Genomic DNA, 144,179 nt, shown 5'->3' with positions numbered 1-144,179 from the left:
CTAGGGCTGTGCAAAATCCAATTTAACCAGGAACTGTCCTCTTTTCCTGGTCCTCTGAAGGCATCTTGCCAGAGATTCAGTTGTCAGACAGCAGGACCTGGTTTTAATAAATCTGGCCAGTGTAACATAAATACGCCACGTCAGGCAGCCCAATACAGGAACACAGACCCACTTACAGAATTCAGTATGCTAAGCACCTACACAGCATTTTTGCTATTTATTAAAGCAGCAATGACCTCTGCTCTTTGCTACCAGTAGATTTTTTCCCCAGTATTTAAACCAGGTGTAATGGTACCTCCAGAGCTAAATAATAAGCTTTTTAACTTCGTATATCCCTCAGTTCCAAAGATATTTTCCTTTTTAGGTGACGTAATCTCCTTCCCATTTGGCGAATAAAAATGACCTGAAGGCTAATGGGAAGTGAAGAGTGGAACAAGTCCAATATCAGTGCAAGCTAAATATACAGCACTGTAGTCATAAAGATAAGCAAAACTGTAATAAAAAAATTCACCAAAATAAGTGTGTCCATCCATGAAAAGCTGTTTGTATCAGTGTTTCAATTAGCGTACTTGTGAGAGTCCTACCAAGGTCTGATGAATCCCATATGTCATCGGTGTGTGACTTGCAATGGGGTCTGCTCAAGGTGAAATGTCAAGGGCCAATGGTACACAGCAATTTCGTGGATCCCGTGTCTCAACAATCCGCAGTAACCATAATCCATCATCACTGTAGTAATAAGATACAAAGGGGCCTATTCTATAAGCCACCCCAAAAAATTGCTTGGGCCGTTCACGCCGCCAGTTTTTTGAGCGTTGCTATCACGGTATTCAGAGAGCCTTGATTACCTGTAACAGCAAAATTCCCAAAACGGGTGAGTAGCCGGCGACATGATGATCGCCTCTCTCAAAAGGCCTCACCCGGCAGAGAGAGCTGCACACTGAGAGCCGCCTCTACCTGTGCAAATCTCGCCAGCAATCGAAATATTTTAATATACATTTTATAGGAGATACCGGCACCCTGTATCCCAGGAAGCAGGGGGTCCCGGGGGCTGGTATCTCAGGAAGCAGGGGGATCCCCGGACCTCAATTCAATGCGGTTCTGCTCTGGAGACCCCCTGCTCATCTACACTAGTATTTAAATTTACATGTAAACAGCTTCATTACCTTAGCAGCTAGCCGCGAAGGCAGTGAAGGGGTTAAACCTCAATAGCCTATTTCATGGGGCAGAGGGGGTGGATGAAGGGGGTAGTAGTCCCAGGGTGGGTGCTTAGGCCTGCCTGGACGGTTGTGGGAGGAGTTAACCCCTTCACTAGCATAGTGGTGGGAACCGCTATGGTAATGAAGGGGTTAACACTTTTCCGCTACCCCCCTTGAAGGCTAAACACCAACCCTTGGGGCTACTACCACCTTCACCCAATCCCTCAACCCCCAAGAAACAAAAATAAACACAACAACCCTACTACCCACCTCCTCTACACCCAACAACCCCCCACAACACATTCAGTACACTAATGGGCAAAATTACTACTATCCAGATATGAATAATAGTTCATTTGCCCATTGAAAAATTAAACATTAGCCAACAAGCATTAATAAAGTAAATAAAATTGTTCTACTTACCCCTGCCATCATGAAGGCAATCCTCATCAGCATACTGCAGGTCCATGTCTTCCGTAACCACTTAATGACCATAGCGATTAATAACCACTATAGTAATTAAGGGGTTAACCCCTGTCCCCCACTACCCACCAGGGAGACCTAGACACCCATCCCCCCGGACCCACTATACCCACCCTGTACCCATTGGGCACAGTGGTATATCATACCCATATAATATGGGCATGATGAACCACTATAGCAGTCAATTTTCCACCTAATAAAAATCACTAAGGCCAAAAATACACAATAATAAAACAAATACACAAGCACCTAAACACCCCAACAATAAAAGAATAAAAAAGCCTTATAGTAAACACACAAAAACCCAGCAAGCTCTTTTTGGGAACCCCTGAGCCCCAACAAAATATATATGTTTAGAAGTGTCAAAAAGTAGAGCTATTGAGCGTGGCATATGTATACAACAAACGACAGAGAAGACAAATGCAACATCCAATATGACAAAAATACACAGTAAAATACTTATATATTCTCTTGAAAAAGTGTCATTTAGTTTAACCCTTTGGCCAAAGGTCCGCCGTGCTCCCCTCCACTCTGGCCCCTCGTTCACCGGCGCTCCTACTCTGGTTAGCTCAGCTCACAGCTCACTCGCAATATCTTGCGGTTTGGATCATCTGCTTTGGCTGCCTTCCGATCAGCAGGCTATATGTTCAAGTTCTAGTCTCTCTGTATGTGTGTGCAGTAAAACTAAGAGTTGCTGCACTTGCCACTCCAAACACACCCAGCAGCAACTCTTATTATATATATATATATATATATATATATATTGTATATGTATGTATGTTACATATATATGTCTGTCATTGGACGCCCGCCACCTGTCCCAGCCATTTTGACCTTCAACCTCCACTTAATGTCATTGTACCTCTTTTTGCAGTGGTGGACAGACCGCGGTACTATACCAGACACTGTTCACAGCAGCTGCAGTCCCATTTCATTAAAAAAAATTAACTGACATAACGGTTTTTGATGGCATCTTACCCAGAATAGCATCGTAACAAGCAACAATACTGTATGTTCTCTTAGAACTAATGTCACATCCTCCTAAATTGGAGGTTCCCCCCAAATGGTGTTACTGTGCCATCATTTTAACGTCAATGCGATATTTATTACAATAAAAGACACGTTTTAAAGTCACATCGCGCATTGTTGCAGACTGTTAAAACCTTAATGTATACTTCCTTATTTTTGCAATATTAATGCACGCATTTCATTTTTAATAAAATGCATTAAGAATGCAATTTAAATGCAGCTTGATGTATCCGAGCCATCGTTTCCAGTTTTTCTATTTGAAAAAGAAAAATTCTACTATATTATAACCACACTATTTATTCATTGGGGATGTTGAATGCAATACTTACTATCGGGAACACAACCAGTGCATATAATAATGATTTGATTTCATTTAGTTGACAGCTTTTGCAACTTGCATAAAGAAATACATATTACCGAATCTCAAACATTTTGCTCCTTCACCCTCCATTCTGATCATGGGTGTTTCTTTCCCTGTATATTATTTTACCCTACTGTATGTTTGTCATCCATGTATGAAATATTTCCACTTATTTTGATATTGATGACTAAAGGGTTACTGTAAATTAGAATTTTCATTGGTTTACTGTGCATGTAACAAGGGATTTACCTTTACCATGAGGGTTTTTTCGTCTCGGCTTACAATTCCCCTTAGTGCATCTACCTAATTTAATTAGAGTTTGAGCGGGTATCGCTTGCTGTTTTGTATTAACAAGAGAGAAATTGTTTATTGGATCAGCATAAACGTAGCTTGGTTTGCAAAAAAAAAGATGTATGAGAACGCAGAATGCAGACTTTATTATTAGTATTTGCATTTTCCTTCTGTTGAAGCATTAACTCATAGCATCTCAATTTTACTCCGAAGTACCTGATATAAGCAAGGGAATTTAGATTTTTACTGGTGAATGGACAGCAAGTGCTACCTGTTTACGTAGCTGCGGTTTAATATTTTTTTATAGTTAGAAAAACTCTGCTGGGGATTTGATGTAAATTAAACATATCCATCTAAAGCACATTATGCTTTAGTATTGAAAGTGTACTTTGTGGTTTGTGGCTTTAGAAATCAGTTATTGTATGGTTATGTTATAGTTTAAATCTGTCCCAATAGTGGCCCTATAAAGGTGAAGTTCACCCGGAAGATGACCAAAGATAAGATAACACAAACCAGTGGCAATCGCCAAAAAGACCCAGGTACATGCTGGGTACATGCTGGGTACATGCTGGGTACATGCTGGGTACATGCTGGGTACATGCTGGGTCTAGTTTAAGGCAAGTTTAAGGCATTTCTGCATTGACTAATGGCTCATCAGATTAACAGCGGGGTCCCTGGCAGTCCCATTCAAACTAAATGGGACTGCCAGGGATCCCTGCTGTGTTAATCCGATGGGTCATTAGTCAATGCAGAAATGCCTTAAACTTGCCTTAAACTAGCCAGGTTACACCCAGCATGTACCCAGCATGTAACCGGGCTAATTTAAGGCAAGCCTTAGAATACTCGTTGTCTCGTCTGTAGTTCAAAAAATAAAGCCGGCTTCTCTGTTATTTGTAACAGAGCAACTTTGAAAAGTAAGCCAGCGCTTCACCGATTCAAGCCACAAGCTGATCTAGTCTGGTTGTTTGCCTCGGCTGTCTCTTTACATACCCTCCGTTGTTCTATCTTCAGCATGGAAGTAGGAGGAGCGACCAATCAGAGTGTGGGAATTCCCTCCCACTAGCTCATAGAAAGAGGGGCTCGTCTCTTGGCTGACATCAGAGGAGGAGGCGTGCCAAGCCAGCTCGAAAAGCCTGTTGAGTGGGAAGTATAAAATAGCCAATGGGAAATGGCTGCATCTTCCCCCAGCAAAACTATTGCCACCGGCTGGGCAGGCTCCACCAGGTCTGGCAGTTTCAAAAGGTGTCCCCACAGGGTGCCCTTTGTACTCTGGACCTGGCAAATTACCCTTCCCCTCTCACCAGATGGTTTTGTCACCTTTGGACATCCTTTGTCCTTTGAACTCCGATATCTATACAGACATCCCGGCACCTATGTTGATGCCCGGGCTGACTGCATAGACATTAATTCAAAATGCACACAACACTATAAAACATGTTTTAATAAAGGAACATGTCTTGGGGGGCCTTATACTTTCGAGGGAAATGGGTCTGGGATACTTGGGCTCGAATACCAGGATTCTGGGGGACCGTGTGCAGCCCCGGTGTAGTTCCCTTCGCGTACCTGCAAATCATGCCTGCACGTCGGGTAGAATTACCAGAAACTTTGTCCGCTGAACTCCTGCAAATAAGATAAATGCATTTCGACCCAAATCTCCCACCTAAAACATACACTCCCGAAGTTTCATGTTTCTTGGACAAGGGGAACAGGTAAAGCCAAAACAGTTCATGTTTTTACTATACATTGCATGATACATTACATTGATATTGCATTACATTGGAATTATATTGCATTACATTGCATGCTACATTACATTGTCCCAGCTACTTAGCTGCCAGGGACCCACGGTTTTCAGGGGTAACCAGTTAGGCTTCACCTTTATTATGAAGACTGGCTACTTCCTACCTACTGTCACATAGTCAAATTTGCTTTGGCAAATTTTTCACAATTTTCTCGTTAGTTTCACATTTTCCTATAAGTTTACAATGCTTAGGCCTCGGCCAGGCTCCCTGCTTGCTCGCTGAGGCGCACTGAGGCTCAGGGAAAGCGGGTGCTTTCCCTGGCCTTGCGGTTGCTTACCGCACGTGCTGTCAGGGGGCAGGCCGGGGGCGGGCACGTCACTGGCCGGGGGCGGGCACGTCACTGGCCGGGGGCGGGCCAGTGACGTCACGGAGCTGGTTCGCCCTCACTGGGCGAACCGCTCACGTGACCAGCCTGTCGCGCCGGCAAGCGGGGGAATTTTAAATTCCCCTAAGACCTACGCTTCCGCGCGCTTACGGAAGCATAGGTGAGCCCCTACTAAAGCCGCTCTAATTGCGGCCGTAGGGGCTCCGCCAGCAAACAGGGAACATGGCAGAGGCATTAGGAATAAGCGACAATAGACGTTAATGCAATATTTTTGCCAAATTTGAGTCTGCTTTGAAAATGGCAGTACTGTATATTAAGGGCGATGTTACTTGTGGAGTGTTCTTCACATTTTCTTCATCAAATTTGTCTCAACAAAGTATCAGCAAATTCTGCCTGATTTGGGCACTTCCACACACACACGCTCTGCATGTCTCTACTGTCATCACTGTTACCCTCAGTTTTGCTTTCGGGGCACAACTTTTTAAAGTAGATAAACCGGGTTGAAATCCTAGTGTCAGTTTGAGCGTAAATTCTATGTAGCATGGATTTGTGCCTACAGAATATACATTGCACACAAATATTATTCTACATTTCTCACAATTGCAAATAAAATCCCCTTGACACTTAGACCAATGTTTGTGGTGAATATTATTACACACAGGGGCCTATGTATTAAGTGTTGCTTTTACAACTTTTATTAGGCAAAATTGGTACAAATCAATTAAAAGTGTCAACATTGCCTGCAAAGTTCAACTTTGGCATAAACCCTGAAAGACTGAAGTTGCTATGTATCAACCCTAACATGAGACACGCAACAACTGTGTCAAATAAAGTGTTAGTAATAGGCCCCATAGTGTGATTCAATATCTACATCTCTCAGACAAATACTGTGGGCCTTAGTCAGAGAGGGTTGATAAAAAAAAATCGCCAAGGAATTTAAAATGCCGTTTTTTTGGGTGTTGCTATCACGGTATTCAGAAAGGCTCGATTACCAGTGATAGCAAAATTCCCAAAACGGGCGAGTTGCTGCCAGCGAAAGCATCGAGCCTCTGAAAAGGCCTAAACCGGCGATTCATTCCTGCTGCAGAGAGAGCTGCTCTGAGAGAGCCACCTCTCACAGCGGATATGTCGCCCGAAAATTATTTATTTAAATATACATTTCTTTAATAGTGTAGAGGTGCAGGGGGTCTCCGGAGCTGAACCACGTTGGTTTTATGTTCGGGGACCCCCTGCTTCCTGAGATACAGGCCTCTTTATGGGGTGCCAGTATCTCCTATGCAAGGAAATGTCCCGGTCACGTGACGCGGGATATTTCAATGCAGAGGGATACCGGCACCCCATAAAGGTGCCTGTATCTCGGGAAGCAGGGGGTCCCCGGACATAAAACCAACGTGGTTAAGCTCCAGAGACCCCCTGCACGTCTACACTATTAAAGAAATGTATATCAATAAATATTTTAATAAACATCAATACATGCCCCACCCCCCCCTCCGCCCAAACCCATACAGTAAAGTAATGGGCAAAATAACTATTATCCAGATATGGATAATAGATTATTTGCCCATTATTAATCACTGCATTAGCATACAAAAATAAAGTAAATAAATACAGTTATACTTACCACAACAGCAAGTCCCTCTGTCCTCCGTAGCAAGAAAGCATATATACATAATAAAGACATTCTAATGGCCCCTAACCCCTTAATCACCTTAGCGGTTACTAACCGCTATAATCATTAAGGGGTTAACCCACCCTGTCCCGATACCAACCCGGGAGGCCTAAGCACCCACCCTGACTGACTATACCCACCCTATATCCATTGAGTAGTACAGTGGTACATCATACCCATATAATAATAATATGGGCATGATAAGCCTCTATAGCACTCAATGGGCACCCTAATTACAATACATTAATACACAAGACACATAATAATAAAACCTAACTAAACTCCAAAAAAACACACTTCACTAAATAAAAACAGTAGCCAGCTAATCCAATCAATAGAAGCAATTACAACATCAACAATGAATTAATTCAACCATTACCCAATCAAACCAATTAATTCCTAAACCAACTCAAAATGAATAGTAACACTAACCAATCCAAACAATGAATTACTCCAACATTAATGAATGTAACCATTAAAACTCAAAGAAATAAATTAAAACAATCTCTGAAGTAACCATAAAACATATTAGCTAACATAATATAACATTAAGTACAAGCGAACACCAATCGCAAACCTTTTATTACATTAAGCATGAACAAGCAAACAATCACATCCACATAATAAACTGCAATGAAAAAAAGCAATAACAAGCGAGAAAGGCCCCCCAAATATTGTCATAATAATGTATTAATCTGTACCCTAAAGAGGTACCGATTAATATATTATCAGTCAATGTGCCTCCCCCAAAAAATCAAAAAACACATCCAAAGATTAAACCTGTAAAAAGAGACATTTACAAACATTGAATATATTACTTACCATTAGAAGAGATGGCCCTCCGACTCCCGGGGTAACAGGAAGCTCACGTACCTTGAAGGCCTCCAACAGCATCCGATGCCATCCGCCATGAACATCTGGCTCAGGTACCCCAATCTTCTTTTTTCTTTCTTTAATTGCCTTCTTCTATCTTCATCTGTAACCATTTCTTGTTCTTCTTTATCTTCTTTCTTCATCTGTCAATCCAAAATACCCCATGTTAAATCCCAGCCGATGCTGTCTCGTCAGCTTCTTGGGCTCAAATGAGGCGTCACGGCCTTAAATATGGCTTGTGACATCACATTTACCCTCAAAATGGTTAACAGCCACCTGATTGGCTGTTAAACCATGTTCCGACTTAATTTTTTTTTTTTTACCGTGACGTCACTTAAAGGGAATGATGCCAGCCAATCAGAATGGCTGTGCTTCATTTGCCTTTAAGATGACGTCACGAAGCCGGCGTCACATGGTATATCAGCCAATCAGATCGTGGGAACCAATTCCACACTCTGATTGGCTGAACTACCTTGTGACACAGCGGCCATCTTGGATTTAGTGACGTCATGTTAAAGGGAATGATGCCGGCCAATCAGAAGGGCTGTGCTTAATTTCCCTTTAACATGACGTCACTAAATCCAAGATGGCCGCTGTATCACAAGGTAGTTCAGCCAATCAGAGTGTGGAATTGGTTCCCACGATCTGATTGGCTGAAATACCATGTGACCCCGGCTTCGTAACGTCATCTTAAAGGCAAATGAAGCACAGCCGTTCTGATTGGCTGGCATCATTCCCTTTAAGTGATGTCACGGCAAAAAATGTTTTCTAAGTCGGAACATGGTTTTAACAGCCAATCAGGTGGCTGTTAACCATTTTGAGGGTAAATGTGACGTCACAAGCCATATTTAAGGCCGTGACGCCTCATTTGAGCCCAAGAAGCCGACGAGACAGCATCGGCTGGGATTTAACATGGGGTATTTTGGATTGACAGATGAAGAAAGAAGATAAAGAAGAACAAGAAATGGTTACAGATGAAGATAGAAGAAGGTGATTAAAGAAAGAAAAAAGAAGATTGGGGTACTTGAGCCGGATCTTCATGGCGGATGGCATCGGATGCTGTTGGGGGCCTTCAAGGTACGAGAGCTTCCTGTTACCCCAGGGAGTCGGAGGGCCACCGCTTCTAATGGTAAGTAATATATTCAATGTTTGTAAATGTCTCTTTTTACAGGTTTAATCTTTGGATGTGTTTTTTGATTTTTTGGGGGAGGCACATTGACTGATAATATATTAATCTGTACCTCTTTAGGGTACAGATTAATACATTATTATGACAATATTTGGGGGGCCTTTCTCGCTTGTTATTGCTGTTGCTTTTTTTCATTGCAGTTTATTATGTGGATGTGATTGTTTGGTTGTTCATGCTTAATGTAATAAAAGGTTTGCGATTGGTGTTCGCTTGTACTTAAAGTTATATTATGTTAGCTAATGTGTTTTATGGTTACTTCAGAGATTGTTTTATTTTATTTCTTTGAGTTTTAATGGTTACATTCATTAATGTTGGAGTAATTCATTGTTTGGATTGGTTAGTGTTACTATTCATTTTGAGTTGGTTTAGGAATTAATTGGTTTGATTGGGTAATGGTTGAATTAATTCATTGTTGATGTTGTAATTGCTTCTATTCATTGGATTAGCTGGCTACTGTTTTTATTTAGTGAAGTGTGTTTTTTTGGAGTTTAGTTACGTTTTATTACTGTGTGTCTTGTGTATTAATTTATTGTCATTAGGGTGCCCATTGAGTGCTATAGAGGCTTATCATGCCCATATTATTATTATATGGGTATGATGTACCACTATACTACTCAATGGGTATAGGGTGGGTATAGTCAGTCAGGGGTGTGTGCTTAGGCCTCACGGATGGGTGAAGGGGGTATTAGCCCTAAGGATGGGTGTTTAGACCTTGCGGGTGGGTAGCAGTTGGGTTAACCCCTTTATTACCTTAGCGGTATTAACCGCTAAGGTAATGAAGGGGTTAACCCCCCCCGCAACACCCCCGCAAGGCCTAAACAGCCACTAAGGGCCAAATTCCCCCTTCACCCAACCTCGCTAGCTACAGTATTGTATTGTATTGTATTGTATGTTTCTTACAGTAAGCCTGGCACAGGTGTTTCACCCCTTCATTGCCTTAGCGGTTAGCCGCTAAGGTAATGAAGTTGCTGTACATGCATGTTTCCTGCCTCGGATGCATGCCGGGGGGGTCCGGAGCTGCTATTAATGGCTATAAGCTCCGGAGACCCCCGGCATCAATCCGAGGCAGGAAAGGGGCCTGATTTTTTCTAAGTCCCAACACATCGCTGCTCATCGAGGCATCTCCCCACCAATTGTCCAATAATTTTGTGGTGAATTGGATTTGGGGAGAAGAACGCCTTTTAGGGCTGCGATGGGCTGCAATGGGCTGCGATAGGCCGCGACAGCCGACTCGCGGGTCTCTGAATCGCGCGAGTTTATCAACCCTCCGAAAATGGCCGATAAGCGGCTGATCGCTGCTCAGTTGGCGAATTTCGGATGGTGATAAAATTTTGCGTCTATACAGGCCGTTATCGAGCACTTATCGAGGCTATCTGAATACGAGTACCCATTTTGGGCGATAAGTGCTCGATAAGGGCCTTATCAAGGCTTTCTGAATAAGGCCCTGTATGGTTTTATTTTTTGCTTTCACCTCAATCTTAGGTAGTTCTGTTAATTAATCATGCTTGGCTATGAAGTCTAGTACAGTACTTAAAAAATAAATAAAAAAAACTCTGTTTATAGTATTTTCCTAATTAAAAGAGTGAAAGTGAATTGTAACATTCATAACTTAGAGTGCAGATCATTTGTTAAGACCGTTTGGTTTGCAATTCCTCTTGCTTCTGACTACAGATGTGTGAACTCCTGTGTTTGCCAACGTGTAAAATTTTGCCTTACAGTACAATAGATCTGCAAACCTTCGGTGTGAAAACAACGTTAAACTTCCCCATTAAAAACATCAAAGGTCACATGAGTCATGTGTCCTTGCTTCTTTTTTTAATATATAAAAGTTGTTGAAAAAGGCAACAAAAAAAAAACCAATGTAAATAATGTCCCTGTTTGTTTCTAATTTAAAAATAAATAAATGTTGAACTGAAAAAAATATTTAAAAAATCCTGAAACTGAAGTGATTTTGATTTTTACCCTTGAAAAATCTTGAATTACATGTTAGCTGGTTTGTGCCCAGTCTGCACATCTCTGCTTCTTACTCTGTAGCAATACAGTACATACAGTGTATTCCAGAGGGTGGTAGGGGGGCGGGGATCAGACAGGGAAATCACCCAAAGCCATAACTGGTCTACTACCTAATGTGATATCCTCCATTGTGTGAGCACCAAATGTTCATCCTAGCTCAGATATTAATGACATAACCACCCTTGTTTTAAAATCATCAAAACAGTTAGTGATTCAAATATTTTTTTTTCACTGTTCCTACATGTTCCTCACTCTTATACTGTATTATTATAGGAAGTTTTATTTTGTGAGCTGAAAAAGCTTTCTATGGTATTTGGCGCCTTTCAAATAGTGTTAGTCATATAGTCAGTATTTTATTCTCCATGTACTGTTCTGTGATGATAAAATTATATAATTTCTCCAAGTATTGCCATTTAAAAAGCACAGGAATCCTCCATATACAGATGATGAAAGTGTTTGCTTTTTTGATTTATTTTGTAAATATTCCTTACTATGGGTCAGAAAGTTTTTGTTTGTGTGAAAATATATATATTTTGTTATTAAATGGTCTAGTAAAATTTGAAGTGGACAACTGCTCCTATATACCTAAATCGTAATATTTTCTTTAGGGGGGGTATGTTATGTTGCATATTGCATGTAATACAGTACCTTATATACTATAGTGTGGAAGATGATATTGTCATACAGAATGTCCCAATACATAACTAAGTTTACGATTCTATTGGCCTCTGGTTATAGCTTTGGGAGTGCTGGAAGTTCATTCTATTTTCTATTGTTCAGTATTTTTGAATTAAGGGAGATTCAAAACCTCTGTGCACCGTGTACATTTTTATTATAATATATGCAACAATTACACGAAAGTAAAAAAAAAATGTCTGAGATAAGTGTGGCGTTTGAATCAAAATGTTGCCTGCTAAACACTGATTGCAAGTATTATTAAAAGCACCAACGAGTATCTCACCGATCAACCGGCCTTTTGTTAAATTGTCGAATCTAAAAACGACGTTCATACCCCATCAGTGGTCGATACTTGTCAGCTGTTACTGAAACTTGTAGAGTAAAAAATATACGTGGAAACAAATTTTTTATTTCGAAATATAATAAAACAAGGCAATGATTTATTAAAACTACATCCCGGCTGCCATGCCATTTCTTTTAATAATCACCAGTTATTTCCATGATTTATGTAATTATTGCAGTTTCTACAATTTGACATGCCTTGCAGTTCATCTTGATTCTATTCACTAGCTCATCTTTGTTTCCTGGCTTCACATACTTTCACAAATGATGTTTCAACGCATGCCACACCAATTCTATAGGGCTCAAATCGGGGATCTGCAAATATAGTGACAATTACAGTATGGTTATTGCCAGGAATTAAAAAAGCATACGCCACAGTACAGCACAGTTAATAGTATGGGACTGCTCAAAACAGTACAGTACTTACTCGATCAGTGTTCTGACCCAGTTGATTCCACTGCCCTTAATAAATGTAGCAGATGTACTGTGTTTTGGCCTTTGTCCTGGAAGAAATAGTGACCCGATGTGAAGAAATCTAAAATGTATGTAGCTGCTGCCTTTGTGATAATGATCTCCTGGAATTACACTTTATCATGTTGCCTAGAAAGTGCAGGAAAAACGGCGGTGCATCTGCTGCTGCTGAAGATAGATTTGAAACCACAAACTGCAAACTGCAAAAACTAGGTGCAAAAATGTATTTGGGGCATAATAAAACAGCCAAAAGGACACTCTAACGCGTTTCACGTGGTATCGCACGCTTTATCAAAGGCAATTGTCTGCTCCTGGTTAGCATCACAAGTGGGAGTTTCCCCTCCCCTTTCCTTTTGCATTCATGTTGCCTAGAGAAAAATTAAATGTAACACTGTTATGCAGGTAGTTGATGGGGAAAAGAATAAAGGGACAGGGTCACATTCAGACACAGTTAGAGTACTACTGTTCACAACACTGACACTAGAATGGATCCTTCGTCCAAGGTTTCAGGGATAAAACATTTTTGTTCTGGAACACCATAGTGGAAAATCTTTGCAGGATGACTGATGTTTCACACACTGGGTCACTTGGCTTTATATGATGGACCCCCATTCAATTCCAACTGGAACATCCCAATTTAGTTTTAACTTGCAACTACTTTAAGTTCGAAAGAACATTATTTTTTACAATTGACTGGCACAGCCATGCGTTCTAACGAGGCCCCTGCCTTTGCTAAGAAACAAACAATATTCTCAATGATCATAAATATAGGCAGTTCATTTTGCCCTACTACAGATAAATAGGTCTGTTTTTCTTGTGGTCAGTAACGGGTATCGAATTACTCGATTTTCTTTAACACACTGATTTCCCTATCAAGTCCAATTCGTTTTACTATCATTTACAATGTTTCCAAAATAAACTATTTGGATGTCATTGGTAAAGCCAACTGATTGGAACACGATATTACTGGCCTCTAGCTTTCACTCGTTTCCTTAAAAAAACAAAAAAAACAAACAAAAAAAAATTACTTCCTTACACACAACGAACTCAATATACAGGAGACTGTGGCAGACAGCAGACACAGGTAAGAGACCAACTTACGTGTTTAATTCAAAACAGGTGTGAGCTTCCTCATGGGTGCATTGATATCAGCGGGTGCACTGGTTGAATTAAAATAATCCCTGTATACTATGTCACGGCGATGGAGGCGGCGCATGAAAGATAAACACTTCGGACAGCAAGTTACAGCACACAATAAAACATATACATGGCAGCTTATCTGCTCAACGGTTTGAAGGGTAATGCTGCACTCCCCAAGGAAAAAAAATAAGGATATAGAAACCTGTGCTCCTGGTTCAGGAATCTCTGCTAGGTACTCAATATCATGTATGAAAGGACAACACCTGGGAACTGCGGATTTCTGCATAGAAAATGTATTAGCCAATAGTTAACCCTGTAGAGCTCAGAAGCACACAGCTGCCAGCAGCTAATTTAGATTGCATCTGCTTTTCAATCTTAGTCAAATTCAAGCCAAAACCAAAGGAAAAACTCAGCCTCTAATTTTTGTTTTCAAATGTGAGAACTTTTGCGTTCAAAAATGGAGAGAAAAAAAATCACAAACTTTTGGGGAAACTTTGAAAACGTTTGCTCAAATTCTGATACAAGCATTCTGCTAATATTGATTTGTTTCCCCCATAATTGTTTACAAATGTAAAATCAAAATGACTGTAATCGAGTTCCGACAAAAAACAGAGCTGGAAAAGTTTTTTAGAACCAAGCCTAAAATAATACCAGTGAAAGTGCCCACTGCCAGTAGGAGAAGCCTCCATTCAGCATGACGGGCCACATGCAAAAATGGGACGGGCGGTTATCGCGCCTGTTGCAACACACCAGTGGTTGTAAGAATGTGGGTTGCATCTGTAGTACATTCTCCAGATCTTTAGATTGAGTGTGACAGTTGATCAAGGTAAGTTGTACCTACAGTGGGCCAAATAAAGTACCTTAACTTTGCAGTCATTATGATACACTTATTCTATCCTAATACTGCTTCTGTTAATGGATTTGTAATATTTATATTATATATGTCTCAATTATTTAAATGAGGTATGAGCGCCCCCACGTGGCCTTATACTGTATATGTTTACAAGCATATCGTTTTTTTCATTGTATGTACTGTATGTACTTTATTTAGAATTAAATCTATTACTTCTTTTTTTTTATCCTGACTATACGGTACATGGGAGTCACTATCAAACATACACCTTGCGCTGTTAAATCAGAGCAAATAACATGGCATTACCGTATTAACTGTTAGTTTCTGAATGACCAAAGTCATTATATGCAAACGAGATAGATCAATTTAGGAGAGGGCTCAATGACTTACTGTATGTGTATATGAATATATGTTACATATTAAATTGGCATATTTCCTAGCAATCTCAGGTGGGTTCACCGGTGTCTCAAACGTGGAATATAGGTTAATCTATTTGGAGGTATGTGAGTTAATGGACTTTATCTTACACTGGTTTCTCTCAGAAAAACCTGTTTAACATCACGTTATTTGCTTTAGTGAGTACTGCGTTATGAAATCACAGGCGGTAACTTGGGTTAATACCACGTGAAATAGGCTAAATGAGCTTTGTGAATCTGGGTCTTAGTATTGTATGTTTGAAGGGGTTGCAATCATTTTATTGTAAATAATCTTTGTAGGTTTCCACACTTTATATATGTATTTACTTTAGATTATTAGATTATTTATTGAAATCCCTCTCCTGGCTTCCGATCAAATCCCGTATCTCACACTCAATTCTCCTCTTCACTTTTAAAGCTTTACATTCTTCTGCCCCTTCTTACATCTCAGTCCTAATTTCTCGCTATGCACCATCCCGACTCTTGCGTTCTTCTCAAGGATGTCTTCTTTCTACCCCCTTTGTATCTAAAGCTCTCTCCCGCCTTAAACCTTTCTCACTTTCTGCCCCACACCTCTGGAATGCCCTTCCCCTCAATACCCGACTAGCACCCTCTCTATCCACCTTTAAGACCCACCTTAAGACACATCTGCTTAAAGAAGCATATGAATAGCACTGGATAATCCTGGACACATGATATATAAAGCTTGGCCCCCTGCAGACGCACTTACTAGAATTCCCTCCTACTGTGTCTGTACGTTCTCCCTACCTACCAATTAGATTGTAAGCTCCTCGGAGCAGGGACTACTCTTCCTTAATGTTACTTTTATGTCTGAAGCACTTATTCCCATGACCTGTTATTTATATTATTTGTTATTTATATGATATGTATTACTACTGTGAAGCGCTATGTACATTTATGGCGCTATATAAATAAAGACATACAGTACAATACAATTATTAGTGGTAAAACATAATGTATATTGTACTTTAGTTTCTTAGGCAACAAGGCGGAATTAGGCATTCATTTTTTTCTCTCTTGGATTTATGAAATGATTCTAATCTGCTGTAAAATCAGCAAGTTACCTTTGTGACAGGATTCCCTTTTTGATCTGAGTGCATCCCTATGCCATATGTTGAAAAAAGACATACACTCAGTGATCTAAAGAGAGAAATATATCAAATGAATATTTGAATAAGAAATGTATTACATGATCAAAACACAAACGTTGTTAAGAGACATTTCCTATAATCTGATTGAAACCATTTACATTGATGTACTTAAAGACAATACTTTTTAATAACTTTCAGGAAGTTGTTTCATGTTTACAGTACGTTAAAAAAAATATAAAAACCTACAAGAAGAACCTTAAAATATGAAGAATTAGCAGGCTCACAAATTGAGCACAGAGTTACCAAGATATTATATACAGTATTCAATTAAGACAACAAATGAACACGTTAAAATCAGAAAATGCAAAACAAGTCCACTGAGCTCAACTGTCTTTACATATACCCTCTATACAAGCAATATTATGTTATGCTACGTTATGTAGAAGGAAGCAAGATAGGAGGTATTGCCTCCCTTAGGTGTAGTAGGGTGTAACCTTTTATACCACAATTAAGTAATATCAGGAAATCACTTTACGTGTGAAGCACAAACACAGAAACCCCCACCCCCCATAATAAACTGTACAAAAAAAACCTTAGAAAAGTTCTTAGGCCTGGATACATCAAACTACGGTAAAAGTATGTTAATATTGCATTTGAAAAAAAAGCACGTTAATGCAGAAAAAAAAGTAAGTATACATCAATATGTTTACAATTGGAACAAAAACACGATGTGCCATAAACTTGTTGCGATAAATATTGCATTGATGTTAAAATCGCTGCAAAGTTCAGGAGACCCCATGCTTCAATGCTGTGTTATTAAAATCAAATACAATCAGCTTCATTACCTTAGCGGCTAGCTAGAGTTAGGGGGTTAAGCCAGAGTACCTGGTTTCTTGGGGGTGGATAAAGGGGGTAGTTGCCGCAGGGTGGGTGGTTAGGCCTACTGGGAAGGTTGCGGGAGGCGTTAACCCCTTCACTACCATAGCGGTGGTTGCCCATTGACTGGCAATGTGCTTATCTATGCCGATTTCTGGGTATAGATAAGCACAGTGACAATCTGTGCATTTTGTGGGAAACGCTTGTTTTTATTTAATTGTTATGTACAGTGCTTGACAAATCACCCAAAAATCTACTCGCCAAACCAAAAAATCTACTCGCCACCTAGCCCCGCCCCCAGCCCCTCCCCTAGCTCCGCCCCCAGCCCCTCCCCTAGCTCCGCCCCCAGCCCCGCTTAATTTTTTTTAAAGTAAATTCCTAGTAAAACACATTCTTTTTTGACATAAATTTATTTATTGTATTACATTTATACTTTACTACAATTAGTCCTTGTTACGTGTGTGTGTGACTATTTTCCTGCACCCATTAACCAGTGTCTGGACGCCCCCTCTTCACAATATCTAAAGCAGCAATCCCGACTGGGATCTTACATGATCCGCAGTCCCTCAATGACCGACTGACGCGGGGATGACTGTCTGGGGGATTGGGTGGGGGGGTGTTATCTGACTTGGTGGGGATTACTGACTGGGTGGGGGTGGGATTACTGACTGGGTGACTGTGTGGGGGGTGGGATTACTGACTGGGTGACTGGGTGGGATTACTGACTGGGTGACTGGGTGGGATTACTGACTGGTGACTGGGTGGGATTACTGACTGAGTGACTGGGTGGGGAGTGGGATTACTAACTGGGTGACTGGGTGGGATTACTGACTGGGTGGGGATGGGATTACTGACTGGGTGACTGGGTGGGATTACTGACTGGTGACTGGGTGGGATTACTGACTGGGTGACTGGGTGGTGGTGGGATTACTGACTGGGTGACTGGGTGGTGGTGGGATTACTTACTGGGTGACTTTATTACTGACTGGGTGACTGGGTGGGGGGTGGGATTACTGACTGGGTGACTGGGTGGGGGGTGGGATTACTGACTGGTGACTGGGTGGGGGGGTTGGATTACTGACTGGTGACTGGGTGGGGGTGGGATTGGTGACTGGGTGGTGGTGGGATTACTTACTGGGTGACTTTATTACTGACTGGGTGACTGGGTGACTGGGTGGGGGGTGGGATTACTGACGGTGACTGGGTGGGGGGTGGGATTACTGACTGGTGACTGGGTGGGGGGGTTGGATTACTGACTGGTGACTGGGTGGGGGGGTGGGATTACTGACGGTGGGGGTGGGATTACTGACTGGGTGACTGGGTGGGGGGTGGGATTACTGATTGGGTGACTGGGTGGGGGGTGGGATTACTGATTGGGTGACTGGGTGGGGGGTGGGATTACTGATTGGGTGACTGGGTGGGGGGTGGGATTACTGATTGGGTGACTGGGTGGGGGGTGGGATTACTGATTGGGTGACTGGGTGGGGGGTGGGATTACTGATTGGGTGACTGGGTGGGATGGGTGATTGGGTGACTGGGTGGAGGGTGGGATTGGTGACTGGGTGGAGGGTGGGATTACTGACTGGGTGGGGGTGGGATTACTGACTGGGTGGGAGATGGGATTACTGACTGGGTGGGAGATGGGATTACTGACTGGGTGGGAGATGGGTTTACTGACTGGGTGGGGGGTGGGTGACTGGGTGGGATGGGTGACTGGGTGGGATGACTGACTGGGTGGGGGGTGGGATGACTGACTGGGTGGGGGGTGGGTGACTGGGTGGGTTACCTCTGGTGTCCTACACACACACACACACACACACACACACACACACACACACACACACACACACACACACACACACACACACACACACACACACACACACACACACACACACACACACACACACACACACAAACACACACACACACACACACACATACTGTACATCATATAAGCATTCATACGACAAACTTACTTCAATCGGAATTAGGGAAAGAAAAAAAATACTACCCCCTCCCTCCGCTCACCCCATCACACCTCCCTCCTCTTTCACTCCTCCCCCTCCTCTCTCACTCAATCCTCCCCCCACTCAATACTTCCCCTCCTATCTTACTCAACCCCCCACCACCACATATACTCAATTCTCCACCCCACACACTCAATTCAAGAATTTTACCTTGGGGCATGGTGAGAGGCCTGCTCTGGTCCCTCATGGCTGGAGCAGTTGCATGGGCGGATGCATTAGTTAGGCCCGACTTCCGGGCAGGCCCAACTGCTGGCACACTAAACCGACAAGGTAAACAGGTAGGGGAGGGAGGGATTGGCCACAGACTGAGAACCCAGCCCAAGCTGACAGAATGCAAAAATGTGGCTTGACCTCTAGCCGGGCCTAACTTCCAGTGCCGGTCAGGCCCCCGGACAGAGCCACACACACACACACACACAGTCTCAGTCGCTCTCCCCCATACACATACACACACTCTCAATCTCTCTCCCCCATATATATACACACACACACTCTCTCTCAATCTCTCTCTCACATACACATACACACACACACACACTCTCTCAGTACCTCACAGTATCTCAGGAGCGCTGGAGGGGAGAGAGGGGGGGGAGAAACACTCGGCTACTATCTCCCGGCCTGCGAGGACAGCGGGAGAGTGCCGGAGGTGGGGGGGGTATCTCCCGACCCGCGCGCACAGCGGGAGAGTGCCGGAGGTGGGGGGGGTATCTCCCGACCCGCGCGCACAGCGGGAGAGTGCCGGAGGTGGGGGGGGTATCTCCCAACCCGCGCGCACAGCGGGAGAGTGCCGGAGGTGGGGGGGGTATCTCCCGACCCGCGCGCACAGCGGGAGAGTGCCGGAGGTGGGGGGGGTATCTCCCGACCCGCGCGCACAGCGGGAGAGTGCCGGAGGTGGGGGGGGGTATCTCCCGACCCGCGCGCACAGCGGGAGAGTGCCGGAGGTGGGGGGGGTATCTCCCGACCCGCGCGCACAGCGGGAGAGTGCCGGAGGTGGGGGGGGTATCTCCCGACCCGCGCGCACAGCGGGAGAGTGCACGCGGAAGAAATGAGGCAGATACTGATTTGGCTCAACAACTCAGAGAAGATCTGCGCAAAAAAAGAACAGATTATCGATATCTTGAAATGCAGAGACTTCGAGAGAAGCTGCCTCAATACAGCATGAAAGAGAAAATAATTAAAGTGATAAACACAAGTGATAAACGCGCACACAGCGGGAGAGTGCTGGAGGTGGGGGGTATCTCCCGACCCGCGCGGACAGCGGGAGAGCGCCGGAGGGGGGGGGGGTGTATCTCCCGACCCGCGCGAACAGCGGGAGCGCCAGGGACCGGGGGCAGGATGTATCAGTGTATATATAAATATTTTAAAGTGCATTAAATTCCCCCCACCTCGAGCATCTGTTCAAAATCCTCCATGACCGGATCAGTGGAGGTCTTGTAAATTACAGGAGCTGACACAATTATACAGAAGGATATATAGAGGAGGAGGAGCAGGAGCAGGAGCAGGAGCAGGAGCAGGAGCAGGAGCAGCAGCAGCAGCAGCAGCAGCAGCAGCAGCAGCAGCAGCAGCAGACACACGCGCACACCCCCTCCCCCCCCCATCATTACTTTACCCGTGCAGAGAAGGAAGGGCGGTTTGAAGTCCTGGTAAACTCCATCCCGCGTCACAGCCAATCAGCTATCAGCTAAAGGGATTTTTTTTTTTTCGAGCAAGGGATTTTTTTTTTTTTTTCGAGCAGGGCTTTTTTTTTTTTTGCAGAGCAGGGGAAAAGTTACTGGCCACGAGCCAATATCCGATCGCAGCTGGCGAGCTGGCGACCGGGTTTGTCGAGCACTGGTTATGTATGTACAGTATTGTATTTTTTGTTATGTTTTTTTTTTTTAGTTTGCCCATTCATTGCCATTGTGGCAATCCAGGCCCATATTGTGGACATGTTTACCACAGTAACAATTAATGGGTACAGGGGGTGGGGGTATTTGCCCTGGGGAGAGTGGGTAGGCATCCGAGGTGGGTTGCAGGGAAGGGGGGTCAACCACTTAATTACCATAGCGTTTACTAACTGTAATCCAAAGGGTCCAGATATTGCTCTGACTGCTTCTTGGGCTCAAATGAGATGGGACAGGTCTTATATAAAGCCTGTAACATCACATTTGTATTATAAAGAAGAGAAGAAAAGGAAGAAGAAAAGAAGGAAGAACTCAAGAACTCATCGGAGGCGTCTCTTCAATCAACAGAGGACCATGGACTTCGCATCAGGCTGTTGAACATTGCCTGTAAATTTATTTTTATTACATAGAATGGAAGCAGGGGGTCTCCGGAGTTGATATTAATGCGTGTCACCTGCGGAGACTCCCGGCTTCAATCCGATGCAGTAAAAATATTTTTTTTTCTAAGTCACATCATGGATCCCATCTCGCCACCCTTGAGGCGGAGAGATAAGAACCTGTGAGTTGCTTGCGAGTTACAGCCGTGATGTTACTCTCGGAGCTACTAGAATTGCTCGATATTTAAAAAAATGCGAGTTTGGCCATTTTTGGAACTCCTGCTTGGTTTGTTTGAGCGGGAGCGCTACTGATCGGGGAGAGGCACTTCTTGAGTGAGTTTGGCATACTATCGAAACTTTCTGAATAGCTACACTTGCAAACTCATTCGAGAAATTCCCAAAATGTCACTTATCGAAGCTACTAGAATAGGCCCCTTTGTCTTTTGTCTATCTTCATATTTGTTGTGTGATTGATGTTGAGTGGTGTTTATTGTGTGTGGGAGAGTGATGTAGGAGACTGGAGTGCAGGGGAAGGGGATCAGTGTTCAGGGAAGGAACATGCCAGGGTGGGAGGAAAGACTGGGCAGAGAGGTGTGGGAGGAGCATGCAGGTCTAGAGGAGACAATGTTGCGGTTAGAGATGGGTGAACCAGTTTGAATTGATTTTCCCAAAAAAGGAGGTGTTCCAATTTAGTAGTATCTTCAGTTGTATATATATCACCTCAAACCTCCCTCCAAATAAATTAGGGAGATATTAAAAAGGAGCACACCTGAGTTACCTTGGGATGGGCTAATGACTATGTAAAGTATATTTAAATGAGCCACATCCCACACTTCCTGGACGGCTGTCCAATGTCCGTAACAACGATACTGAGTTGACAAGCCTTTGGCACCCAGTGACTGGAATCATCCTAACAGGATTAGAATCCAACTCTGCTACTCTTGGCATCAGCTCTAGCTAAATCAGCTGATAGCTAGCACCACTGTCACTGTCCATTACCATATCTCAAGGGGATATCTCCTCCTCTTTCTTCTCCTCTACCCATCTCCATTTCTCTCCCCCTCCCCATCCTTTTTCTCCTCCCTTCTTATGTGGGAGGATTGGACCTCGGCTCCGCCCTCGTGACTCATCCTGTGATGCGCTGGGTGACGCCCCTCACGTGGGCGCTGCACGCAAGCGCTGCAGCACTCCTACCAGGACTGGACCTAGACTCCACCCATGTGCCACGTCCCTTGACGCAACGGAGGAAGTCACTCTTCCCACATCACGTCATCGCCGCAATACCAGGGGCACTCGAGGGGTTAATGCTGCCAATAGCTCCACAGCTGTGATACACCCCACCCCTGCCTATCAGTGGACAGTCTACTTCTAATTATGCATACTCACAGCCTGGAGGAGCCTTCTCACTGGCTTCCTTCTCCTTATATGCTCAGCCAGCCCTGAGGCAAATTGGCTGAGCATAAACCTTGTTTATGTTCCAAGTGCTTGCCACTAGTAGCCTGCTGCCCTGTTATTTGCTCTTGCATTCTGCCTTGTTTACCTGTTGCTTCAGACTTCAGCTTGTACCCGGACTTCTACCTTCTCTGACCCCTGGACCTCGGCTATGCCCACGACCATTCTGACCTCTCTACTCCTGGACCTCGGCTACGCACAACGACCATCCGACTTCTCCAATCCCAGACCACGGCGAGTATCCCGACTAATCTGACCTCTCCTACCTTGACCCAGGTACACAACTACGACACTCTGACATGTTTAATCAAATAGAGAAACCGCTGGACCAGAATAGTCAGCTGTGAGGATCCACCATTCTGGCAGCTGGAGACCTTCTCCTCACCTGAGAACCCCTGCCATGACAGATGCCCAGGATGCGTGATCTTACGGTCCGGTTATGCGCGCGCAGTCAGTCTGTCCTCCAGTGGGCTCCGACTCCAAGCCCCGCCTCCGCAAAGGTGTGCAGCATGTTCGTTCACCCAGCGTCCCCTCTAACCTTCTTCCCAGTCTCTGCCCCCGCTACTGTGACAGGCAGGCCTGGCGCGGGAGTGATGGATGTCCCTGACTCCGCCCCCTGACCCCAAAACTCGGGCACGGTCCGCCGAGGGACATGCACAGTGCGCAAGTGATGCACAACCTGGTCGCCAGTCCTTCACCTCGCCGAAGTGCGCGACTCCTAGCTCTGCCTCCACTCTGGCTGTGTCATAGGACTCACCTGTGTGACCCAGCAGCCTATGGGATTCCCCTCTTCTGCTCCGCCCTGGAACTCCATTGGTTGATGGCTCCTTAAATAGCTGCCTTGCTCATTCTCTCATTGCTGAGTATAACTGCTGATGCTGTGCTGCTGCTGTGCCTTGCTGCATTCCTGCCTTGTACCCTGTTGCATCCTGTCTTGTTCCTGCTGCTGCCTGACCCCTGCTTCGTATTGGATTCCGCATCGCTCCTCTCCTGACCCGACTACGTATGACCATTCTGATCTCTCTACTCCTGACCTCGGGTGTCCTCGCAACGATTTCTCTACATTCTCCTATCCTGACCGTGGCAAAGTACCCCAATGATCCGCTACTCTCCAATCCAGACCTGGCAAGTATAAATGACTACTCTACCTTCTATACTCCCGACCCAGCTTGCAAGACCAATCTACACTCTAGGTGCGCCCTCGTGGTTGTGGGTTGGTGTTTATACAATTCCCTACCTCAGCCTCGCGGTCGCGTCTGGTTTGTGGTGAGCTACGCGTTACATCAGCGAATGGAGCAACTTCTACATACAGTACAAACCTTGACTGACCAGTCTAAAAGTGCCCCCCTTGGACCCTGTCCCCTCAGCGGTCTCTGCTTCCACAACCGCTACCATGAACGGAGCCTCCGAACCCTGACTCCCTACACCTAACCCCTATGGCAGTGAACCTCTTGGTTGTTGCGGGTTTCTTAACCAGTGTGCCATTCACTTTGAATTGATGCCCTCATGTTTTCTATCCCAGCGATCTAAGGTGGCCTATATCATATCCCTGCTAGTCGATGACGCCTTGGCGTGGGCTTCACCAATCTGGGAACAAAGGCCGGACCTCACCTGTGACATAGGCCGCTTCACTAAGGAGTTCCGCCGAGTATTCTACACACCCAGACGCAAGATACCCGTTGCTTCATCTCTCTTCCATATTTCCCAATGCAGTCGTCCCGTGGTCCGGTACGCAGTCATTTTTCAGACCATAGCCACTGAAATGATCTGGAACGATGAGGCATTGGCGGCAGCATTCTGGCAAGGTCTCTCCGAGAAACTTAAGGACGAATTTGCTGCGCAGAAACGCCCCACGCAACTGGAGGAGCTCATTGGCCTATGCATCCGAGTGGACTTAAGACTACAGGAAAGAGGGGCTGAGAGAAATCGTCGCATGCGTGGTATGCAGTCTCTCCACAGTCACGACACAGAGGCTCTGGACTCTCTGCTTCCAGACCTGGAAGAAAACATGCAGCTCAGACGCAACAAGCTATCGCACGGTGAGAAACAGAACAGACGTAATGCTGGACTCTGCCTTTATTGCGGTAACACTGGACACCAGGTAACTGCTTGTCCCCAGAAGTAGGGAAATGCCAAGTCCCCAGCAAAAGCAAGGAGGATCATATTGGGAACATTAGCTACGTCTTCTCCCAAGATGCCAACCAGGCTCTTGATACCTAAAACCCTAAACGGTGACACCTTCAAGACCACAACTCAGGCCTTTCTGGATTCTGTGTCAGGGGTACATTTATGGACCAGGAGTTCGCGGAAAGAAACAAAATCCCTTTGACACGTACAAGTCAACCGGTAGGGCTTGAGGCGATTGACAGTTGACCCCTCCAACCCGCCTTTATTTGTCTTCAAACAATCCCTTTCCAGTTACAGACAGGAGAGATCTATACTGAAAGGATCCAATTTGACATAATTTTTTCTCCTACCGTCAACGTCATCCTGGGCCTCCCATGGCTTCAACTACATGATCCTCGGATCGACTGGACAGAAGAACAGCCTTTTCAATGGACTTCATATTGCCTACAGAACTGCTCTGTGCCGTCCAAAGCCCTATGTGGGGTTTCAGTATCAGAGCAGGTAACTTCTCATCTGCCTCAAATCCACTATGCATTTCTAGACATATTCAGCAAGGCTCAATCCAAGGAACTTCCACCCCACCAATCATTTGACTGCCCCATCGATCTTCTACCCGGATTAGTGCCTCCGCAAGGATGTTCTTATCCACTGCCATCTCCAGAGACCAAGGCCATGAAGGAATACATCTAAGAGAACCTGCAAAGTGGCTTCATCCGGAAGTCTTCATCTCCTGCAGGTGTGGGGTTCTTCTTTGTAAAGAAAAAGGATGGAACCCTCAGACCATGTATTGATTATCGGGGACTTAATAAAATCACAATCAAGAACTGCTACCCTTTACCTCTCATCACCGAACTCTTTGACAGACTACAGGGTTCCACCATCTTTATCAAACTGGACCTACGAGGAGCTTACAATATTCAACAAGCAACAGAGAAGCCCAATGCTACATCCAATATGACAAAAATACACAGTAAAATAATTATATATTCTCTTTAAAAGGGTCATTTAGTTTAACCCTTTTTATCCACAGCATTGTAAGCTTGTGAGCCACGACAAGGCAGACCCATTTCACGGGTCCTAACACTACCAGATAAAATACTAATATATCTCTATTAGGATCAAAATTCTCATTTACTTCTATTAGGAGGGTGAAAGACCAACATTGGATCTATATCTAGTGAAATAAAGAGGACCTGCTGACTTGGGAAGTGGGGAGGGGCGGGCTTAAAACCTGGGAGGGAGGGGTCACTAACCTCCAACAGCTGAGACAGCTGAAAATAAGTTAACAAACAACACACAGAACCCCAGCAAGCTCTTTTTGGGGAACCCCTGAGCCTCCACAAAATATAAATGTATATAAGTGTCAAAAAGGAGAGCTATTGAGCGTGGCAAATGTAAACAACAAGCAACAGAGAAGCCCAATGCTACATCCAATATGACAAAAATACACAGTAAAATACTTATATATTCTCTTGAGAAATGGTCATTTAGTTTAACCCTTTTGGCCACAGCATTGTAAGCCTGTGAGCCACGACAAGTATTTTGTTTGAATTTTTGTTCTTTTGTGCTTTGTTTGAATTTCATGGATTGTGTGCAATTAAATGCAATGAAATTAATGAATTGCAATGTGTACAGTACTGTGCTACTGTGTCAATTTCAGGTGTTTAAAAGCCAGAACACTAAAATGCCATCCCACGTCATGACATGGGTATTCCAAGGTATACACCGCGTGATTTGTTAAAATAATGGCCGCTGCATCTGTAGTCCATTGTATTCAGTATGCGTTCATGTTTAAAGATATTAGATGTAGAAAGCATTCACAGATGATAACTCCAGTATTAACTCCACAGAGACTTTATATGTGACACTTACGATGTTACACACAGCCATAATACTGTGATAACACAAATGACAAACCGTTCGGCGGGAACATGCCAATCCTTGTGAGATAGCAGCAAACTCATCGAAGCTACTAGAATGAGGCCCTAAGAATCTAAACGCCTGCCTCTTCTTTTCCATTTCCTCCCCTACCTGCTTATTTAGCCACATTGGTTTAGACTTATTTCTTTTATATTTACTACCTAGGGCATACACTAATAAGTGTTCATCTCTAACAATATTTTAAAGACTGACCATTTATATTCCACATTTTTCCCTGGAAAAACATCATCAGCATATATTCCTTTTAGTTATTCTTCAGTTTTTAAAATCTGTCTTTGTGGAACCCATGTAATATGGTTTTTGATCATTTATTTCAAATGAGACCATGTTATTATCACTGTTTCCCAAATGTTCCCAGACTTAAATATTAGTTATTACTTCAACATTGTGGTGCAACGTTGATGTATTGCACTATAAAAATAATGCACTTTTTGGGTGATACAGTAATACTGCATTTTTAAGTTACCGAAGCTGGATGTATCCAGGCCTTAGTCTCTTGATTATAGATTAAAATATCATCATAACAGAAACTAGCTGCAGCTAAGAGTGAGTGATGAAATCCAGTTTTAAGTTATTATCCATCTGCTGCTGTGGTTGTTGTAAGATGTCTGCTAGCTAACGTCAATGTGCGTTTCACTCCAAGCATCATCAGGAGGGTTTGTGGGTAGAGCTTTATGACAGAAGATGTCTTAGTTATGTAGCCCTAACCCCGTTTTACCTTCGGCTGTGTGTGGGAACAGGGGGAGACTGCAAGTGGCACCGAGAGGTTGCGGCTGTACATGGAGCTGCTGGAGCTCCGGGGCGGTTTGTCGCTACAGGTGGCGGCAATCTTTGTTAAAGGGGCATGCGCATTGAAGCCTTCGGCATGCGCAGTGGCTAGGGCAGTGCGGCGGCCATTAGGCAGGTTCTGCATGGGACTACAAGTCCCAGCAGCCCCAGGAGCTGCTTACCACCTCAGTGGGGACAGCCTATAGAGCTCCAGGACAGTAAAGGATATATTTGGCACACTAGGAGCACCACGCCAGTCGGAGCAAGGACACAGAGGGGTAAGGTACTTTCTGGGTGCAGGTGGCTCCCAGACAAGGCCAGATACCCCCCTTTAGGCCCCAGCTGGGCCTCGACTCACACCAGATTGTGGCTGAAAAGCCAATAGCTAGGGACATTTTCCCAGTAGCTGCCTATAGTTAGAGTATAGCACCGGTGAGACACCACGCGGTGATTACGGCCTGTGGTCTTGGACAAGACCACCTCCAAATTGACTCTTAATGGTGAGACCCTCCAGCGGGAGTTTACCCAACACCGAGGCGGACACCATCGCAAACGATGACATTGCTGGATCAGCGGATGCCCGTTTGAGAATCAGCAGTACCCTGGTGCTGGAGCCCCCGGGCAGGTACCTCAAAAAGTGCACCAACAGTTCACGGGATAGCGCTCTTCCACACACTTTTGGATGGGCCCTGACCTTGGGAAAGAACATCAGGGGTATTGGTGCCAAGTACCTTATGTACATTGGGGACACTCATCTGGTGTATTGGCGTTGCGTGTCTGGGCTATATACTGTGGGGTACAGGTTGAATACCCTGGGTTCAGAAAACCAGTTATTATATACCCTGTGTGTGATTATTATTGGTATTGTTCCTGTGAGGGGCTTATCCCACCACGTTGGGATCCCTCTTAGGTGGAGGCGCTGCACCGACGTGAACGAGAGATCACCCCAGGCTCCCAGTGGCGGAGGCTCAGGCCTTCTGGTAGCCAAACAGGTAATAGCAGTACTGGTAGTTCCTTTAGTGACAGGGAAATGGGGCTACAGTTAATATGAGCAAACGGGGTAAAAACACAAAGTAGAAACAGTGAAAACTTTTGACACACTTAAGACTGAAAACTTGATACATTTAAAAAGTTCCCGACATTTGTTAGCCAGATATGTTTATTCCCATTTAGATTTCTTTATGCGAATGCGATGAAAAAAATGATAGATACCCACACAGGGTTTGATACTGATGCAGCCACGGGTATCCGAACACTTGCCTGGGTAAATCTGGGGCAATACCCCAGTAATGCTGCAACATTTCTGTGACATTTCTGCAGACAGACTAATGGCCCATCGGATTAACACAGCGGGGGTCCCTGGCAGTCCCATTCAAACTGACCAGGGACCCCCGCTGTGTTAATCCGATGGGCCATTAGTCTGATTGCAGATATGTCACAGAAATGTTGCAGCACTACTGGGGTATTGCCTCAGATTTTCAAAGGCAGGTGTTCGGATACTCGTGGCTGCATCTGTACATCTCAATATAATATTTGTCAAGCAGCTCCTCCCTAACTCCTCATAAATTGCAATCTGATGCACATGGTTCAGAAACTGGAAACCTGAACATGATACATTGCTGCAAAGAGACGCAAAATGGAAATGACGCAATTTGCATACATTTTGTTCCCAATTTGCAGTAACGCAGCTCCTTTGTAATGTTGGGATTCTAATAAATATTGCACCATGGAGCTACAGTATAAAACTTACAAGAGTGCAGAAACTACTGGGGTTTTTTTTCTTTCTTGGCCACGATTTATCAAAATGTCAAGCAGGGTATTGCCCTGTTCTGGTGGAAACCGCCATTGAATTGAATGGTACAGTAGTTACTGTCTGAATAAGGGCAATTTTCTCACATTGTGCTTTTATAAATCTTGACCTTTGTCTGTAAGCATTTCAAGTCCATTGTACAGTATTGCCCTACTAATGGTTTTTAGTCATAGGACTTATTTTAATGTAATTGAACCTCCTGCTATCATCATTGTGACTGCCACTGATCACACTGTGTCGTCCCTCAATATCATTGGAACCAATCCTGACATCATCAAGTGCATTGAGTAACACCCACAGTATACTGTGGGTCATAAAAGTTTGTTAGCTGATTTGAAATGTCAACATTTGAGGCCTACTAGCCTCTATTTAAAGATAGCTGTATGTGGGTGCTACAAATGTTAGATCGAAAAAATATGTAAAAATGAAAATAAGTTGTGTGCAAACCCAAAAAGGTCAGTTTCTTTTCAACAGCTACATAATGGCTTTCATTCCCTGATTATACGGAAAGTTAGTACTGTAAATAATTACCTAACAGGAGGGAGTTAAGACTCACTGTAAATTCTGGTAACATGTCATAAACTCCTTCTTGTCTTTGTGTTGAACGTCATGTTGCACGCACATAGTGACAGGGAAGAATCTAAACACACGGCTAATGACTGTGTGGGAGGAAGGTGAGTAAAGGGAACTTGTTCAGGGGGGTTTCGATATAGTCATATTTCAGTGCGTAAGAGAAAAAACAAGACTTCAGAACCCAAGAAATAGAGCTGCTTCTGAAAGGTCTGAGACTCACAGATTAGTAATATCTCACAGAAGAAATATTCAATAATTTAACAAAACATAGTGAAGCAGAAATTTGACTCCCTGTAGACTATGGGGTAAATTACAGAGCGTCTCTAGGTGAGGCCTTTTAGTAGGTCTGCAAATCTCCCCTAGTTGAGGCAACAGATTGCATTGATGTATAACATAATAGCACATTTCTGTTTAGAATTTACCATGAAAATATATTAAACCCTTTCCTAAATCATGAAAAGAGAGCATATTACGGGTACTAGATCAGTAAAAGCAAATTAATGCCATTCCAAACAATCCTAAAATAATTAACCATATCTTGCTGTTATATGTGTGATATTTAACATACAATTAAACATTGTTATTATGTTTGAACAATCAATATAAAAAAAAAGAGGGGCAATTTGCAGGGGACAGATACAGAGAATAAGAAAAGCAAAAGAAGCTAATAACATAATGAAGTCATGAATTGTGGACAGTAAAAATGGGAAGATCAGTGTTATTCATGAAAACTGAGACAATTTAGATATTAGAGCCGTAGAGAAGTGCAAATGTTCAGCCTTATAAAACATGCAGTGTTTTCAAAAATACTGTAATTCTATACACTTGAACTAGACACATGTATTTTAAAAAACTTTGTACACTAATTTCCTCTATGTAGAACTCTATTTCTTAAAGAGATTCAAACAACGACAAATAAAAGCTTCTCGATATACAACTACTGTAACTTTGACCTGGAACCTCCTCACCAACACGCTCCTCACTCACAATTCGCAAGGGATTTTATTTTTTGCTCAATGATGCTGATAAAGTATAATGACGTGAAACGCGTCAACGTTGGTGGAAGAGTACTCTGTAATGTCCTGTATGTGGTATCTATAAGAGGCTGCTTATATCCATCTGTTAAAGAGACCAGATGATGCAGCGTTTGCCGGTTTCCATTGGGGATCCCCACTGCCAGCGACAGTATAGACATTTGCTAGACTACAGTAGATACCTAATGTTTGGGATGATGACTGCGTTTGTACCATTTTACGATATTGTACATTGTGCGCTCCTTTCTTGTGTTGTTTCTGCTTAATACTTCTAACTCCCATCCAGGGCTTTTGCTGGATATGAGAGAGAGAGAGGAAAGAGAAATTTTATTACAGTACCCAGTGACTTATATGCCTTCCCAAGCACTCTTTTATACAAGTCTCTTTAAAAAAAATTCTCCTCTCCAGACAAATACCTATGTTGGTGTCATATTCTCTAGCCTGCTGTTCCCATGCTTGGCCACCGGGACTGCTGCCACTCTCAATGTCTGGTTCTAGCCTGCAGTACCTATACTTGCCCACCGGGAGTGCTGCTGCTAAACTAAGGAACATTCCAGACTCTGATACCTGACACCTCTGCACCTGTGCTCCACCTCCCAGCCTGCCTATATAAACCTCCCTTTCCTGTTCCTCTTTGCCTGTTTATACTGGTTCCTTAGCTTCTGCAAGGTTCCTGTGTTTACTGCTGTGGTAGCTATTGCTATCATCCTGTTCCAGTTTCCTCGTTGCCGACCTCTGCTTGTTTCCTGACTTCGCTACCTGCCGCCTGCCTCGGACCTCTGCTTGTTTCCTGACTTCGCTACCTCCCGCCTGCCTCGGACCCCTGCTTGTTTCCTGACTTCGCTCCCTGCTGTTCCTGCCACTGGGATCCACCTCAGCCGAAGTCCAATCCTTGACAGAATAAACAGGCCCTACCATGGATTCCCCCGGAACAGACCTGGCCCAGGCTCGGACACTGCAGGACTTACAACGTATCATGGTTGGTTTCCAAGAACAACAAGGACACCTTATCAAACGTCTTGGTCATGTGGAAGAACAGGATACCCTCCGGAAAGAACGGGATGCCCGCCAGGTAGAACGTGATGCCCGCTGGGAAGAATGTGTCGTCCGCGCTGAAGGATGTGCCCTCCGCTCAGAGGAACGAGCTGCCGCCGCAGAAGCTGAAAACCATGAACTACGTGCAGCTTTAATCACCGCATCTGTTCAAAAGACTCTGACTGTGCAAACCGCACCCCGTGTAACCCTTCCGGAAAAATTTGGAGGAAAAAGACAATCTTTTCGGGATTTCCTTAATCAATGCAGACATGTGTTCAAGCTTCAACCTACCATCTATAATACCAACGAAGCCCAGGTTGGACTGATCATAACCGTGCTCAAGGATGAGGCCCTTGCTTGGGTCTCCCCTATGTTAGAACAGGATAGCCCACTACTAAGGGACCTGGAGGAGTTCATCGATGCCATGAGTCTTATTTTTTATGACCCAAATCGTAGTGCAACCGCTGAGGCAACTCTGAACAATCTTCGTCAAGGAAGACGCTCGGCAGCTGAGTACGCCGCTGAATTCCGCAGATGGGTTAACGATACTGAGTGGAATGAGGCCGCGCAGAAATATCATTTTCGGCAGGGTCTCTCGGAGCAAGTTAAAGACGAACTAGCCCGGGTGGAGACCCCAGAGAGATTTCAGGACTTTGTCCGTTTATGCATCCAAATTGATCGCAGGCTTACGGAAAGACGATTGGAGAGACAGGGGTTCATGCCAAGCAACCCCGAGTTTAGAGATGTCAGTACCCCAAGACGTTCCAGGGAGACTGAGGAGGAGCCGATGCAAGTAAATACACTGCGGGGACCCATCTCAACCGGGTAAAGGAATAGACGCCGAACAGAAGATCTCTGTTTATATTGCGGAAACGATGGGCACTATCTCGCTGATTGCCCAAACAAGTCCAGGCAGTCTTCTTTCCAGAGCCCTAGAAGAAATCAGCTGCACGCTATTTCAAAAACTGTTCTCTCTGCTTCTCAAAGGAAAGATAACGTCCTTCGCTACACCCTCACCTCCTGGTTCCTATTATCATCGAGGAAGGAACACATCGTTTTTCAACCACAGTAATGGTCGACTCAGGGGCGGCAGGGAATTTTATGGACATAGAATTCGCCAAGAACAATTCGGTATCATTTGTAGCCAAGGAATCGCCAGAAAGGATGGAAGTCGTTGACGGTTCTCCCTTGAGCTCTGGACCTGTTACCCATGAAACCAGTAACTTAACACTAATCATGGAGCCCATTCACCAGGAGAAGATTTAATTTGGTCTCATTCCATCACCTTTGTTTCCAGTGATTCTGGGAATTCCATGGCTCATGATCCATAACCCACTAATCGACTGGAAGACCAAGACACTCACGTTTCCCTCGGAGCACTGTCAGCTAGCCTGTCTACCTAAAACTCCTATACCAGAGTGTGTAGGAATACATAAGATTTCCTCGTCTCAAGAAAATCTTCTGCCGGCTCCTTACTCTGAGTTTTTAGATGTGTGTGACAAGAAAAACGCGGATACGCTTCCCCCACATCGCTCTTATGACTGTCCCATTGAATTATTACCGGGTGCTGCTATTCCGTTTGGAAGAATTTATTCCCTCTCAGAACCGGAATTGAATGTCCTCAATGACTACCTACAGGAGAACATATCAAAGGGTTTTATCCGACCCTCTACTTCTCCAGCAGGCGCTGCGCTCTTCTTTGTGGGAAAGAAAGACGGTTCTCTACGCCCCTGCATTGACTATCGGGAACTAAATAAGATAACGGTGAAGAACAGGTACCCATTACCTCTGATTCCTGAACTATTGGAAAGAATTCGGTCAGCCAAAATCTTTACCAAATTAGATCTCAGAGGAGCGTATAATTTGGTCTGCATTCAACCCGGTGATGAATGGAAAACAGCCTTCCGAACCCGTTATGGGCACTATGAATATCTGGTGATGCCTTTCGGACGTTGTAATGCCCCTGCTACCTTCCAGCATTTAATCAATGATGTCCTCCGAGAGTTATTGGACCAATTCGTAGTGGCATACCTGGATGACATCCTAGTCTTCTCAGATAACATCATGGATCACCAGAGACATGTCCGAATTGTCCTTGAGCGTCTCCGTAAGTACAAATTATACATCAAGTTAGAAAAATGCGAATTTGAAAAAACCAGCATGCAATTTCTCGGTTACATCATCTCTCCCAAGGGTTTGAGTATGGACCCAGGCAAGATTCAAGCCGTGGTGGAATGGCCAATCCCTCGGAATGAAAAGGACATTCAGAGATTTGTGGGTTTTGCCAATTTCTATAGACATTTTATTAAAAATTTCTCTGGCATTATTGCCCAATCACCCAACTCACACGGAAGGAATTCCCCTTCAAATGGTCTCCTAAAGCGGATGCGGCATTCGAACAATTGAAATCACTCTTCACATCTGCCCCTATCCTCATCCATCCAAATCCAGAATTACCATTCATCTTGGAAGTGGATGCATCCGACTCCGCTGTTGGTGCCATTCTGTCACAAAGAATTGGACCCAAGATGCTCCTTCATCCATGTGCCTTTTATTCATACCAAATGTCAACAGCTGAACAAAATTATGACATCGGAAACAAAGAACTCTTGGCTATAAAAGCTGCATTATCTGAGTGGAGACATCTACTGGAGGGGGCCAATCACCCAATTACGGTCTTTACGGATCACAGGAACTTAGAATTAATTCGATCCGCAAAGAGATTGTCTGCGCGACAAGCCAGGTGGGCTCTCTTCTTTGCAAGATTTCAGTTCCACATCTCCTACCGCCCTGGCTCCAAGAATGGAAAACCGACGCCTTGTCACGGTCCTTTCCTAATCCTAGTTCAGACAAAGAGCAAGAAGAAACTATTCTTCCAAAAATAATTTTTTTGGGCGTCACATTCTCCGCCGATCTCCTCACACGAATAAAGGGAGCCTACTCAAATGACTCTTTTCTTAAAAACCCTCCTCCGGAAGCAGAACTATTTCTATGTGATGGTCTCTGGAACTATAAGGATCGTCTGTTTGTCCCTAAGGAGGTAAAATTAGAGGTGCTCCAATTAATGCACGACTCCCGACCCGCTGGTCACCCAGGTGTCCTCAAGACACAGGAACTGTTGTCTCGCTCTTTTTGGTGGCCTAAATTAGCACAAGATGTTAAAGACTATGTCCTCTCCTGTGAGACTTGTGCTAGGACCAAGACCCCTCGAGCATCACATGTGGGTTTACTGCAGCCCCTTCTGGTTCCAACTCGTCCTTGGGGGTCCATATCAATGGATTTTATTGTTGACCTGCCCTGATCAAGTGGACATAATACCATCCTGGTAGTGGTGGATCGACTTACAAAGATGGCTCACTTCATTGCAGCACTGAATCTTCCTTCTGCAGACCAGACAGCCAAGTTGATTGTGAAAGAGGTGTTTCGGCTTCACGGGGCTCCTGATGAGATCATATCCGATAGATGGGTACAATTCTGTTCCTCTCTAGGAATTCGTTTAAATTTATCATCTGGCTATCATCCACAATCCAATGGCCAGACAGAAAGGACCAATCAGACTTTGGAACAATACTTACGATGTTTTGTTTGTCATCTCCAGGATGACTGGATTGATTTCCTAATATTAGCTGAGTTTTCATACAACAATTCACATCATTCTTCGACTCAGAAGAGCCCCTTTTTCTCAAATTATGGATTTCATCCAACCTTTATTCCTCGTTTTCCATCTTCGGGCCCCATTCCGGCAGTTACAGAGAAACTGGAGACTCTGCGAGACATCCAGGAGACCCTCAAAGAGACACTTCGTGAGACTCAAGTAAAGTACAAAAGAGCAGCAGACCAACACCGCAGACCCTCCCCAGAATTTCAAGTCGGGGATAAAGTCTGGCTTTCTACAAGAAATCTATGTCTAAAGGTTCCAACCATTAAATTGGGCCAAAAATACATCAGGCCATTTCGCATCTCAGCACTAATAAATCCAGTGTCCTTCAGATTAGAGCTTCCTGAGACCATCAAAATACACCCTGTGTTTCATTCTTCTCTGCTGAAACCTTTCCGTGAGAATCCGTTTCCTGGACGGAGACTTCCTCCCCCTGAACCCGTCCTCGTGGATAACGAAGAGGAATTCATTGTGGAGAGAATTTTGGATTCCAGGTTACACCGAGGGAAACTACAGTACCTGGTTCACTGGGGGGGCTATGGCCCAGAGGAAAGGTCTTGGGAACCCAAAGATTTTGTACATGCTCCGCGACTAGTCAAAGCTTTTCACCGGAGATATCCAGACAAGCCTAGCAAGGATCGTCCGGAGAACGCTCTTGGGAGGGGGGAGTAATGTCATATTCTCTAGCCTGCTGTTCCCATGCTTGGCCACCGGGACTGCTGCCACTCTCAATGTCTGGTTCTAGCCTGCAGTACCTATACTTGCCCACCGGGAGTGCTGCTGCTAAACTAAGGAACATTCCAGACTCTGATACCTGACACCTCTGCACCTGTGCTCCACCTCCCAGCCTGCCTATATAAACCTCCCTTTCCTGTTCCTCTTTGCCTGTTTATACTGGTTCCTTAGCTTCTGCAAGGTTCCTGTATTTACTGCTGTGCTAGCTATTGCTATCATCCTGTTCCAGTTTCCTCGTTACCGACCTCTGCTTGTTTCCTGACTTCGCTACCTGCCGCCTGCCTCGGACCCCTGCTTGTTTCCTGACTTCACTCCCTGCTGTTCCTGCCACTGGGATCCACCTCAGCCGAAGTCCAATCCTTGACAGTTGGGCTCTGAATGGGAGTTAGCATTATTATTTGAATTTTGACTAAACTGTTTGGGCGAAAAGGTTAGTTTTGCATGGTTTATGAACTTAGGCAAAAGCTTTGCACATCTGTAGTGGATGGTTGTATTGTTCCTTTTGTCCATGTAGTAAACTAAAGAATGATGGAGAGGAAGTGAATAGTATTATACTTTTTATTGGACCAACAAATGGTTGATGAGAAACTAGTTTTAGAACCACAAAAGGTTCTTCATCATGTATAGCAGAAAAACAAAACACAATATATACAGTATTGTACATAGATGGTATCTAGTGTAAGCCCTCATTTCCCTAGATGTATTAATGTGAAGATAATAGGGTATGGGTCTGAGTCCACCTCCCCTGGGTATAAGCTGGTGTACTCAGCCGGCAAAGGACCAGGCTGGGGTCAGACAACACCGTGAGAGACTACAATCTTGGGGTAAGAGTTATATATATATATATATATATAGAGAGAGAGAGAAAAAAAGCGCAATCCTACATAGCAATTGAAAATATAGGGAAAATGTATTGTAATGTATTGTAAAACAACAAAGGCTTGGTTACTGGACATAAATACTAAAAATACACAGACAATAAATGTGTATATATAACAAATCTGCAATACACTCCTCCTCAATAGACTTTTTCGACATTTTATTTGGTATTTTACCAATTTATTTTTATCTTGGATTACCCCTCTAATTGTGTTTGTTATATATACATTTATTGTCTGTGTATTTTTAGTATTTATGTCTTGTACCCAAGCCTTTGTTGTTTTACAATACATTTCCCCTTGATTTTAAATTGCTTTGGATAGGCATATCCTAATTAGAGCTGCATCATACAGGCACAATATCCTTTTTCAATACTTGATTTGTATTATATCAATTAATTATTTTTGCACATTATTTTTAAATACAATTTCACCAATTGTGCTAGTCCTAGCGCTGATTTTACTTTTGTGTATATATATATATATATATATATATATATATATACATGTATGTATATATATGTATGTATATACAACGTTTCGATCCCACAGGGGGATCTTCCTCAGGGTGGTGCACCACCCTGAGGAAGATCCCCCTGTGGGATCGAAACGTTGGAGTTATGTGCTGTATTTAATACATTTATTTTCATTCACCTGAGTGCTGTCTCCCTTTTTGCTGCTATGCGGTAATGTATACTTTTATTATTTATATGGGACATGCACCTATTCATTATTGAATTTCTATTGGAGTGCCAGTGATTTTTTTATATATATATATATTACAAAAATCAAATACTGGGGTCATTAGAATCGGAGGACTACACACACAGTAATTCTGACAAGCGTATAGATAGGATAAACGTGTTAACCCCACTGCACAATTGTCCCTCATTGTCTCTTACTCAGTCCTGGTGGCCCAGATGCTAACTAATGGGCCAATGTGGGTGCTGGCACAGCGTTGAAGCTCATATGAAATGAAGGTGTGTTGTCAGGTGCAGGCCTGGTACTTCGCAAAGAAAGGTGGTAGATGTTTACGATGAAAAGGATTCTGAAGTGATGTAGAGCCGATCCCCCCCGGATGTTTTCCCGCTCGATCAACTCACAGCTTCAGGAGCCCTCGTGTACACAGGTCCCCTTTACTTAACGATGTACTCTGCACTCGCTCGTACCCGCTACCTGCGGTATGGACTCTCTGCCAGTCTCGGAAGGCTCTGCCGCTGTGCTGTATCCCTCGCCAGGCTCCTCTCTCTCTCTCTCTGCAGGTCTCCTCCCACCAACGTGCTCCTCTCACTATATCTTTCCCTTAACACCTCCTTCCATGATGTCATCCTTCTTGGTCATCCTATAAGCTTTGTCCTTTCCTTAGTTCATAGTCATTGGCCGTAGGACGTGTCCATAATTATACCTACAGTATGTGTGCTCATTGGGGTGTTATACTAGTTACAATGGATATTAAGAGGATGTGTGATTTTATGCAGGGTGAATCCTGGCAGGCTAGTTAGATAATGAATACAAGAATCATTAGAGTCTACTCTATTGTTATGTAATAGTGACCTATACAAACACTATTGCATATTTCAAAAAGATATTAAGCAAGCAGTCACATCAAGGCGCATTTTTACAGTTCAGAATTGTATTCAAATTGCCTTAAATTTTCATCTGATCGTATGTATTTTTTTCTTAATATGAAATAAATTGAATTTTATATCTCTTCTCTCTTGCAGATCGTTCTCTCTCCTTACTACACAAATGTACAATTTGTAGCATAAAGTAGCATACTTTCTTTCCCCGATTAACGCGAGTTAAGGCACAACAAAATGCATTAAATAACAGGTGTGTTATCCCCTCAACCAATGTTTTCAATAGCAAATAATGTGCTAGCATTAATGCAACGCATTGCGTTAAAAGGTGGAACAACATTTGCTACATCTGTAGTTTCACCAATAATAATCCACCACTCGTTCGTTAATAAATACATGCATTTATTATAAAGTTAATGCAGATAACTACATTTACTTGAAATGTTTCTTCTGTAGAGGAACATTTAACTAAATTGCATGAAACTAGAAAATCAATAGTTAAGTGGTTCCATTTTTGCATTAGCTAATGTTGAGTACTGGGTATTACTGTTTAATTTTTTTATTTACACACACTGCTTTCACTACTTGTTCCAGTCCTGCTGCTGACCTGATTCTGTCTTCTTAATGACGAAAAGTAGCCCAGGGAAATTGTTGACATTCGGCCTAGTGTGTGTTCAGTTTCCTTTGTATTTAACATTCTCATAAAGTACATAGTAAAATGCACTACATAAAGAGACAGCAATATACATTTTGAAAATGTTATCATTAACTGTATATTGCTTATACTTATATACAGTAAATGTCTTTTTGTCATTAGAAATCCTACATTGACCACTAGGTGGGAGTCTAACACTGACTCATGATTAGCTAAACCATTCAAAATGCAAAGCTAAAATAGTACTTAATTAAAGAGGACAATACAATTCCTAATGTAAACACACCTTCTTAAAAATGTAGGTAGGCTATTTAAAATCGATGTGTATATAATACACGCTGTGCAACCTAATAAAATGTACAATTTAATAAGTGTATATATTTTTCTTCTTCTTCTAGGAGAGGGAGAGATGCTAATGGCAATGCAAAGTAAATGTAAATGACTTCGATCCCACACTTCCTAAAATAACTTTCAATACCAACCATATAGAGGAGAGTTGATAAGCCTAAGGTTCCAACCTAAGGACTGGAATAGTGTCAGACACCACAGTACTAGAACACACAACTACAGTACTGCTTTTCTAGGCTTGCAGCTCTTTAGGTTTAGCGTATCTCACAGGTTAGCATGTCTAACAGGTTTTCCAGGTATGCTCCACAAGGAATATTTAACGGTCAACATGAAGTTTAAGTGGTCTGCTTTTAAAGGAAACCAGGGGAAGGGAGCTACTACAGGTATATGCACTCATTTTGGTGCTACACGAAGGATATGAACAAAGGTGGCTACGGGATAATAGAACAGGGATAAAAATAATCAATGTGCCATCTGCCAGAGAGTCAGACACATACGGAATTTAAATACTTAATTTTAAAATGAATACAACTACAAATTGCAGAAATTGGTTCCACTTGCTTCCTACAGCATGTAAAGTGTTGTTAGGTTGGCAAATCTAATGTACCTTAGGAATGGAGTATGGTGTAAGCACAAACAAGATCAGAAGTTGAACCCACACGACTTCTGTCATTCAGAACAACAGCTCTAGCAGTGTGAACTAAACCAGCTGATGGCTAGTATCACTATCACAGTATATTTCGCTTTGAGCTCTACATCACTTTACCCTCTTCAGGGTTACTCCCATTGGGGAGGGTAGGGCCTCACCCCTAGATAGGGATGAACACACCCTCCCTAAAGAGCTCTGCACAGCACAGACTGCAGTGCCACTAATTTGGAGGAACCCACATCTTTATACAGGAGGAGGGGCCAGACTCTTCTGCCCCAGTAACTGGGCAGGATCTAATGTAGCAAGGCCCTCATCCTGTAGTGTTGTCCCAGCACCTTCCAGGCCCAGACATGTGCCTGTAAGTTGCTGCATTATTGAAACCCGAGGGGATGTGAACTCACCAGCTTGCGACTTATTAACCCCGGCACTGCCTGCTGTTGCCATGATTGACATGCCAGGCTAGAGAAATATAGCAGGGTGCTACATAAGATTAGCTGTAATAACTAAAAGTCACAAACTCACGTTCTTATAGTACTTTCTCTCTGCATCTGCTTTATTTGCTGTGCTTCACCGTGTTTTTACTTGTGTGTTTTATTTAATCTCTATTAGAATAGGAAGAGAGAGAAAAGTCAATCCTAAAGAGGAGGTGTACTCATAAATACTCCAAGTAGATAAAATACACCTTACAGATATATAATGACCTGGACAAAGTCACTTTTAATGCATATACAATTAAAAAGAATGAGAAAGCACCACCAAAGTGCTGCAAAATAGAGGATACATTAACGTAGTACAATGTATCTGTGATGTATTAACCAAACTAAAATGTTATACATTTATTAAGAGACATAATGAAGTGAATAATAAAAGAAAACATAATTATAAAAGTGCAAGCTCTGATGAGCTAACCACCAATGTGTACTGGTCGTAGTAGTGAGACCTAGTACTTGGTGGTATTTGTTTTTTTATAACTTGTATTTTATTGGTGTAATTGTAATTGTACATGAAATACAGTAAAACATACGTTGCATAGTTGTTTTGTGCATTGCAATCAGATAAATACAATCGGTGTAACATATTGTATTGCATAAAGTGGGGGTTCCACGTCTGTTCGCTCCCTACAGAGACGTGGGGGTAACGGGAGAGAAGGGGAGAAAAAAAAAGGGGGGGGGGGAGATGGGGTAGCGGAAGGAGGATTAGGAGTTGGGGGAGGGGAAGGGAGAGGTTGGAATCTATTACTAGATGTTGGTATCACCAAGTCAAGTAAGTTATCCCAACTGTTGGCAGCAGTATGTGTGTACGGGCTCCTGACAAGTATGAGGGATGGAATAAATTGGGGTCTCTACGATCACCCACTCCTAGGGGAGAACGCATCTATCGCTATCATTGCCAAATTGTGTTACGCTCTACCCCGGGTATGTCTGTCTGAGCCAACCATGGCAACCAGACGTTTAGATAATTGTCACCAGTGTCGTTAACCAGACTCATTAACTTTTCCATCTGGCAAATTAACCACATTCGATTCCGAATCTTGGGGATGTTTGGTATGTCGGGGCGTTTCCATAATGCTGCGATCTGGCACCTCGTTGCAATTGCAAAATGAGCAATTAATTTATTTTGTGCTTTTGATAGATCTTTTAGAGGTCTGTTCAGGAGGAACAGCCAAGGATCTGGGGGAATAGTAAGGTCAAAAATCCTCTGAATCCAATTCCTGATCTTTTCCCATATTTGGGCTATTCGTGGGCAAGACCACAGCATATGTAACAAGTCGGCCGTTCCCCCGCACTGCTTGGGGCACAGCGGGGAGGAACCTGGCACGAACTTAGATAATTTGAGTGGGGTGAGGTACCATCTCATGAGTACTTTATATGCGTTCTCCTTTAGTGTGGTGCATATACTGCACCGACACACTTTATTCGAGCAAATACCCAGTATGTACCTGGCAGATACCTGGAATGCGCCGCTCCTCACCTCTGACAAGCCCCGTTGCGTTTGCCTTCCCAGCCTGGGTTCATGCCTGGCTGACGGGCGGCTGATCTGTTAAATGATAGTGATTAGGATTTAATAGGCTGCAATGCTTTGCGTGTCTACCAGATGGCATAAATTCATGAATTGTAATGCAGTATATATATATATACTGTGCAGTATTGCAGCCAGCGGGAATAAAATGCTTCAATCCCTGCCTGGAAAATACCTCAATGCACTCGGGCAGAAAACAGTCACAAACCACAATACACCCGGGTATACCCGAATTCGTGGGACTAGCCGAGCTCGAATAAAGTGTGTCGCCAGTGTAGAGCTTTTTGCAGTAGCTAAGAATATGCTTTTCCATTCGTCTTCTTCCAGGGTCTCTCCTAAGTCTCTTTCCCATTGGTTTCTAAATGCTGGTAAAGTTTGGTGTGAGGTTAAGGAGTCGACTACCTCTCCGTATATCGTTGATATAAGTCCCTTAGTGTCGGTTTCTGCCCGACAGAGCTTTTCAAATTTTGGCAGAGCGGGGTATGGGGCCAATTTATTATAGAATGCTCTTACCTGGAGGTATTTAAAGAATTCTGCATGTGGTATATTTTGTTCTGATCTGATATGATCGAATGTTTTAATTTTAAGATTATAACCCTCCAGGTCTTTGATCCTATTGTATCCTTTTGATCTCCAAATTGAATTATTTCTGCCTATTAGACCGGGCGCGAACCTCGGATTATTCCATAGGGGGGACATCAGGGAATTGTCTGATGTGAGAGAATTCTTAATTTTCGAAGCTTCCCAGACCGATAGCGAATTGGTCATTGAGGTGAGCGGCAGATTAATATGTTTTCTAGAACTTTTAGGTAGCCAAATTAGACTGTTAAGATCCAATGGGGAGCAAGCAGCACCTTCCAGCTCCACCCATCTTTTCAATTTAGGGTTGGAGTGCCATTGTATAATATGACTTAATTGCGCCGCTTTATAATACGATAACAGGCAGGGTACCGCTAAGCCTCCCGCTATAACAGATATTTTCATATTTGTTTTATTAACTCTCGTTTTTTTTCCCCTTCCATATAAACTTAGAAATTTCAGACTGAAGCGAGAGTATATCTTTCAGTTTGAGTGGCACTGGTAAAGTTTGGAAGAGGTATAGGATACGGGGGAGTAAATTCATTTTGATACTATGTATCCTACCTATCCAAAAAAAATTCTTGGAGGCCCATCTGGAGAGGTCCTTTTTCAATGACCGAATTAGGTTGGGATAGTTTGCGGAATAGATATTTTTAGCACTTTTTGTGATGTGAATACCTAAATATTTTATGGCTTTCTTTTGCCAGTTAAATTGAAAGTTCAACTTTAACAATTTCTCTGTGTGGCTAGGGAGATTGATGTTTAGAGCTTCTGATTTGGATTGGTTTATTTTAAATCCAGAGACTTTGGAGAATCTGTCTAGCAGGTCAAATAGGTTTGGGAGGGAGGTGAGGGGTTTTGAGATTATTAATAAGATATCATCAGCATACAGGGCTGCTTTGTGTGTTTTCAAATATGCGTTTAACCCTGAGATATCTGGATTGTCTCGGATGTGCGCCGCCAAAGGTTCGATACATAGGGCGAACAGGAGAGGGGATAAAGGGCACCCCTGTCTCGTGCCGCTCTGGATTTGGAATGGGAGTGAGGGGAATCCCTGATGTACAACCTTGGCTGTTGGGCCTGAGTATAGAGACATAATTGCTCTGCTCACCCGACCCCCGAATCCAAATGCTGCGAGTGTTTCTTTAAGATATGGCCAGTCTATCCTATCGAAAGCTTTTTCTGCATCCAGACTTAATAACATACTTTGATTGTTATTTTTGTTTGCCAATTCAAGCAGATCAATAAATCGTTGGGTATTGTCCGCTGCCTGCCGCCCCTTGATAAAACCGACTTGATCTGGATGTATTAGTCTGGGTAGGATAAGACTCAATCTGTTGGCCAGAAGTTTAGCAAATAATTTGATATCAGTGTTAATTAAGGATATAGGTCTATAACTTTTGCAATGCAGCGGATCTTTCCCAGACTTATGAATTAGTGATATAGACGCTCGCAGCATATCTCCGGGGATTGGGGCTCCCGCTAAAATGGCGTTGAACATGTGGAGCAGCCTTGGGGCAAGTAATTCTGAGAATTTCTTATAGTAGAGCCCCAAGAAACCATCCGGACCCGGTGCCTTTGATGATTTCAGTTCTTTGATAGCTTGTGACAGACACTTCTTCTAAAGTGAAGTCAGCGCCTAGCCTTTCTCGATCGCTCTCTGTCAATCTCTCTAGCTTTGACCTGGCCAAGAAATCTCTTAAAGCCTTGCTCGTTTTGCTGTTATGTGCCACTTTCTTCCCATCGTAGAGGGAACCATAAAAAGAGCCAAATTCTTCTACTATCTTTTGGGGGTTGGATTTGTGGATGCCAGATTTTAAGCGTAAAGCTTGGATATTAAACTTGGATTGTCTCTCTTTTAGCGCTCGTGCTAGATTCGTATCCGGCCTGTTAGCTTTTTCATAAATCTTCCTCTTTGACCAACTTAGAGAGTTTTCGGCCCTGGACGTTAATAACATGTTTAGGTCAATTTTGGTATCTTTTAATGTCTGAAATGTTTGTTTGTCTGGGTGAGTCTTGTGAGATAATAGTAGAGAGTGGAGTTTATTCTGGAGTATAATAATTTTAGCATCTCTCTCCCGTTTTCTTTTAGCGGTGATGCTGATTAATGGGCCCCTCAATGTTGCTTTGTGAGCTTCCCATAAAGTAATATGAGATTCCACAGAGCCTGTGTTTAGTTTAAAGAATTGATCAATATCTTGGCCTAAAGCATCACAGAGTACGGGTATCTTTAAGATTGACTCATTGAGTTTCCAGTTCGCCCCCGGTCTAAGGGCCTGAATTTTGTTGCACCGTAGCTCTATTGGCGCATGGTCGGACCATGAAATATCATGGATCTCGGAGTGAGAGACCATAGGAACCAGCTGACCCGAAAACGAAGAAGTAGTCGATTCTGCTATATGATGTGTGTGGGTGGGAGTAGAATGTATAGTCCTTACTTGTCGGGTGTGTCTCACGCCATATATCTACTAATTGGTTATCCTTTATGTTTTTGAGGAGGGAGAGATGTGCTTTTTTGTTGTCTGAGTCTTTACCTCCTGATCTATCCAGGTGAGCTTGCATTACGATATTGAAATCACCTGCAAGGATGATGCTGCCTTGAGATATTGAACTTAGGATTCGGAAGAACTTATTGAAGAATGTGGCGTCCTGTATACACGGGGCGTATAGTGATACTAACGTGATGTGTTGTTCATGTATAGTGCCAACGAGTATGAGGAATCGGCCTTCCGTGTCTTTTTTAATTGTTTGGGCTACAAATGGGATTTTGTTGCTGAAAAGTATGGCTACTCCGCCTACTCTTCTTTTTATTGGGCTATTAAAGCCCTTAACGTTGTGTGAGATTAGGGTTAATGCCATCTTGTATTGAGGAGGAGGTGCGATATGTCATATGGTGAGTACTCACCACTGATGCTGCCGGATGGGATCTTTTCTTTACCTTTTTCTGCATGAGTCTGTAGTGTGACTCTTGATACCAGGTATCTTGGAAGCGTGGTTGGGAGGGGGAGGAGGTGGGGAAAGGTTAGACGTACTGGGGCTGCTACATGAGGGGAGAGACAAAATAAATCAATTAATATACAAAATAAGAAAAGAGAAACGAGGGAGGGGAAAAAAGGGAAGACAGGAGCTCGGCTCGGGGGCCCCCGAGGGTGGCTCTTGCGCCTAGAGGGAGGGTCTTCACGTATCATCACCATGATGAGCCAGCCTCCAAAATTGGAGTCAGACCTCCCTAGGTCTTGGGGCTGGTCTCCTGCTTTAGGGGACCAGGTAAGAGAACGCATATGTCACGACGAGGCCTGGACCCGCCGGCACTCTTCTAGTAAAAAACAAAATTGCGGCAAATAGCTCGAACATATTAAACAATTTAAACAACTTAAACTTTGAACCTTAAGTAAAGAGATATGATACTTTCTGCTAAAGAATGTAAAACTCTCAGAGGAACCGATCCTTAACCGCTAGAGTTATTAAACATTAACCCCATGTAACAACGGTATATATAATTTGGGAATATTGCCAGAATAACTGTAATTATCCATACGGTATCTATCAACCGTGGATTATGCGTAGATTTTGGGTATTGGATACCACACAACTTTATAAATGCTTGCAGCGATATAGACAGGTGTGTACTTGGTGGTATTTTAAGCAAAATGATAAGCAATGAATGAAGCCTGTAGAGTATATTTATATTTGCAGAATGGAAGACTCCTGATTTAGAGATTGTTTAATAATGCATATTGAAAATTCAAAATGCATTAAATCACACGTTGGCTTCTTCAGAGGTGCAGACTCCCTGAATGAGACCCTATCTGCTTAAATAGATAGGTACATAGAAGGGATTTAATGCCCCCTGTAAGATCTATGTAAACGAGATTGTACAGATCTGAATAAGATGAAAATGTTTAACACCCAGATAGTACCAAGAATATTCATCTACAAATAATAATAGTGCTTGCGGACCGCAGATATAACTTTGAAATCCCTAGAGCAGCAGAAGTGGCACTCATTTTCTTCTAACCCAGTACAGCAAGGTAGTCCATGTTCTGGTCATCTTTTATTTAATGTCACCTGGCCTCAGTAACTCATAGCCTTCAGTACATATTATTACCTCAAAAGAAAGAAAAGGGGCGCAACATAGCATTGTATCTTTTTCAGAAATAAGATACAGTAGCAGTAAATAATGCATTCAGTGAATAAATTAAAAACAATGTAATTGCCTGGTGGGAGGAACTGCTGCCAGTCAACCCAATGTTGGGGATTCGGTCTTTCCCAGTCACAGTCTCTCTGGACCTTAGGATGGAGAGGGAGCCAATGTTGTCCACCTGATGTGACCGCTGCTGGTGGAGTGTTGGTCACCTGGGTAGTTCATCAGTGCCGTCTCACTCTTGGCGCTATCTGCGGTGGATGGCTTCCTCTCTCCTTGTCCGTACCTGGAAGTGTCGTCATGTGTGACACTTCACAGTGACTTCAATGGAGGATCCCCTCTGCTACAGCTGATGTTTGTGACCGGCTCGATAGCAACCTCCTGAACAACAATAGGAAGGTCTGCTGTGTGCTGTCTCTCGTCCTATACATTTCACCACAATGTATGGCTTCCTCAGGATCCTGACAGGGCATGCTGTACCCCATATATACACACACACATAGATTAACCTGTCTTATATTGGTAGATTACCCTCAGTATTCACTGGTCTGTGCTTACTCATGACATAACCTGATAGTAATGGTTAAGACCATAATCAGCAACAAGAAGATGATCCAGGGCACTACAGATTTGCACAAAAAGAATTTATTCTGTCATTAACACGACGTTTCGGTCTGTACAAAGGCCTTTATCAAGTGACTGGATAAGACTATAATCAACCATACTGTAATAGAGTGCTGTTCGATAAAATTAATAAAGCAACCAGTAATGTATTTCAAGGCTACAGCAATGCAAGTATGTGCATCTGAAACATAATAACACATTAAATTATAAGGATTTCCTTCTTAATCATGAATTTAATGTTAACAGTGTATTAGTTGTCCGGATTGTATATTAACTCTTCACACTCCAATAGTGGTTGGACTATCTGTGTATCGTTACCTTTAATGTTTTGGTAGAGTCCAAATTATTACCTTATCTACCTGGTTTACACCTTACCCTTGTAATTAAATCATATGGAGTACCTGAGGGGTGTTTGACTCCAATGATTAATATAAACATTTATATGTGTGTAACGGTATTTCTGGCCCGGCCTGACCCACCCAATCTCACATTGGCCCCTGTGGTCTAACCGGTCCCCATTACAGTGTGGTAGTGTCTGGTGGTGCACCTGTTGGCAACAGGACTCCTGAGTCTCCCGCATGATGGTGTGTGGGGAGGACCCGTCCAGACAGGCAGCTGAGGTAGTGTGCTGAGTCCTACCTAGTTCCAGTGCAGCGCCTCCACCTCATCAGGGTCCCTTCGGTCACTTGGGGATGATCCTGACGAGGAACTCCTCTGTGGTGCTCCTCTCTGTACATTCGCTCCACACATGTACACGAGAGGATTTGTGATTAAGAGCGTCTTTATTGGTTGAGGTGGGCTAGCTGCCCCTCGCAGTAGTTTCTCTAGCCTCTCATTGTCCCTCAGTGCTTCCCTTTGAAAGGTGTAATTCTCCTTTAATAGGGATTCCCTATCCCAGCCGGGATGTCTTTACCCTGTGCCAGGTCCCTGGACACAGTCTTCCTGTTCAGCTACTATAACATAACTCTTGCAGACTATTCAGAACTCCTGCAGAACTCAGGACTCAGATAGAACTAACTTTTAGACACAGTGCTGTGCCTTATGTACACTCTGGAAGCTGACACACCTCTGACATCACTAACCATGGAGTCAGAGCATGTGACCACTCCCATCCATACACAGGGCACCCCACCAGGGTGTGAGGGCAAACCTCCATAATTACTGCTGGCATGCCCACAACTTACCAGGCATTACTGTCAGCAGGAGAGATGACTGTAGCCATTTTACATGACGCTACATTCTCCCCCTGGTGAATCCCATCGATCTCGCTGGGACCTAAATTTAAATACTTTCTTCCAGGAAGCACTGTAACACATAACACATAATTGTTAACATCACAGATTGTCCATTATAAAAAAAAAAATGACCACAGTAACATCTCGCCAAGCCCGCCCCGACCAGCAGCCACGAGCCCGCAAAATGCCTTAGTACCCCCTAATAATAGTGGCTCGGGTCAGGTTTCTTAACCTCTCTACCACCCATGTCCAGGACCGTGACATGATAGTGCCTAGGCAGTCCCCTCTCGGGCCTATAGGTCACCCTGTGTTTGTGTATATTCCTCCCTATACTCCACACTCGCATCAGGTGATCTATTCTGTCCTCTGCCCTCCTTCCTGTAACTTCACTCCCCTTATTGACTAGGTACATCTCGATGGTTTCCCTAAGCCACCTTTCCCTGTTCTCTTCTATCTCCTCCATGAGGGGTTCAGGGACATAAGGGTACTCCAACCCGTGGGAAGACTTGTATCGAGCCATTATTGCCCGTTCCGCTCTACTGACCCTAATTAGGTCAGCTCTACCTGCCCTCCCAGGTAGCACCCATGACAGGGGTTCATTAGGATCCACAGGGTCTGACAGTGTGTCGGGACCCATGGGCTCTATCTCCCTGTGCTCAATCTTATACCACCGTTCCTGCAGCTCTCTATCTCGCTGTTAAGGGGTGAATTCTCCCTTGGCCCACCAAAAATCAACTACATCCTCCCTTCTAATAAGGAATCGCGTACGATCCATCCAGGCCGCATATCCTTCAAAGAGGGGCGCCCACCAACGGTGTTCCTTGAACCTATGTGAATCCCCTGAATCACTCTCTTCCACATCCCCCCATGAGAATACCCCCGATGTCCGTGCCGACCGTGGTACGGACCACCGTGAAGACCCCAGGGCCTTGTCCTCTGTTTTATTGGTCGCAGGAGGCAACCACCGGCCTACCGCAGCCTTGCCTAATTCTCCCCCTCCCCGAGAAATGCCCTCCGTAGCGCAACTGCGCTGTCTTTCCCCAGTCCGTCTCTCCTCCCCCCCCAAAAGTATGTCCACAAGTTCCAGGCTAGGCGGGGACCCCGGGGAACATGTGATGGGGGCAGAGGTTTTACCTAGGGCGTGGGGTTGGGCGTAGGGGCAAGATGGGATACGCCACGGGACTACGACCCGTTCCCGGCTGTCCATGGACTGCTCCAAGGAGGATAGCTCGCCCTCATCCGTCTGCGGGTCTCCCATCCAGCTCTTGGGCCTTTGAGGTGATCGGGGACCTTCACCCGATCGCCGAAACGTTGCTGCATCTTTCCCGTCTGTTCCGCCGTCGCCACCGGAAATTATGTCCTCACCGGAACCGGAAGCGCCGCCATCTTGGGTGGGACCCCCATGCGGGATCTCTTCCTCAACGACGACATCCGGAAGCTCCGCCGTCGTCTCCACCGGAAGTGGTATCTCCTCCGCACGTGCGTCTTGGGCCTGGCACGGCATTGTTTCCGCTACACCGTCTACCGGGGCAAGGTAAGTGAGTGGCTTTCTCTTACCATTCCGCAGGGGTGTAGGCGTCTCTCGCCCGTCGCCGCCATATCCTGAGGCGGAGGGACTCCGTCTCTCGGCTCGCCGATCTGCGGGGGACGCCCTGCTTTCCAGGCTGCTACTCACGCTACGGGGTGTCGTCCTCCCCGGTTCTGTCCTGGGCCTCGATTTCACCTCCGCTAGCTCGTGGAGATCCTCATCTGAGTATTCTGCCTTCCCCGACTTAGGGGTCACCGATCGGGGCGATAGTCTTTTCTCAGTGCGGTCGGGGAGTGACCCGACCGTCTCGGTTGCTGCTGACCCAGCCGATTTAATCGACTCCAGTCCCCTTTCTCCGGGACTTGCACGATTGATCCACAGTGCACCAGGGGACTCGGCAGAGCGCCTGGCCGTATCCCCCGGGGGGTCAGCAGATTGGATCGGAATGAACGTCGGCATTGGCCATAAGTATAGTGTCCCACATTGTGGGCAGCGTGCCGCCGTGTTAACAATGCCTCCGGGCAGCCCGCATTTTAGGCAGAGCCCGAACACCGTCTCGGTGTTGGCCACCCTGACTACCAGTACCCCGCCGGGTACCGAGTAGGGCTGGGTGGATACCATAGTTCCCACTGTGGAGGAGCAGGCCATTCTTTTGGTAGGGACCACTTTCAGTATGGGTCTCTCCAGGTCAGTGGTTCCTCGCAACTGACCGGTAGAAGCTTCTGGGCCAGCCACTTCCTGCTTCGGCTCCTCCTTCCGCTGGCATAGCTGGAACCCGCCCCCAGGGTTTGCAAGTATGGGCGGATCCCACAGGGGAATAGTATGCCCCTTAATTAAGGCCGCGCCTTTCTCTGTCCTGGTGGGCGCGGTCTGCGTTTTCGCGCCAATTTCCTCATCAGAGTGGGATTCTTGGGCCGCGGCTAGTTCCCGCCTTCTCCTGGCAGCTGCTTTCCACGCAAAATATCCCTCCTTTTTGCACGTTACCTCCGCGGCCGGAACTACTTCTTGTAGTGGTGCCGTCTGGATATCAGTCCCTGGGCCCAGTGGGTGCATTCCCACAGGCCATAATTGAAAGTCACTCCCCCTGGTGGAAATCAGGGGAGGGTCCCATAGACTAAGCGGTTGACTCAGCACAGGGGCCGAGTGAGTCACTGTCCATGAAGGCGCAGCCATAGCTTTCGCGCCATGCCACCCATCAGGGCGGGGCTCTGCTGTTCGCGCCATTCCCGGCCAGCTTTTTGTAAGTTCTGTATCAGCCATTTTCTCTGCGACTGGCCCACGCCGTCTCCCTAGCAAGCGGGAACCGCCATTTTGGTTGGCTTTTAAGCCCGAAATGTCAGTTTGTTTGCTCTTCTCGCTGGGTTCTCCCCCAGTTATCACAATGTCTTTACACTCTTCAAGGGTGGCCCCTCGGTGTCCCAGACAGGACAAAAACGGGGCAGCCACAGCCTTCGCTCCACTCCAGAGCAGATTAGTTAAAGACACTCAGCGACAGTTTGCTCTTCGGTGGGGCGCACGCCACGGGTGCCTTCCCCATGCGCCTCTGATCGCCATTTTGGGCTCTCCGCACCACGCGGATCCTCCATTCCTTGGGTTGTCACGCTCTCGTACCAATTATCGTACATGGGGCTCCGCTCTGCGGGGCAGCCACCACACCAGTACAATAAAGATTGCTCAGATGCACCACCACATGTGTACCTGATCTAGGCTGGACTCATGTTGCACTACCTCAGGCTAGGCTCACTCTCTCAGTGTCTGCTGTAACTCCTTCCTCCCAGTCTGTGCTCCCTATGGTAAGTGTCTGGAATGGGCTAGAGTACTCTGGCTCTGCCATGCAGTACTTGGGGCGTCTACCTCTCTTGGTCAGCCTAGCGCAGACCCTCTCCAGGATTCCTGACCACGTTAACAGGCTATCCCTTCTGGCGTCCTACCAACTAGCACTACCTCAAAGTGACTCGGTCAGCTATAGCCCGGCTCCAAACCCCTTACTCCTTTCAGGCCCCTAGGTCGTCCCTGCGAACTGACAATACCCTGCCAGCCCCTGACCACCCCTAGGTCCGTCCCTACGCAGCACAGAGTGGCAGCAGACGCTCTCCCTGTTTCCCAGTGTGCCTAGCTAGAGCCTGTCCTGATGACAGATCTGATCTCAGCAGCTCGCCTCCAAATGTAACGGTATTTCTGGCCCGGCCTGACCCACCCAATCTCACATTGGCCCCTGTGGTCTAACCGGTCCCCATTACAGTGTGGTAGTGTCTGGTGGTGCACCTGTTGGCAACAGGACTCCTGAGTCTCCCGCATGATGGTGTGTGGGGAGGACCCGTCCAGACAGGCAGCTGAGGTAGTGTGCTGAGTCCTACCTAGTTCCAGTGCAGCGCCTCCACCTCATCAGGGTCCCTTCGGTCACTTGGGGATGATCCTGACGAGGAACTCCTCTGTGGTGCTCCTCTCTGTACATTCACTCCACATATGTACACGAGAGGATTTGTGATTAAGAGCATCTTTATTGGTTGAGGTGGGCTAGCTGCCCCTCGCAGTAGTTTCTCTAGCCTCTCATTGTCCCTCAGTGCTTCCCTTTGAAAGGTGTAATTCTCCTTTAATAGGGATTCCCTATCCCAGCCGGGATGTCTTTACCCTGTGCCAGGTCCCTGGACACAGTCTTCCTGTTCAGCTACTATAACATAACTCTTGCAGACTATTCAGAACTCCTGCAGAACTCAGGACTCAGATAGAACTAACTTTTAGACACAGTGCTGTGCCTTATGTACACTCTGGAAGCTGACACACCTCTGACATCACTAACCATGGAGTCAGAGCATGTGACCACTCCCATCCATACACAGGGCACCCCATCAGGGTGTGAGGGCAAACCTCCATAATTACTGCTGGCATGCCCACAACTTACCAGGCCTTACTGTCAGCAGGAGAGATGACTGTAGCCATTTTACATGACCGCTACATGTGTATGCGCTAAATTAATGTTTATGCTAAAGATGTAAATGCAATAAACTTCATTATTATGCATTATGAAAAATCCAGTATTAGCAGGTACAGATACAACCATAAAACCACAATAAAAAATACATTTCAATAAATACAAAGATACATATGTATTTTTAAAGATTCATATGTAATTAAAAACCAGATGTGAAGGAGGGGGAGGAGGGGGTAACGAGATAAATAATCTAAAAGCATAACTAAGTGCCATATAAACTTGGACATATGTACTGTAAAGCTCTAAATAGACATAATTAATAACTGTAACTAAAATGTCTTTCTAATACTGAACACGACTGAATTGAATTTTAATGGAGGAAAAATATTATCACACAAATCTTTATATAAGGTGAGGCAGATAAAAAGTTGGCCAATGTATTTCCCTCAACCCACTCCAAAATTACTTCCTAATCTTTTTATCATATTTTCAAGGATTGACAGAATAGAGGGGTGACCCTACCTGTCTTTCTAACTATCGAGAAGAAAAAAAGCTGTATGGTGCTCAAACAAAGATCAGTAGCTTATATAATCATATACTGAATACATTGAATCTTCACTGTGCAAATCCTTGGAGTATCACATATAAATGTATAGACCTATGGTCAAATAATGACTACACCACTATCCACCGCTAATCGAATAGCTGGATGGAGTTCCACTTCTGGAATAGTAACAACTCCCACTGGCTAGTGTCCAGACATATATGCATCGATGTGGACAAATAAGAGGGTGTACAAGAATAATGTTACTCACATCTGTATGGTCTTCTGTGTGATATTCCTCCACAGGTGTGTGCTTCCGTTTTTGCACGAAATCCAAACAGGCAGGCAAAGGAAAGTTGGAGCACCACTATGAACAGTGAAAAGAAAGAAAAAACTGCAGGGAGAGTGTGTCCCATAAAATAAAAACATTTAATGAATCAGAGCATCAGCTACAAAAAACGAGCCCACAGGCCCCCCCAACGCGTTTCGAGCGATACTCTATTTATCAAGGTGCATAATTAATAACTGGAACTAAAATGTCTTTCTAATACTGTACTCGACTGAATTGAATTTTAATGGATGAAAAATATTTTCACACAAATCTTTATATAAGGTGAGGCAGATAAAAAGTTGGCCAATGTATTTCCCTCAACCCACTCCAAAATTACTTCCTAATCTTTTTATCATATTTTCAAGGATTGACAGAATAGAGGGGTGACCCTACTTGTCTTTCTAACTATCGACCTGTCTCCCTCCTGCCTTTTGCCTCTAAACTCCTTGAACGTCTTATATTCTCTTGCTTGCTCCATTAATAATTCTGCTCCGGACTGTCACTGGGAAGGACGGAATCCCCAACATCGGGTTAACTTTTTAATGTATTCACTGAATGCATTATTTACTGCTTTCTAATTTCTGATAAACGATTTCATTCAATGTTGCGCCCCTTTTCTTTCTTGTGGTTATCCTGACACTTGAGGTTGCAGCAACAGTATTTTACCTACAGCTGGACTGTCTAATATAGAGGACTATTCATGTTAGTGTTGTGTCATCTTGATTGTTACATTCCCTTTGGTTTGGAGCTTTGTCTTCCACCTTCTTCTCAACCAAAAGGAATTTAATGGACACAGTTGTTCATGTCACAAGTAACTTTATATATATTATATGGTTACGGCTTAGGTCTTGTATATGTAGCCCCCTGTAAACAGCACAGGCTATATCTCCCTTCTACTGTGGTAAGTCCTGTTAAGATCCGGCACCAGTAATCATCATGGGTTTTCCCCCTTCATAGCCCTATCCTGAGTGGTAGATGCAGGCCTGGACTCTGCTACAGGTGTGAGCAAGTGGGAGGTTCTGCTGACATCACGAGGGGCGGAGCTAGCTCTATATTTAGCAGCCAACGCCTGTGAGTAGAGTTAGTTGATAGTGATATCGAGAGTCTGGAGTTGCCGGTTATAGTTATGCCGAGAGTATGCAGTTCAGTTAGTATGCCGTGAGTCGAAGAATCCTGCGGATCGGTCCGAGGAGTGGGAGGAGGCCGCGGTCTCCCCTGCGCAGAGTGCAGGAGCAGAGAGAGAGGAGTGGAAAGATTCAGCTTCCTTTAGTAGAGCTGATAGAATTATAGACTTGGTGGACCAATGCCCTCACCCCACTGCCAGGGGTGATGGGAGAATCCAAGCCCCATCGCGAGGATAACCTCGGGGTGGGCTACGGGGTATTGAAGCCCTAGCCCAGACCATCCTGTCAGAGGAGAGACTTGGAGGGAAGGAGAGGAGGAATTATCGGTGTGGAAGGAGAGCGGCCTAATAACAAGTCTTTGCTGTTGTTGTTGTTGCGGCTACTGGAAGCCACTACCATTGGGATATTGCTGATCTGTCAATAAAAGAGACTATCTGTTATTACCAAAGACTGTGTGTGAATCCGAAGGTATTACCCTGGGACCCAAGGGGTTCTTCTATACAGGTCCTGTCCCATATTCCTGGGAGTATAGAAGATGGAGACGCTGCACCACTAAGAGATCATGGAGGCTATCACCCCAGAAGCCCGGTCCTGGCTCCCCCACAGCATCACGGAAAGCTCAGGCCCTCCTGTTCCTCACAGGTATGCACCACACCGCATGTAATCTGCCCTCATGCACCCTAGACACCACCGTAGAGTCTGGGGGATGGGGGGAAGCAGGGTTACATATATAGTAGCCTACGCTGCGAGAAGAGGACACTCCTCCAGGCCTTCGCTTTACGGTGGAACCGGAACCGACGTCGTCAGGATCACCTGCAGAACCTCCATCCACTCCGTGGTCACGCACCGGAAGTGCGTCGAGGACCTGCGGGGGTGGTGGTGGAGCGTCCGGTACACGGCCGAACAAGTAGGCCTCAAGCCTCTCTTTCTCGTTCGCCGTGAGTGCGGTCTGTGCCTGGCGGGAGTAAGGGGGTGGTGGAGTCTCCTTACCGCTCCACTGCTTTTTGATGACATCGGGCTTCTCTAGGATCATCTCCGTCTCCGCCGCACTGGGAGTCACCACAGCGGTGGGACTCTTACGGGCCTCCGGCCGCACCAGCGCTCGCCGTCGGATGGTCTCCGGACTTGTCTGCTCTCTCTTGATGCCTTTGGGGTGGTCCGCCGGTAGGCGCATCGCCACCGATATCTCACCAATCTCATCCTCCGAAGAAATCACGATTGTGTGTGTGTCGAGCATGCGCAAGTGATACTTCTTTTTCTTTTGTTACTGTTTTGTCACAGAAATGATATCTGTAATGGTGATGTTTTCAATGAAATATCAAAACAAAATTTCAGTGACAAAATGCAAAGAAGTCTGACTTAGAACGTGCGGGGTCAGCACCCTACCTGTTTTAGCTATTTGCACTTCTATATTTATACTAACTGAATTCTTTCTGTGTCTGTGTGTGTGTCTGTTTGTCTCTTCATGTGTGTGTGTCTCTGTGTCTCTCTCTATGTGTGTATCTCTGTGTGTCTCTTCATGTGTGTGTGTGTGTGTGTTTGTGTGTCTCGGTGTGTCTGTGTGTGTGTGTCTCTGAGTGTGTGTGCTTGTCTCTGTGTGTGTCTGTGTGTGTGTATGTGTGTGTGTCACCCTATGCTGCTGCTGTGGTATCCTCTGCGCATGCGCACCATGTGTGTTGAGCGCTGGAGGCCTCTGCGCATGTGCGCCGAGCACACAAGGCTTTTGCGCACGTGCACCAAACATGGGTGGCCTCTGCACATGCGCATCATGTGCGCTGAGTGCAGGAGGACTCTGCATATGCGCACCGAATGCGGGGGGGCCTCTGTGCTTGCGAGCCATACGTGCCGAGCGTGGGAGGCCTCTGTGCATGCGACCCGAGTGTGGGAGGCCTCTGCGCATGCGCGCCGAGCTGTCAACACTCACGTCACTGACGGCCTCTTCTGCCAGCAGTGATGTCTCTTCCGTCACCATGAATTGAATTTACTCCAACAGAAATTTTCGTTTGGTAGGTGCCAGCAAATAAGTTTCACTTCAAAAATAGTGCACTGCGAGAAATGAAAAGGCAAAGCACGAAAAAATATATGTTTTAAAAACAATTTATTGAATGGGTGACATCATGGAGTATGGCAAGGGCTAAAATTACTCTGATGCGTTTCGCACTCTTCAGCGCTTTGACAAAGCGATCCACGGGAAAAGGATTTGTACTGTCCCGCCCATACCTACTGTCGCGGCACAGCTTAGTCTAACTAAAGACGGGAGCTGGCCAGGCACGTGACGGGCATGTTGTTGAAAGTAGCGTGCGCACTCCCTGCACGTTACCCGGACTATCCCGCGCCTCAATAGAAAAGCGCTATGCCTTCCCGGTTCGCGGCGCGGTACTGCCGCGCGGCGCCCGCGTTTTTTTTTTACCGCGGTGACGACCGTATTAGAATAAACAGTGTCGCCACTGTAATTAGCAACATAAAGAAAGGGGTAGTAATGCCACTGTGTAGATTGTTGATAAGATCTTACCTAGAGTTTTGTTTTAATTTATGGAAACCATGTGTGCAAAAGGATAGACAGTACATATGGTGCATGGTCTATATATATAATAAAACTAGGTACCTCATCACTGCACACCTCACAGAAGAGAAAGAGAAAATGTGAAAGGCTATAGGGATATTATCATTTTATTCTTAAAAACGCATAACAGAATACAGTATTTATCTCTTAATATAGCTTTAAATAGCCTCCCCACTATTGATGTTAAGCTCCTAAGTCTTAAATGCAAAGGCACCACAGCTACTTTTCATCAATCTTATGGAACTTGGCTAATAGATACAGAATACTGGAATAAAAAATAAATAAAAGTTATTTAACCTGTCAAAGGGGCTACTCTTTTACCCTGAAAAGGGCTTATATTAACTTTTCTAACCTTTTTTTCATTTTCAGTTTTTTTTGTTCTTCAGGCAGCCACATAGCAAAATGTATTACATTACTTGTAATTCTGCACTGATGTCTCTGTCACTTTTGATTCAACCAATTTGAATGTCTTCCTCTGCCTGTCAAACTCTTGGATGTTTAACCACATCAGTTTTGATTTGTTTCCTTTAGATTAATCACCCAATGACATACACTGATTGTACCGTGTTCAAATCCAGCCTTAATTTAAAGACTCACCATTTATCCTCTGTATGTTGCCTTAAAACACTTCTCATTTTATTCCTTGTAAACATGTCTTTGCCTCAAGTCTGTCTTTCTAAAGGTCTTCAATTGTCATAAATGCTCCATCACTTGAATAGTAATTAATGCCTCTACTTTATTTGCCCTGGCATGATTTTGGGCCCCCTTTTTAGTTGGCTCCTCAGCTATTTTGGTATACAGCATACAACCTTTTGTTTCTTGTCCATTTTAACCTGGACCCATAATGCTCTTGGAAACTAGAAGAAGAGGACTTAATGCTCAATGAGGTCTATTACACACTATTATAATTTGTGTAATGTTTCTCCCTGCCGTACTGTTAATTTTATAATTCAACCCCTTCCTCCCCCCTGAACCCCAGCCATCTTCACCCTGCTGATGTATGTATTGTCCTATGAACTCTACACATTTCTCACTATCCCTTTCATCCATGTATTGCCCTGTCTGTCTATTTACTATTCTCTCTCCCAGTCCATCTCTACCTCATCTGCCTTAGATTGTTATCTTCTTTTTTTATGTAGCCCAGTGGCCCTGACATTATAAGTCCTGGTAAGAGCAGGCAGTGTTGGGGTTAAATTCCTCTCACATGAGCGAGCATGTGAGTTTCCCCATCAGAGAGTTAATTTTTTGCAGTTTCCAGGTGCAGTCTGGAAACCATTGGAGTATGTGCCAGGGAGGGGTGGGCTCATTGGAGGAGTGCAGCCCAGTTACCGGAGCTTCGGAGTGGGGGGCTCCCCTGGTATAAAACATGGCTTCCTTCCAAATTGGTGTGTTCTAGGTGAGTTCCAGTGTAGCCTGCTCCTTAGGGAGTAGACTGGATTCTACCTTGCCCCATCACTTACATTAAAACTATTAATGCCAACATATTAATACCAGATTGATCTAAATATATAAATTAAGTATTATAATGTGTCATATTTAATGTGCATTAGGGCTTCTTTCTTTACTATTGTATATTTGTGGTCACCATCCCAGTACCAGTCTAGTTGGTACAATTAGGTATAGTAATACTTATTACTTTGGATTTGGGTTGTAGAGTTTGCCAAAATTATGTATTTTCAATTGTAGATTGTTTGCAGGTATGAGCCCCCTTCCCCCTTTGCTTTAAGTTACCCATCACATCCCTATTTAGGGCCCGATGCACTAAGTTCCATTAAACCAGGGAAAATAAAGCAATGTTATCTAAAAAGGTAACAGATGTTATTTTCCCTGAGTTTAAAAAGTATCCACTAAGTCAATTTAATGCAAAACCAACAGCTGTCATTTAACTCATTAGCATAGGGGTAACATTAGGTTCATTTTGCACTATCTTTAGTTTCAAATAACCTGGCGAGAGACTGTTTTAGTTGTAGTCTCAAGTGCTACACACATCCCCTGAAACGTCCCTTCAAACACGCAGAGAGACACCTGTGCTCAAAACGGGCACACCTAAGATACCTGAGAGATATGCTAAAAGGAGTCATTAAAATGTACTTTGCATGTTCTCTCTCTCCCCACTCCCCATATTTCAGTGTCTGGATGGAACTAACGCCACCTTTAGGTATGACCGAAATAATGTCACGTTAAATCTGTGTGCCGTTAGTGCATGTGTGAGGCTAGGGTTAATACCTCTTTTCCATGTTGGACTAACGGTCAGAAACAAAATACTCAGACGTTATTTAAGGAGTAGCCCTGGGTTAACATGACCTTAGCTTTAGAGGATCAGCGTTATGATTAACCATGTTAACTTAGCTTAAATAGACTAACGTAGATTAGTGCATTTGGCCCTCAATAGTCAGTTTAAGCACCCACATGTACAGTAATAGACGTAGTCAGTGAGAGATTTCTTCCCCCGGGCGACATGTAATATACTTTTAAATAACTTTGGGAAGTATATGCTTTCTTGCACTTTATGTTTTACATTTTGCACTCATTTTGGTGCCCTGCTATTTTTCTACACTGTTGTAATTGCACTGTATCCCAATGTATGTAATAGCACATACAGTATAGTGCTTCTAAATTGTAGCCACTTACACACCACACACATGTTATAGATCCCATTGTTTTGTTTAATCCCTTCTCTATGTAGTAAAGGATATTCCAAGGGCACAGTATAAATTGGCAGAGTATGAACCTACTGGAAGGGTTAGCTACCTTGACATGGATCCAGGCTTAACATGTTTTGGCCAAACGTTTGCACTATATGACCCAAACCTTTTAGAAGAAAATATCTAAATAACTAAATAATTGGCCATCTGGAATGGGCATTGGTGCTTGTTTGTTTTCTATTGTCTATCACATTCCTCAATTAGTTAAATATTTTAACACCACATGAAAGGATTCACCTGATGTGCATTTGCAGCCACAAAGCAGGAATATTTTCATTTGAATGGATACCTATCTAAGTGATTTTTTAGAAAGTACAAGTGTTTACAATTTAAATCCTAAAACAAATAGGAATTCAGAAAAAGGGATAACTGTCACGATTGACGCACTTATTAACAAATTTATATTTTGTGGATCCCAATTGAGCAGAACAAGTTGAGCAAAATAAACTGAGATTTATTCCCTTGATAGGCAAACACTCGACAACTGCAGAATACACTTAATAATTACACTTACTGGTATAGGAACAGGGGATAATGTCCAGAAAGGTGCAAAGCACCAGAAGATTGTCTTTTATAATGTAGTCCTTTTGCAAGGGCATAAATTGCCAGACCAATCCTTCTGTGAATGTGCAAAGTATTTTCTGGTCCATTGAGGTTAATCAGATAACCCCCAGCAATCACAGTGTCGTAACGCAGAGTTTTGTCCTTGGTTCCGATGTAATAAGACTCTTTGCATTCCAGGAATGTGCTGCTGCTCTTATCCGCTATTAGAAGTGTGTTGGAAATCCGCTCACATGGTAAAACGAAAGACAATGGGGATAGCCTGGGTGGCATGTATATAGGGTTTGAAAGCCTATCTCCAAAATACCCACCGAATTCCCCTCGTGGGAATTTTCTCATTCCCCAATCCCCTACTTGCCCACAGTTTGGAGAGTGGGCACTCTAGGGATTTCCTGTTCACATAGAGTCTGTGCGAAAACGCCACCATGGCTACTTAGCATAAGTGCACTCCCCTCTTTACCTGGCTTCTCTCAGGCTGGAAGGGGGAACTCAGGGGGTGAGCTAGCCCAGATGGGTCAAGAGGATTTCCTATTTAGCATTCATCTGGCCAATTCACACACACCTGGGTCTGGGTCTTTGATATGCAACACTTTCAGAGACTCGCAGGTGTGGGCCCAGCATGTTACCTTTGAAGCTTGCATAGGAAAGTGACCCAGCTCATAGGTGTCAAAACATTTGGTTCTTGTGTGCATTTTAATGACAGGAGAACAAACAACTTCCTCCTGCTTGTCCCTATTAAAACCTGCAGCAAAAATACACTTTATTGAAAATACATGTTCCCCTTATCTCACAATTATATTTTTCATATGTGTGTGTGCTTGGGGTGTACCCTACTGCAAGCACATACAATCCTGCAAAATGGGGACAACAAGGGACAGAGGGAAAAATAAGACATGTACAGTGTATGAAAAATTAACTCCTTCATCCCCAATACGAAATAGGGATAACCAGCTGAGCACAGTGCCTTTATTAATGCGCTGATTACGCCCATTTTCGCCACAATAACTTTCTGGCAAACTTATAGCAAGATAGGAGAAAGGAAGAGGCACACAAATTGTAGTGGAATCAAATGATTTCAAATGTATTGATGCATCAGAGCTAACAATAGTAACTATTTGATGTAAATGTAAAATAATCCATAAATCCAGTTGAAGGTGAGAGTGAAGCATGAGGAAATGATTAACTGAGAAATAATTTAGACTCTTTTATTAAAATTCTTATTATCTTTTATTTGCAGGGTACTAACATATTCCAAGGCGCAGTGGGAGGGAGGATAATAAAATTTTATAACAAGGAGAGTATAAGTTAAAACAAACTGAGACTGTAGGAAAGAGGTCCCTGCTCCAATGGTGGGAAATTGAGTTGTTCAATTTATTAGTGCCCCAAATTGTATATATATCCCCTCAAACCTAACTCTAAATAACATAGGGAGAAATACTTGAAGTGTCATGGGGTATATGCTAATGGATAAGTATATTTATAATTTATATTTTAAATGAGTCACACCCCACACCTCCTAAAGTATTCCCATAAGACCAATGCTGACATGTCTAAAGGCCCTTGTGATGAAGGAGGTACTGGTTACAGACCCAACAGGATCAGAACCCATTACCTTTCTTATTCAAGCTAGCAGCTCTAACATTGAATTAAACCAGTTCTGAGTTATTTTGAGGGAGGTTAGAGGGGATACTGTATATATACAAATGGAGACACTACTAAATTGAACTCCATCCACTCTCCCTCACTCCTTCCCTCATAATATGGATTTCTGGCTAGTTTTAATCCTCAAATTATGAACATGTAAAACGGTGCAGTTTGCAAGGACAGGCTTGGAGCTACTAGAGTATGCCTTTTTATACAGTATGTTAATGTTCTGTCTGTTACTTTGCTGATATTTGGAAAAACTTTGCTCTAATGTTTCAAATCACAATGATTTATTGCAAAACTTTTTAACCCTCTCTGCCCGGCTTATTGGGAGATTACATTGTGTGCTGTGTTTGGCTATTCAGAACAGGTTACATTGACTCCATGGTGCTGGATTCGGGTGGCTGGGCGATGAGTCAACAAGGATGGAAAATAATGGGCACCAGGAACTTTTGGAGTACAACAGTCTTTCCTTCGTGTCCCCCGGCACGGAGAACGCTCACACTTGCATGATAACATTGTACTGTTTTTATAACAGATGTACATGATTACTCCTGGCTAACCTCCCTTACTAGGGATTACTGCCAGGAGGAGGGCAGACTTAAAGCCCAAAACTAGCCAGGGCTACATTACTATGATGGGGGAGGGGACTGATAATACAGAATATAGGATTCTGGTATCTCTCTGGTCTCACAACTTCCTCACACTCAGAAGGAACTGGTGCATCAACACCCTGGGGCCAAGGGCTTAAGAGGTGCTGACACCCACTGCACTTACTCCTTCCCCTACTGTCTCCAACCATACAGTTTCGATTGTAAGTTCTAGTGACTAGAATTCCTTTGTCCTATTGTGTGTTTAATGCAGTTATTGTATCAAAATTCCCTTTATTCTAATGTCAGTTCAGTTAAGCGCTCTGTACATTAATTATGCAATATAGAGCATGGGGAAGAGCGTTAGGGTGAGCCTGAGAGTTGATGAATTGGGTGTGAGGGGCCATGGAGGCATGTGTGGAGAGAGACCCCTGAGCATCAAATAGTACTAATATATGATGCCAAAATTGCTTAACAGGAACGTAAGTAACTGCAGGCTAGCCAGAGATAATTAACCCTGCATTGTGTGGTTGTGTGGTGCTAGCAGCTGGCCTGCAGGGGTAATTACAGCTCCAATAGCGTATATTAAAATCAGGTAGTAATTAGGCGCTCTGATTGTGTTTGCTGTTCCCAGGGATTACCCCAAAATTCCATAGCAGGTCAGCATTTTAAGCGTGGCAGAACTCAATACACACTTATAAGAACCTGATAACAATAATAATAACAATACTACTACTAATAATAATAATCCCTATAATAACATATAGTAAATTTTCTGCTGGCACCTGCGGTGCATTACAGATAAGGATTATAGTATTAGTTAAAGTGAGGCTTTCCTTGTGTTTCTCACTGTACAGTATCTCCAGATTAGACTCCTTTGCTGTCGGAGAGGAGAGTAAAACACTGTCAAGTAATGTGTTGCTCAATACTAAACAGATACAAAAATAATCTGCATTAATCTCTTGTGCAGACACGACCCTTTCTGTTTTCCCCGTGTCATTTGTGTATAGTTGTAAGGTTTTTGTTCTCCACAGTTGACTAAATATACTGTACCCCATCTCACCATGTCTATCATCTCATTGTGGTACTAAGCCTTCTCTGAGGTGCAGTTTACATTGGCGTTGGATACAGCAGAACGGAGGCCCAATTACCCGCTCCTGACTTGGGAGGTAGTAACACAAAATCACTATACAGGACTCTTAAGAGTCCCTGTAATTCCAGAAGCTGGTGCTCCATTCACTTTCTTTTTAATGATCCTTTCTGTGACCACCCTACAGCGAAGACTTTCATAAGGCCACTTTTGTGCCGATTGCATGTCCCCCTTCAACATTATGAGTCCGATACCTGTTTCTAGTCCCTGTACTTCAAATCCTTTAAGGTGATCTATAGAGGGTAGGTGCACTGGCAGCAGCCACGTTAATTTCAGCTCCTGCATTGTACTGTATATTAAAGTTTATGCCGTTTAAACAGATTTTAGTTGGATCTTGGGTTTGATGTAGTTGTCCGCAGTGAGGCGAAATACCGCTTGTCCCAGCACCTGTCCCAGCACCTGTCCCGACTACCGGGGATCTGAAGCATTTACTGATGTAGCAGGCCCATTTTTCTAGGGGATATACTAGATAGAATACTCCTGGAGTGTGAGGCTGGGCGGTTGTCCATTTATCTGCTGTGTGGCCTGATCAGACACTTACACACCTTCACTGCAGTGCCACCTTCACTGAGCCTCTTCATGCTGCATTCTGGGTATATAATAATGGCCAGTTCAGAACTAGGATCACTGCCTAGCAGAGCAACCCCCTACAAATACTACATATAATGTAGTGAGTGAGGTGTTAAAAGGCATTTTGAATTGGAAAGTGGTACATATAGTGTGATGTATCTGGATTCCAGAGATTGGAGTACAATAGAAGTTATGGTTGATTGGCAATGTTGCAGCCAGGTAACACCGGTTCTCCCAACAACTCATCCTTCAAAATAGAGTGAGGACTGATTCAGACTCCTAGTGGAGGAGAGTAACGGGAGAACTGGTGAAGACTAAGACAGAGCGTACCCAACATGTTTGGCTATGGGAGGTGGCATCTTCTGATCTGAGAGAGGAGCTAAACTTTTCTATCTGCCTGAACATCATACACCTCCTGTAAGGAAGAGATGTGAATGGATATATAACGTCCGTGATTGTATTGGGAGCATGTTGGATTCCAAGGATGGATATGAAGTTTATACCTGTCCTGAATCCAGAGCACCGTTTTTGTATTGTCCTGCACAGCAGAGGAACATGAAGCTGTGTAACATAAATGAGAAATGTAACTCTCTGTGAGATAGTGACAAATTATGCTGCTGCATTGTCTCACTATTTTTAGTTCATTTCAGACATAGTCAGCTTCTGTGACCGGTTGTGTTAATTATTAATTACTAACTCATTCTTCTGAGCCAGTCAGTCACTCAATGCTACTAGACTTGTACATTAATAAAAGGGTAGTGGACAGTGCATTGATTCACACAGATATAAACCCAATGGGGCCTATTCTAGTAGTTTTGATAACTTTGCTGCCATCTCGTATGATGTGACATGACCCCATCAAACGGTTTGTCATTTGTGTTAACACGGTATTCAGAAAGAATCTGGAACCATTTCTACAAGTCTCAAACCGTGAGGTAGGAAAATGCCTATACCGCTCGGTAGCGCTGCAATGGTATCTCAGCCTGTCTCAAAGTTCTCCCCCGTACGATCTGGCCACAGTCTGTAAGGCCTCGTCCATAGTGCAAGATACGGAGCAAGCTACTGTATATAGCTCGCGCTACAAACAAACGTGTGTATTCCAAAGCGCATGGCCATAGTGAGCGCGAGCTTGCACGTGCACGTGAGATACAAGGATACCAAAAGCAGAGGAGACAAACTTGTTTGCTATTGCAGCGAGACAGCCTGGTCATATGAGCGGCTAACAGCCAATGAAAATTTAGTAAGCTATTCTGCCTAGATACTGTTCAAATTACTTTTTGTCAGTTGAGTTGTGCTTGCTGTGAGGATATGGAAAACTCAACTATTGAAAATTTGATTTCTGAGGTTTACAAATGTGAACCTTTAATTCATACCATGACAGAAATATCAATGATAATTTATGGAGAGAAATTTCTGATGTATTGTCCATTACTTGTATATAATTGTTAATTTATTTTTTATTTATTTTGTAGTGTACAATGCTTATTTCAAGGCATCATATTTTATATATGTACTGTAACAGTTTTTCCCCCACCCTCTGGGAGATCTGCCTATTACAGGGTGTATAGTGGTGGATACCTGCTGGTTCACAGAATGCTGAGTTGTCCGCTGGTGGTAATGGGGACATGAGGATAGGCTTTTGGGGTAGATGCTGGTTCTTTAGCTCATGGGTGTCAGCGCCTCCATCTCTTGCAGGCTCCAGGAAGATGTAGGCAATCCCTGCAGGAAAACTTACACTACTCCCCACAGATAGATTGCACACCAGGCAGGAGTCTAGTTGAACGGGAACACTTTATTATCTCTCTCCCTCTCTGCGTACACCGGTGTCTGCCTTCACAGTCAATTGGGTCTTCAACCTCTGGATGGTCCCTGGACATCCACCCTTGGCCTAGGGCACCAAGTGCTGTCCAAACTCTTTCATGACTTAATAGAGTCAGAGGTAAGGTAATCACCCCCCACTCCCCAAGGGGAAGGGACCGCAGGTGCCAGTGCTCAGTACACCTCTGTGTGATACCAGTCTCTCTCAAGGGGGGAGACACTTGATTAAATTTAGGTGTGCAGCCCCTTAAGTACCAAGGAGGAAGGTCCAAGGGCTGAGCCCAGGATTGGGCAGAACACAGTACTTGGCCCGCCTCCTCCCCTGTCACTCAAGGAAGCTGCTTACTGTGGGGAAAATCTCTGCATTAGTCCTGACACTGTCTGCAGTGTTACCAGGGCTTACAAGTCAGAGAGGGCAGACTAGTAGCCAAGCCAGACAGGGCTACACTCTCCCTCTGGTGGAAAATCCAATGTCCTCACTTGGAGCCAAATTTGGAGTTCCATCCTTCAGCTGTTAACTTGTAACATAACACAAGAGTTATTACCAACAACATTTGGTATACAATGGATACATAGCAGCTAGACATATATGTAATCACATACACTTTTTAACAGCAGTGAGACAGGGTCACTCCCAACATGGAGAACCTTTCTACTTTGTAGTAATGGCACAGGTCCGGCTTTTTAACAAGTGTACCAGTAATATCAGGGACTGTTACGGAGAACATTCTTTTTGGGTTCCACTCAGACAGGTACTCTACACTGTCCATATATATAGGGCACCCCATCTTCCATACTCCCTTAAGGTATGAAATTCAGTCCTCTGTGTGGTAGACGGAATACCTACATTTTGAGGTCAGGTGAGCCCGGATATCATTCTCTAACCACTGCTCCCTATTATCTTCAATCTCCCTCATGAATGGCTCATGGACATAGGGGTACTCGCACCCGTGAGATTGTCTGTATCTCTGGGCCACTAACCTCTCAGCCCGGCTAATCTTGGTGAGTTTGCAGCCATGAGCCTGCCCTGGAAATACCCAGTATAGCGGTTCTTGAGTAGGTTGCTCATAGAATATGATCACATGCCCGGTGGGTTTTACAATTCCTAATCTTATGTCCTGTTCCCTCCTACGTAGGGCCTCTACAGTTTCCTCTGCGGAGAACTCCCCTTCCTCCCACCAATAGTCTACCACATCTCCACTGAAAAGGAGGAACCTAGTCCGGTGCATATAAGGGACATACCCCTGGAACATAGGGTCCCACCACAGTAGTATTTTTACTTCAGGCACAGCCTGTACTGACTCAGACTCTGAAGTAATTTTGGACGATACCTTCAAAGTCTCTGATTTGAAGGAGGCCATGGACTTGCCCCCAAAACAAACCACACTTCCAGCGGTCTCTCACACTTCCAGGGACCTCAAAGTCCCAATCTCTCCAGTCCTGAGATGGTCTTTGGGCCTTCTTGCGGCCATGGGCCCAGCCCTTAGCGTCCTTGGCCCCGCAATCATTCGGTAAGAATCAATAGTGACAGGTGCTAGGGCCCTATATTTTTTAATGTCTCTATTAGAGTCCACAGTCTTGGCCCTGCCCTGACCGGTCACAGTATTTACCGTATAAATATCTGGATCCGCAGGTTTCGTGCGACCCTGGCCCATCACGTGGCCATAGTTCTTTTCTATGTCCTCACTAGATAGTGGGGTACTCACCATAGCAGGTATTGGCAGTTCCTCATCTGCCTGGCGGTCACCTCTATAATGACGTCATCATTGGTGGATCTCGCGGGATCTGTGTAGAGATCTGGGTCCCGCACCGGAAGTGCATCTACATCCGGTCTCCGCCAAAGGGTGTCGCAGTCCTCTGCATTGGAGAAAGTACAGCCCGGTACCTCCTCACCGGAAGCCTCCATCGGGTCCTGAAGGAAGGTGGATGGTCCTCACCACTCCACTGACTCTTAGGGACCCCCGGACTCTCTGGATTGGCCGCAGGCACGTCTGTCGCTTCATTGGGAGCTGCGACATCCGGGACACTCATCCGCCGCTCAGGCCACACCATCGCCACCATGACGTCATTGTGGAAGCCGGACTCCGTTGCAGTTCCGCATTGCAGGTGAGTGGTTCCTTCGCAGCACTGGTAGACAGGTAAGCCGATGGGCGCATCACCACAGATGCTTGACCGCTGCTTCCATCTGATGAGGTCAGAGGCACCTCTGTGGGGGAAAGGTACCGGAGCATCTCACTGTCGTCAGCGGCTATCAGCAGGCAGCGTTCCCGTTCCTGCACCCCCAATTGCAGTGGCCCCTCCTCTCCCTGGTCAGTCACCTTACCCCGTTGTTCTTGGGTTGGTTCCGGCTCTGGAACCGGAGCACATGGGCCCCCTGGAGTGTCTGCTTCAGAGGCCTTCATCTCGGCCACACTGATCTGCGTGTTGGCCCTACCCTTGGCTGTGAAGGCTGCTAGGCGCATCAGCTGTGGCTTGAGAAAGAAGTCCCCACATCTAGGGCATGTGGCTGTCAGGCTGATATCCCCACGGGGATGTCGCATCTTGGGCATACGCACTTTAGAAAGTGCTTCCCTTCTTCCTCCACTACAAGGAAGCCTCCGGGCACCCGGAAATGGGAAAAGTTACAGCTGGCCATTGTCAGATATGGCTGGGTGAGCAAAGGCAGCAGCACAGATATTGTAGCTCTATTCTCTTTGCTGTCCACGAGGAACTGATGGTGCAGCAGCCTGCATCCGGCTCCTCCCTCGGTATAGGCAGTCTCTGCTGATTGGTAGTTACAGTGCCCTCTCCCTCTGGTGGAGTGAAGAGTAGGGGCGCACTGTAGGAGGGCGTGACTCTGGTTTCTCGCCGAGCCACTCACAGTAGGTGAGCGTGGATCCTGCTTTCGCGTTGAGCCCTTGCAGAACTGTGCAAAGAAAAAGCATGCAACCTCTTTTCAGGCTGCACACGCGGTCCTCATTCTCAGAGGGAACCGCCATTTTGTATAGCAAAGTCCATCAGGTGAATTCCCCTGCAAGGGAACCACCATTTTGAGCCAAATAAAGTGCCTTAACACTAGCTCCTTGCGATCTTGGCGGGAACCCACTCTCCTTGAACTTCTGCAACACATGGATAGCTGGCTAGCTGAGTAGCAATATACCACAGGCTATATGGTTCACAGGATGCTGAGTCGTCCGCCGGCAGTAGTCAGGACAGGCTTCTGGGGTAGATGCTGGTTCTTTAGGTCATATGTGTCAGTGCCTCTTCTCTTGCAGGCTCAAGGAAAATGAAGGCAATCCCTGCAGGGGAACTTACACTACTCCCCACAGATAGATTGCACACCAGGCAGGAGTATAGTTGAACGGGAACACTTCATTATCTCTCTACCTCTCTGCATACACAGCATACAATTGTGTCTGTCTTCACAGTCAATTGGGTCTTCAGATGGTCCCTGGACATCCTCCCTTGGCCTAGGGCAACAACTTTTCCCTGTCTCCTTAATAGAGTCAGAGGTACATGGGGGCACACAATGCGTGTGGAACAGCTGATTGGAGGCTCGTAGGCATCGCATGCGTGATGACGTCAACTGTCCGTTTCATCCGGGTCCCCATGTGTTTCGTCACTGAGTGACTTCATCAGGGGTATGAAGTCCCTACCTTCCGTATGTTCTGTAAGCAGAAAGTTTGACAAGCATATATATATATATGTTTGCAGAATACTTCTGTAAATTGCATTGCATTATGCATTTTATTATTTGCTAAAGGCGTGTTCTCATGCATGACACTTCCTTGACACGCCCCCCATGTCATGACCACGCCCACCCCCTCGCTCGCTTCCCAAAAACCTACAGTCCACACATCGCCAGAGAGGAAAGCTCACGTGTGGCAAGTAGCACTTTAGTGCTCCCACTCGCTTTCCCTATGGACAAATCCCAAGAGCTGCATAGAGAGCTGCACAGAGAGAGCTGCCTCTCCCTGCACAGCCAGAGGCGTTTGCAGAGCTTTTATTACAATTTTAATACTAGTGTACGGGAGAAGGGGGTCTCCGGAGCTTAACTGCATTCATTTCAGACCCCCTGCTTCCCAAGTATGTGGTGCTGTTATCTCCTGTGCGTTTAAATCTCCCGGTCACATGATGCAGGGAGATACCGGGGCCTGTAACTCAGGAAGCAGGGGTCCCCAAGGCTGAAATCAATGCGGTTCAGCTCCAGAGACCCCCTGCTCCCGTACACTAGTATTAAAATTTAAATAAAAATAATAATAATAGCATGTTCTTGTATAGCGCTGCTAGTTATACGCAGCGCTTTACAGAGACATTTTGCAGGCACAGGTCCCTGCCCCGTGGAGCTTACAATCTATGTTTTTTTTTTTTTTTTTTGGTGCCTGGTTTTAACAGGAAGTAATACATTGAGAGTTACCTCTCGTTTTCAAGTATGTCCTGGGCATAGAGTTAAGATGACAAAAATATACATGGTACATAAGTGAAAAGGGTATACATTATATACAAGACATAGCATGCATAGTTAGAGATAATATATATTATAGGTGTATGTAACAGTTACAGACCAGATTAAAATGCGAGGCAGCTTTAGTTTTGAAAGAATTTACACTGGTGGCGGTTGTGAGAGTTTCCGGTAGGTTGTTCCAGGCTAATGACAGCCAGATTGATCACGAAGCACCCCAAATCTGCAGAAGTGCCAGACTCCGCACCTTGCAGTGAGCTGATCACGTATATACTCTTGTAAGTGCACTGATACTTTGTGGCAGTTATTTGAATACAACATTGCCAAACTATAGGTCTATCCTTGTTTGCGCTTCTATTTTCTAATTTGTATCGCAGATGTGTTCACAGGTATCTCTTCACTTACAGTAGTATATAGTCTCCTGGCGTGTCTCCAGCGTGCGAAATGTATCAATCCCTGAGAGCAGGGAGATACTCCAGCCCTATTGGCTCCCTGGCATCATGTGGGGCGCTCCTGAGGCTCATGGGACTTGTAGTCCCTTCCAAGAGCCTTCCCTGGTAGGCTTGCCCTTCGTGCGCTTGTCCTCGCGCATGCGCAACTTGTAAGGTCCGCCGGAGCTCCAACTGCACATGCGCAAACTCGTGCAAGATGGCACCACTCTGCAATACCACTGCCGTTTCCCACACTCTCCCGGCAGCCGACGGACACCGCCGCTGCTCCAGCCGAGACGCGCGCACGGCGTGCACACGTGCCCACACCTTTGCTACCCAGCACCCAGCTGCCGCAGACCTGGAGGGGCCCAGAGGTGGGCACAGTGAGGGGGGGGGGGGTCACACACCCAGAGGGGGACCTGGCTATATCAACTTTTGTTTAAGTGCTGAGTCTTATAAAAGACACAAGCATGGATATTTGTAAGAACAGTTTTATAACTAAAACATTGATTACAGTCAGAGTGAAAAAGCTGCAGGGTTATTTTCTTAACTATTAAAGAGTCCTTTGTTGGCTCCTATTGCAAGCTATATGATTCAAGCTGTCATTTCTATTTCTATGCTTGATGACTTTCCAAATGTTACAGGGTAAGTTAGAAGGCATTTTGAAATGGATACTCTAAGAAAAAAAAAACCTTTAGAAAAATACTTTTTAGTCTGTCACACAGAGATGATGAGTTCAAGGTACAAAAGAAACAAAACGGATCATCTCAAAATCATCTCAATAGCATGGCAGGGCAAGATCTATTGTGCAATCCTCAATAGACTGTTTCTATCTCAAAGGACTGCTCTTGGTGGTTCTTATAATACAATTGATATTTCAAAATTACACGCATGACATTTTGAATTTTCGGATTGGGATTTTGTAAGAAAGTCTGGCACCTTGCTATGTTCTTCAATTCCAAATTTACAAATGTCAACAAATCACTTCCCTGTGATTCTTCAAAAGCCACAGGAAAATATAGAATTGAACCAATTTAGTAACTGCTTCTTGCAATGAACTTTTGGCACTATTGTTCTGCTAAAGGTCACTACTAATTTTTCACAGTTTGAAAGATACAGTCACTTTATACTTGCTGTCAGGTAACAGCAAGTGTTTGTTGCTGTAGTCTCCAATTGTCTGATTAGCTATAAAAAGACAGATTCAACTTCTCAATAGCTATAAAAAAACACTGCAGGATATTTACGGTTTTCCCCACCACATAACGATTTCTTTTGAATTGTGTTTTTGGAGCTGGATATCTTCTTTATTCTTTTCTACTGTCTCTGGAAAGGCCTTTGGGTACATGTGATAAATCCTAATGTACCCACTGACCAACTGGAAAACAAGTATCAGTATCTAATATTGAGCAGAAAGTAATTAAAAACTATTTTGTTTATGTAACGGGTATTCCCACTACCCCAATTGCAGATAGAGTGCATGTGAGGGGGAACCTATATGTTACCAGGTGTGGTACAATATACCTGTTAGGCTCACAGGAAGTCTGAGCCTCTGCCAGTGAGAGCCTGGGGTGAATCCTCTGGAACGATCTTAGTTACAGCGCCTCCACCTGTGTAGGATTCTAGGAGTGTAGAATGTTCCGTACACAGGACCCACGTACACAGTAAGCACATACATCAATGTATATATATATATGAACAGTTTACTGTATCGGAAACAATACATAACACAACATACATCAACAATATGACATTGACAGTGTCCCTCTATGACACTCATAGGCACAACTACCCATCTTCTCAGTGCCTTAACCCCCACACCTTATTCCTCCCCCAACACTGTGTACCCAGAGTCCAACGAGTCCACTAAGAGACCCAGAGCCTATAGGCGGGATCAGCACCTGATGTACCGGTTTGGTTGGTGCACTTAATTTAATATCTGCCCGGGCATATGTCCGCGACCCTCACTTGTCTAGGTTCTACAGGACCCTGTCCCTAGTCTAAGGGGAGTCCCTGTAGTAACCACAAGCTGAGGTGAGTAGGGCCTTAGCTGGGGCCTAAGGGGAGACTTCTGGCCTAGTGCAGGAGGCTACTTTCCTCCCTGCACAAACACACCCTCCCCTCTCTGTGTCCCAGCTCCTGCTGACACTCGTGCTCCACTGTCAGCTTCCTGACTCCAGCGCGCAACATTGTATCTACTTTTCTGCAGGAGAATCTGTAAACCCTATTGGCTTCAATGCAGCAGGTGATAGGTGTGAAAGGGCAGTCCCCAGAGGCTGCTGGGAGTTGTAGTCCACTCAGGACCTCTTTTACATTGGGGCCGCATGCGCGAACTGTAATGGCCGCCGCCGCTGCTAACTGCGCATGTGCGAACTGGGGGATTTCCCTGACTATGGAGCGCCTGTTCCCACTCCCTGTAATGGCCATCGTGTCGCTTCTGGGGCTATACTGCACGTGCGTGAGCTTCCGCGCATGCGCGAATGCACACAAGATGGCGGCGCCCTGTAGCTGATGTCGCCGGGAGCCCCCGGTGACTCGATCACCCCTGCAACTGCCCTCACGCTGTCGCAGGTAAGAGAGAGAGAACCGGATGTCTGGGGAGCCAGAGGGGACCTGGCTACATATATGTACATGGGCCCTCTGTCTGGATGGAAGGGACACAGCCATTTTCTCTGATTCTATAGTCCAAACTCCGTGCAGCTCCAATTGCAAAGTGGGGCTCTCAGCAGCTAAAGTCAATTCACTGGCAGCTCTAATGTAAATCTCAGCAGATAATGATAAGCATGGCAAAACAATTATTGTGGTCCCAAAAGTTCCAAATGCGAACCACCTCACAGTTCCTTCACTCCTCTGGCCAGTGCACAAAAAGAATCCACTCCTCAAGCCCCACGTTGGCAGCGCCAAATGTAACACTCCTATCCCCACACGGCTGCAGAAGATAGGGTGTACATGCAATCAGTCTCACTGCAAACAGGATTTCTACCTGCTTCAGCATAGTGTAGCTCAGCCAGTTTGATTTTTTGTCTCAAGGCTTCTCCAGTGGATCCAGGCCAAGGCTTTAGTGAGGAGTAGATTAAGTAGAAAAGGGCGCCAGGACCTTTTAAAACAGGATGCTTGCTTTTATTGTCAGCAGGATCAGCATATCACACAGCATAGACAGGACAGGTTTTCAGCATGTATCTATTGCAGAAGTCCCCCCTCAACCTGCAGTTCCTCCCAGGACCCACCCTGACCCTGGCTAAGGATGAAGCAGGCTCAGCCCCAGATCCCTACAGAGATCTGGACTACAGCCCTGCTCTCTGCAGCATAGGAACCTCTGTTGCACCGGGCACCTAGCACAGTCTGCTCCAGCACACTCTCTCTCTCTAGAGTGGGTCCCCACCTCTTATACACAGGGGGTGTCAACCTTTCCCCTTCTCTGTCTCTGGGCAAAACATGCAGTAGCAATCTGTCCACCCACCGTTCACATGGCCTCCTAGAACTTTCCTAGCTCTGAGTCATGCCTCATGTTTCTGGGATCTGCAACATTGTATCTTTGTCACGATCATGCTCACCACAAACCGGACCGCGGGGCTGAGGTGGGGATATGAAAACACCGACTTTAGACCACGAAGCCGGTTCAGGGTTGCGCAGTCCGTAGTCAAACATAGCCAGGTCAGGGTTGGACAATGCAGGATAATCAGGAGACAAGCCAGGGTCAGGGCAGGCAGCATAGGAGCAATGGATATGGTCACGGGCTGAGGTCATCATCAGGCAATCTTGGGTGAAGCTGCTTCAGCGTAGAAGGCAAGAACTTGGAGTGAAGCCACTTCAGAGGAAAAAGCCGGGAACATGAACAAAGGCGCTTCAGCGTGGAGAACAGGAAACTTGGAGTCAAGCCGCTTCTGCAAAGGAAAGTGGAACTTGAGATAGGCCGCTTCAGCATAGAAAGCAGGAACTGTGCAGACCTGCTACAGCGTATCAGAGTTAATGGAAGGAGGAGACAGGAACCGAAGGTCACAGGAAACCAGGAATGCAGCCATGCCACAGGAGACGCTGAGGACATCAGCGAACCGCTTCAGCGAACCGCTTCAGCGCAGCGGAGACGGCCAGGAACAAGAAGTAGCATCAGGGCTACCAAGCTGGATGGCCTTGGAAGCAGGAGGTCAGACAGGGGAAACACAGGCAAGAAAGCCAAGCAGGCTAAACACGGGGGTCTGTTTCAAGCACAGTCGCTTACAACAAGGATTGCAATGTTTATGTATAGCAACTTCCTGAGGGCGGGGCAGTATCTAAATAGCACAGGAGGCCAATCAGGGCAGAGCTGCACAGGAGGCAGCAAGAGGCAGGTGATTGAAGAAGCAGGGAAAAGTTTGTCTGGAACCTGCAAAGCTCCGGAAGGATGGGTTCCAGCCAAACCCAGGAGGGGATTCCTCACAATCTTATCTCTGAGCCAGCTCACATGCAGGACTATGTGCAATGGGTTTAACCCCTAAACTGCCAGAGTGCTGCCCTCGCCTGCATGCTAAAACGGGCCTGTTTTTAGCAGTGAGCTTTGTATTTATGATTCCGTGGTTTTTAAAAGAACGATTTGTAATACATATAAGCATTTACCTTATTGACCTAATAGTGCCACCGCGTACGTTACTTATGTGTTAAGATATGACTTGTTGATATTATGATTATTTACGTGGTACATGAATGTTTCAGTTCAGCTGGTTCGCGGGATAGTCCTATCCTAACTTCTTAAAGGTACAGTTCAGACAATATCAAATATGTTTGTAAAGAAAAATACATACATTTTGTGCTATGACAAAAGTGTTTGTACTAACAAAAATAAGCATGCCATACATTTTTAATGTAATTTGCCAATGTTTATAATGTTTAAAGCATTATCAAAGTTACATCCCCTTCCTCTTCTGATTGGTTTGTCCTTTTCATCCCTGGACTCTCTCTAGCAGGGTACCAATTATATCTAGTAACTGGCCAGTCATATTATCTACATGGACTAAGGCTAAGGTCCCGTTGCACGCGTCCGCACGGCTGGCTTGCTTGCTCGCTGTACCGCGATCTGCGGTCTACAGGATACTTTTCTCGGAGCGGGGGGCGTGGCCAAACGGTCGGGGGGGCGCGGCCATGACGTGAGGGGGCGCGGCCATGACGTGAGGGGCCGGAGCGGGAGGTGGGCGGGAGTGGGAGGATTGACAGGGAGGGGGGAGCGTGGCTTGAGCGGAGGGACCCGCTACTCTTCCCCCCCCTCCCTCCACGGGCTGCCACGGGCTGCCACGGGCTGCAGGTAAGTAAAAAAAACACACACACGCAGGCACTCATACATACACACACACACACACACACACACACACACACACACACACACACACACACACACACACACACACACACACACACACACACACACACACACACACACACACACACACACACACACAGAGACAGGCACGCACATACACACACACAGACACACACACAGGCAGGCACTCACGCACTCAGACACACACACAGACAGGCACTCACGCTGCTTTCACTCCACACTCCTCCCCGCTCCCCGAAGCCTCTCCTCCTCCCGCAGCCTTCCCTCCTCCCGCAGCCTCCCCTCCCCATTGGCTTACAGCCACACCACGTGACGCGTCAACGCTAGGAAACACCATTCCTATTTGTTTAATCCTAACAATAGAACTAGTACATGAGAATTTGTAGATCTGCAACGTATCTAATAAATTGTCAGTGTACACCTAGTTTTAATGAACATATGTAATGATATAAAATCAATTTAAAATTTTCAACACTTCACTTTGACCAGTACCTTTAACATATAATTTTAATTTGTGTGACAGTGTTGACATATGTTGTCACAGGTTACATACATGTAAACCTTTAACCAACATGTGTAACGTATTCAATACATGTTAGATTGTGCCATAAATGTGCAATGTTTTTAGTACTATGTTGAATAGGCATTTTTTCCCCAAGATTCCTTCATATGTAAAAAAAAAGTTTTGTTTTACAAAATTAATATTTCTGTTTTTTGGTGTGTGTGAATTTAAAGCAGCATTTGAAACAATATACTACATGTGTTTTTTTGTTTTGTTTGTAAAACATCAGTTCTGTACTAAGCGAAAATACTTTAAATACATTTGGAATGTTTCTAATGTAAGAAGCATTTACAAAGTGACAGCCCTCTACAGCTTCTGATAGGCTCTGGCTCTTGAGCCCCGCCCTCTCTCTAGCAGTGCAGAAATTGTATCTAGTAACTGCCCACACAATCTGATTCCAGGACTACATTACCCATAATGCTGTGTAATAAGTGAATGTAATAACCCTGATCAAGCGATCGACTACAGGAGAACAGATCGAGCTTGAGCTTAGCTAATCACTTATCATTATGCAGAATGTACTGTAATTGCACATATTGAATGGAAAAAACAAATGTTGTTTGTTTTAAAAATGTTAGCTTGAAATGCAGCTTTCCACGTCAACATGCTTCAATGATTTACTACCAATTATCCTTAATTGCAAAACTCCTATTGCTGACTGTTGCATATGTGACAATTAGTTGCATTATATACATCTGTTTTACTTTGGCTAACCAAGGCATATGAATATTTAGGTCACATGTTATCAAAATATCAGGTTATAATGATTTAGAATTGCTAATTAACACATATTTATTTTTTGTAGACACACATGGAGTTTATTACTTAATTATTTTTTTAACACCTTTTTTATTGAAGTCACGTGCCATAATGACATAGCTACATAAAGGAAGCCAATTGAACACTTACTTAGAGGTAGAGATGGCACGAAGGAGAGATGGAGATGGAGATGGAGATGAGATATATTATGATGAGAAGGAGAAGACTGGCTTTGTAGTAGAGACAGAGGAGAGAGGAGAGGGACAGGATAGGAGAGGGAGAGGGAGAGAAGAGAGGAGAAAGGTGTTGCCCCATCCACGTTTATATCGTGAACGCACACTTTTGGAGGGGCTTACTGGGGATAAAATTATTAGCAGATATCACTTGAGTTCAGCAGCAATCTTAGCTCTTTATGAAGAGTTTAGAGAAGATTTAGATTTCGTAACAGCCAGAGGTAGTGCAGTCCCTGGGCTTGTTCAAATGCTGTGCTCATTACATTTTCTTGCTTCTGCATCATTTCAGACAACTGTGGCACAGTAGGCGGGGTCTCGCAATCAGCATTCTTGTGGACCTTTAGCCAGTTTCTATATGCACTGACTAGACGTGCTAGGAATTATATTCATTTTCCTAGAGAGCAGACAGAGTGTCTGGAACTAAGAAATGGCTTTTAAACCATAGCCGGGCTACCATGTGTGATGGGTGCAATCGATTGCACCCATGTTGCCTGGTCCCACCTAGTCTGAATGAGCATACTTACCGTCACAGCAAACACTTTCACTCCATCAATGTACAGGTGGTATGCGATGCCAATATGAAGATTCTTAATGTGGTAGCCAGATTCTCGGGTTCCAGCCACAATTCCTCTGTCTTGAGAAACTCATCAGTCTTCCATGCATTTGAAACGGGTAATTTTGGGCATGGTTGGCTGGTGGGTGAGTTCATGTAATACACTTAAGTGGTAAAATTACTTTTTTATGGGTATTTATTTAGATCGAAAATTCTTATTACAGCTCAACCCCGTTATAGCGCGATCCGCTACAACGTAAAAACACATAAACCGGCGCCTCAAAGAAATAAAAATAATAGTCTGACCGAATATAGTCCAAAAAAGCTGGGATGAGTTCCAAGGAAGTATCTTCAATGTAGTCTCAAACAAACAAACATAAAAGACGACAACATAGAAGAAAAAAAGAGAAAAAGATCATAGTGCAACTAAAAACAAAAGATCACTGATAAGGTATGCACATGTTAACCCTTAGCACGCTGGTCCTGTGCAGAGGGGAGCAGTTCTTGGGGGGCCCTCATCAGGTTTGTGTGACCTATTTTTTTCCTGGCTGCCTCCACTCCTACATTTGAGTGTGTATTCCTATTATGTTATTTGCTTAATTGTCACTAATTTTTTCTATTAATTGCATTAGCGCTGTTCCCACTGCCCTTCCCCGCGATCCGCTACAACGCGAATCCGCTATAACACGGTCTGAGCGTGGCTCCCGATTTAAAAACATCTCCATTTTTTTTTTAAACATTCAGTGCTTTATTGCTAACGGACACATACACACACCCCCACACCCCTACACCATGTGAGAACTTAACATGAATACATATTATATAATACACATGCAGGAATTGAACTCAGGATGTTTCATATGCTAGTACCAGACTCTATAAATATTCTTAACATCTACAACAACGTGCAGTGGACTGCAGTGTGTACTACATGACATCACACAAGCCCTGTGGCTTGCAGTTAGAAAATTGGTACTAGCAAATGAAAGGTCCTGGGGTCGATTCCTGTATGATATGGTATAATTTAAAAATTATTATTTAATATAATAATTTATAAATTATACATTATAATTAAAATAAAAATAAAATATTTATATAAAAAATATAAATATAAATTTATATAAAAACAAATGTGAGAATGCTTCTATCATTTCTTTAACATGCTGTTTGACAAATAATATGTGTGGCACATGAAGATGAAAAAAATGTGGATACATACTAAGCAAATGATAAATGAGCAGTGTTCGACAATTATATACATTTACACGCCCGGGGCGTGTGGATTTAACCCCCGGGCGAGTAAATATTGGCCCAAGCAGCACACGTGTTTTTTAAATTTCCCCTGCTCGCGCTGCTGTTTTTCCCGCGCTCGCACTGGAGAAAAAAAAAAAAAGCCAGAGGCGGGTTCATGTGTTGGGGGAGATTACCCCGCCTCCAGTTCTCTGAGCAGTGCCTTCGCTCCTCCCCCGCCTCTCAGCAACTTCCCCTCCTCAGCGCTTCCATTCCTCCCCCCTTCTGGCAGCCAGCCCCTTCCACGCCTGTCTGCCTCAGGGCCATCTGGTCCCCCCCATCTGCCCCCCCCTTGCAGGGCAATCCTCCACCCCCTCGCATCGGGCCATCCGCCCCCCTCGCATCGGGCCATCTGCCCCCCCGTCGCATCGGGCCATCCACCCCCCCTTGCATCGGGCCATCTGCCCCCCCACCCCCTCGCATCGGGCCATCCGCCCCCCCCTCGCATCGGGCCATCCGCCCCCCCCTCGCATCGGCCATCCGCCCCCCCCTCGCATCGGGCCATCCGCCCCCCCCTCGCATCGGGCCATCCGCCCCCCCCTCGCATCGGGCCATCTGCCCCCCCCTCGCATCGAGCCATCTGCCCCCCCTCTCGCATCAAGCCAATAATCCCCCCCCCTCGCATCGGGCCAACCGCCCCCCCCTTGCATCGGGACATCCGCCACCCCCCCTCTCACCCAAATCTCTCCAGGCCTCTGTGACCTCAAACTCTCCTGGCCTCCTGACCCCTCCCTCACCCCACACGGCGTCGGTGTGCCACCTCTACGGACAGTCTGCCGATCTGTCAGCTGTTAAGGAAACCCCTGATGGCCAGCTCAGTTGTTAGCAGGGGAAATCCCCTAACCGGCTCTTCTCCCTGCTCTAAGCAGGGGAAATCCCCTAACCGGCCCTTCTACATCCTATCAGTGAATACTGCGGCGTCGGCGTCTCCCTCTGGAGGGGGCGCGGCCCCTTGCAGAGGCCCTGCTGCCGTGTGGAGGCCCCCGCTGCCATGTGCGACCCCCCTGCCTTGCAGAGGCCCTCCTGCCGTGCGGAGGGCCCCGCTGCCATGTGCGACCCCCTGCCTTACGGGTGAGTGTTTGTGTGTGTGAGTGACAGACTGTGAGTGTGAGTCAGTGAGTGTCTGAGTGAGTGTCTGTGTGTCTGTGAGTGTGTCACCCTCTCTCCCTCTCCCTGTGTCACCTTCTCACTGTGTCACCCTCCCTCTCCCTGTGTTACCCACCATCTCCCTGTGTCACCCTCTCCCTGTGTCACCCACCCTCTCCCTCTGTCACCCTCTCCCTGTGTCACCCACCCTCTCCCTCTCCCTGTGTCACCCTCCCTCTCCCTATGTCACCCTCCCTCTCCCTGTGTCACCCTCCCTCTCCCTGTGTCACCCTCCCTCTCCCTGTGTCACACTCCCTCTCCCTGTGTCACCCTCCCTCTCCCTGTGTCACCCTCCCTCTCCCTGTGTCACCCTCCCTCTCCGTGTCACCCTCCCTCTCCCTGTGTCACCCTCCCTCTCCCTGTGTCACCCTCCCTCTCCCTGTGCCACCCTCCCTCTCCCTGTGTCACCCTCCCTCTCCGTGTCACCCTCCCTCTCCCTGTGTCACCCACCATCTCCCTCTGTCACCCTCTCCCTGTGTCACCCACCCTCTCCCTCTGTCACCCTCTCCCTGTGTCACCCACCCTCTCCCTGTGTCACCCACCCCTCCCTGTGTCACCCTCCCTCTCCCTGTGTCACCCTCTCCCTCTCCCTGTGTCACCCTCTCCCTCTCCCTGTGTCACCCTCTCCCTGTCACCCTCCCTCTGCCTCTCCCTGTCACCCTCCCTCTCTCTCTCCGTGTCACACTCTCCCTGTGTCACCCACCCTCTCCGTCTCCCTGTGTCACCCTCTCTCTGTCGCCCTCTCTCCCTCTCTCTGTCACCCTCTCCCTCTCTCTGTCACACTCTCTTCTTCGCTCTCTCTGTCGCACTCTCTTCTTCGCACTCTCTTCTTCGCTCTCTCTGTCGCGCTCTCTCTGTCGCACTCTCTTCTTCGCGCTCTCTGTCGCACTCTCTTCTTCGCTCTCTCTGTCGCACTCTCTTCTTCGTTCTCTCTGTCGCAATCTCTTCTTCGCGCTCTCCCTGTGTCACCCTCCCTCTCCCTGTGTCACCCTCCCTCTCCCTGTGTCACCCACCCTCTCCCTCTGTCACCCTCTCCCTGTGTCACCCACCCTCTCCCTCTGTCACCCTCTCCCTCTGTCACCCTCTCCCTCTGTCACCCACCCTCTCTTTGTGTCACCCACCCTCTCTTTGTGTCACCCACCCTCTCTTTGTGTCACCTACCCTCTCTTTGTGTCACCCACCCTCTCCCTGTGTCACCCTCCCTCTCCCTGTGTCACCCTCCCTCTCCCTGTGTCACCCTCCCTCTCCCTGTGTCACCATCCCTCTCCCTGTGTCACCCTCCCTCTCCCTGTGTCACCCTCCCTCTCCCTGTGTCACCCTCCCTCTCCCTGTGTCACCCTCCCTCTCCCTGTGTCACCCTCCCTCTCCCTGTGTCACCCTCCCTCTCCCTGTGTCACCCACCATCTCCCTGTGTCACCCTCTCCCTGTGTCACCCACCCTCTCCCTGTGTCACCCTCCCTCTCCCTGTGTCACCCTCCCTCTCCCTGTGTCACCCTCCCTCTCCGTGTCACCCTCCCTCTCCCTGTGTCACCCTCCCTCTCCCTGTGTCACCCTCTCCCTCTCCCTGTGTCACCCTCTCCCTCTCCCTGTGTCACGCTCCCTCTCCCTGTGTCACCATCCCTCTCCCTATGTCACCCACCCTCTCCCTATGTCACCCACCCTCTCCCTATGTCACCCACCCTCTCCATCTCCCTGTCACCCTCCCCCTCTCCCTGTGTCACCCTCTCCCTCTCCCTGTGTCACCCTCCCTCTCCCTGTGTCACCCTCTCCCTCTCCCTGTGTCACCCTCTCCCTGTGTCACCCTCTCCCTCTCCCTGTGTCACCCTCTCCCTCTCCCTGTGTCACCCTCTCCCTGTCACCCTCCCTCTCTATCTCCGTGTCACCCTCTACCTGTGTCACCCACCCTCTCCGTCTCCCTGTGTCACCCTCTCCCTGTGTCACCCTCTCCCTCTCTCTGTCGCCCTCTCTCCCTCTCTCTGTCACCCTCTCCCTCTCTCTGTCACACTCTCTTCTTTGCTCTCTCTGTCGCACACTCTTCTTCGCTCTCTCTGTAGCACTCTCTTCTTCGCTCTCTCTGTCGCACTCTCTTCTTCGCTCTCTCTGTCGCACTCTCTTCTTCGCTCTCTCTGTCGCACTCTCTTCTTCGCTCTCTCTGTCGCACTCTCTTCTTCGCTCTCTCTGTCGCACTCTTCTTCGCTCTCTCTGTCGCAATCTCTTCTTCGCGCTCTCCCTGTGTCACCCTCCCTCTCCCTGTGTCACCCTCCCTCTCCGTGTCACCCTCCCTCTCCCTGTGTCACCCACCATCTCCCTCTGTCACCCTCTCCCTGTGTCACCCACCCTCTCCCTCTATCACCCTCTCCCTGTGTCACCCACCCTCTCCCTCTCCCTGTGTCACCCTCTCCCTCTCCCTGTGTCACCCTCTCCCTGTCACCCTCCCTCTCCCTCTCCCTGTCACCCTCCCTCTCCGTGTCACCCTCTCCCTGTGTCACCCACCCTCTCCGTCTCCCTGTGTCACCCTCTCCCTGTGTCACCCTCTCCCTCTCTCTGTCGCCCTCTCCCTCTCTCCCTCTCTCTGTCACCCTCTCTCTGTCACACTCTCTTCTTCGCTCTCTCTGTCGCACTCTCTTCTTAGCTCTCTCTGTCGCACTCTCTTCTTCGCTCTCTCTGTCGCACTCTCTTCTTCGCTCTCTCTGTCGCACTCTCTTCTTCGCTCTCTCTGTCGCACTCTCTTCTTCGCTCTCTCTGTCGCACTCTCTTCTTCGCTCTCTCTGTCGCACTCTCTTCTTCGCTCTCTCTGTCGCACTCTCTTCTTCGCTCTCTCTGTCGCACTCTCTTCTTCGCGCTCTCTGTCGCACTCTCTTCTTCGCTCTCTGTCGCACTCTCTTTTTCGCTCTCTCTGTCGCACTCTCTTCTTCGCTCTCTCTGTCGCACTCTCTTCTTCGCGCTCTCTGTCGCACTCTATTCTTCGCTATCTCTGTCGCACTCTCTTCTTCGCTCTCTCTGTCGCACTCTCTTCTTCGCTCTCTCTGTCGCACTCTCTTCTTCGCGCTCTCTGTCGCATTCTCTTCTTCGCTCTCTCTGTCGCACTCTTCTTCGCTCTCTCTGTCGCACTCTTCTTCGCTCTCTCTGTCGCACTCTCTTCTTCGCGCTCTCTGTCGCACTCTCTTCTTCGCTCTCTGTCGCACTCTCTTTTTCGCTCTCTCTGTCGCACTCTCTTCTTCGCTCTCTCTGTCGCACTCTCTTCTTCGCTCTCTCTGTCGCACTCTCTTCTTCGCTCTCTCTGTCGCACTCTCTTCTTCGCTCTCTCTGTCGCACTCTCTTCTTCGCTCTCTCTGTCGCACTCTCTTCTTCGCTCTCTCTGTCGCACTCTCTTCTTCGCGCTCTCTGTCGCACTCTCTTCGTCGCTCTCTGTCGCACTCTCTTTTTCGCTCTCTCTGTCGCACTCTCTTCTTCGCTCTCTCTGTCGCACTCTCTTCTTCGCGCTCTCTGTCGCACTCTATTCTTCGCTATCTCTGTCGCACTCTCTTCTTTTCTCTCTCTGTCGCACTCTCTTCTTCGCTCTCTCTGTCGCACTCTCTTCTTCGCGCTCTCTGTCGCACTCTCTTCTTCGCTCTCTCTGTCGCACTCTTCTTCGCTCTCTCTGTCACACGCTTCTTCGCTCTCTCTGTCGCACTCTTTTCTTCGCGCTCTCTGTCGCACTCTCTCTTTGTCTCTCATTCTCTGTGTGTGTGTCTCTCATTCTCTCTTTCTCTCTCTCTGTGTGTGTGTGTGTGTCTCTCTCTCTCTCTGTGTGTGTGTGTGTGTGGGTGTGCCGCTCTCTGTGTGTGTGTGTGTATGTGTGTGTGAGTCTGTCTCTCTCTCTCTGTGAAGCGCCGACGTCCAGACACTGGTTAAGTCATTCACATCTGGCTTTTATTTCTAGATCCGACATTGAGACACACACACACACACACACACGACTAATTGTAGTATAATGTAATACAATAAATACATTTATGTCAAAAACGAATGTTGTTCTGACTAGGAATTTATTAAATGTATTTTATTTATATATTTTATTTTAAAGCGGGGTTGAGGGCGGGACTAGGGGCGGAGTTGGGGGCGGGACTAGGGGCGGAGTTTGGGGCGGGACTAGGTGGCGAGTAGATTTTTTGGTTGGGCGAGTAGATTTTTGGGTGATTTGTCAAACACTGTAAATGAGAATATGTATATTTACATACAATTATAAGATTGCTCGATTTGTATCCTGGTTGTAAACACTCAATGATAACATGTATATATATATATATATATATATATATATATATAAACAATGACATTTATATTTAAATTTCCGTTAAATGTGAATTCATCAATGTTAGGTCATAGATGGCTATAAAGTTTTTTTTACAGTCATTGCAAATGATTTTGTTACCTACTACGTTCCCATACAGCCGATCATAATGCTCCAAAATACCAGTAACAAGGACTTTAGTCTCTTCATCATTGAAACGTATATTTCATTTTTTTTTTCAATATGCTTCTTATGCCCAGCTGCAAGCACTGAGCTCGGCGGCTACTGACTGGACTCCCCTTCTTCCCATGCAACAGACTGCAGGAGCCTACCATCATCGCCACCACCACCAGTCACCCTACCACCACCAGTCACCCCACCACCACCACCAGTCACCCCACCACCACCACCAGTCACCCCATCACCACCACTCTCCCCACCACCAGTCACCCCACCTTCACTCCCCTGACTCACACGTGCACTCATGCCTATTCTTACAAACACCACTCACCTCAGCACCACCACACCAACAGCACTCACACCACCAAGACCACACCCCCCACCACCACCAGTCACCCCACCATCACCCTCCTGACTCACATGGGCACTCACACGCCTACTCAGCCAAACACCACCAACACCAGTCACCCCACCACTCACTCCACCATCACTCCCCTGACTCCCACATGCACTCCCACTTCTACTCACAGAACACCACTCACCTCAGCACCACCAGTCACCCCAACAGTCGCAACACCATCACTCTTCTAACTCCCATGCCTCCTGTCCATACCTCTACCACTCACAAACAGACAAACAAACTAAACAACACACTCGCAAAACACTTTCAAACTCACAATAACAAAAATGTGTAAACAAAACAAGACAAATCTCTCAAAATAAACAACAACTGTAGCAATCACAAATCCTCCAAACGCCTAGCTCTGTCTGTCTCTCACTCACTCCCAACAACACAGAGAAAGATTACAAATAAATGCAGCATTTAAATAGGCCGCTCGAGAAATTGTTTGTTTTGCGAGATTATCGCCCAATGCTATAATAACATTGTTAAACACGCCACGCCATTTCCTAGTTCTCAGAGAGACGATCGCCATGCCGCCGGCTACTCGCCATTTTAAAAATGTTGCTATCACAGATATTCTGGGCTTTCTGCATACCGTGATAGCAACGCTGTCAAAAATGGCGAAAAATCGTGGCGATTTTTTTCTATCGGAGTTTACTGCATGAGGCCCATAATCGGGTTCCTTTCATTGTGGAGCAATATAAAAAAGATAAAGATGGTAGATTTCTCATTTTAATTGGTACGCTGTATGGTCAGCCTCTATATACGCTCCAAACAAGTCTAATCCTCAATTTTGTTCATCTTTCTTCAATATATTGGGCTCTATGATGAAGGGACACACGATTGTTGCAGGGGACTCTAACATGGTGATGAATTCAAAACTAAATAGATCTTGGGGATTATAACAAACCAAAGAATTCCCGACACTCGTTAAAGGATTTAGGGATACAGATCTAGTAGCCATATGGAGAGAACTTCACCCCAAATGAAAGAGAGCACAGGCATACCCCGCATTAATGTATGCAATGGGACCGGAGCAAGTATGTAAAGCGAAAATGTACTTAAAGTGAAGCACTGCCATTTTTCCACTTATCGATGCATGTACTGTACTGCAATCGTCATATATGTGCATAACTGATGTTAATAACGCATTTGTAACAGGCTCTATACTCTCCCTGCTTGCGCACAGCTTCGGTACAGGTAGAGAGCTGGTATTGCTGTTCAGGACGTGCTGACAGGCGCATGCGTGAGCAGCCGTTTGCCTATTGGGCGATATATCCTTACTTGCGAAGGTACTTAAAGTGAGTGTCCTTAAACTGGGGTATGCATGTATACTGTACATTCTTTTCACACCCTCATCAGAGCAATACCAGGATTGATTATTTTTTTATCTCAAGCAGATTGACCCCGAAGGTTTCGCTAGCAAACATTCATGATATCTCGTGGTCAGACCACGCATCGGTAGAGATAAGATACTCCCAAATTACACTGGACAGGCCGGGGGCAAATTGGAAATTAAATGAATAACTTATAAAGGTCCCTGAGATTGTCCAACAATTAAGCGCAGAATACTCTATGAGTGGGGCAAAAGGGAAATTCTTTGAAAAATCGAACAAGCCAGATACACTTTTAGCAAATAAATGAAGAAATAGGCACACATCCTATAATATACAAGCAATTAGTCTTAAATCTGGTAATTTAACTTTCAATCCCAAAATTATAGCATAAACATTCCAAAAGTACTAGGAAAACCTTTATAATAGGTTCAACATAATGTCAACACAAGACAGGCGTTGACCAATTTCGTAGCAGACTCCAACCTACAGAGGCTGAGAGGGGTGGAGAATGAGGAGCTAAGAAAGGATTCTGTGACGATGTGCTCACCACAAATAAGATGTGACCACACTGCTGATGTGGGGTTATGTATATATAGACAGAGGATGAGACACGCACTCAATATCAATGGTAATAGAGGTGGGGTACTTAGCTGCCGGTGCGCTGGTCCTGGGGAGCTCCTGTAGTCCCAAATGTTCCAGTACAAAGAAAAAGAAGCAGGCACACGGTCTTACTAAAAAGGAGGTTTAATATGCCATAAAGTCCAACGTTTCGGCAGTCAAATACTGCCTTCACCTTGCGAAAGGCAGTATTTAACTGCCGAAACGTTGGACTTTATGGCATATTAAACCTCCTTTTGAGTAAGACCGTGTGCCTGCTTCTTTTTCTTTGTACTGGGGTAATGTATATAACACCAACCCACAGCCGCGTAGGCGCGTCTGGAGTATAGAGTAGTCGAGGTAACCGAGTCAGGGATGTGTAGAAAGCCAGTGCATCAGAAAAAACAAGTCCTGTTTGGCATAATAAACTGAGGTTTAGGATAAACTCCTTCAAGGTAAGCATATAGCATAACAAAGCCCTAATAGGGTTAGGGGACTAGTACCTAATGCCAGCGGCACCATAAATAAATAGTCCAGACCAATGTCCCATATATCAGAGAAAAAAGGGGTACAGCGACCGAGTCAGGGAAACAGAAGTGAGAATACTCTTGATACTTGCCGAGATCAGTAGTGGAGAGGTACGGATCATTGAGGGTGCTTTAGCCGAGGTCAGTATTGGAGAGGTACGGATCGTTGAGGGTGCTTTAGCCGAGGTCAGGATTGGAGAAGAGCGTAGTTCGAATACAGGCAGGGTCAGACAACAAGACAAGGCAAACAAAGCGGGAACAGAACAGACTGTGGAGAAGCACATCCACAAACAGAGATTATGCTCAGCTGATGAGCCGCTGGCGCTGCAGAGTATTTACAGGAAGTAGCGACCAATCAGAGCAGGAGGCATGTCACTGAGAAGGATTCTGAAAGGAAGCTCAGCTGCTAGAGGCAGGTGTGCGGAGTCTCCCTGGTGAATACTAAGGGGAAACAAGTGCGTGATGCACACGTGCAGTACGCGCGTGTCGCCCACTGCTGATGTCACCACGGGGAGGGAAACTCAATGTTGCATGAAACTCTTTTCTATGTTTCCTTTATGCTCTGTGAATCTTACTTTGAAGGGTGTTTTAGGCATCCCTATATATTGCTTTTGGCATGCACACTCTAATAGATACAGTACATGGGTCGTATTACCATTATTGCTTGATTTACCTACAGAATACATGTGGGCACATGTTACATCTCGCTCCCGCACAGCCAAAACAACCAACTATTTTGGTTGGAAGCCAACCAGGTTTTTCCCTCTCTCAGCTGTGTTGGCGCCAGTAAAGTTTTCAAATTCCTATTTTCCCTAAAGATGATATGAGGGTTTGGTGGCTGAATTGTTTCCAAATATATGTCTTTCTTTAGGATATCCCAATTTTTTCTAAAAACATTTCTATGTCATCAGGTCTCATATATTTATTTACTGGTTTTAAAAGAACCATTTTTAGCAATTTAGTTTTAAATTATAAGTGTTCTATATTTACTAATACTTTTATCAATAAATATAGTACATTGGTCAGCATGGTAGTCCCACATCATGGATTCACACACCTTTTTTAGTATTTATATGTACAGTATTTGTATCTTATGCATACAGTATAAATTCAGTTTGTAGTGTTACAGTACTTTGCCATTTAATGTGTATTTTGGGTTTTAGTATATTTTATTGCTCTATTTTACATGTTTAATTCAGAGATGCAGAGACGGCAGACAGGGACCTGAAATGTGTATCGTTTTTCTCTTCTTGCAGGATGGTCCATAAAGCAAAAGATAAATTCTACAGGGTCCCATTGAAAAGCGTGGAACCCCACAGTGTTAATCCTTCTGGGCCATGTGTAATTTATGTCCTTGTGGTGGCGGGGAGCTGCATTTAGGCCGTGGGTGTCTGCGTTTTTCTCTGCGGTCATTAGAATAGCAAGTTTGGCAAATCTGTATAGCTGGCTAGGGATAAGCACAATAACCCTGGCGAAGCGGACATAGGATCTGCGAAAAACGCTTTGTTTTTTTTATTGCCTGCTTAGAGCTCCCGTAGACAACCTCAGGACGTCACCAGGACACTAGCCTGGAACAATAGAGCTTTTGTGCTATGGAGCGGCAAATCTGAGATGGAGGCTTAGTTATCCACGATTGGGACAACTTTAGGATGAGATGGGTCGATGGAGATGTCATATTTTATGCACACTAACAAGATCCATGTTTGTGAGTGTATTCATTTAAGATTTATTATATCTATGGCTTGATTAAAACTTACTACACCAAAGCAGGATTTTTTTGAGCTTTATATAATTGTAGTATATATACATATAGCCAGGTACCCCTTGGGCTACTAATTTCTCTGCCTAACACATAAATCCTGGTACTAGCGCACGCTGAATTAGGGTTAATTTATGCCCTTGCTGCAGTAACCAGCTCCCTAGACTGACATGTGGGGGGGGCCCAAATCCTAGGAACTGCCCACTGCCGGGGCTAAGACCTGGGACCCTCCCCTGGTAACAAAAAGGGTCTGCAGTCTCAATTTAGTATTCTCTGTCTTTCTCACTCCTCAGTGAGAGAGATGTTTACATATCCCCTCCTCTCAGTGGAGTGGAATGTCTGTTCTATGCTCAGCCAGGGACCTGGTTCCAGGCCTTCCCTCCCACAGGGAGTTGAATCACCTACCCCATGCTCCACCAGGGAGTATGGGAGACAAGGAGCGACTTCTGGGGCCTCAAGCTCCTTGGGTTGACTCCAGGGACCACAGAGAAGAGGTTGCTGTTATGTCAGTGGGCTGTGATGTATGATGTGCAACAAGAATAAAGACCCCAAGTTATTTATTTTACTCCTGCCTGAGGCTGCAGTGTTCAGAGGGAGAGAAAGAGGTTTTCCTGCAGGGACTGCACCTATCCATGATAGGCCCTGTTGGAATGGAGGTGCTGCACCGGAGTTAACCGCTAAAGATCCGAAAGCCTGTCCTGCCTATCCCCACTAACACCGGCAGACACTCAGAATCCTGTAAGCCTAACAGGTGAGCAGCACTACACCCGGTAACCAGAACTAAATCTCTCTTCAGGTGAGGAAAAGGGGTTACATTTGGAGGCGCTGCTGAGCTCTGAGAATAAGGCAGCAGAAAGGATCTTCCACTATGCCAAACTGAGAGGTGCCTGAAAATGCATCTAAAATTTGCAGAATTATGGGTTATGTACCTGGTGGCTCTTGGGATCCGTGGGAGCAGAAACCCCTGAAGGGGAAACTATCACATGAATATCCAAAATTCCATGCCAGGCTGAGAGGTGCTTGAAAACCACCATATCAGGGTGATAAACAGTAGGATTATGTGTAGGTTACCTGGGGCTCCTGGGGTCTCAAGGGATCGGAACAGCCTGAAGGGTACTACAACATGACTATAAACCTAAATTACTCAACAGTATGTGCGGGTAGCGTACCAGGGGAAGCTCTCGAAATTCGAGAAGCCAGAACCTTCGTTAAAGGAGCTGCAGCAATACAATAGAGGTTCCCACCAAAACGGAGGACCACGTGGTAAGCTTTGCCAGATGCAAGGTTTTCTTTGCAAAATTGTGCAGGGTTTGGTGCGAAAGCTGAAGCCGCGCCCTGTAAAGTGATTCGCTTGGCGCGAAAGCTGGAGAGACTCCCATCTTTTAGTGCCTGGATCCACCAGGGGGAGGAGGCACTGAACTGACTGATTGCTGTGACACCACTAGGGGCGTCGCAGGATACTGCTACCACACCCTCAAATGCACGTAGTGAATCAATGGAGAAAGACCTACTCGAGACTGCTCCCTGTACTATTGCTATGATGGTTAAGGAAGCCGCTACCCAGTATACACTACCAGGAGGAATCCTGTTAGTGCAGATTAACGGGGAGGACTTTCTGCAATGTGTACTGCTGCGGCCAAGTTTATTCGAGCATTTGCCCGTTCTCGGCTGCAGCAGTAACCTGGCGCGCGCCAGAGGGTGCCGGGCGCGCGCCGAAGACACGGAGGAGCGCCCTCCGATCGGGGCTTTCTCCCTCCATGCCGAGGCATCCCCAGGCTTGTGGAGCTAGCCGCACTCAAATAAAATGTGCCGCCTCTGTATGCTCACAATGTGATTACCTTGGTGGGGAATTGGCAGTCAAATCTCACTGCAAGAGGTGCCGAAAACTCATCTTCAGCCAATACTGCCGCCACCACCCACGCCTACCTAGAAGAATGTGCGGGCCATCTATGACTTGATTTGCAGCCTGCAGAAGCTCATGGAGAATGCCTCTCCCAGAAAAGAGCAAGGCTGCCTGTTGGATCTCTATGACATGTGCCACGCGGCACAGCATTGCATTAAGAAGGGCCACTGCCATGACTATATGGTCTGGATTGATAAATTGGAGCAGGTTCCCTAGAAGCGGCTGCAAGCGGAACGGTGCGGTCCCAATTCTGACACAATTTGTGACAGTGTGTGAGATACCCGTTGAAATGTTTGGGGAGAATGGACCTTTTTCACCATCCCTAGCAGAGCAAGCGTGGGCAGACTGCTTGCGAGCTACTATGGCTCCATGCTGATCCCCCAAGGTCCGTTCCTGCTAATGTGCCGCCTGAGAAGCCATTACCTGAGTCTGCGGTGATGAGCATGGCATCCTGTCAGAAGCTACTCACCAAAGTGTCAGACGCTGTGCCGGAGGAGATCGAGGCTGGAGGCTCCATTGCGGAACTCCTGTCAGAGTGTCTACACGTCGTACTCGGGGTGGTGAGAACGGCCGTCCGGTGCGAGAGGGAGCTTCACCAACCATCTGTGATGACATCTGAGACGACCCCACCGAGCGGAAGATTCAGGGACCCGGAGGATCTATGCAAGGTGTTGCAGGTGCTTACGCCCAGCCGGGAGGCCCACAAGATGACATTGGCCCAGCAGCGGTGAGGATACATCCGATCCCCAGGTTCCGGTGATGACTACAGCCCCGCTGAACGACGAGGGTCCTTCGGCCCAGCTGATTCCCGTGGAGGTGTCCATCTTGGAGGTACCGGACAGTACTTTTCCTGTCGATGCTGCCACCCTTCCGGTGCAACCGGAAGTCTTCCTCCCGACTTCGGTTGCTGGGGGCAAATACGGAAGTCGTAACCTCCGCTCCGATGAGTAAGGCAGAGGCCGATCATTTTCTTCAGCAGTATCGTGCCAGAGGCAAGGCCAGAGACCGCAAAGCTGCCAAGGACCCTGACCACCACAAGTTACTTGCGATGTTGGGCCGAGGTAGGCACCAGATGCCTAAGACATTGGGACACAATTTGGATATTAAGGCCTCACCAACTGTTACCCAGGACACTGATCAATTACCTAAATCTACCCAGGACAATGGGGTGTGGGAGGGATTTGACAATGATGTGCCTAGGGGTGGGATGTCAGATTATACCAGGTATTCACGGGAAGATATAATACATACATACATACAGTACACACACACACACACAAGAAAGAAGAGCTCTAAATCCAGAAATAAATGAAATAAAGAAATAAATACATAAAGGTGCTATAAAACAGTACAGGCATACCCTGGTTTAAGGACACTCACTTTAAGTACAATCGCGAGTAAGGACATTTCGCCCAATAGGCAAACGGCAGCTCACGCATGCGCTTGTCAGCACGTCCTGAACAGCAATACCGGCTCGCTACCTGTACCGAAGCTGTGGGTAGACTATAGAGCCTGTTACAAGTGCGTTATTTACATCAGGTATGCACTATATGATGATTGCAGTACAGTACATACTGTACATCGATAAGTGGAAAAAGGTAGTGCTTCACTTTAAGTACATTTTCGCTTTACATACATGCTCTGGACCCATTGCGTACGTTAATGCAGGGTATGCCTGTATATGATAATTAATGAAAATGTGTAACAAAGAAAGAAATCCGGTAATAGGAGAAATTGCAGCCTCTAAATTGGACAAACTACATCTAACAAGTAAATGTGAACAAAAAATAAAACAGAGGTGCTTTTTCTAAATACTATCAAATCAATGTATGTTGAACTAATGCGTGAAGAACATATGCAATAGTTAAAACCAACAATAATAATATGAATCACAATTGATAAAATAATCATAAAAAATGACCACTGATGAGTGGAATAGAATATACACATGTCCAACTCCTCTCGGAGATTGGTAGTAGATTTAAATGAATCCCGCTGTGTTGGCCAGATGTTGTTTCTAACAAACTGGTCAGTATATAATAGTATGAATACAATCAGTCCATAGGGGGTTGGAAAGATGCAGGGAATGAACCCTGCAAAATGTTCTCTCTACCCTAATATACAGTCCCAAGTGTATTATACTTTGGGTTTGATGTTTTTTCAATGAGTCAAAAGTGAATCCCTTAAATGTAAAGACTCTTCTTGTTGGGAGGAAATATGGAGAAGATATTACCTTTCCATCAAGACAAACCTTGATCCTACGTGATCGTGGGGTCCACGCTATAACAGTGTCTTCCAACAGCTGACCTCCAGATGAACTCAAAGGGGAATTTTCTTTTCTGTTTATGTTGTAAAGTTGTTTTAAAGACAAATTGTTGCCTTATCAACATCAGAAATAATTAAAAAAAACTACAGGAAAGTTTAATAATTACAATATGCAATAGGAATGCAAGGCTAACAGTGCAACATTTCAAAACTTACCACAGAGATAACCTTAGGCCTATTAAAGATTAATTCAGGCTAATCAGCCCATTCACTATGATAAATTCTTTATTGGAGATTTCTGGCTTACATGTTCTTGCTTTATAACACTTGTATCATGGTTTGATGATTGAAAATTCCAAGTTGAACTCACCACCTTTCAACCCCTCACAAATCACATCAAAATAAGCAAGCAATGGAATTCTTTCAGAAGGGTTTGTGACAAAGCATAACTATATGGTTCAAAAAAGGTATGAAGTTACAGCACAATTTCCTGCCAATTAACTAAAGTCATGCTGCAAGATGAAATAGCACATTATTGCTTGCCATTTGTAAGCACTTCATGTGCCAATCATGTTACAAATAGTGTCTCACAAGATAGAAGAGATACCTTTGCTCCAACTCCAATTCTGACTGCATGGTCCCTAGTGAAGGAAAAGAGAATGATGAAGGGCAAGGGAAATTAAGATAAAGGGGTAAGGTGAGGCACAGAGGAATATATAAAAGTGCAAAGGTATAAAAGTGGAAATGAGGGAGAGCAAAAAGCAAACGTTTGCATCTGAGGAAAGGCAAGGGTAATATAGGACATTGCATGAGAGAGAAGAGGGAATAAGGTAGATGAGTAGGTTTCCTGTATTGAACCAGACTGTCCTATATTTGGACGCTCTGTTCAGTCAAAAATTAGAGGTAATACTGGACATGTATGTGTCTGGTATTACCTCTCTGGACATAGTGACCTGACCGGCTTGAAGGGCCGCTGGATTTCCCCAAGCAGTGAGAGAGCAAGGCTGTTGCTAGAGGGCAACTTCCTCCATCCTGATTGATTGCTGTTGGCTAATGCAGCCAATAGGTAGGAGGTGTCAGGAGCCTGGGAGTGGGGCCAAGAAGAAGAGGAAACAGCAGAGAGAGATGAGAGGGGTGTGTGTGTGTGTGTGTCTTGAGCATGTCACACCTTTCACCATTGTGTTCAGTATTTTTGGAGAAACCACTTGGCAACCCTATAGATGAGGTAAACTAAAATGGCAGTCACACTGCCGTGGCTTACAACCACTCATTAAATTATAGCAAAGCTCATGATTGTGTAACATTTAATATACCAATTCTGAGTGGTTAGACACGCAGCCAGTTTAGAGGTATTTTAAAGTTTTAGCTTAATGTGGTTTGCAGTGACCCGTAACACTGTGTGAAACAAATTGCAGAGAGAGAGAAAGAGCTTAACTGCGAGTAAGTCAATTAAAACATCTGCTAATTGTTCAGAATAAAGTCATGAGTACCTTACACATATGTTATTCTTTGATCGTCTGGTCATTCAAAGGGAAATATCATCTGTCATTTAAGGCATCAGCACAGTAGGGGGTCTCAGCTTCACCTGATGACTTAAACTCTTGAAATAGTCATGCTAACTGGCAACATGAACACATTTCTCAGCTAGATCTGCTGTCTCCTGGCAACAACTACAATTTGAAAGCAATTACTGCTATCCCACTTTAGCCAAAGCCTTACAGACAAAATAACCCAAAAAGAAAACACTGGATATAAAAAAAGTATTCAAAAGCTTGTTTCATTTGTGGGAATAACTTTTTATTGTAAATAGTTTTTTTTGTTCTACTTATTGTACTAACTATCCCAAGCTTTCACTAATTCTCTTACTCATACTAACCAAATGCAGCTTTATGGGCTGTTCCACCAAGAGTCAAGATTGGATGGGCCACCATAAAAAAAAAATCCCCAAATTATGCAGTTAACTATTAAAAGATTTGATTCAATCAGTGAGAATATATGAGTATTTCCATGAAGAAATACGCATTGTAATTCTTAAAAAAAAAACCTATTTATTTTAACATATATGGACTGGTAGTGGATATAAGAAAATGAAAGAAGGGTGGGGGGGAGGTGGGGGTGTTTTGTCATGTTCCAAGTTCTGCCATTCAGACGACCTCGCCTGTCTTCATAGGATTGACACCTTTGCAGTACTCCGGTGATTCAGGGTTTACCATGCTCTGTCCAGCTTAGCTGCTTCCTGTTTTACAGTCTAGTTGAACCCTGCACTGCCTTGCTGCTGCAACAGGTTATTTCCTCTTGTTGTTGACACTTGCCTGGCTCATCTGTTATTTGCTGGACTTGTTTGCCCCTTGCTCTTTGGACCCTTCTCGCTCTGCTGAATTTCCCGTGTAGGACCCATGCCTGCTTGACCTCCCAATTGCCTGCCGTCTTTCTGGACCTGTGCCTGCCTTTCTGCCGCTCCACTCTGAACCTCTCTCCACTTCTGTACCCCTACTTGCTCCTGGATCCCCGCTTTCCTGGTACAGTTCTCTTTGCAAGTTCCACTGTGGCCTCAGACTGCGGCTAGCTACTCTCTGGTGCATTATCAGAGGAAGTAGGGGGTTGCTACCGATTGGCTCCGGTGGGTTTCCATCTGCTCCTGTGTTCTCTACTGTCCATGCTGTCACAGTTTGCAGAACTCATTTGTAACAGCAGAGTAGAGGGATTTGAAAAAAAAAACCTGTACAATTTGTGCAAGCCTGAAATTACTAAAATGACTAAAATGCTGAATTTGCGGCTATTTCCCCAAATAATTTTGCACTTTTAGTCTATATCAGTACCCTACAGGGCAAAGTAGATTCATCACTGGCCCAACCCATGGTCCAGCCGCCACCACCCAAGGACAACGCTGCAGGGCTGGTGCCTGACCATTCGCTACTAATACAGATGTATAGGGTATAACCTACCTCTTTCAGAACGATTTTTTGAATATCTCAACAAAAATTCTGCATTCCACATGCAGTCTCAATTACAGTTTTTGATGAAGTGAATGAATCTCCTGGCAGAGTATGCTAAAGGGATCTTTCTCATCTCTAATATGAGAGTCGATGTATTGGTCTGTGTGACTCCACTGCTGGATGGGGATAACTGTACTATTCTAACTATGATCAAGTCATGCTGGAATTTAGGCAAATGTTTGAGAGAAGTTATGCTACTCAAACTAAGGGCATAGAAATGCTAACCTTACATCAAGGTAATCAGGATTTGCTTGCTTATGTGACTTACTTTAAACAACTTACGTCAGAAGTAAATTGGTCGGACGATTAGTTGATGGCAGTTTCCCAACATGGGTTGAGTGAAGAACTTAAGAATGCCCTTGCCCAGGTCTTGCCTGCTCCAGCTTCCATGAACAGTTTGGTCGACTTAACAATTCAACTGGATCAGCAATAGAGTGATCGCCAAAGAATGGCTGCCTGCCGCTCACACACTGCTAGAACTATGATATATTTTTCAATAACAAGATTGAAGCCAGGGGGTTCAAATCGGGGTTAGTAGGGGCTCTCTATCTTCGGACGAGAAAAGATGATGACAAGATGAAAACCTATGCTTATATTGTGGGCAAAAAGGACGCTATGTAAGAGAATACTCACGTCCAAAGATTGAAAATGAGTCAGTTCGGAGGTAGGAAGGAGTACACCTCAGAGCGTTAGTCCCGTATAATTCAACACTCCTAATCCAGAACAGACGGTGGGTCCATGAACACTCTCTCTGTTGCCTGTAGATTTTTTAGGATCCCATGATCAGTTATTATTGGAAGTACTGACCGATTCAGAATCTTGAGAAAATTATATGGATCTTCAGTATGCTAGGATACTATGTTGAACACATCAGATCAGAAAATTGATCTTTATTGGTTTTCCGGAGCTATGAGGCATGAACCAAGCATATGGTATAGCGTTTAGAGTAAGGGAATAAGTCTTCATTGGTCGTTATTCTAGCCTATTTCTACTTCTCTTGCTCATACTAACCAAATGCAGCTTTATGGGCAGTTCAACCAAGAGTCTAGAGTGGAAACAGTGCATTGTTGGCAACATGTGAAAAAATCCCAACATTATGGAGTAGACTATTAAAAGATTTGGTTCAATTAGCGGAAATATGTGAGTATTTCCATGATGATATCAATTTGTTAAGAGGTTTCATGATTGACACCAGGGGAGAGTGAAGATCACCACTACCCAAAGACATCAGTTCCTGTCCTGCACGATGCAGTTCCAGATCCTATTTATTGGAGACATGTGATGTTAAAAAAATGAAAATGTGAGTGCATCACTTACATTTTTATTAAGTGTATTGTGTGCCAGGATGTACAGTATTACTCTATGTCCCACTTGTTGTCCTATTTTTGCACCTAGGCCCTTCTTATTGTGGACTTTCTATTTTCTCTAAACTTGTGAGGTTGAGGACTCATTGGCAGCAATGACAGCAATTGCATCAATAGGGACAGCTTTAGTTTATATTTTGTAACTACTTACATTTATAATCACCCCAGAGTTGACACTTTATAGTACGTTTGTATGTAAAATATTTTTTAATGCACTTCTTGCATTTAAGTGCATTTAATGCCCTTGGCTATATACAGTATATATATATATATATATAATGTCATTTCCCAGAATCCCTTGCTGCATTGGAAGTGCTGTATGCTGGGTGATGATGGGGAAAGGCGGGGTTGCAGACCTGCCTAAGACATGCAGATGAGCATACAGTTATATTTGCATATATATATATATATATATATATATATATATATATATATATATACTAGCTGATATACCTGACTTTGCACGGGATTTAATTTTCCCGCTCCCCCTCGCTTTCCGCCCCCCTCACCTTCATAGCTGCATCCCCCCCCCACATTCACATGTCCGATTTCCCCCCCTTTCACAGCTCCATTCCCCCCCCCCATCCACAGCTGTGATTTCCCCCCCTTCACAAATCCAATTCCCCCCCTCCCCTGCCTTCATAGCTCGGCGGCGGCGGGTCACTGAGGGGGGCGGACGGGATTTCCTCCCCCTTAACAGACGGCGGTTAAGTGACAATTAATGTATCCTGCGGCCGCTTGCTCCCCCGTCCAGCCAGTTCGTTTACCCCCCCCCCCCCGGAACCTTCCGTCTGCTGGGGATGTTCATCAGACGGAGGCGCGTGCACGCGGCGTGCGCTCCCCCGCGGATCTGAGGCGGGAGGCAGCGTGTCGTACGGGTGAGGGGGGTGGTGTGGTACAGGTGAGGGGGGTGGTGTGGTACGGGTGAGGGGGGTAGGCTGCCCCCTCCCCCTTCTGGCCGTCCGTTCCGCCGCTTGGTCCCAGCCAGTTGAGGCGGGAGGAGCCGGGGTGGGAGGCGCCGGGGTGTGAGGCAGCGGGAGGCACTGGGGTGTGAGTCGGCGGCCCTGCGGCAGGGGTGTGAGCTGGGAGGCAAGGCGGGAACAGAGGATGGAGGCGCAGGGGTTTGAGGCCCCGGCGGCAGGGATGTGAGCTGGGAGGGGAGGCGCCGGGGTGTGAGCTGGGAGGGGAGGCGCTGGGGTTTGAGGCGGCAGGCTGCCGGCAGGGGTGTGAGCTGGGAGGGGAGGCTGGAGGCGCAGGGGTGTGAGGAGGCGGTTTACTTACTTACTTGGGCGGGAGGTGGTGTGTGTGGTTGTGTGTATGTGTGTGTGTGTGTGTCAGTTGGGTGAGGCGGCAGTTGGGTGACGTCATAGAGCCACCAATCTGATTGGCCAGAGGCTGAGGACCAATCAGATTCACCACATCTAGCACCAGACTCACAAATTTCAATTTCAATTTTATATATTAAGAGATTATATATATATATATATTTATATATATATATATATATATATATATATATATATATATATATATTGAAAGATTCAACAGCACCTGGCTGTACACTAGCCCCACAGTAAACCCCTGACAACAAAAAGACCGCAACAAATGTTAGCACAGATGACCCGTATAAAACAATTGTAAAGATGTTATGTTATAAAATATATATAGGAACTCAGATGGTGGTCATACGTAATGATGGTGAGTGTGTGTAATATATAAAAAATATAAAAATTGTATATGTATATTTGTAGTGTGTTAAAAAAATATTAAATAAAAAATGATGAATGATGATCTATTATTGCAAAAAACACTAAAAAATATGATTATCAAAATATAATATAATTAGGTGAAATGTATTAACCAAAAAATGAAAATGTTAAAAAAATAAAAAAATAAAATATAAAAAATCAAAAATCAAAAAAACGTATACAAAATTGACTAAAAAAACTAAAAAAAAAAATATTTTGTTGTTTGTAAGTTCAAAATTGTGAAGCTTTGGAATTATTAAATTTATTTTTTAGAATTAATGCACTAGGATCGGGTGCTTCCTTCTTTTTTCTATATATTATAGTTGTGGTTAATGTATAGTTGTGGTTTCTATATATTATATGTTGGGGTTAATGTCCTGCGCAGGGCCTAGCCTGCAGTTGCAGCCTGGAATGATTACTCTGTAGTTTATCCAGGGGCAGGCCTAAACCGGCAGTTTGAGTATCATACCTGGGGAGGATACTGACTGGGTCACATGTATATGGTGTGATGCCTGTCAGTGCCTGGACCTGCCCTGTTATGGGGCGGGGTTACAAGCCCTTCCCCCCGGGTATAAAAGCTGACACTCCACCAAATTGACGGGGTGATGATTATGGGACGGTGTGATACCCTTTTCCTTATCAGAGGGTTAAGGAGAATGGGAGGGGCTCTTGGGGCCTCAAGCCCCTGGTGCCTGCTTCAGGGCTGGCGGACGATCATGCTGTTATACAATAATTCTTCAAGTGGTCAGGGGAGCGCCAGTGTTCACATCGGAATCATAGAAGAAACAATAAAAACAACATAGTGTGGTACAATTTCAACCAGAGTAGTATTTTTAAGTGATGAACAATCACACTCACACTTTTCTCCTTTTCAATAAGGCAGTACAGAGACACTTTCCTCTCTCTGAATGGAGCAATAGGTCAGGAACTCCGCACATGAAACCCCTTCGTTAGTAAATCCTTCCCATCCGTTGTTGTATACCCAAGAGGATAAAGAAATACTAATTGCGCAGTATATCTCAAAAATGTATTCAAAGATTGGACATTAAAAACACATATAGATGTACTGTACACTCACATTCTGTACATTACATCAATTCGTGGTACGAATTCCCGACTCCTCTCTGTTTGAATTTGACCGGTGCACACGATATGAAGCTTACTTCCATGTCTCGGCTCTCATCTACATCACCTCCGGATGGGTGAAGTTGAGGGGCTGTGTGGAGGAATCCCCGGCTGCCACGACTTTGCATCACGAAAGCACTCTGATACAACGCGTTTCGTCGATACGACTTCTTCAGGAACCTAATTACTCTACCTCTCCTCTCACTATTTATAGGCATGATGATACTGATTGGCTCATTTATAGCTATCACATGAAATTAATTAGCAACAATGAATTTATATAATAGAAAATGAATTTACACTCAGTACTCATGTGGTGGTCCAAAATGATACATTAATTATGATATATAAAAAACTAACAATACTTTAATAACATATATAAAATGAATAAAAATTACTTATAAGCAAAAAAATATATTATTATATTATAAATATATTTTAAAACAGTCTAATCAAATATTTATTTATATAATCCCTATGAAAAGAGATACATATGTATACAATGTGCGATCCTGGAGGAACAATAAGGAAAAGGCATACTATTAAAAAAAAGAATCATTCTTATATTACATTGGCGTTTGGCATTAAGGATTCTAAAAATTTAAATAATAACCTAAAAACAAAGTAGTAAAGAACATGCAATGACAGGTGAATTATCATAAAAAGGCTCCTATATCTATACAGACATTTAACCCCTGTGGCACCAGCGTGCGAAGTTTATGAATCCAATAGGTCTCACGCTGGGCCAGAAGGGTTAATCTGTCGCCTCCTCTCCAATGTATGGGTACATGTTCAATTTTTTTATAAATTAGTGATGTGGGATCAGAATGATGATAAATACTATAGTTTGGAAACACAATGGGTTAATAAACTCTTTTTAATATTACCCAAGTGTTCCAATATTCGTACACGTAATGGTCGTGAAGTTCTCCCCACATATTGGAGCCCACAAGGGCACTCCAATATGTATACCACGTACGAATACTTGCAGTTGATATAATTTTTAATCTGAAACAATTCTTTAGTTACATTTGATTTAAATGAGAGTTTATCCGCACTCTTATGAATACAAGCTTTGAATGAAATGCAGCCAAAAAAACCATTAGGTTTACTTAACCACATATTATTCTCATTTTTATCTTTATTTTTCTTCAGTGATGTTGGAGCAAGTATACTTTTTAAATTTGGTGCTCTACTGAAAATAACAATAGGCTTTTCAGGAATATGGCACCACAATATGGGGTCATTTTTAAGGACATGCCAATGTTTTGTGATTATTTTCCTAATCTCTGGTGCCTCTCGATTAAACTCTGTTATAAAGGACATATTGTACTCATTTTTCTTATTCTGTTTAATTTTTGGTTGAATGATTTCACTTCTTGGTAATAAACTTATTTTCTGTCTGGCTTTATCAATAATGTCTTCCCCATATTTACATTCTCTGAACTTGTCAATCAGTACCTCTGATTGTTCCATATATATCTTCATCTCTGCAGTTTTGTTTAATGCGCCTCAGTTGGCCATACGGGATATTTCGAATCCAGTTTTTGTCATGACAACTGGATTCAAGGATGTTATTGTTGGCATCAACCGGTTTGAAGTGTGTTTTAGTTTTTAGTTTATGCTCATCTACATAAATGACCAAATCTAAGAATACAATTTCACTGGAACTGGCAATAGAGGTAAATTTAATATTTAAATCATTGATATTCAAGTCCATCAAGAAGGAGTCCAATGATGCTTGGTCTCCCCGCCAAATTATAGCCATGTCATCGATAAAGCGCCGCTAGAGGACCAGATTTGCACCGAGCTCATAATCAGCGGGAATATAATTTTCATGAAGAAATCTGCCTTGCAATTTTGACACAGCTGTTGCAGAGAACGTTCACTTTGGCTATCATAAGTGCAAATTAGATCTCAAACTATATGTACAGATGTAGCAACTATTATTGCAACCGCTGGCGATTATACTTACTGTAAGAAGAACATACTGATGAACATATTGTATGTCTTTTTTTCAACCTCATCTACTATGTAACATTATCTTCTCTCTCAGGGCTTTCCTTGCCCCCAGAGACTCAGCAGTATATTGAACAATTAAGTAGAATGCAGTCTTTCCCCCCATTAAATGAAACAATGTGTTTCATTATAAAAAAATAATTTGTCCTATTAAATATTTAATATGGCTGATTGTATCATATACAGTGTTAAGGTTCTTATCAATTAATCTTTATTTCGATTTGATTTGATTTGTCTGTGTTTGTGTTCACCTGTTTGTATAATTCTAACCATTTCCTTATTTTAATTATAATTTATTGTTTCCTGGTTGTTGTCAGATCTGCAATGCTTTATCTGCTTGAGAAATCACAATAATTGTATGATATTTCTCAAAGTGGAAGTTTTGCTTGTGCATGAGTTGTTTTCAGTTAGATATTCATGTTATGAATAGCAATGAGCTGCAGATCAATCTGGATGTTATAATATTTGTGTGTTTCTGTGTGATATTAGCTGTACTTGTGCTTTACAGATACATTCTAAAGAGAAACAGCTGTGTCCTACCAGATCTTTGACAAAGCGCCTAATAACCTCGAAACGCATCAGGGTTACTTGTTGCCCACCCGTCCCTGATGTCACCCTTGTTAATAAATATATATTTTTTAACTTTTTTGATGTGCTGAGCTCGCTGCCCTATCCTGGGATTACAGAACTACCAGATTTTTCATTTGGTTATAAAATTGTAACAATAAAGTGCATTCGATTTGCTGTGCCCCAGTTTTACACAGTCACACACACACACACACACACACACACACACACACACACACACACACACACACACACACACACACACACACACACACACACACACACACACACACACACACACACACACACACACACACACACACACACACAATTCTAGGCACAGACGTAGTAAGACTTGCTGTCTCTGTAGCTGCCACTCAAAAAGCACAGTCCTATGACATGCCCCCGTGCCGTAAACAGTAAGTCTTGCTATATCTGTCCCCATTGTGCATATTTCTATTTTTCTGTGCCTATCAGTAAGGGGGGGGGGGGAAGCTCGTAAAACTCCCATGATTCTCTCTACAATGTTATTAATACTAGTGAAGGAACAAGTAATTTCCACCCTTGCCATGCAATGCAATTTAACTTTATTAACTTTATTTTCTCCCAATGTAACTCAAAGCGCTTCACAATTACAGCATAGTGTGCATAGCATTATATATAAATATATATATACAGTGTTCGACAATTCATTATAACCACACGCCCGTGGCGAGTGGATTTAGGCCGCTGGCGAGCCGTGCTGCGGCTCTATGAATTCCCCTGCTCGAGCCAATTTTTTTTTTTTAAATAAATAATCCCCCTCCCTTATAGGGTTAACGCGGGGAAGAGGGCTGGCAGGCAGCGCTGGGTTAGCCCCTTCCCCCGATCTCCTCTCCCTCCTGCCCCTGATCTCCTCCCACTCCTGCCCCTGATCTCCTCCCCCCCCTGCCCGCCCGGGGGTGTCCGCCTCTGAAGGGGTGTCCGCCACCTGGGATGCGGGAGATGGGCGCGCGGGGGGGGTGTTGTGTTGCGCGGCTGTGCACGTGGGTGGGGTGGTGGTGGTACCCGTGCTTGCCCGCTCGATGTGGGTGGACTGTGAGGGGGAAGCTGACGGGCACGAAAGGAGTGGGGAGGCTGAGAGCCGAGTCTTGGCACTTCCCCCCTTACTCCACTGTGTGTGTGGTGGGGGCTTCCCCCTCCCTCTCCCTCTCCCCCCTCCCTGCCCCCCCTCCCCCCCACGAACGTGACCAACAGCCACAGGAAGAGGCTTCCATCCGGGGCAGGTCGGGAGCAAGATGGCCGACACTGCTCCGTGAGGGAGCGTGAGGTGCCTGTGTTCCTGCCGACAGATCCTCTGGAGCTGACACCGGCTCAGGGGAACCCCGAGGAGAGGCATCAGCCGAAGAGATCTGCTCCGGAGATAGCGGGAAACAGGGTGAGGGATGTCTTCAGCACACCAACATTTAAAGTGTGTGTGTGTGTGTAGAGAGTCACCACAAGTACCCAGTCAGTCACCTACCCAAGTCAGTCACCTACCCACCCAAGTCAGTCACCTACCCACCCAAGTCAGTCACCTACCCACCCAAGCCAGTCACCTACCTACCCAAGTCAGTCACCTACCCACCCAAGTCAGTCACCTACCCACCCAAGTCAGTCACCTACCCACCCAGTCAGTCACCCACCCAGTCAGTCACCCAGTCAGTCAGTCACCCACCCAGTCAGTCACCCACCCAATCAGTCAGTCACCCACGCACCCACCCACCCACCCAAAGTCAGTCATCCACCCACCCAGTCTGTCACCCACCCAGTCAGTCACCCACCCAGTCAGTCACCCACCCAGTCAGTCACCCACCCAGTCAGTCACCCACCCAAGTGTCAGTCAGTCAAAAGTGTCAGTCAGTCACCCACCCACGTGTCAGTCAGTCAGCCACCCACCCACGTGTCAGTCAGTCACCCACCACCTCACCCACATACTCTCGCTCTCCCTGTTACCCTCTCTTTCTCTCGCTCTCCCTGTTACCCTCTCTCTCTCACTCTCCCTGTCACCCTCTCTCTCCCTCTCCCTGTCACCCTCTCTCTCTCTCGCTCTCCCTGTCACCCTCTCTCTTTCTCTCGCTCTCCCTGTCACCCTCTCTCTCTCTCTCGCTCTCCCTGTCACCCTCTCTCTCTCTCCCTGTCACCCTCTATCTCTTTCTCACTCTCCCTGTCACCCTCTCTCTCTTTCGCTCTCCCTGTCACCCTCTCTCTCTCTCTCTCTCTCTCTCGTTCTCCCTGTCACCCTCTCTCTCTCTCGCTCTCCCTGTCACCCTCTCTCTCGCTCTCCCTGTCACCCTCTCTCTCTCACTCTCCCTGTCACCCTCTCTCTCTCTCTCTCTCTCCATGTCACCCTCTCTCTCTCCCTGTCACCCTCTCTCTCTCCCTGTCACCCTCTCTCTAACCCTCTCTCACTGTGTATCTCTGTCACCCTCTCTCGCTGTGTCTCTGTCACACTCTCTCACTGTGTCTCTCTGTCACCCTCTCTCACTGTGTCTCTCTGTCACCCTCTCTCGCTGTGTCTCTCTGTCACCCTCTCTCGCTGTGTCTCTCTGTCACCCTCTCTCTCTCACCTTCTCTCTGTGTCTCTCACCCACACTCTATGTCTGTCTCACACTGGATCTGAATCTCTTATTTACCCTATATATCTTAACTGCCCTATACTACACCGAAATAACCTATACTGCTTTCTTCCAGATCTGACTCAAGCTTCACACAGAAGACATCGGAACCACCCCTAACCCAGAAGACAGGTAGGGAACGCCTCCCCTCCAATGTATAACATTGCGGGAATGAGGGTACCTGGACATTGAGGGACTGCGGATCAGTTAAGATCCCAGGCGGGATTGCTGCTTTAGATATTGTGAAGCGGGGACGTCCAGGCACTGGTTAAAGGGTTCAGGAAACTAGTCATTCACACCTGGCTTTTATTTCTAGATCACACACACACACACACACACACACACACACACACACACACACACACACACACACACACACACACACACACACACACACACACACACACACACACACACACACACACGTAACAAGGACTGAATTGTAGTATAATGTAATACAATAAATACATTTATGTCAAAACGAATGTTGTTCTGCCTTGGAATTTATTAAATGTATTTTATTTCTATATTTTATTTTAAAGCGGGGTTGGGAGCGAGACTAGGGTTGGGGGCGGGACTAGGTGGCGATTTTTGGGTGATTTGTCGAACACTGTATATATATATATATATATATTATATACACATATATATATATATATATATATACACTGTATATGATTTTTACAGCCACAGTCCCTGCCTAAATGAGCTTAAAACATATGTTTTTGGTGCCTAAGGTACTTGTGACTTGACACAAGGAACTGGCACCAGGACGAACCAGGTTCCTGTGCTTCACAACCCAAATCTGATGAAGTGCAGGGGCAGCATGACTTCCTGCCTAGGGTTCCCCCTAAAAAGTGTGTTAGGGGTTATGGGGGTGGGATGAAGTTAGTCAGGATAGGAGTTGATGGGTTGTCGGTAAGGGGGTGGGGGTGGTGGTTTTGTATGCTTATATATTGTATCCCATGCCTTGTTCCGGCCTCTCTTTTCAATCAACCGAATGGAAGAATGCCTATCCTCCCTCCCTAAATATTTGTGTTTTTGGAGTGGGTTATTTGTCTATTAGACAAATCCACTAGATATCTGTTGGTAAGGGTATTGAGAAGGGGTAGCATCTTGGGTGCTAATGTGTCAATTTCATTGCAGCATTGTGGGTTCATTATGTTATGACTGTTGCAGCGTGGTGGGATGGTGTAATGATGGTTGTGGAGACCTTGCTGGTTTGGCTCTTTGGTGGAGGTAGGTGGACCTCCTGTTGTGGTAATGGGGATGGTGGAGGCTAATGCAGCAGTGTGGGTGTGACCTCCCAGTAGTGTGATTTCATCGGTGTCATCTGGATCTTCGTGGTGGTAGTGATTTGTGATTGAAACCCACTAACTGTGCATTTGCTGAAGTTGGGAAGAGACTGGGTAAGTCAAGTGAGGATGAAGCAAGATATTTAGATTGGCGGAATTACTACTGTATATTAATGTCAGTTGCACGGATCAACATTTTGAAATTTATATTAGTGACATTTGTGAGATTCCTGCAAATTAAGAATTAACCCTTTTCATTTAGCATAATTCATAGAACATTAAATCATTTTCATTTAGCACAATGCAATGGCGACTTTACATCTAAATCGATACATTTATGTTCACCATAAGTGTATAATTTATCTCTAGGATGTGCATGGAATTGGTATTAAAGTGTAATACTTGCAGATGTAGTAGGCATTATTGCACCTGCTGGTACATGCCTTAGGGTGCAATATTGCAGTAGTCCCACCCCTTTTTTGCATGTGTCTAATGCACACACAATGGCCGATGCTCCTGCCGGGGTTTTGTATGTGTCTCACTGCAACCTGTCAGCATGAGCAATAATGGCTGCTACATCTGTATCAAGCTTCAGTCTTTCAGTCTTTTGGGGGCTGTATAAGACCAAAATAAAGGGCAAAATCGACCATTTTCAAGCTTATTTTGATTGGCTTACTTCTGTGTTTGCATGTGTTGTGTCATTTTCTGTCAAAAGAAACATTATATTATCTATGCTATCTACCAAAGGGAAAAGTGGCGTGGTTAGGAGCATGTATAATATTTCCTTGCCGCAGCAATTAAAAATAAAACATTGTCAATCGTTTTCTACTTTATTACGGTTCACACGTATTTTTTGCCCATTCTTTGGTCCTCCTGCTTTCAGATAGCAGTAGCATTCTCATAGTAATTTTATTAGCCCCATTCATCTTACAGTATGTACCATAATTTTACAGCAGTGATTGCTATGTTGTTGAACGCCTTCCCAAACTGTTGTTGATTTTAGATACATTTTTAACGTATTTATATATAGATATTGATCAGAGGTGGGCAATTTTTGCCAACATTCGAATTTGCTGCGAAAATGGCACAGCCATGGATTTTCAAGGTTTAAATAGGGGAATACGCCTACCTTAATTCGAGTGTATGCAATACCACAGGCCTCTTCTGCACATGCTATCTCAGGTGTGCTCTTTTTTACCTACCTGTGCACAGGTATCTCTCCACGTGTATTTTGATGGTGGGTTTGAGGTGATATATATCAATTAGGACTCTATTAGAATAGGATATCTTTCTCTCTCAAATCTGTATACATTTGAAATGGAATGTCTACACATTTACAGGCGGATGTTATGACATTCACAGAAGGGGGAGGGGGGGGCAAGTTAAAATAACGGCAGTTTGAGGGTCAATTGCCTGCCTTTTTTTAATGGTCAAAACCATCCTGGAATGTTGCTGTGCTTAGCCAGTGGAATGAGAGTTGGTGACAGTTGGAAAGGGAGCTGAGGGAGTGAGGGTGTGCAGGCCCATCTTGCACAAAGAGTTCATGCAGGACCCCTAGGAGAGAGGGGCCTGCAGAGAGAGAGAGAGAGTTACCCCACTGGACCAGTGCATGCAGCAGGGTCCAGCAGAGACAAAGACCTGACAGTGCAGAGGGGAGCAGGCAGACAGAGACTACTACAGAGAGACATTAGAGAGCCCAGCTGTGCAGGAATTACACCAGGTTGGAGTGGGTGAGCTAACCCACAAAGGATGAATTTCACCGCAAACAGTTCCTGAGGGGATCCCTCCCTAACATCATATAAACTGCTCCATCTCTTCCCACTCTCCGTCGTCAGGGACTGGGCTCAGTCCGGGTCTTCTTGACAGAGCATCGGCTCCCACGTTCAGAGGGCCCGGCTTGTACTTTAAAGTGAAGTGGTAGTTGGACAATGTGGCGGGTGGCATCCAATTTGGCGGATGTCAGGATGTACTGTAGGTAAGCGGATAGTTGTCGTCCTTATCTCAAAGGGAACCCCATATAGATAATCGTGTAACTTGTCTAAAAAAGCCCACTTCAAGGCTAGAAACTCCAGTATATGGACCGGATTATTATTCTCGCTCAAAGTTAGACTGTGACTCATGTAGGCGACAGGCCGTAAACCCGTAAGATACTTCTAATGCAGTACCGCTCCCAGTCCATCAAAGCTGGCACCTACGTGCAACATGTATGGTTGATCCAGGTCGGCATAGGCCAACAATGGGGGCTTCAGTTAGCTTTTTCTTCAGGGCTATGAAGGCCTCCTCACTGGCAGAAGTCCATTTCTCGCCGAATAGCGTTCTTGGATTCGCGGCTTTCTGGCGAGGATCTTAAAGACAGAGCTTCAATAAGTTATTCAGAACTTTGGCAATACAGGAGTAGCCTTCCACAAATCTCAGATAGTATCTGCAGAATCCGAGAAAAGAACGGAGCTCCATCACATTGTCAGGCCGAGACCAGTTCACCACTGCTTCTACCTTGGTAGGGTCCATTGCAACTCTGTCTGCGGAGACAATATGACCCATATAGGTGACAGAGGTCCGGCAGAATTTGCACTTGTCTAGGGACAAATTCAGGCCTTCCTTCTGCAATCGGTCCAAGACCTTCAGGAGGCGCTCCTCATGTTCCTCCAACGTCAGTCCGAAGACGATAATATCATCCAGGGAGACCAGATACTCTCTGGTGTTCATGTCCCTTATGGTCTTCTCCATCAACCACTGGAACGTGGCAGGTGCCTCACAAATGCCTTTAGGCATCCGGGTGAACTGTAAAATCGAACGGGCAGACGAATGCCGTTTTCTCTTAATCGTATGTGCTCATAGGAACTTGATAGTACCCCGAATGCAAATCCAGTACACTGAACCACTGACCGGCCGACAGGGCACTGAGGATCTCCTCGATTCGGGGTAGCATATATTGGTCAGGAACCGTGCGATGGTTCAGGGTGCGATAATCCACACAGGCGCACAGAACCATTCTTCTTCCGCATCACCACGATGGGTGATGCGTAGGGACGGTGGGACTCAGTCTTGATGCCAGCGGTATCCATCTCTTTCAGGATGTCACTAACATCGTCCACATCTCATTGGGCTATGCATGTGGATCTTTCGTGGAAAGGGGTGGAATCACTCAGCTTAATTGTGTGTGGTGTGCTTTTGATACAACCCACATGCATTTCACTGGTGGAGAAAACTTTCTTGCGCTCAGTCAATTAGTCCCCAAGCTGCGTCTTCCATTTTGGTGGCAAAGGTGATTCTCCAAAGTCAAAGGGTACTTCAGATGAGGCTTCACGCACCGTGGCAGCATTTTCATGAACCAGAGGTTCCACGTGAGTGACAGGGTATATTGGGCCCAGTATTTGACCGGCATGCAAATGAATAGAGTGAGGCGACATATTTTGGATGGACAGAATAAGGGAGCGTAGATTTGCACTTCTTCACTTCGGGTACCAACTTCCATCCTCTTATCTGGTCATCTGTGGGCGTAGTTTCCAGGGAGAAGTACCAGTCTCTCTCATCATGAACAGGGTATTTGAGCGTAGCTCACACATGTTTTACTCCCCCTGGTGGAATCTCTGTCACCCCCTTCTTGAGGTTTTAAATCTGTCCAAACCTTTCCTGATCAGAGATCCGGTAACACTCTTCCTTGAAGGCTGCGTGAATACTCAGAGAAGACAATGGTAGTTCCCCGGCTTCTTTAAGGAATGCCCTGAACAAAGATTAAAGAGATTCCAGCTGCCGCACTTGAGGGAAATATAGCCTTCTCTGAACTTCGAGTGGCAGATTCACTGGGATGTCAATCAGGGGCACTCCCTACTGCATTTGCGGGTGGACTTAACCCCTTCATTACCTTAGCTACCCACCCGCAAGTCCTAAACACCCACCAAGGGCCAAATACCCCCTTCATCCACCCCCGCAACCTACAATAAGCAATAATACACACAACAGCCCCACAACCCACCTCCTAGGCCCCCAATAAACATTACAATATTTAATAAACATTATTACACAACCCACCCACCCCCTGTGCCACCCCACCCCACATGCTGAAAAAACATGATTTATTATTTTACATATAGGCTTAATACCCCAGGCCGATTTTGTATTGCCTTTGCAAAATTGAGAACCAAAGTAAAAGCCATGGACAGGTGGAAAAAAATAATAAAATAATCAACAATATTCGATTAACCCATTAGCAGCCAAGGAGTTTAAACACCTAACTATTTATCCATTGTATATCATTGCGGTTTTACCACTATGGTAAACAAGGGGGTTAACCCCCTTCATTCCCAAGGGGATCCTAACCTCCCTTCCTTTGGGAACTTAAACCTAAATCCCACCCTCTCTGCCTCTAACCCCATAACAAATCTTACCTCTGACCCCTCAATAGTCATGGCCAATAGCCCTATTACTTATATTTCTTACGCTCGCGCTACTTGTGTATAAATCATTAAAGGTAAGATTGTGTTCACTACGTAAGTGGCAAATTAAATACAAGAGCACAGCTGATTCCATTTAAGAAAGTAATGTGTTAACATTTTAAGTAAATAACCCCCATAGTCTATGCTGATAGATTCATGTGCATAAAAATCACATGCAATTAAAAAGTGAAAATGACATCAACAAAAATAGTAGCCAAGAACATATTTGCACATAGGAGCACTCTGCATAGCAGCCAAGGAAAAAGTCAACTGTGTTTTCTGAGTCACTCTCACAGAGTATTTCCTGGTCAATGTTGGTTAATTATATTCCTAATTGCTTTTTCATTAGATAAGTAAGTTGCAAAACAAGGTATTTTTGTTTCCTTAGCTGGCCAATAGGTGCAATTACTTTTCTCAGCAGTGTGAAGATGTTCTTTTTTAATTCTCAATTATCTCTTTTGCATTAGTTCTGGAATGATAATTATGCATTTGTGCATTAAAACAACCAGAAAGGTTTCCACAATTGGCTTAATGATAAAGCAAACCAGAGGGCAGCCATCAAAGGTAGCAATGTGTTTTTTAATTGCATTTGTACATGTATTTAAATACTGTAGTGTGTTTATTTAAGTGCTTACATCAATTAGGTTTAATATTTTTGCCTTTTTTGGTAAATTCTTGATTTATTGGGTTTCTCAGAAAGCATACAAAATACACAGAATAAAGAAAAGGCAGTGTTAGGCATTTCCCTGACGTATTAAGTCATACAACCAGATGACAGACCCATGAAGCATTTTTCCCATAACTCAAGTTGGGGATCAACCTGAGGACCTCGGTGTAGCACAGGGCCTCTCTATTTACAGTGAGATAATCACCAAGCTAGTACCTACAATTGGTGGATAAGTAAATAATAAAAGGACCGACAGAAACATAATAATAAAAAGAGGAAGGAAGAGAGCGCAATTGGCCTAAGATTGGAGTAAGCTTAGGCTCAGGATTAAATCCGCCCTGTCATACTGTATCTTCCGGCGTCCTTGATGTCCAGGGCTACTTTTCAGCGCCTTTCTCCTTTCAGAGTATCTCCTAGTCATCCCTCACTCTGAGTTACCCACTATGTATGGCTTGATGGGTTCTTGTGGCCCATTTCTAATTTGTTCAGGTTACACTGGTACTACTACAGTCTGAACGATCTATGGATATCGTGTAGTGTCAAACTCTCCCATGTTGCTGTGCGAGAGGTGCGTACGTTTCTCCATGTAGTAGATCTCCCATACGCTGGAAAGCCAGACCCCAACTGTGGGGACTGAAGCCTGCTTCAAGAGTAAGGGGATGGCTCCACTTGCCGCATCTAAGGGCATTAGGGAAGTGATTTATATTCATCAAATTGGGGAAACAATGAATGTGAACACAACTGTAGTGCTGCTAGAACTGTTGTCAATTGACATTGCTGACCTGAATTGAGAGCGGCCTATATTAGGTTCTCTTTACTGTCTAATACAGATATAGCAAATAGATCAGGATGGTACAGTATCTTTGTATCCTTTAGTGCAGTGGTTTTCAACCTGTGGTGCGCAGATCCCTGAGAGTGCACAGACTATGCCTAAGGGGTTCGCTGCCCACTCTCCTTGTCATCAGCATGACAATGAAAGTCTCCTAGGAGGAGGATTTGTGAGTCAGAGGAGAGAAAAAAGGACAGTCATCATTCAAAACCAGAGACAGAAGTGGAGGAAGCGAAACACAGGGGCTGATACATCGCAGCAATACGTAGGGTGAGAAGAGAAAAAGATGGATAGCGTGAAGAGCAAAGGATAGGAAGGACAGAGAAGCACTAACTGATGATGCCTGGAAACAGCAATGAAGAAAGGAGATATTCCGCTCTCCCGTAACGACCGTGCAGGTGAGGAGTATGAGAAAAGGAAAGACATGGAGTATGAGAGGATAGGAGCAAACATTATACATCTCATATGTGCACCAGGTAAATAAATCCTCTTATAGACACTCCCCAAATAGAAAAAAACTGGTACACATGGGCAATATTAGGGTATAGCACTTTCATACATTGCGCCTAAAAAGGGCAATGGCACTGATTCAATTGGGCTTCCATGTGGTCGCGCAATTTTTTATTTGTTTTTGAAGGGACTGGAGGGGTGCTGTCCCTCCTATTAAGCTGAGGAGGGATTTTGCTAACCGTAGAGACTCAACCGCACTAGTAGGTAGATGTACCATTTGCTCGTAGTACGGTGCCCACACCCACTGCAGTGTATCTTAATACCACACATCGGTGGTTATTTACTAAAGTCTCCCAAGCTGCAAAACCCTTGCACCAGATGTTTCAATGGAAAAACTCTCATTGATTTCAACAGGATTCCTTTTCATTAAAGCTGCAGACCAAGCAATATCCGACATGTGTGTTTTTGTTTTTAATAAATCAGTTCTGTACTATGAGAACATACTTGTAGCATTTTTTTTTAGCTTTCATATTTAGGATATCCTCTGTATCCATACTAAGCATGTTTAATTTCCCTTATTGTGCCCTTCCCGACACCCCGAGTCTGGCAACCACTGCCTGGCAAACACAAACTGTATTATCTATGTAGCCCTTTTTGTGAACCGGCCGACCCACCCAATCTCACATTGGCCCCTCGTGGTCTAACCGGTTCCTTTCCCTGCAACACACCTGCTCTAAGGGACTACTGGTACTGCATAACACCTGTGGCTCCAGGAGATCTGAGCCTCCGCTAGCTGGGAGCCTAGGGAAACCCTTACCATTACCTGGTGCAGCGCCTCCACTTACCCAGGATCCCCGTTATGAAAGATAGCCCTGGGTAAGAAAACAATAACACTCATAGATAAAATACTAACACTTTACTAACACGACATGTCACACATCACATAACATAACATAACATAACCTGATGCTCTATCCGCATCACCTCAGCCCAATGTCTGGTGTTCCCACCCAGTGTCCTGTGATCCCCCACACCCAATGTCCCGAAATCCTACGGAGGTCGTGGGTGACTGCGCAGTCACTAAATTAAGCTAGGGCCCAGTTGGTGCACTTATATACTGAAGTACCTTCCGAGCACTCCGATGCTCGGGACCGCCACTCTCTTCTAAAAGGGTCAGACGTCCATCTGATCCTATCCAGGTACTTCTGCCGGTAGACCCCAACGAGGGTCCCACCGCTCCACGGGAACTCAACCGTCTCTCGGTCACACCACCGTCGCACGGGAACAGCAACCGCCGCTATCCCTAACTAACCCTATCAGGACAGGAACCCTAAGGCCTCGGTCCCGCTGCGCTCGTTGGCGCGGGCGGCAATGTAGCGAGTTCCCCACCAGCAGGGGAATCCTCGCTAGCCGGTCCCGGTCCCCACTGGCGGCACAGCTGACTACACGCTGTCGCGCGTCAGCCGCTGGAGACACCAGAGAATGGTGTTTTCTAGCTTTGACGCGTGACGTGTGTGGCTGTGAGCCAATGGGGAGGGGAGGCTTCGGGAGGAGGAGAGGCTTCGGGGAGCAGGGAGGAGTGTGGAGTGAAAGCAGGTGAGTGCCTGTCTGTGTGTGTGCGTGCCTGTCTGTGTGTGTATGTGTGTGCCCGAGTGCGTGAGTGCGTGAATGCCTGCCTCTGTCTGTGTGTGTGTGTGTGTGTGTATGAGTGCGTGAGTACCTGCCTGTGTGTGTGTGTGTATGTATGTATGAGTGCCTGCGTGTGTGTGTGTTTAATACTTACCCTCAGAAGCTCCAGCTCCAGCCCGAGTCCGTGGAGGGAGGGGGGGAGAGTAGCGGGTCTCTCCGCTCAAGCCACGCCCCCCCTCCCTGTCAAACCGCCCACCACCCGCCCACCTCCCGCTCCGGCTCCCGCTCCCTACAGACCGCATATCGCGGTCTGTGTATCTCAGCGCACTGCCTGTCAGCAGTGCGGGTGCGCTGACTCTGGGAGCGGGGCCTTAGCCTAACCTAGGGCCTGTCCCTGATGAACCGCAACCTGGGATGGCTTGGGGAAAACTCCTAGGGCCTGTGGAACAATAACCTGCCCCCTCCCCTAGCTACCCAGTCCTATCTGTATCTACTAATCCTAACAGCCTGCAGCAGACACACAGCTCTCTGTCAGCCTGCAGACTTCACACACGCTGCACACACTGCGCCCAGCACATGCAGCGACACACACACACGCAGCTGTACTCACACACAGCCACCTGAATCCCACAGCAAATCCACTGCTTGCACGCTGTGCCTATTTGCCAGTGCCCACAGCCCTCTCCGCTGTGGCACTGCCAAACCTGCACCTTCCGCACCTAAGGGTGACCTCCCTAGCTAGGACCGTCCCTCTTCAGTTACCCCCTGCCCTTACCGGGAATTGGGGCCTGCCTGGGGATCTAGGGAGAACCCTTACCTGGTACAGGAGCCACGCGCTCCCTGCACCCTTCCTACTCCTTCCTTCTCCTCTGCCTGACTGTCTCTGCAAAGCCTGGGAAATGTATCTATATTCCCGGGCTGAGCTTCCTCCAGCCCTATTGGCCGCAAGGGAGCACCTGACCTCTGTCTCCCTAAGCCTCCTGGGAGTTGTAGTCCCCAGGGGCTGCCTAAAGCATTGGGGCCGCGTGCGCACTTGCCCTGCGCATGCGCGAACCCCTAATGGCCGCCTCAATCTCCCTCTACACTTCCCTACTCTCGCGCGATCTCTCCCTATCCCTGGAGTCCTATCGCGCGCTTGCCGCCTCCTGCGCATGCGCGAACTAACGCGCAATGGCGGCGCACTCTCCTCCAGCCGCCGAGCCGGTGGCAACGCGATCGCGGCCCTAGCGACGGCCCGATCGCGTCCCCGGCAACCGGACTGCGTCGCGATACCTAGCGCTGCTCCCTGCTCTGGCCCCCACCCTCGCGAAGTGCCGGCGGGTCCGTCGCAGCCTCCGGCGGCACCCGCTACCACACGGCACTCGCAGAGAGGGGCCAGGGAGGGAAAAACAACCTCGGGGCTACATCTAGGTACAGGGCTGTTGTCACGCTTGTGCTGTCCTCACAAGCGCAGGGAAAGGGAAGGACCCGTTAGTGAGGTGGGGAGGCCGCAGGGGATACGAAGGGAGTGAGGTGCCGCGCAGCTGGGGATCGGCGCACGTAGTCACGTGACCGTGACGCGCGCATGAGAATGCGCGACACGTCCGGAGGTGCGGTGCCTACTCACACACGAGTGATCCAGCTGCATGTGCGCGCATGCTCTGACAGCAGAGCGGAAGTGCGCGCGTTCTCAGGCACCAACGCGGGGGTTGCTGGGAAGCCAACGCTTCAGCACAGGAGTCTGGAAACGGAAACCAGGAACATGGTACAGGAACATGGGCATAGAGTCCAGAGCACAAGGAAACATCCAGAGAAGGATTGCTTCTAGGAGAACGTCCAGACTTCTTAAAGGCATAGAGCCAGAAACAGCAAGGTGCAGCAAAACTAAACATAACATAAGGATTCTTAGTCTAATCCATTGGCCAAGGAATTATAAGCCTGCTACCACGTCAAGGTGAACCCTACTAAGCAGGTACCTACACTACCCGATGGTAAACTAACCTCAGTAGTATAAGAGTGACTGCCCCAGTCCTCCGGAATCCGCAGGAGATAAGTAAATGTCCCAAGGAGGCCCAGGCAGGAACAGTATGCGATGAGTACCAGCAGACACCAGGGCAGGCAGCAAAAGACTAATAGCAGAGAGAAAGTCAAAGAGAGGCTTACTTCCTGTCAGGAGGAAGAGGGCAGGGTTTGCCAGAAAGCAAGATGGTGTTGCTTGCTTCAGAATTCTTAAAGACACAGGATCTTGACTCGCAGCTAGAGGGCGGCGATCAGAAGTAAACAGGTAAGGAAGGGACACGCCGCAGTGGGCATGTTCCGCGCATCGTTACAGCTGTATAGCACAGTGCAAATGACATATTTACTGTTTCAGTTAATATGTTGTACCATTTCATTTTTCTTTTGTAATGTTGAATACTTTTTTTTTAGTATTTCCAAACATACAGGCTTTACACTTATCACATACAGTATGCAAAAAACCCGAAGGTTTTATCTTTCTGCCAACCTATATTTTAGTCTATTGCACATGGTAATGTGTCATGTTTATGTAATAAACTATACTATGGTTTTTAGTGATTAAAGTGAATGTAGGATATGTGTGTCTGGCCTGATATGGTATATAATCTTGACTGTATTAAGTTTTGGTGTACAATAATGTATCTACATATTATAACAATAATTACCAAGACAGAATTTGTGAACAAAGGTTTTAATTACATACGGTTACTTCACTCTGTGTGAAAAAGGAACTGTGACAAATGGCTCTCTTTTGTAGCGCTGTCGTCTCTTTGGGCTCTTCATGACATAGTCTTTTCGGGTTATATAGAGAAACACAAGGATAACACTTGGTATTATAATGTGTAACTCAGGCTTCTGCCTGTTTTATTTCATCCCAGTAGGGGAGGGCAGCTTGAAGAAATACACATTGGAGGCACTCAGCCATTAACCTTCAGTGGTTATTCTGATATCAGTGACATTCAATATTTCAAACGCACTGTCACTTTAAGAAACAAAATCATAAAAGTAAAGCCTACTCCGGAGACTTCCTGTGACGTCAAGGGGAATGGCTGCTTGAGGGACCAGCTCCAGAGCCCCTCCAAAAGAATCATATAAGAACAAGCAAATAAAAAATCTAAAGTCCACCAAAAAGTAGACAGCCTCTTAATAAACCTCACAGGACTGAGCTACAAAGATTTATAGGGCACAAGAGTGGCTTTTTCGGGGGAGTCGGAGGTGGTCGGAGATCGGGAGCGGAGGCCCCCCCCCCATGGTGTTCAAAACGCGCCCGCTGCAGCCTCCCGCGCGAGCAGCATCTCCCCGCTGTGAATCCCGTTCCCTCCCTCATTACAGAACCGCAAAAATAAAGGGCTGCAGGTCCCGGTCGCGTGGTGAGGGAGAGGAAGCGACCATTTTGACGGGGCTCTCCGCAGAGGTACCACCACACCGTAAAAGGGATATGAACCAGGGCGGACACCCTAACTGTTAAAAGCCTGCCCCTGCTGCCTGAGTCCCAGTGTCCCATCTTCCCCCATCCTCCCAGCGTCATTACTACACTGAATTAAATTAATAACTACAGGCAAAACGCTCAATACTGGTCTGAGAGGGGGGGAATTTAACTGTGGAGAGAGGCCTCGTGTGCTGCACCAGAAAGACCCCTGAGTGGCTGCATCACCCCTACACCTCCCCCCCAATATAAAAAGCAATACAAACAATTAAAGGGTAAAGGAATGAAAGAGAGAGACCAGCGGAGGACTCCCGGTGTCGCCGCATCTGTCCGTTTAGTGCAGAACCTCCTGAGCGCCCTTGTAAAAATACAACGTAAATAAAGCATTACCCACGGCTGAAACCTCCCCAAATCACCTCCAAACCTACTCCAGGCACGGTGGCAATGGCTAACAAAGCCAAACAACTACAAAACCAGGGGGTCACCCGGTTTTTCCCCCCTGCGAAGCGCCAGCCGGAGCTAACAATGGAATCCCAAGATGGAGACGAGGAATCCCTACGGGTTGAGGCGGGAACAACACAGAGCCTTCCTGACCCTGAACTACCAACGCAGGGTTTGGGCAAAGAATACTTTGAATCCCTCTTCCAAAAAATAAGGAAGGGCTTCCAGCATGATCTATCCACGGCCCTGGAAGGTCTGAGGTCAGATATTTGCGGCCTTACCAAACGTACGGAAGACCTAGAGACAAAAATGGGGGAGGTTCTCATGAACCAATCAAGCGCTGAGGATGAGGTGATTAGACTAGGCCATGCTGTGAACGAGCTCAGGAAAGCCCTGGAGGATCAGGAAAATAGGGAGCGCAGACAGAATATACGTATTAGAAACATTCCTGAGTCTGCCTCTCCTGATACCCTCCAGGATTACCTCCGCAGAACTTTCCTTACACTTGTCCCCGAACTCTCGGACCACGACCTGCAGATGGACCGTGCGCACCGGGCCCTGGGCCCTAGATCGACTGACCAAAACCGCCGGCGAGATGTTATAGTAAGACTACACACCTACTCTGCCAAAGATAAAATTATGACTGCCAGCAGAGGGATCAGTGATCTCCAGATGGATAACAATCCGATCCAACTCTTTGGAGACCTGTCCAGAACCACCATTGACAGACGCAGGGAGATGAAGCCCCTCACGACTATCCTCAGGGATAGAGGTATCAAATATAGATGGGGCTTCCCTTTTAAGCTGGTAGTCCTCAAAGACGGCCGCTATCATACTATCTCTAGGCCCGAGGAATCTCCGGAGTTTCTGAAGTCGCTGGGTCTGTCTCCCTCACCGCTGAACCGAGAGATGCCCTTCAGGGACCCAGAAAATCCCGGGGCAACAGAGGTCCCTCGTGCTTCACAGTGACTAGCAAACCAGAGGAGACTATAATCTCCACCTCTAACCTTCCTCTAGTGTGTGCCGCCAGGGAGGGGCGGCCTTCTCTCCGGGCTCTGTTCACAGGCCTCAACCCACCGGCCGGGCCAGCCCAGATGATCGGTCTCCAACACCCAGCCGTCCCCACCCTCTTCTCCTTCCCCCTTCCCCTCCCTCTCCCCCATCCCCCGACTCACCCACCCCCCCTCTCCTCTCAGCTCCCCCACACCTCAACCTACTCGAGTAGAGCCCTCCAGCCGATGTCCCAGTTCCCCCTGACGCCTACGCCCCGTCTTATATCCCCACCCACCAACTCCAGATCCAAAATCGCCGGGAACCGAGGGAATAACATATCAACCCAACACAGTCCCTCTACTCTGACCGAGGCCCCATTTTTTGACCTCCCACGCTCCCCCCCGTCGCCGCGGAACCACTCTACTTGCCTGTTCAGCAAGAGGGGAGTCATGCTACGTTGTCCTAGCTGGTCGCTTGAGAGACTTTTTTGCCACTACCGTTCCCCTCCTCGGACTTTGGCTCATGCAGCTGCCGAAACATCGAGTGTGATACCCGATGGGTGGAAGGTCGTATGTACCCCCCCTTTTTTTTTCTTTGTACTCCCGAACCCCTCAAGTAGTTTGGCAAATGACCACCTCCCTGCACCGCCCAAAATACTGGGTGTTTTATCCTTCCTACACTCCCTCCCCCCTCTTCTTCCCCCCCTTCTTCCTCCTCCCCTCTCTTCCTCCCCCCCTCCCTCCCTCCCCCTCTCCCCCTCCTTCTCTCCCTCCTCCTTCTCTCCCCGGCTCCCCCCTCCCCTTCAACCCCTCTCCTCCACTCCCCCTCTTCCCCGTCCCCTCCCCCTCTTCCCCCTCCCTCCCCCTCTTCCCCCTCCTTCCCCCTCTTCCCCCTCCCTCCCCCCTTCCCCTCCCTCTTCCTTCCTCCCCTCCCCACATCTGCTTCCTTCCCCCCCCACTCCACCTCCCCCGTTCCACCCCTCCCCACCCACCTTCCCCCCACCACCGCCCTTGGCCCAACACACAAAGGCCCTCTTTGTGTTTTAAAAAGGCAACTCTGCTAACAGAATTCGGAAAAGGACCTGCATTCCTACCAAACCCCCCCACCTCCCCTCTTCCCCCCCCCCCAGGTGTAAGAGTCCTCTGGTCCCCTCCCTGAGGTTGTTTTTGTTGGGCTACCAAGGAGCCCATTTGTCTCTCCCCCCTTTCTTCCTCCCCCCTCCCTCTCTCCCCCTCTCCCCCTCCCTCCCTTCCTCTTCCCTCCCTCCCCCTCCTTCTCCCTCCCCCTCTCCCCCCTCCACTTCCCCCCTATCCCCCTTCCACTTCCCCCCCTCTCCCCCTCCACTTCCCCCCCTATCCCCCTTCCACTTCCCCCCCTCTCCCCCTCTCCTCCCCCTCTTTACCCTCCCTCCCCTCCCCCTCTTCCCTCCCCTTTCCTCCCCCTCCCCTTCCCTCCCCCTCCCACTCTTCCTCCCCTCCCCACATCCGCTTCCTTCCCCCCCCACTCCACCTCCCCCGGTCCACCCCTCCCCACCCCCTCCCCACCCCCACCCACCTCCCCCCCACCACCTCCCCCCCACCACCGCCCCTGGCCCAACACACAAAGGCCCTCTTTGCGTCTTAAAAAGGCAACTCTGCTAACAGGATTTGGAAAAGGATCTGCATTCCTAAAACCTCCCCTCTTCCTCCCCCCCAGGTGTAAGAGTCCTCTGGTCCCCTCCCTGAGCGCGATGTCGAAGATGTTCATCTGTAAACAAAGTTGGGTGAAATGTGGGAAAGTTAAGTTTGTCGCTTATAGTTGTGTAAGAATATAATTGTTTGCTATGTTATTCTACGAACTATGTGAAATTATTGGAGGGTGCTCGGTCCGAGGCTTCTGACCTGCGCCATTCTCCCTGACTCAGGAAACTCTCCAGGGGTATTTACCCCCTCTACCTCTTTCACCATGGTGTCTGAGGTTGTTTTTGTTGGGCTACCAAAGAGCCCATTTGTCTCTCCCCCCTCTCTTCCTCCCCCCTCTCTTCGTCCCCCCCTCCTCCTCCCCCCTCACTCCCCCTCCTTCTCCAACCCCTCTCCCTCTCCATCCCCTCCTCTTCCCTCCCTCACCCCCTCCCCCTCTCCCCCCTCTCCTCCCCCTCTCCCCCATCTCCTCCACCTCTTCACCCTCCCTCCCTCCCCCACTTCCCCCTCCCTCCCCCCTCCCCTTCCCTTCCCTCCCCCTCCTCCCCCCTCCCCACATCCGCTTCCTTCCCCCGCCCCCACTCCACCTCCCCTCTCTCAAAGGGGCGCGGAGTCTTCAACACCGTAAATATAAAATATAACTAATGTCTTCCATTAAAATGATCTCATGTTTGCGAGGTCTTTCCTCCAAGCATTCTACGCGTCCTCTCCGAACAAAAAAAGAGGGGTAGCTATACTGATCAAGAGCAATGTCCCTTTCGCCCTCACAAAATCCCTCCCAGATCCGGAAGGGAGATATCTTCTTCTCCAAGGCACCTTATCGGGTACCCCCATCACGTTACTCAATCTCTATGCCCCCAATGAAAACCAGATACCTTTTCTGAAAAAACTTTTTGAATCCGTTGATCAGCAATCTCTCGCCTCACTAATTATAAATGGAGATTTTAACATGGTTCTCTCCCCAGCCTGTGACAAATCAACCACCCTCGCCACTCAACACTCCTCCCAAACTCAGTAAAAAGCCACAAAATTAAGGGATATTATAGAAAGTTTCTCTCTGGTAAATATCTGGAGGGCCCAGCACCAGGGCCAGAGGGATTACACTTTCTTTTCAGCCCCTCATCAGTCTTACTCAAGGATTGACTACTTTCTAGGTACCAAGAATGTTTTCCAGGCGTCCTCACTCAGATATTGGCCCAATAACCTGGTCCGACCATGCCCCAGTCGAACTGTCCCTCTCTCTGCCCTTCGTTAAAAGCAATGCGTATAATTGGAAATTAAACGATTCCCTCCTCAATGACCCTGAAATAGAACTAACAATAAAACAAAAACTCTCCAGTTTTTTCAAGATAAATAAAGGATCTGTCTCTGCCACAGCAATGCTATGGGAAGCTCATAAAGCCTCCATCAGAGGTGACCTTATTTCTATAGCCGCCTATCGGAAAAAAATTAAATATAAAATACAAAAAGAGCTAACAGAAAATCTTAGAATTAGAACAACAACACAAAAGCAACCCCTCCAAAACATTGTACAGATTACTGGATAAAACAAGATCAGAATTAAAACAAACGCAACTCGATGAAGTAGAGAGAGCACTCAGATGGACCAACCAGAGGTTCTACGACAGGGGCAATAAAGCGGACAGGTTGCTGGCCACAAAGCTAAGGGGCATAAAAGCAAAATCCCAAATTAAAGAATCCGCATTAGAGCTGGGCTAATTACCTATGTCGAAAAAGAAATTGCCCAGGAATTTGCCAGTTTCTATGCCGAACTATACAATCTTCATCCCTCGTGGCAGCCTCACAGTAGAGCTAAGTTAACCTCACAATTTCTAGCACACTGTGACTTACCCTCCCTAACGCAAGAAGAATTGGAAAGCCTTAATAAGAAAATCACTCAGGAAGAACTATTTGAAGCCATTAAACCACTCAAATTGAGCAAGACCCTGGGCCAGGCGACTTCTCCAATGCCTATTACAAGACCTTTATGTTGACTCTGTCTCCCTATCTTCTTGATATGTTCAATTCCTTTTTGGAGGGTAAACCAATCCCAGCCACAATCTCGGCGGCCAATCTAGCGATCATTCACAAGGAAGGTAGGGACCCACTTGAATGTGGTAGCTACAGACCAATCTCCCTTCTTAACACAGACCTCAAAATCTACAGCAAGATCTTAGCAAACAGACTAAATCCAATTCTCCCCAGACTTATTCATATCGATCAGGTGGGGTTTGTATCAGAAAGGCAGGCTTCCGATAACACCCGGAAAATTATAGATTTTATAGACCACGTGCACCTCAATAAAGCCCAAGCAATGATTCTAAGCCTTGATGCTGAAAAGGCATTCGACAGAATCAAATGGTCCTTCCTAGACCAAACAATGTCTAAATTTGGCTTCCACGGCCCATTCCTGGAGGGAGTTAGAGCCCTATATAAAAACCCTGCAGCATATATAAAACTCCCCGGGGGGCTAATAGACCCAATCCAGATCAAGAATGGCACTAGACAAGGCTGTCCCCTCTCGCCCCTACTATTCGTAATCTCCAATGAGCCCCTAGCAGCCAAAATCAGAGACGACCCAAGAATACAGGGCATTAAGATTGCCAAGACCGAACATAAGATTTCGCTATTCGCGGACGATATTATACTGACCCTCACGGATCCCCATACCACCATTCCCAACCTCCAAATCCTCTTGGACCAATTTGGCAGAATTTCAGATTATAAAATTAACACAGATAAGTCTGAAGCCCTAAATCTTTCCCTTCCAGAGCCGACCTGGAGAATGCTCCAATCTAACTATAAATATAGATGGAACTCCTCCCAGATAAAATACCTTGGAGTTAAAATAACAAAGTCCTACAACTCTTTGTACCAGGCCAATTTCCCCCGTTATTTAACCAAATCAAAAAGGATCTAGAATCCTGGAATAAACTCCAAATCTCCTGGTTTGGCAGGATCATCTCAACCAAAATGAATATCCTCCCTAGACTCCTATATTTTTTCCAAACGCTCCCTATTGACATTCCCATGTCTGAGCTTAAAAATATCCAAGCCCATATATTTCAATTTATATGGAATAACCGAAAACCAAGAGTCCCAAGGTCGGTGTTATTATCTCCCCAGTTGGGTGGGGGACTGGGGGTCCCTGACGTGATTAAATACTACCAGGCAGCCCAGCTACGCCAAGCGGTGACTTGGAATAACAACACGGCCACATCATGGTGGCTTGAGATAGAATCCCAATATGCGGCGCCTTTGCCCCTGTCGGCGATTTTGTGGGTTCGGAGCGATAAGGAGAAAGGGTCTAGGAAATACGATCTAGGAGCAATGAGGTGTACGTGAGGTGTTTGGCTCAGAAACAAAGGGAAGTACGCCCTGTTGACCACCCCCTCTCAACTTACCCCCATCTTTGATAACCCGGATTTCCCGCCTGGGTGTTCTCAGAGACAATTTCAACAATTTCAAGACCTCAATATTAGGAGAGTAGCAGACTTGCTGAAGAAAGAGGAAATTCTGTCCTTCCAAGAGCTCCAAGTTAAATATCAAATACAAGACCCCAACCCGTTTAAATTCCTTCAAATTAGGCATTTTCTTATAGCGCTCTCCTAAAATGCCAAATTCCCCTAACCAACCAAATTTGAGTCCCTCTGTATCAATGGCTCTTACCAGAAGGGATTGATCTCAGAGATCTATGGGGGATTAGGGTCAACATCTGAGAATCCAAACCATGAATATATGCAAAAGTGGTGTGCAGACCTCAATCTACAATTAGATATGGATGAGTGGAAGGACATCGGGAAGCAGCCTCCAAGACCTCAATTTGCACGATCACAAAAGAAAATATTTACAAAATTCTATTCCAGTGGTACCTAACCCCAAGTAGACTGAGCCAGATCCTCCCCGGCACGCCAGATCTGTGCTGGAGGGGATGTGGTCAAAGAGGAGACATGGCTCATATTTGGTGGTCATGACCAGAGATCCAGGGGTTCTGGTCTAAGATCCAGAAACTACTCTGTGATACCTCAGGGCTGGAAATTCCCCTGGACCCTCTGACCTTTCTGTTGGAAAACAAGTTGATGGCCTCCCTGCCCCCTTAACTAAACTTATCTCAGCCATTCTAATTGCTGCTAGGTGCTCTATCGCAGCTGCCTGGAAGCAGGTAAAAGCACCCTCAAAAAATACAGTTACAAAAAGAATCACCACGGTTATGACCATGGAAAAACTCACGGCCATGCTCACAGAGAAAATCCCCCAGTTCTATACTACTTTGGGGTCATGGCTAGACCGCAGAGGCCCAACTCTCTCATAAACATGCAACCGATCCAGTTGGTCCCTCCTGAGAGAGAACGTTGATAAGGAGTCGGCCACACCACACCTTTCCCCCCTCTGCCTCTCACACCTCTCCCCCCCTTGCCCCTCACACCTCTCCCCCCCCTCTGTTTGTCAATCACACTACCCCCCCCGCCCCTGTCCACCCCCCCCCAACAAAAAATGAAAATGCTTTATTGGACTCGATGACTGTATTCTGTGTGTTTTGAGCATACGTACGCAAAAAAAAAAGATTGAAAAAAAAATAAAGCCAACTCCGTCATAGGAGACTGACTAAACATTGTTCCAGCCCTTTCTAACTGGTTGCTGCCAGCTAAGCTTGTTATCGGCTTTAAAAAATATATTAATGTATAGCGAAATAACATTGAGTCTTAACTGTTAGATGGGGACAGTGTCCCAAGAGATTCTGTGCAATCCTTCCAGATACTGCAGCACTTGAAGGGGGCGTCCTCTCCATACTGGATGCAGGGGAGCGGCGATGCCCCCAGCCTCCAGACTCTAGGAAAGAGACTGATTGTATTAATGGGAACTTCATCCCAAATGAGTCCAGGCAATTCTTCTGGCTCTGGGTACTGCATATCCCCCTTGCATTGGCAAGGTAGCATTGGCATCTTAAGAGTGATGCATTTAAAGTGATCATTTTAAGTGACAATATGACAGCTGATATGACATGGATCTAATTGCATTCTCTTCACAGGTATGTCCCTTGATGTGCAAGTCCTGTTTAAAAGATTTACTCAGTGGCCTTAAGCATTGATAAGTTTGGTATGTCCCTTGATGTGCAAGTCCTGTTTAAAAGATTTACTCAGTGGCCTTAAGCATTGATAAGTTTGGTATGTCCCTTGATGTGCAAGTCCTGTTTAAAAGATTTACTCAGTGGCCTTAAGCATTGATAAGTTTGGTATGTCCCTTGATGTGCAAGTCCTGTTTAAAAGATTTACTCAGTGGCCTTAAGCATTGATAAGTTTGGTATGTCCCTTGATGTGCAAGTCCTGTTTAAAAGATTTACTCAGTGGCCTTAAGCATTGATAAGTTTGGTATGTCCTTTGATGTGCAAGTCCTGTTTAAAAGATTTACTCAGTGGCCTTAAGCATTGATAAGTTTGGAATGTTTGAATATCAAAAGGTGTTTTTTTTCCCCCTCTTAACTCTGTGCTGTTAGTTGACAAACTGGAACAAGCTGATTTATTGGGGCGGGGGGAGGGTCACGTGACTGCTTTAGATGTATAAAACACATATTCCCCTTGCATTGGCAAGGTAGCATTGGCATCTTAAGAGTGATGCATTTAAAGTGATCATTTTAAGTGACAATAATAGTTAGACTATAGTGATCATTTTAAGTGACAATAATAGTTAGACTATAGTGATCATTGTAAGTGACAATAATAGTTAGACTATAGTGATCATTTTAAGTGACAATAATAGTTAGACTATAGTGATCATTTTAAGTGACAATAATAGTAAGACTATAGTTTGACAAAGGGTGACTGGGGACTGCATCCTTTCTGCAAACTTTTACTCAAGGCAACAAACGGTGAGCTTATATGACCACACTTTGATCCCATGCTTGTTAGCCTGCATATTTTAATCCCACACCCCTTTACAACTTATTTCATTGCAGCCTCTCCCAAAACTGACTTCACAAAAATACCTCCCACACCCACTCAGCCACTGAAACCCTGAATTGACTCCAGCATTGCAGTGCAGCAAAACATTTGACAAGGAACAGGCACACCCCTGCTGTTTAGTCTGCACACACTCACTTTGCTCACAACAGCTCCATGCAGCACTGCCTACCTCTGGCATCATGAGCCTGCTATGTAGCTTAACTTTTTTCTTTCTCCTGGCCTCATGGAGATGTTACTCCCTCTATACACTACAAACTCCCCCCTCCTGGCCCACACCCTACATCACCATACACTCTGGACTACTCAAAAGCCTTGCACTATCTACTGAATGTTGGTGGAGAACTCTAAAAACCAGCACACCAACCACTGCTCACTCTAATGGCAAACACCACAAATTTACAACTTGCAAACAACTACCCAAATTTCTACTCATACTATTACTCTCTTTAGCAGGTGATATTGAACCTAACCCAGGTCCTCCCATTTCAACTCTGTCCCATGCCCCTGAGAATTCCACTTTTAAATTCCAAAAAGGACTATCTGTCACCCATATAAACATCCGGAGCCTGCTGCCCAAACTGGACGAACTAAGGGCATGGTCCCTTATGCATAAACCCAAAGCCATCGTTCTTACAGAAACATGGCTAACCCATAAAACCCCTGATGCAAATATCGCCATCCAGGGATACTCCATTTTTAGGAGAGATAGGTCAAAGAGAGGAGGAGGGGTGTTATTTTATATTGCAGACACATTACAATTTACACTGTTAAATTGCCCCCCAAGCCCACCCTCTTTTGAAATTCTAGTTGGCAAAATCTGCCTCTCCTTTTCTAAGCCCATCTTGCTCGCTGGCATCTACCGCCCCCCTAAAGCCCCTCTACAATCCCTGACTGATATCACCCAATTTCTTGGCTCCATTTCCTCTCTGAATGAGAAGAGTGAGCTGCTAGTTCTTGGGGATTTCAACTTCAATTGGCTTGACCCTAAAAACCTCAAAATCCAGATACAAATCAAGTCACTTAACCTATCACAACTATTTTCCCAACCCACACGGACAAACCTGAAATCGCATAACCATTCCTTGCTAGACTGGATTCTCTCCTCAAACCCCAGCAGAATCCAATCCTCTGGCATCCTTCCTGATATTTTCAGTGACCATGCAATAGTGTACTGTGTAAGGAAAATTAAACCGCCCCATTCAACCCCTAAAGTTCTCCTCACTAGAACATTTAAAAACTTTAACACACAACAGTTTCTGGATGACCTTTCCAACTGCCCATGACACAGAATCAATTTAATTCCCGACCCTTATTCTGCGCTCGAATATTTCCAATCAGAGTTCTTAAAACTCTGCGATACCCATGTTCCACTACGCAAAATAAGGGTACAGGGGCCCACCTTCCATGGGTTACAACTGACCTTATTGCACTATACCAGCTCAGGGATACCTTGTGGAAAAGCTACAAAGTAACTGGCACTACCAAGGATCTCAATCACTACAGATGCATGCGGAATATGTGCACAAGGCAAACAAGGCACGCAAAAGCACAATATTACTCTGACAATCTCCACCAAAATACATCAAACCCAGCTAACTTCTGGAAGGTTATCAACAATATATTCCAGCCTCCTAACCATCAACAACCAAGTAATATCACTAAGGGGGATATTACTCTGACAAACACCACTGACATTGCAAATGCATTCAATGATTACTTTGTGGGGTGTGCCACTAACTTATTAGCGAAACGCAGCCCAAACCACAAATCTGAATCTCATCCTGGGAGTACACACATAGCCCCACCCCCTCCCAACACTGCCCACAATTTTCACAAGCGCTCCTCAAACTAAAACTAAGCAGCCAATGCGGACCTGACTTACTACAATCTAGGTTCCTACGACTTGGTGCCCCAGCCATTGCCAAACCAATTGCTTCCATAGTCAACTCTATCCTGTCTGCAGGCCATATCCCTAAGACCTGGAAAACTGCCAGAGTTGTCCCAATCTTCAAAAGTTGGGACAAAAACACTGTCTCAGACTACAGGCCAATCTCCCTTCTTCCAATACTATCCAAAGTCATGGAAAAATGTGTCCACTCCCAATTAAGCGATTTCTATAACAAGACAAATTTCACTAGCCAATTCCAATCTGGCTTTCGCCCCAAACACTGAACCATAACTACCCTGCTAAAAGTTTGCAATGAAATCCAGTGTGGAATGGAACGGGGACAACTCACTGGTGCAGTATTCCTAGATTTTGCAAAGGCTTTTGATACTGTTGATCATGCTATCCTGCTTAACAAACTCCAGAGCTCTGGCATAGGGAAGGATGATTTAACCTGGTTTCAGTCCTACCTATCAGGAAGATCCCAACATGTGTCTGTAACAGGGCACTTATCCCTGTTCAGCAATGTGCCTTTAATCCACATTGTGGTGGTTAACCTCTGGTAGTAAATAACTAAACACCACCTGCCTGATTTAGATTGTTAACAAAAACCTGTCTGTTCAGACAGGAAGTGACTCTTTAGCTCTGACTAAGAGCTGACCGTTGGAGCTGACCAGTCTTGAGCTCTGCACAGCAGACCTGATTTCAAGACACAGGGAAAACTACTGTACCTGAAGCTGAACCAGGAAGTGAGATTTTCCCTCCAAGAAACAGATAAGACTTTTATTCTTAAGAGACTGCTTATATCTCACCCCTATCATGTTATATGTTTTGGGGCTGCGAGAACTGCTTGACTAAGGGAGATGTGAATTATTGCATAGAGTTTCACTAGAAATACTCCCAAGTGAATAGAAGCCTTGTTCCCCCCCTGTGTTTGGATGAATTTCCTGATGAAAAGGAAAAGGCACAATAAAGCCTTATTATAATTTCACATTATAAACGACTCCAAGTGTGTACCTCTGTGAACGTCCGTCTACAGTGTCCATCTCAGTCTCTAACTCCAACCCCCTGGATATCACCTGTGGTGTACCGCAAGGCTCTGTTCTGGGGCCCCTACTCTTCTCAGTGTTCATTAATGATCTTTCCACAGCTTGCAAGGAAGCCTCAATACACATGTATGCAGACGACACAATCCTATATGCACACAGCCATAGCCTCTCTGACCTTCAACACATACTTCAGTCTGACCTTTTGAGACTCAACAAGACTGACTGACAAGACTGTAACAATGGTATTTGGGACAAAGACTAAATTTTTAAAGCTTCCAGCGACTGAGCTCCTGATTAGAACCAACGCTAACACCATCCTAACCCCTGTCACTAGTTTTAAATACCTGGGCTTATGGTTTGACTCCCACTTAACATTCAGAATGCACATTGATACCCTGACAACCAAGACCTATGCCAAACTAGGGGTACTTTACAGGAACAAATCCTCCCTAAGTCTCCTGGTCAGAAAGCGTATCGCACAGCAGATGCTAATGCCAATTATTGACTATGGAGACATAGTATATGGCTCGGCACCAAAAACCCACCTTAGCAAACTTGACACCGTCTACAATTCAATCTGTCGTTTTGTTCTCCATTGCAACTACAACACACATCACTGCGAAATGCTCAAAGAACTAGATTGGTCATCACTAGAGTCTAGGTGCAAAGTTCACCTTTCCTGTCTTCCCTTTAAATTCTTCATGGGCAAGCTACCCAGCTATCTGAACAAGCTCCTCACCCCTACCACTTGCAGCACTTATCACCTGAGATCAGATTCCAAAAGACTGTTCATGATCCCAAGGCTCAACAAAGTATCCGGCCGTTCCTCCTTCTCCTACCGTGCACCCCAAAACTGGAACAACCTACCAGAGACTCTACCATCCACCACCAGTTTAAGTTCTTTCAAATCTAAGGCTGTCTCACATTTTAATCTGGTCTGGAACTGTTTCATATGCCCATAATATATATTTTCTTTAACTGTGCATGCAATGTCTTGTATATAATGTATACCCTGTTCATTTATGTAACTGTATTTGTAACCATGTATTATTTGTCTTACTCTGTGCCCAGGACATACTTGAAAACGAGAGGTAACTCTCAATGTATTACTTCCTGGTAAAATATTTTATAAATAAAATAACTCCAACGTTTCGATCCCATAGGGGGATCTTCCTCAGGGGGGTGCGCATATATATATATAAATATTTATATATATATATATATATATATATATATATATATATATATATATATATATATATATAAATATATATATAGTGAAAGACCCCTTTCCCCCCTTGTACAACACAACATATTCAATGCAGTTGTTACATCATTACTGTTCACAGATAAACTAAATCTAATTACCCATTGTTTTTTATCACTGTAGCTAGTATACCAACCATATCTTATTGGCTAGTACTAAAGGAGTTAACTACTTCAATCTACTATTGGATTAAGCATGCATGTAAAAAGTGAAACTATGATAATAAATTTAAATTGGCCAAAAAATGATATTCTTTACAAATTACATTGTTTCAACTGTGTCTATAAAAGTATACATACACACATACATACACACATACATACATACATACATACATACATACATACATACATACATACATACATACATACATACATACATACATACATACACATACACATACATACTAATGTCTTGGGGATGAAAAACTGGGGCAAAAAAAGACCATGTTTATAAAAGAACAAAAATCGTATTTCTCTTTAATAAATCTGATGCGATTCTAGTTTTGCACCAGTTTTACAGCCAGGAGTATTTAGTAAATAACTCCCCAAAAACTGGAAGATATGAAGGATAAGATGCTGGTGAATAGTTAACAAAAGAAAAGAAAGAAAAAAACATTAGAGAGATTAAGCAGAAGATAGTTACTGTATGATTTCCTTTAGCAATATTGCAGCATGAAGGTAATTGCAGTGAGCAGCATGGGAGTCTCATTCAAGAGCATTTTCAGCGCATACTATTTGAGAAAATGGAGCATGCATGATAATATAAGGCAATTAAGTGCTGAGGCAAATGGCAGGAATTTTACAGTGCAGCAATAAGTGAGGCAAGCAGGGTCAAATAATTCATTTGTTTCATTTGGTCATTTAGAAATAGTCTGTTAAAACAATTAATTCGTTTTATGTATACAAACTGAACTCTTTAAATATTGACATATTTTGGAAGTGTATGAGAGTCGTTTAAAATAAAGTATGCAATACTGTATATTGTTGGATTGTAAATTTACATTTATTTGACATTTCTCTTCAGGAGAAGGTTTTATTGGTCATGATCCGACTGGATGAGTCAAGTAGTTCTTATCTGTGATCAGTGTTATGTTCCTATATTATACAGTATAAATGCAGCGATATGGCTGCTTAAACATTTTGAAGAGGCCTAGACATGCTCCATCCTACACTGCTGTTTTACAATGAGATTTTGTCAATTTGTTAGGGTGACCATTTTTGTCCTTGCAAGAACCTGGACAAATATCACGCATGCGCAGTTGCGCATGCACGAACGGTGAGCACCGACTGCACATGCGCGAAGAGCGCTCGTCAACCACGCAAGCGTGATCAGCACTTGTCGACTGCACATGCGCGCATGGCAATCACCGATCGCGCATGCACAGATGGAAAGTGCCGATCGCACATGCACACGAGCAGCCGGCAAGTGTCAATCGTGCATGTGCGGCCAGCAGGATAGAAAACCAGGACAGCACCCCAAAAAGTCGGGACAGAGGCCTAAAAACCGTAACTGTCCCAGCTATACCGGTCTGGTGTAATTTCAAATTATATGAACAAAGTGAAGGATCCAGGGCACTAAGGTTTTGTAGAAGAGAACTTTATTCTAGGCACACACAACGTTTCGAGCTGTACAAAGCTCTTTCTCAAGTGACTGGCCAGTCACTTGAGAAAGAGCTTTGTACAGCTCGTAACGTTGTGTGTGCCTAGAATAAATTTCTCTTCTAAAAATCCGTAGTGCCCTGGATCCAAGGAAGGAGGAAGGTTAATGAGATAACAAAAAAGAATCCTATGTGCACTCACTACCAACATTAAAGGGCTAGGAAAAATTTAATCCTTGGGAAAAACCCTATAGCCACTTACTAAATATAATCTAAAATACTTTATTTAACATATAAACAAAAAGAACAAAACTATCTTAAATAAAAGAAACAAGGAGTTAGTGCGGGAGTGTAAATAACCTATATAATTATAACTGACAGACGACCTGTCTATTCCAATATATTAAGGTAGGGGACATAGAATATACAATAGTCATATAAATGCCCAGTCTCACTTTGTAACACATAAAAACATGTCTAGGAGTATATGTAATTGGTTAGTGAACGCTGGGTGTATTGAGTTCCTTGGACTCACCTTAGCATGCTTCACATCACTGTGCTTGATTAATACCTATATCTTATACATACAGACATTTATTAGTCAATGCACTATTTCCTGTTTGGCAACAGAAAAACCTATATAGGTAGTTGTACAACTGTCCCTTAGAGAGAATACCACAGGTTATTATAGCATATGTACTAATGTCATTTGGTGCAGTATATCATCATCAACACCTATGCAAATAACTTAAGTAGTGCGGTATCATATTCCTCTAATCATGGCTGTTTGCGATTGTAATGCATAAACAAACACATATGGGGATTAAATGCATAGGCAGATCACAAGACCGTAACCGTATGATTCCGGATGAATACAACCTGGTATAGCTTCGATGCTCCAGACATGTCCCCTTTCACAGCTCCACACACACGCTCCCTGATGACGTCACGACTGTGACGTCACTAAAACCGACGTACGTTTCGCGCCACCCGGCGCTTTGTCAAGGTATGGGGCATCCACAGTGCCCTGGATCCTTCACTTTGTTCATATACTTTGAAATTACACCAGACAGGTACGGAGCACCGGCACCTCTAATTGCAAGTATATTGCTTATATTATACATGTTTAGGTGTGCAGACATAACTCTTTATCGATTATACCAGCTATACCGGGACATCTTGTCACCCTATGTATGGTATGCTGAAATGTTTTATTGAAAATAATTCCTAAAGGCAAGCAGTCATTTAATTGTGGTAAAATGAAGAAAAGTGACTGTGAGAGTAAGACGTTCAACATGGGTATTTGTAATTTCTGTAGGGAAAAGAGTGCGGGTACTTACATTTGTGATGATGTTCAAAAGGGGGTTAATTACACCCCTGCAAAATCAGCAGCACAGGTAAGAATCCAATTTGCTCCTATGCTAAATATCTAAATGAATACCTGACTTGCTGACAGAATAGCGGTTGCACTTCCTTCCACAACCAGTTAATCTGTCATTATTCTATTTAGAACATTTAAATACAAGAAAAGAAAACTAGAAATAGGAAGTGGGGATAAGTATAAGGCGATGATGGGGTATGAACAGAAATCTGCTCTATAAACAGCTCCTTCACTGCTGCATGAAAGACTATCTTGGAGATATGTGAAGTTCAGCATCTATCGCAGAGAAGAAATACCAAAAAAGTTAGGCTAAGAAACTTCCGCAGAAGGATAGGGTACTCAGGAGTATGTTCAAAATGTCCAAAAATCTATTTATTTATACAGTACACAACTAAATACACAGTATAAAACCAATTACAAAAAGAGATAGACATCCACCGAACAAGCACCCAACACAATATCTAAGTAAATCATGCAAGTATACACAGGTGTAAAGTGTGTGTGTGTAGAGACCATTCCTCGGGAGGGGAAATTACATAGAACCCCTTAGGATAAATGTAATGGTGTATTCCAGGAACAAAAAAATGCATTGAATGTGCACAGAGATGTATATAAAGAGGACAGTATTAAGAGTGTCACGCAGTGACAGATAAATAAACTGTAAATGGTACAGTATACATAGAATATCAGCAAACGTGGATATAATATAGCATAAGCAAGTATATAATAATACATATAATCCTACATGCAGGGCAAATTAACCAGATCAAAGATATAAAAGATTCTCAATAATAGGTCTGGGCACACAACCAACATTGCTCGGAGTTAAAAAAAATACTATATAGCTTAGACAGGTAGATTAATAAGATCTGTGAGGAAAGCTTGCAAGGAACTTCATAGAGAAACATTCTTCACATCTGAGGATCTGAGGAGAGGCCAAATATCCTTTTCCCAAATAGCTGATTCTGAGTCGCATAATACTGCCTGATTGAAGAGTAAAAGTCCTCTGGTGGTCTCCACGTGCAGGGTGTCTGAAGATGACGTCACGCAATGCGCATTTCGCCAGGAGCTTCGTCAGGGGCATGTGTTAAGCCCAGTATCAGTCGGGCTTAAGTAGTCTCGCGTAATGACGTCATTATCCGGAACAGGTGAGGAAGATAAATACAAAAGTAGCAGAACAGATGTTTCTGCATAATATAACACAAGCAGAGTGCCTTAACCTTCTATGGGAGGTTCTTAGCCTCACTTCTTAGGTTTTTCTTCTCTGCAATTGCCAGTCTTTTGCTCCCATAGGTGTACCCAATTTCTTCTCATAATTTGCTCAGGTATTAGCACTTTAAGGGTTTTGCTGCAGATTATTTCCCCCTTCCTTTTGCAGAGCTGCAATGCCTGGCACATGTACTGATAATCTGTGTAAAGGAAAAGACAGATTGTAAGCTCTTCGGGGTAGGGACTTCTTTTCCTAAAGTTACTTTTATGTTTGAAGCGCTTATTCCCAATACATGTATTACTGCTGTAAAGCGCCACGTACCTGGAGGGTGTTATGTAAATAAAGATATACAAACATACAGTACAAGACACTGAAGGACTTCACAATGTCAAATAAGATCAACAAATATGGAAAAATATGCACATAGGACAGATACTAGACAATAAGGTACATTGACATACATTCTGATAGTGACATTAATGCTAGCCTTGTCATTGTGTATGTTGGTTTGTGATAGATTTCCAACTTGAGTCTTGTTTTTTTTGTCAATCTTGATAACAGTCCTTCAAGCAATGCACCATTAGGGCATACATGATTGTGACAACTCATTCCAAGTTTAAAGCGCTCTCCAGAGTGTGCATTTACCATGTTATCTGTGTGTTTCAACAAGAAGGCTTTCAACATTTTCATCAGCAGATTTGGTTTAAATAGCTCAAAAGAAAAGTAATACAACCTGCACAAAAAAATGAATCTTTATCACAAATGCCGGCTTCAAGATGTTCATGTAAATATTAAAAAGGTACCATCTTATGTTTCTAAACTGATGCGGAAGAGCATAGTGAATATGTTACTGTCAGAAGTGAAAAGTGGTTACATTATTTTATATATATATATATATATATATATATATGATATATATATATATATATATATATATATATATATATATATATATAAAAAGCAGAAAATAGCCGTGTTAGTCCAGTTGCGATAGTGCAGAATAAATGAGTTCTCCAGTATTCGGTGATACCTTTTTTATTGGACTAACAATTTATGTCATAGGACAAGCTTTCGAGAGTTATCCTCTCTTCTTCAGGTCAAGCAATACTGATATACAAATGAATCTATGGCTCCACACTGTTTTAGCCATAGATTCATTTGTATATCAGTATTCAAGACCTGAAGAAGGGAGGATAACTCTCGAAAGCTTGTCCTATGACATAAATTGTTAGTCCAATAAAAAAGGTATCACCGAATACTGGAGAACTCATTTATTCTGCACTATATATATATATATATATATATATATATATATATATATATATATATATATATATATATATATATATATATTTATATATATATATACCCAATACCAAAAAATCTGCAGCACTCACAAATTCAAAAAAATACAATTTAATAAAGCAACACAAGCATCAGGGGATAACCACAGAAAAAAGAAGCAACGTTTCGGACCTCATGGTCCTTTCTCAAGCTCGAAAAAAAAGCTTGAGAAAGGACCGTGAGGTTCGAAACGTCACTTCTTTTTTCTGTGGTTATCCCCTGATGCTTGTGTTGCTTTATTAAATTGTATTTTTTTGAATTTGTGAGTGCTGCAGATTTTTTGGTATTGGGTATTTATCTATCTCTGTTGCTGGATGGTGATCCTGGCTGCACTGCGAGCACCACGACTGATCAGATAAGTTGATTTCCTTTTATTTTCCCTTTTGAGTGCCCTGAACATTCTTGTTTTTTGTGTATATATATATATATATATACAGTGGTTGACAAATCACCAAAAAATCTACTCGCCACCTAGTATCAAACATGTGCTGCTTGGGCCAATATTTACTCGCCTGGGGGTTAAATCCACTCGCCCGGGGCGAGCAAATGTATAGGCTTGTCGAACACTGTATATATATATATATATATATATATATATATATATATATATATATATATATATATATGTAGCCATGTCTAAAATTGGTGTACATATCTCTTTCTCATGCTGGCAGTAAACCTGGTAAGTATGCAGGATTGCCAGTAGTCATCATGGAGGTTTGCCCTCACACCCTGGTGAGGTGTCGTATGTCCCATAGGAAGTGACAACATGCTGTGTGTCCACGGTTAGTGACATCAGAGATGTGCCTGTTCCTAGGTGATATAAGACACAGCACTGTCTAAAGTTAGTTCAGTTCCTGTTGTTGTGCTGCCTCTGTTCAGTAAGAGGCACGTGAAGGTCTGCAACAATGTTGCAGAGGCTGATGCAAGAGCTGTGACTGTGTGCAGCTCAGAGCAGACAGAGAGAAGCTGGTGAATCTTCCTTAGGGGAGAGGTGGAAGCAACTCCATTAGAAAAGGAGGAACCTTTCAAAGGGAAGCACTAATGACTATGAGTGGCTAAGCTGATAGCTGTGAGGGGCAGCTGGCCCACATCACCATGCCAATAAAGATGACCTTGTTCAAGTATACCCTCATGTGTAAGTGTGGAGTGATTACGCAGGGGGCTGCACCACAGAGGAGTTCCTCACCAGGACCATCCACAAGCGGACGCTGGGATCCTGATGAGGTGGAGGCGCTGCACTGGATCTAGGTAGGACTCAGCTCACTACCTCAGCTGCCTGTCTGGGTTGGCAATCCCCACACAACATCATGCGGGAGACTCAGGAGTCCTGTTGCCAACAGGTGCACCACCAGACACTACACTGTAATGGGGACTGGTTAGACCACCGGGGCCAATGTGAGATTGGGTGGGTCAGGCTAGTCCAGAAAATCCGTTACATATATAAAGGAGAAAAAAACAAAAAACAGGCGCACTCATAGTGTAGTAAAGTTAACAAATTTATAATAGGGACTGGGTAAAATATAAACTGCTCACTTACAAACGGAGAATATAAAATCGCATGTATGAGATATAAACTCAATCGCCAACATGTAGAGCAGGAACTCGATGGATCCTCCGGACAGACCACAGCATGCATCACTGCGCAGGGGGGACACCGAAATGGTAATACTTTCGAAGACCGGAGACAATCAGGTACCTCCTTGCGTTTCCAATGACTATCCTGTTGTAAAGGGCTTCCGGATCAGCGTCCCTGCTCTCAGTGCATGAGATTCGCAAAGGACTTCCGGGTCAGCCTAATCACTGACAATGCAGTCAGACGTCGTGTACCAAAGAGTCCCAACAGTACAGATGCCGTGTATTAAAGAGTCCCAACAATACAGATGAATCTCTCCGTTCTCTCAGAGTGAAAAGTGTAGCAGTATTAAAATATATATACTCCAAATAAAACACCCTACGCGTTTCATCTTTACAGACTTCGTCAGGGGAGATCCTACAACAGGATAGTCATTGGAAACGCAAGGAGGTACCTGATTGTCTCCGGTCTTCGGAAGAATTAACCATTTCGGTGTCCCCCTTGCGCAGTGATGCATGCGGTGGTCTGTCCGGAGGATCCATCGAGTTCCTGCTCTACATGTTGGCGATTGAGTTTATATCTCATACATGCGATTTTATATTCTCCGTTTGTGAGTGAGCAGTTCATATTTTACCCAGTCCCATATATAAATTTGTTAACTTTACTACACTATGAGTGCGCCTGTTTTTTGGTTTTTTCTCCTTTAGATATCTTCAAGGGAGTGGTGTTCCCCCCAAACGGGCTGCAAAGACTCTGAAGGACAGTGTTTTGGGACTGGTTTTTGTATCTTCTATCATTCTTTATTATTATATATTTTTTATTTTATTTTTTTAATATTATTTTTGTGTGTATTTTTGTGTATATTTTATATATTTTTTATATATATTTTTTTATGCATTTTTCTTGTATTAGTGTTTTATAGCTGCTACATTTAATATTACTCCCAATGATATGGTTCACCGGTTTATAATATACTTGGCCAGGTTTTGACCTCAATTGGCGCCACTCCTCAATTCTCTTTCTTTGTATATATATATATATATATATATATATATATATATATATATATATATATATATTGTGTGTGTACGTAGGTAATTGATCAATAACATTGGTAACTAATTGCTAGCGATTGGTAACGATTAGTAACAATTGCTGGAGTTATGAACTTTGGCCATTCTACGCCAATGTACAAGGTGTAGTGCCAAGAGTAAGAGGCCCACCCTAAGGGATGGGAGTGTGAAAAGGAAGAGGAGAGGCGGGAGATGGATTATGATTTGCAGCTAGCAAAAAACCTGAGAATTGAAAGATATTAAGAAAGCAAAGCTTAGCGGGGATTAATTCATTAGCCTGCTGCAGCGAGAGAGACTAAAATCCAGGATCCGAGGTGCAACTTCTCCACATGACAAATACAGGCATAGCCTTCCAATTGTCATGTGTGTCCGTAGGTAATGGATCGGTAACCGTGGTAACAAATTGGTAATGATTGGTAGGGTTTGGAACTTTGGTTTTACTACCCTGACACAGAAGATGTAGGAAAAGAGTAAGAGGATAAAAATATTGTTACAAACTCAAGCTCTGAAGGAGTGCACATCAGCAAGCAGGGCAGGAAAGAACCCTGGGAGAAAACATGGCTGCCGCACTGCCCATCCTCTGGGCGAACTAAAGGATGTAACACTATGATTGAGGGCTAGAAATCTAAGAGGCATAGCCTTCCAAATGGTGTGCAAAAGAAATAGTGCAAAGTTCACTAGAAGAAAAGAGAAGTGGTGTAAACCACTAAGCAAAGTGAATATATGCGAATAGAAATATAAAGAACAACGTACAGTGGTAAAAAGACTTCCAATAAATTCTGTACAAAGTGATATCACTTCTATGCAATAAAGAATTAAATATAACCCCTGGAACATATTCTGCTTTTGAAAAATAGAATGTTTCCCAACATCCGATGGATATAGAAGAGCAGGTGTAAAAATGCAAAACTCCCAGGGCGTCCTATATTTTCTTTTCTCATTTTTTTTGTTATTATGGTCTTTAAAGAACTTTTTGAGGTTGATTTTACTTTCTATTGCAATCCTTTTTTCATTATCCATTTTTGCTAATTTGATTGCCCTTTTGCAATTTTTGTTACATTCCTTATAATTCTGATACGATGTCTCCGTCCCTTCTGACTTAAAAAATCTAAACACCTTCTTCTTATTGTCCATTTCCTCCCCTACCTGTTTATGTAGCCACATTGGTTTTGACTTATTTCTTTTATACTTATTGCCCATGGGTATACACTGATAAGTGTGCTTTTATAACAATGTTTTAAAGACTGCCCATTTATCTTCTACCTTTTCCCTGAAAAAATATCATCCCAATGTATTGCTTGTAGATTAGACCTCAGTTTATTAAAATCTGTCTTTCTAAAGTTTAAGGTCTTTGTTGAACCCAAGTAATCTGTTTTTTGATAATTTATTTCAAATGAGACCCTGTTATGATCACTGTTACCCAAATGTTCCAAGACTTGAATATTTGTTATTACTTCTACATTGTTTTATATTACCAAATCCAGTACTGCCCCTCTGCTGGTTGGTTCCTCAATAATTTGGGTCATATAATTGTCTTTAGCACCCCCAAAAAACTGTTTTTTATTGTAATGCTAATCTCATTGCCCCAGTCTATGTCTGGATAATTAAATTCCCCCATTATGCAAACATGACCCAGCTTTGATGCCTTCTCATTTGCAAAAGTATTTAAGCTTCCTCAATCTCACTGATATTTGGTGGTTTATAGCATATCCCTACAAACATTCTCTTTATATTTTTACCTCCACTCCACCACTTGTATACCTTGTATGGCATACCACTGCTCCGTCAGTATGGGCTTTAGTCTAGATCCATGTCAGATAGGCTTTTGCCTAGTTATTTCTTACTGCAACTCACAGAGACATCCTTTTCTATTGCAGTTTTCTACACTGGTGGCTACATATCAAACCTAAAATAACAGAAGAATTCTTAATCTGATTACAATGCCTCACTTAATGGCATAGAGAAGAGGTGTCGTTGTGGTCCCACAAAGTTGTGTCTCTGCTGATGGTGTACGTTACAGAAGTACCACAAAAGGGATGGATTTTTTTTAAACCCAGCAGTGCTGCTACCCATTCTCTTAATAATAGATTCTATCAATTTGTTGATGTTATCACTTGAACATTGACTTTTTTTTTTATTACAAACATGACTGCAAACATGCTTTACATTTGAAATTGTACACCTTCAGGTACTTCATTGGGTTTGAAAAAGTTTGTGTCCCATTGAAGTTGCGATCCAGTAAAACCACAAGAAATGAGCG

This window comes from Ascaphus truei, chromosome 2, assembly GCF_040206685.1.
Source record: "Ascaphus truei isolate aAscTru1 chromosome 2, aAscTru1.hap1, whole genome shotgun sequence".
Classification (NCBI taxonomy): Eukaryota; Metazoa; Chordata; class Amphibia; order Anura; family Ascaphidae; genus Ascaphus; species Ascaphus truei.
This window is presented reverse-complemented; position numbering follows the sequence as displayed.